Raw genomic sequence first — 116799 nt, 5'->3', positions numbered from 1 at the left:
CAGATGGATGTTTTTGTGAGGCTGGGTTTAAGACTTATTGTCACTGGGGGAACCTTTCTTCTATTCATTGTGTAATAAAATTGTATTGAAAAATGTTTATAAAGAACAGGTTTACAATTTTGTTACACTTTCACAGAGTAGATGGAAATTTACTCTGCATCCTTTGCTGTATCAGACCAGGGAGTGCTCAGTGTGGATTTTAGTACAGAATTCCATTCATCTCTACTGATATCTTGCACCTTAGTGGCTTATTTTTCCTTTAACGCCATCAAGAAATAAAAGTCAGGATGAGTTTCTCCCCTCCCATAAAAAAGTATGCAGCAAGAAAATGTCCAAAATTAAAAATGAGGACAGTTGGACTTCTCTGATTGAAATGCATGTTCAGTGGCTACATTGTAAAGTTTGTGATACTCTTCATTGTAGCACAAGTGGAGTTGATATTTAAACAAATGCAGCAATAATGAAAAATATTGAACATGAATGCATTCTTTTTTACAATGCTACTGAAAGCATAACACAGGGTGGGATGATTCTCATTGGAGGTAGTAATGGTGCTTTCAAAATTACATTCTAAATACTCGAGCATGGGGAAATATCATAAAGGGCATCTCTAACCCCCACATAACCATTACGATGAAACATCTGCCTAAAGCAGGCACTTTTAATACCACTGGTTCGTCCCCCTCCAGAAACTAAAATGCAGTGCAAAATGGGCAGAGTTCTGGCAGAGCAGAAAACCAGGCTTTAGTCTCCAGCAACAAAAAGTCATTCTGAAGCAGGGTATTCCCAGCAAGTGAAAAAGATGCAATAACGTATGTGTATTATGTTTTCCTCCTGCTTTGCGGAAATCCCCTGCCACCATTTTCTATCTGCCCACAGTCGTCTGATTAAAGGCAGTAGCTCTGCATGGGGAACAGGAACATTTTGTTTTAGCCTAGTCATCCCGCCATTGCACCAGGATCACACAAGAATTTTTAAAAAGCAAGAGAAGGGCAACAAGGTGAGTTGGTTAAAGGAGGAGATGGAGCCAAAAAGGTAGGGGGAGACCAAAGTGGGATTTGGGGATAAGAGCCATCCCACCACTGCGAATTGTCACTCATCAGTGTGAAAATACAAGTCGGGCAAAATTACTCCTTGTCATAGTCTGTAGCATGCAAAAGCAGGCTGGTGTCTCAGGAATACATGCAAATTGGGGTCCTATGATATTAGCTTAATACAATTTTAACAGGAAATAGCATACATCCCACTGGAACCGGAAGCTACAAAATTATTTTCCTGGCAGTGTGCGCAAATCTTTCACTGGCGCGCCTATGTGTATCATTTACATGCTTTTTTTTTTATTTGTTCATGGGCTGTAGGCGTCGCTGGCAAGGCCAGCATTTATTGCCCATCCCTAATTGCCCTTGAGAAGGTGGTGGTGAGCTGCCTTGAACCGCTGCAGTCCGTGTGGTGACGTTTCTCCCACAGTGCTGTTATGTAGGGAGTTCCAGGATTTTGACCCAGCGACAATGAAGGAATAATGATATATTTCCAAGTCGGAATGGTGTGTGACTTGGAGGGGAACATACAGGTGTTGGTGATCCCATGGGCCTGCTGCCCTTGTCCTTCTAGATGGTAGAGGCCATGGGTTTGGGAGGTGCTGTCGAAGAAACCTTGGCAAGTTGCTGCAGTGCATCCTGTAGATGGTACACACTGCAGCCACATGCTGTATCATTCATTGTGTTAGGAAAGAAACACAATCCAGAAGCTCCCAGTTATACACTAGAATTTGACATCCTAATTGGAGGGGATCAGGCCACTAGTTGTGATAGGTAAGATGTAGTCATTACAATTTGATAGCCGTGTCTCTTGCTTTGTGGATCATGGTCTAGAAATTCGATCGCGCATCCCCATTTTATAGGCATAAAACAGGCACCTAAGCGTCCAATATGTCATACGGTGGCCATTCATTCCATGGCCCATCCAGGGTGTGCGCCTAAAGTATTAAAAAGCTTCATTAAAAAATTTAAATAAGGGTCCTATGCTTGTTGTAAGATGCTTTTATGCAACTAGGCTGCCCCAGCACCCGATTCACCATGTGATAAACTTGCTCAGCAACTCGTGGCACCAACAGCCAGGAAGGATGCTTCAGCGGTGCTATTTAAAGGGCTCATCGACTCCAGACAGGTTAGTTGCTAGTTTGTGTTTTTAGGCTTCTGGTTAACGTCTGGGTGGTTTTTTTTGCCTATTTTCTGCCTTCTACAACTGATTTCTGACTAATTGCTGGTGCTGCGTTCATGTTTCAAAATAGTTGCACTGCAGTCGTGCGTGGTATGGAAGGGCTGCCTCTGGGGCTTGAGAATGAGGGGAAGCAGCTAAGAAAGAGAAAGCAAGAGCAGCGAGGGTGGGACCAGGGGCCCGGGACCAGAGGCGAGGGCAGTGGGAAGAGAGGTAAAAAAACACCTAGAGTGATGTCAGCACCAGGGAAGGAGCTGATTGGTGAGTAGCTGGTGAGTTTTTTTATCCAGATCGTGGACAAGTCCCATCGAATGCACATTCTGTGCCATGTGGGAAATCCAGGCTGCTTCTCGTGTCCTGGACAACCACCACGTGCAGGAACTGTCATCAAGTGGAGGAGCTCGAGCTCTGGGTTTCGGAGCTTGAGCAGCGGCTAGCGTCACTGCAGTGCGTCCGCGAGGCTGAGAGCTATGTGGATAGCACGTTTCAAGAGATGGTCACCCCGCAGCTTAAGTGTGTGCAGGCAGAGAAGGGACTAGGTGACCGCCAGACAGCCAAGGAGGACCAGGCAGGTAGTGCAGGAGTCCCCTGAGGGCATCGCACTCCAGCCGGCTGAATACTGGTGAGGGCAATGATTCCTCTGGGGAGTACAGCCAGAGTCAAATCCACAACACCATGGATGGCTCAGGTGTATGGGGGGGGGGGGGGAAGAGGAGGAAGGTCAGAAAAGCAATAGTGATAGGAGATTCTATAGTTAGGGGAACAGACAGCCGTTTCTGCGGCTGCACACACAATTCCAGGATGGTATGTTGCCTCCCTGGTGCCAGGGTCAAGAATGTTACTGAGCGGCTGCAGAACATTGAGGGGGGAGGGTGAACAGCCAGAGGTCATGGTCCATAATGGTACCAATGACATAGGTAGAAAGAGGGATGAGGTCCTGCAAGCAGATTTTAGGGAGCTAGGAAAGAGATTAATAAGCAGGACCTCAAAAGGTAGTAATTTCCGGATTACTCGCAGTGCCATGCACTAGTGAGTATAGAAGTAGGAGGATAGTGCAGATGAATGCGTGGCTGGAGAGATGGTGCAGGAAGGAGGGCTTTAGATTCCTGAGGCATTGGGACCGGTTCTGGGGGAGGTGGGACCTGTACAAGCTGGACGGGTTGCACCTCAACAGCTCCGGGACCAATATCATCATGGGGAGGTTTGCTAGCACTGTTGAGGGTTTAAATTAGCTTGGCAGGAGGATGGGAACCTGAGCGTAGATTCAGAAGGGAGAGAAGCAAAGCTGGAAATGGAAGGCAGAAAATTAGTAAGGGAATTTGGAAGGCAGAGGAAACAAAAGCTAGAAAATAGACAACAAAGGAGTTTGGCAGTGCTTAATGGTATATACCTCAATGCAAGGGGTCTAGTGAATAAGGTAGATGAGCTGAGGGCACAGATAGACATGTGGAAGTATGATTAATAGCTATTATTGAAATATGGCTTAGAGGGGCAGGAATGGCAGCTCAACATTCCTGGTTACAGGGCTTTCAGACAAGAGAGGGGGTAAAAAAGGAGGGAGGTTGCAATATTGGTTCAAGAAACAATTACAGCTGTGAGGAGGGATGATATGTTAGAAGGATCATCAAATGAGGCCACATGGGTTGAACTGAAGAATAAAAAGGGACAATCACACTGCTGGGAGTGTACTATAGACCCCCAGTCAGCGGGAGATAGAAGAGCAAATATGTATGCAAATTTCTGCAAAGTGCAAAAACAATAGGGCAGTAATAGGGGATTTCAACCACCCTAATATTAACTGGGATAGGATCAGTGTAAAAGGTATAGAGGGTGTAAAATTCTTAAAATGCATTCAGGAGAACTTTGTTAGCCAGTAGGTAGCAAGCCCAACAAGAGAGGGGGCAGTTCGGGACTTAGTTTTAGGGAATGTGGAAGGTGCATCAGTGGGAGAGCATTTTGCTGGAAGTGATCATAATTCACTTAGATTTAGTACAGTTATGGAAAAGGATAAAGCTAGACCTGGAGTAAAAGTTCTCAATTGGGGAAAGGCCAATTTAACTAAGCTGAGATGTGGTTTAGCAAAAGTAGGCTGGAAACAGCTACTTGAAGATAAATCAGTGTCAGAGCAGTGGGAGGTATTCAAGGAGAAGATAGTGAGGGTTCAGAGCAAATATGTTCCCACAAAGAAAAAGGGTGGGACTCTGAAATTTAGAGCTCCCTGGATGTCAAGGAGCATCTAGAAAGCCTAGATGAGTATAGAAAGTACAGGGGTGAAATTAAAAAGAAAATTAGGAAAGCAAAGAGGAGGGCCAATTAGAGACCAAAAAAATAACCTGTGTGTGGAGGCAGAAGACGTGGGTATGGTTCGCAACAAATACTTTGCGTCTGTCTTCACAAAAGAGGGGGACGATGCAAACATTGTAGTTAAGAAGGAAGAGGAGTGTGAAATATTGGATGGGATAAACGTAGTGAGAAAGGAACTATTAAGGGGTTTAGCATCTTTGAAAGTAGATAAATCGCCAGGCCCAGATGAAATGTATCCCAGGCTGTTAAGAGAAGTAAGGGAGGAAATAGCAGAGGGTCTGACCATTTTCCAATCCTCTCTGGCTATAGGCATGGTGCCGGAGGACTGGAGAATTGCTAACGTTGTACCATTGTTTAAAAAGGGAGCGAGGGATAGACCGAGTAATTACAGGCCAGTTACCCCAACCTTGGTGGTGGGTAAATTATTGGAAAAAATCCTGAGGGACAATATTAAGTCATTTAGAAAGGCACAGGTTAATCAAGGACAGTCAGCATGGACTTGTTAAGGGAAGGTCGTATCTGACTAACTTGATTGAATTTTTTGAGGAGGTAACAAGGATGGTCGATGAGGGTAGCGTAATTGATGTAGTCTACATGGATTTTAGCAAGGCTTTTGACAAGGTCCCACATGGCAGACTGGTCAGAAAAGTAAAAGCCCATGGGATCCAAGGGAAAGTGGCAAGTTGGATCCAAAATTGGTTCAGTGGCAGGAAGCAAAGGGTAATAGTCGACGGGTGTTTTTGTGACTGGAAGGCTGTTTCCAGTGGGGTCCCTTACTTTTTGTGGTATATATCAATGATTTAGACAGAAATGTAGGGGGCATGATTAAGAAGTTTGCAGATGATACAAAAATTGGCCATGTGGTTGATAGTGAGGAAAAAAGCTGTAGACTGCAAAAGATATCAATGGACTTGTCAGGTGGGCAGAAAAGTGGCAAATGGAATATAATCTGGAGAAATGTGAGATAATGCATTTGGGGAGGGTAAACAAGGCATAGGATTACACAATAAATGGGCAGATACTGAACGGTGTAGAGGAAGTGATCGACCTTGGAGTGCATGTCCACAGATCCCTGAAGGTAGCAGGACAGGTAGATAAGGTGGTTAAGAAGGCATATGGGATACTTTTCTTTATTAGCTGAGGCACAGAATATAAATGCAGGGAGTTTATGCTGTATAAAACACGAGCTAGGCCACAGCTAGAGTACTGCATACAGTTCTGATAATCACGCTTCCGCTACATAGATTGTTCGGGCAGAGCTTTGCAGTTTAGCCCTGACAGTGTTTCCAGGTCTTTTGCTGCATAACTTTGCGATAATGATGGACCAGCCCTTACCACCACCTGGGCAGCAACAAGTGCAGGAGGAACAGGGAAGTGCAGGAGCAACATTGACCACTAGTGGCCCTAGCTGTCAGGGCAGTGCACTTCACGTGAACCATCCCCAATACACCAACAGCCCCGTAATCCTCATCACCACTATCCTTACTACCACCATTTGATTGCTTTCCTTGAATAACTATCACCCTTGTGCAAACCCTTAGTGCCTGACTTGCATGCTCGTTTAGCTATCCTAGTTCTCCTATGAAGTGTAGCCCCAGTAGAGGAGGGGAGTGCTGTGAGTAGTGAGGCTGCAGGTGGTGGAAATGTGGAGGAGAGAATTAGAGGTGAGTGGTAAGATTCTTACCTTGACAACTCTGGTGAGGTCATTGAACTTTTTCCTGCTTTGCAGCCATGGTCTGGGAACTAAACTCCTGGCATTAACCTTCTCAGCAACCTCTTCCCACTGGTGGAAGTGTTGCCTGGAGAGCTTTCTGCCCCCCTGCAGGGACGGCAGGCAGGATCGCCCTCCTGCTGTCCACCATGTGGACCAGGGCCTTCGAAGCGTTATCCGAGAACCTAGGGGCACACTCTACAGTTCTTGCAGCCATTTCTTACAAGCGATCCCTGTTGACTGGAGCCTGAGTGCGCCTCCCCTTTAAGAGGTGCTGGCTGCCTTTAAGTGGTGTCAGTGAGGCCCAAATTCCCACGCCCTCAAACAGGTGCACAGCCAATGAACAGCATAGGTAGCGCTGGCTGCACGACAGAGCCATTATAATGAGTTGGCAACACCATTTTAACCTGGTCTGTGCGACCACATGAATAGGTACGTGCAGCGCCCTTGCACACCCGTTTTGGGACGTGATCAAATTTCTAGGCTCTTATCTCAGCTTAGGTTCCTGCACAGTATCCAGGGTAAGTGTCCAATCACCAACACATCATAGATACTTGATGAAGTTATTGATGCACTGTCACATGGAAACCCAACTATTACCAGCACTTGTTATTACAAAGATCTCATCAAAAGGGCAACTGGTGCAACCATCCACCATCTCTCACTTCCCCTTCATCTGCAGATAGTTGTGATATCTATCATTTTGAAATTGGTCTATAGTCATGATCAATGGGCAAAGCAGACAAGTCTGCAGATCCTTCAGCATCATCTCCAAGAACAGCATCACTGATCTAGAAACCCTATGCGTCACTTCCAGGCAGTGCTTTTGTATACACTTCTAGAAAATGCATTTGTATGGGTGTCTGGTGCAGACAAAATTGGACTTGATTCATGCCCTGTCCAGGATCACATTTGAGGAATGGCCACTTGAGCAAGGTACCAGAGTGCTGCTGGGCCTGTGGAATTGTATTCCAGCAATAAGTCAGCAGCTTTAGGAGGGAGGGGGAAGAAAAATGGAGGGAAGCAAGGAATAAGACTGCTCAGGGATAGACAAACTGTACTGTGGGTAGGATAGAAATTAGCAAAAATGGAATTGAAATTTATCATCCAGAAAAAAATTGACAGCACAATTATATGCCTTTTAAATTAGTGTTTATTAGATTATATTAAACCTCCATTAGAATTGAAGGTTAAGTATTAAACAGTTCTTGCAGCTTTTGTACCATTACAGGATCTTTGATTCTAAAAGACATTAAACCACTTGCTTATAGAAATAAATGCTTAATAATCAATGCAACCCTGATGGTGACCTCAAATGTTCTTCATAGGGACAAACCTTCTGGAGATTAACAAAAGAACACAAATGCCGGTGATCTAAAATAAAAATAGAGAATCCCAAAAATAAAGTTGATCAGGTTCTGAAAGAGAAATAGAGGTTAACCTTTTTGGATTGACCCTTTTTTTTATAAAAAGAGTGGAGGGTTAAACCCAGAATGTCAACCTTTCTCTTTAAGCTGCTGTTTGACTTGCTGTGCACTTCCATCACTTCTGTTCAACTTTGTATTTTGTCCATTTTGCTTTGTGGGCAGTAGGACATTAAATTTAAACAAAAAAAAAAGGACATTGAGGTCACCTGATTTACCAACATAATTTGGACAGCAAGTCAGATTGAGAGAAGGAAGAAAACCTGTAGCAGTTACACAGGTTTTCCTGTTGGGTTAGCAAATATCTCAAGCAGCTTCTGGTATTTTAAAACTACAGCCCAGTACCAGGAACAGCAAAGACTAGTTTAACAAAGTTGTCAGGGCACATCTTTTTATTCAACTGATTCTTCTCCTCCACCCCAACAATTTCAAGCTTTCATTGGAATTATAAATACACAGATTAGCTATTTGAGCCACAGATACATCAACAAACTGACAGTACTATCTGTCTGCGCACCTGTTGCTAGAGATTTATTTTAATATAGAGTGCAAATCGCAGAAAGATTATGTTGAAAGTTCTATTTGTTTTCAGAAACAGCTTTATTAACAGTGGACAAGTATCTTAGTGCGTTGTTGACATGATTGTGGATTAAATAGGTAATGATAAATTACAGAATTCCAGTAGAAAAAAAGTCTCATATTACAGAAAAGCATTAAAAAACAAAACATTTAAAAACAATGACTTGTGTTCACTTTCCTCTTCCCAAAGTAAATCATCCCCATTAATTCTGGTTTCTGTAAATAAAAAATATATTAATGCAATCTAAAGTTTTTGAACAAAGTAAACTATTATCAATTTTTCTTCTCAAAAAAGGTACTTACCCAAATATTAAATGCCGTACATGGACATAACCATCTGAGACACAAACAAAACAATCAATAGATATCTTTGTAGGTGCGGCTTGAATTTTAGTTAAGCAGTCATTTTTTGAAAATGCTACCATGTAAACATTTTTTTATTTCTACCATTTTTGTTTGTGTAACTCTGAATCAATGTCCTAAAATCAGGAATATGGTAAGCAGCTTTCAGAGTTTGATTAGTGTGCAGTGTAGATTTAACAGTAGAATGCACACACCTACTTGACATTAGTGCTGGATGTGTAGCTGAGAACTGGTGAAGCTGTTTACACAAATATTTGAAGTGTAAGCCCAGTACTTGGATTGCACAATTATTCAGGAACCCGAACTATTGAAACAAATGCTTGTCAGAACTATTTGCTCCCGGCTCTTGTTCAGCAATAAAGGATCTTCATTTAAAATTCTGATCTGTCTTTTCCAAATGCTGATGGTCTTGCCTGTGATTTTTCTAGCCGTTTGTTTAGTTTTTATTTCTACAGCAAATAATATCTTTTCAGGGCGTGTCAGAAGTGGGATGGGTAAGAGTCAATAATGATGAGGGCAACAAAATAATTTCAACTGCTACTGATTGCAAACTCAAGTAGAAAATGAGCTATTTAGAGATGTAGGAAACTATGCTGTGATAATGACAGGGAATTTCTATATTTCAGCTATTCTTCATGCATGAGCAAGAACAATGAACATCACAGGCTATTTAAGCATAGTTGGGTGGGGGGGGGTCAATGTACAGCGACCAGGAACAGGACCTCAGCCTACTAGCCACAGGCTGCTGCGGTCAACTGTAGCAATCTTACTGCCACCCGTGCTCAGATCAGCTAACTCATCATTGACCAAGAATCATACCTGGGACCTTCATAAACCGTACAGCTCAGTACCATACAAGGTATTGTATTTACCCACTGAGCCACCAAGGAGCTGCTGATTCCTTTTATTAAGCAATGTACAGATTTCAGATTATTTTCACCCTCTTTATCGAAAGGATTCAATACATTGTGTGGTGGGGAAATAAGTAATATTTTTCTATGCAATTTGAATCCAGTGTATTCTCGAACATCGTCTATATTAAGCATCATACACATAAGCGTTACTTACATTTACCCTCAGCATTCCGACAGATTATTTGGTTTCCCTCTCCAATATCTATTACATCCAGCTTCTCTCTGGATTTTATGGGTAAATATAAGGATCCTTTTTTCTCTTGCACAACATTGCGCTCCACAACTGCAGTATTCTCCACAAGGATCTCCTTGGTGTACTAGGAAAATACCCACAAATGGTTAAAATGGAGTTTAAGCGTTCACCATAAGATAGATATAAATGAGGAAGGCTCAGCTGGAAAGAGAGAGCTTACAATGCCCCCATCACAGCATCCAACTGTTTCTTAAATGATTCTAGAGTTTTTGCCTTCACTACCCCTTCTACGTTATTCATCCTTTGTCTAAAGACATCAGTTCTAAGCTTTTCCAGCATTTTGTTTTTATTTCAGTTCTAAATTTCTTTTATTACTTTAAACGTATGCTCCTTTGTCCAGTTACATTTTAATATGAAGTAATGTTCCAATTTTCTGTTTACCATCTTATTTATCTCTATATGGTCTTTTTCAGTTGCCTCTTTTCAAGGCTAATAAGAAATGTTTTGTTCAAAGGCATAGGTTTGGCCTTCACACACATGTTGACTCCCAGCTCTACTCCATCCTCGACTCCATGATCATTACTAAGCTATCGTACTACTTATCCAACAGCTAGTCATGGATAAGCAAGAACTTTCTTCTGCTCATCATAGGCCATCCCATTAGGTTCCCTCCCTAGCCACATGAGCCCTAGGTCCCAATCTCATCACCCTTCCTGGCATCTTGCTCAGGCAGAACCCAATAGAATGCAGCCATAGTATCTTGTGTGACCCTGATGTTGGCTAGGACATGGAATTTGAAGCTAACACCAAGACTGCCCATTTCCACCTGTACAACATCACTTGCCTCTGCTCTTACCTCAACTCTAATTACCACTGAAACCTTTATCCACACCTTTGTCACCTCTTAGCTCAATTACTCCTATTCATCTCCTTGCTGGAATCCTGCATTCCACCCAAATTTCAGCTTGTCCAAAACTCTAAGTCCCATTCCAAAAGCATCCTATATTGCTGACCACCTTTGGTTTCCCTATCCACCAAAACATTGAATTTAAAATCTGTTATCAACTACAAGTCTCACCCCACTCCTAACTCTGCAATCTCCTCCAGCCTTACATGCCAATGCACACCCTCCATTTTTGCGACTCTGTCCTCATTTGCAACCCCATCCCCCTCGCGCCCCCCCATCCACTCTACCTTCAGCTGCAGTGTTTAACTATTTTACCGATGCACTCCTTAAACCCCTCTACTATCTCTCACCTACTTTAAAAGCTTCTTAAAATTCACTTCTTTAACCGTCCCTTCACCTCCCTTTAACCTTTATTCCATCATTGCTTGTTGTTGTCTTTGTGAAGGGCTTAGGAATGTTGTAGTACATTAAGGGCACAATAAAAATGCAAGTTGTTGTTTTTTGAACACCATCCTATATCCCTGAATGTTCTACTTGTTGCTAACGTCTAGGGTCAGCCGCATTTCTGATATTCTTACTATGTCATACTTACTCTCAACAGCCTCAGTTTAAGGTAACTTATTTTTAATGCTGATTTATATCGGACCTGGAGATGTGCGGGTGACACATCTCAGCAGAAGTGCCGAGGTGTACCCACCCTTGACCTCTGTCGCTGACCTTGCCAAAGTTTGCTGGATCAGGGGAGGTCCTCTGATTTGAACGTCCTGAGGGGCACCTCTAGGGAAGAGGCCGGAAAGTCTGACTGAAGAATCCTGGAGTGTGGGGGAGGTCGCCCCTCCTTTCTCCTCCCCCTCCCCCTGCCAGAAGAAACGTGCACATTTCCCTACAGCCCCCTCATAATTTCAGGGATGCTAAACGTCCCAGTTGCCCCAATTCCGCCCGGTCTCACCAGCTGTGTATACACTAACTATACACTGCGTTCCAAAAGCAGCCCCGGGCATGAGAACTGCAATGTTTAGAATCCCCACCTCTACCCATGTTCCCTTATGGTGAGGGCCTTGTAACAAGTGGGCAGAGACTCTTCTCCCACAAAGCCATCTCTGAAACTATGGCGATAGGCCGGGACTCAGCACAGTTTCTGACCATTCCTGTGGACTCCTGCCAAAATCTGCCAGCAACAACCGGAGATTTAGGAGGCTATAGACATCATTGTAGATTTGTTTCTTTTTTCAGCCCTCGGTGTCTACTACTGGTAGCTGGTTCCACGATATAATCTGAGTCCCTGTGTTCATGCTAGTCAGTTGGTTAAGACCCACGATAGAGAGAGATAGAGATAGAGATAGATTCTCTCCACGCACGCAGTAATTATATGGTCTTTCAATCAGCAAAATTAAACCAGAGCTCTAGCTGCTGACCACAAATTATCTGTCACCTATTTTTCAGTGGAAATCACTGAAATTTTGCGCATAGGTGCCTAATTTATGAATCTGGGAAAGTAAACTCACGTTAAATTTTTCTCTAAATTCTTGCTCTTTTAACATTTTCTTTTTATCTACTTTTGTCTCCTTTTCTTCATTTGGATCTTTTCTCTTGCCTTTGAATATTCCTTTCACCTTCTCTCTAGTAAAATAAAACAAAATGTTCCAAATTAGTTTTTCAGATTAACAAAAAATGGTATTTGTGCTAAATAAAAGACAATGCTACAGAATGGAATGTTTTCTACTTTGTAACAGAATTAAACATCTAAGCCAAACTTAACCATTGACTGTGAAGAGCTTTGGGACAACCTAAAGATGTAATAAGATGCTATCAAAGTTTTACTCTTAAAAATACCATTAGATCTACCACTTTATATAAGCGAGAGAGAATACTGAAATTTGTTAACAATACCAAATTGAGGCAGAGACTATAACTTAATTTTAAATGGAATTGGAAAATGATGGGAAAAGAAAGAATATTAAGGAATAGAGAGAAAGAGTAGAGAAATAGCACTAGAACAAATGCGATGGAATGAATGGCTCCCTTCTGTACTGTAATTTCTATGATTCTGTTAGGGATCCTAATATTTTGGGTATGTGAATGTTCTAGTTACCCAGATTTTGGTTAGGTTGCTTACAGATCAACTGCAAGTTTGCAGCTGCCCAATGTTTTGAAAAGAAAACTAACTATGCTGTAATAAAAGAAACTCAATGTTCTTGTTTCCTTAACTTCTTCTCTCCCAAAGGCACTGACTGTTACTGAGATACATTTCCATTGGCGCTCCAGCCAAGCAGCCAATCTTTCATTTGCAAATCTAGACAGTATCAGCATGCTATTTGACTACGGTGAGCATCACAACCAAGCCCAATCTTGTCTTTGCCCAACTTATATACACACACCCTTTCTAGGTCCAGAAGGAGTTGTGGGTTTGCAAATGGGAACGGGAGCTCTGGCTGATTTTATTCCCCCATCCTAACCCAGTGGTGCTGAGGTCAATTATAGCACCCTACTACAACCCAACTGAGATCGGCATATACCAGGGATTCGATCCGAGACTTTGTTTAGAATTGCACTGGATGGAGCATTTATTCACCAAGTTAAGGGGGCAGGTGAAAGGGGGAAGTTTGTGAAGTTCCATTTTAAACATACTCAGACATGTACACAAAAGAGACGAACATCTTCCTGATCTGTAATAAAATTATCTGAAGAGCTGACCAATGCATCTGTATCATTTACCAATTTGCTGTGGATTGTTTTCACAATTTAAGTTCACTATGTTATTTTTGACAGATGGAATGTGAGTATTGGTGTGTCCAGGGATCTGTACTGGTTCCTCTTGTTTAATACTCATATACATGATTTGATGTAAGTACACGAGGAATGATATCAAAGTTTGCTGATACCACCAAATTTGGGAACATGGCAGACTAGGAGAAAGAATGTAGAAGATTGCATGAAGGCATAGACAGATTCATGGAGTGAGCAGGTAGGTGGCAGATTTAGGAAAAGAAACAGTAAAAGGAAGTATGCGCTTAAGTAGGATTCTTAACAGGTGAATGAACAGCGAGATCTCGGGCTACAGATACACAGATTTTTAAAAGGTAGGAGTGCAGGTAGAAAAAGTTGCAACAAGATAAATTGGATTCTTGATTTTATACATTGGCTATAACATCAAAGAAGTAATGTTGAATTTGTGCAAGGCATTGGTTTGGTCTCAGTTCTCATACCATTCCTAAAATGGGCTGCCCAGACTATGAAAAAAATCACAAATTATATATTACAAAGAAAGGCTCAACATTTAGTATTTCACTGGAACAGTCAAGAGTAAGAGGAGGTTTAAATGAGATTTTCAAAATGATGACTGGTTTTGAGAGAGTAAGCAGTGAAAGATTGTTTCTACTAATTGGTAATAAGGAGGTATGGACTGAGGATTACTGCTAGAAGAACAAAAGGGGAAGTTAGAAGAATTTTTTCATGGAGGGTTACTAGAACATAGGATGCAGAGATTAGAACATCATTTTAAATGGTATTGAATAGGCATTTGAAGAGGAGAAATATAAAAAGGATAAAGGGCCAGGGAAGGGACTAAACAGCTCCAACTGAAAAACCAACAGAGCTGCAATTGCCTTCTTCTGTACTGTAATTTCTATGATAAATATAAATAAACTCTTCCCCATTTAATTGTAAAGAAAAACCAAAAATGCTGGAAAAATACCAAATAAAGAAAACAGAAAATGCTTGAAAGAGTCAGCATCCAAAAGAGAAAAATGGGTTAACATTTGAAGTGAGACTCTTCCTAAGCCTAACTATACAAGTTCTGATGCCGGGCTGTTCTTGAAATTTTGACCGATTTTTTTCTTTCAGATGCTAACTCACCTGCTGTGCATTCCAGCATTTTCCATTTTTATTTCTGCACACTGGTTTAGTTTGTAAGAGCATCACTTTACCTGGTTGCTTTAACATCCACAGTGAAGCCGTCTGTGAAATTAAGCACAACAGTTTACAGAAATTAACTTTTGAACAGTATATCAATAAATAATTAGATAAACACCAAGTGGCACAACTTACCCTCATTACTGCTATCCAGTCTTAAAGAGGAGGAAAAAAGGGAAAAAAAATCAATTAATATCCACAAATCTGGACAACATTAATATAATAAAATATGTAAATGTCAAAGCCATCTTCACCAATAATTACCTAGCTACCATTCTATTGTGCTCTGAAGCGCTAGATTGTATAAATGCAGAGATTAGACAAGCGTGTAACAAAGGCAAAGGTCTTAATGGGGGACTTTAACCTTCACATAGATTGGGAAAAGCAGACTAGCAACTGTCAGAAAGGTAGTGAATTTCTTGAGTGTGTCCGGGATAGATTTCTACAGCAGTATGTCCTAGAGGCAACAAGGGGGCAAGCCATACTAGATTTAGTAATGAGTAATGAGTAATGAACCAGATTTAGTTAACAGCTTAACTGTGCGCGAACATCTATCCAATTGTGATCATAACATGATCGAGATCAACGTAGTGTTTGAAAGGGAAAAAAGTGAATCAGCTGCTAAGATTCTAGACTTGGGTAAGGCCGACTTCAATGGGATGAGACAGAGACTGTCCACAGTAAACTGGGCAAATCTGTTAATGGGTAAAACGACTGATGATCAGTGGGAAATGTTTAAAGAAACATTTAACGTGATACAGAATTGGTTTATACCCCTGAGGGGCAAGAACTCTACTTGCCAAAAAAAAAGCCATGGACAACTAAAGAGGTAAGGGGCAGTATACGACAAAAGGAAAGGGCATACAAAAAGGCAAAAAATGGCACAGATCCTGGCGAATGGGAAAGATACAAAGATCAACAAAGGGTCACAAAATAGATAGTAAGAGCTACAAAAAGAGAGTATGAAAAGAAACTTGCAAGGGATATCAAAACCAATACAAAGAACTTTTACAGTTATATTAGCAAAAAGAGGGTGGTCAGGAGCAGTGTTGGCCCCTTAAAAACTAAAAGTGGGGATATTATCATTGACAATGGGGAAATGGCAGACATGTTAAATGATTACTTTGCATCAGTATTTACAGTAGAAAAAGAGGATAGCATGCCGGAAATCCCAAGAAAACTAATATTGAATCGGGGACAGGGACTCAATAAAATTAACATAAGTAAAGCAACAGTAATGAAGAAAATAATAGCACTAAAGAGTGACAAATCCCCAGGACCAGATGATTTCCATCCCAGGGTTTTAAAGGAAGTAGGTGAGCACATTGCGGATGCCCTAACTATAATTTTTCAAAGTTCTCTAGATTCAGGAACTGTCCCCCTAGATTGGAAAATTGCACATGTCACTCTGCTTTTTAAGAAAGGAGAGAGAGGGAAACCAGGGAATTATAGACCAGTTACCTGAACATCTGTTGTGGAGAAAATGCTGGAGTCTATAATTAAGGATAGGGTGACTGAACACCTCAAGAATTTTCAGTTGATCAGAGAGAGCCAGCATGGATTTGTGAAAGGTAGATCGTGCCTGACAAACCTGATTGAATTTTTTGAAGAGGTGACTAAAGTAGTGGACAGGGGAATGTCAATGGACATTATTTATATGGACTTCCAGAAGGCATTTGATAAGGTCCCAACGCAGCTGGTGAATTTAAAAATTCAATTAATTGATTAAATTAATTAAATAAAAATCTGGAATTAAAATACTAGTATCAGTAATGATGGCCATGAAACTACCGGATTGTCGTAAAAACCCATCTGGTTCACTAATGTCCTTTAGGGAAGGAAACCTGCCATCCTTACCCGGTCTGGCCTATATGTGACTCCAGACCCACAGCAATGTGGTTGATTCTTAATTGCCCTCTGAAATGGCCTAGCAAGCCACTCAGTTGTAAAATCTCGCTTAAAAAATGTCATAATAAGAATAAAACCCGACGGACCACCCGGCATCGGACACGACAACGGCAACGGCAAACCAAGCCCAGTCGACCCTGCAAGGTCCTCCTTACTAACATCTGGGGACTTGTGCCAAAATTGGGAGAGCTGTCCCACAGACTAGTCAAGCAACAGCCTGACATAGCCATACTCACAGAATCATACCTTTCAGCCAACGTCCCAAACTCTTCCATCACCATCCCTGGGTAAGTTCTGTCCCACCGGCAGGACAAACCCACCAGAGGTGGCGGTACAGTGATATACAGTGAGGAGGGAGTGGCCCTGGGAGTCCTCAACATTGACTCTGGACCTCATGAAATCTCATGGCATCAGGTCAAACATGGGCAAGGAAACCTCCTGCTGGATTAACCACCTACCGTCCTCCCTCAGCTGATGAATCAGTCCTCCTCCATGTTGAGCACCACTTGGAGGAAGCACTGAGGGTAGCAAGGGCACAAAATGTACTCTGGGTGGGGGACTTCAATGTCCATGACCAAGAGTGGCTCGGTAGCACCACTACTGACCGAGCTGGCCGAGTCCTGAAGGACATAGCTGCTAGACTGGGCCTGCGGCAGGTGGTGAGCGAACCAACACGAGGGAAAAACTTACTTGACCTCGTCGTCACCAATCTACCTGTCGTAAATGCATCTGTCCACAACAGTATTGGTAGGAGTGACCACCGCACAGTCCTCGTGGAGATGAAGTCCCGTCTTCGCACTGAGGACACCATCCAACGTGTTGTGTGGCACTACCACCGTGCTAAATGGGATAGATTCAGAATGGATCTAGCAGCTCAAAACTGGGCATCCATGAGGCGCTGTGGGCCATCAGCAGCAGCAGAATTGTATTCCAGCACAATCTGTAACCTCATGGCCCGGCATATTCCTCACTCTACCATTACCAACAAGCCAGGAGATCAACCCTGGTTCAATGAGGAGTGTAGAAGAGCATGCCAGGAGTAGCACCAGGCGTACCTAAAAATGAGGTGCCAACCTGGTGAAGCGACAACTCAGGACTACATGCATGCTAAACAGCAGAAGCAACATGCTATAGACAGAGCTAAGCGATTCCACAACCAACGGATCAGATCAAAGCTCTGCAGTCCTGCCACATCCAGTCGTGAATGGTGGTGGACAATTAAACAACTAACGGGAGGAGGAGGCTCTGCAAACATCCCCATCCTCAATGATGGCGGAGTCCAGCACGTGAGTGCAAAAGACAAGGCTGAAGCGTTTGCAACCATCTTCAGCCAGAAGTGCCGAGTGGATGATCCATCTCTGCCTCCTCCCGATATCCCCACCATCATGGAAGCCAGTCTTCGGCCAATTCGATTCACTCCACGTGATATCAAGAAACGGCTGAGTGCACTGGATACAGCAAAGGCTATGGGCCCCGACAACATCCCAGCTGTAGTGCTGAAGACTTGTGCTCCAGAACTAGCTGCGCCTCCAGCCAAGCTGTTCCAGTACAGCTACAACACTGGCATCTACCCGACAATGTCGAAAATTGCCCAGGTATGTCCTGTCCACAAAAAGCAGGACAAATCCAATCCGGCCAATTACCGCCCCATCAGTCGACTCTCAATCATCAGCAAAGTGATGGAAGGTGTTGTCGACAGTGCTATCAAGCGGCACTTACTCACCAATAACCTGCTCACCGATGCTCAGTTTGGGTTCCGCCAGGACCACTCTGCTCCAGACCTCATTACAGCCTTGGTCCAAACATGGACAAAAGAGCTGAATTCCACAGGTGAGGTGAGAGTGACTGCCCTTAACATCAAGGCAGCATTTGACCGAGTGTGGCACCAAGGAGCCCTAGTAAATTTGAAGTCAATGGGAATCAGGGGGAAAACTCTCCAGTGGCTGGAGTCATACCGAGCACAAAGGAAGATGGTAGTGGTTGTTGGAGGCCAATCATCTCAGCCCCAGGACATTGCTGCAGGAGTTCCTCAGGGCAGTGTCCTAGGCCCAACCATCTTCAGCTGCTTCATCAATGACCTTCCCTCCATCATAAGGTCAGAAGTGGGGATGTTTGCTGATGACTGCACAGTGTTCAGTTCCATTCGCAACCCCTCAAATAATGAAGCAGTCCAAGCCCGCATGCAGCAAGACCTGGACAATATCCAGGCTTGGGCTCATCAGTGGGAAGTAACATTCGCGCCAGATAAGTGCCAGGCAATGACCATCTCCAACAAAAGAGAGTCTAACCATCTCCCCTTGACATTCAACGGCATTACCATCACCGAATCCCCCACCATCAACATCCTGGAGGTCACCATTGACCAGAAACTTAACTGGACCAGCCATATAAATACTGTGGCTACGAGAGCAGGTCAGAGGCTGGGTATTCTGCGGCGAGTGACTCACCTCCTGACTCCCCAAAGCCTTTCCACCATCTACAAGGCACAAGTCAGGAGTGTGATGGAATACTCTCCACTTGCTTGGATGAGTGCAGCTCCAACAACACTCAAGAAGCTCGACACCATCCAAGATAAAGCAGCCCGCTTGATTGGGACCCCATCCACCACCCTAAACATTCACTCCCTTCACCACCGGCGCACTGTGGCTGCAGTGTGTACCATCCACAGGATGCACTGCAGCAACTCGCCAAGGCTTCTTCGACAGCACCTCCCAAACCCGCGACCTCTACCACCTAGAAGCACAAGAGCAGCAGGCACATGGGAACAACACCACCTACACGTTCCCCTCCAAGTCACACACCATCCCGACTTGGAAATATATCGCCGTTCCTTCATTGTCGCTGGGTCAAAATCCTGGAACTCCCTTCCTAACAGCACTGTGGGAGACCTGTCACCACACGGACTGCAGCGGTTCAAGAAGGCGGCTCAAGACCACCTTCTCGAGGGCAATTAGGGATGGGCAATAAATGCTGGCCTCGCCAGCGACGCCCACATCCCATGAACGAATAAAAAAAAAATATAGAAGCCCATGGAATTGAGGGAAAAGTACGGACTTGGTTAGGAAGTTGGCTGAGCGAAAGGCGACAGAGTAGGGATAATGGGTAGGTACTCGCATTGGCAGGATGTGACTAGTGGAGTCCTGCAGGGATCTGTCGTGGGGCCTCAATTATTCACAATATTTATTAACGACTTAGATGAAGGCATAGAAAGTCTCATATCTAAGTTTGCCGATGACACAAAGATTGGTGGCATTGTAAGCAGTGTAGATGAAAACATAAAATTACAAAGCGATATTGATAGATTAGGTGAATGGGCAAAACTGTGGCAAATGGAATTCAATGTAGACAAATGTGAGGTCATCTACTTTGGATCAAAAAAGAATAGAACAGGGTACTTTCTAAATGGTAAAAAGTTAAAAACAGTGGATGTCCAAAGGGACTTAGGGGTTCAGGTACATGGATCATTGAAGTGTCATGAACAGGTGCAGAAAATAATCAATAAGGCTATGGAATGCTGGCCTTTATATCTGGAGGACTAGAGTACAAGGGGGCAGAAGTTATGCTGCAGCTATACAAAACCCTGGTTAGACCGCACCTGGAGTACTGTGAGCAGTTCTGGGCACTGCACCTGCGGAAGGACATATTGGCCTTGGAGGGAGTGCAGCGTAGGTTTACTAGAATGATACCCAGACTTCAAGGGTTAAGTTACGAGGAGAGATTACACAAATTGGGGTTGTATTCTCTCGAGTTTCGAAGGTTAAGGGGTGATCTGATCGAAGTTTAAAAGATATTAAGGGGAACAGATAGGGTGGATAGAGAGAAACTATTTCCACAGGTTGGGGATTCTCGGAGTAGGGGGCACAGTCTAAATATTAGAGCCAGACCTTTCAGGAGCACAATTAGAAAACATTTCTACACACAAAGGGTGGTAGAAGTTTGGAACTCTCTTCCGCAAATGGCAATTGATACTAGCTCAATTGCTAAATTTAAATGTGAGATAGATAGCTTTTTGGCAACCAAAGGCGTTAAGGGATATGGGCCAAAGGCAGGTATATGGAGTTAGATCACAGATCAGCCATGATCTTATCAAATGGCGGAGCAGGCACGAGGGGCTGAATGGCCTACTCCTGTTCCTATGTTCCTTTTGTCCTTTAGTGTAAAATTATGTAATTTTAAAACAATGGGGTCAGTTTTAACTGAGTGCGGGATTATGCACAAGGGTCTGATCCGGATGATGCACCCAAAAGATGCTATCGGTGCAAAGCCCCGTGGATTATAATTGCCGGGTCTCAATTTAATATATGATTGGTGGGCTGGCCAGCCGGCCGATCACAGCGGCAGCAGGATGCCCGACCGCCTTTTCTGCATGATTTCCAGCAGGTGTCCCGAGGCAGCGTATTTAAAGGGTGAATGCACCCCTTAATCGCAACAATTTTTTCATCTCAAGTAATTATTATGGTGCATTTTGCAGATGGCGGGAAGGAGGTGAAAGGTTGCCCCAACGTTTTCTAACACCACTCTGCAGTGTTGCTGGCAGCGGTCAGCACCAGATAGGATGTGCTTGTCCCACAAGTAGGAAGAGGATGCCCAACAGCATGCTGGTTAGAGGTTGCAGAGGTAGTGGATGCAGGAGCACCACCCCAAGGACCTGGATCCAGTGTAGGAAGAGGTTCAATAACCTCACTAGGTCAGCAAAGTTGTGTGCAACTCCTCCTTTTTCCATCTCTTGCATTGCACCTGGTCACAGTCCCTCTCCTCCCTCCTTCAGCATTCAGAGAAATGACCACCCATGCATCACTTCCCTCACCACCAATCACAATACCAGCTCTCTTGTTCACTCCAAACACACACTCGCCTGCTTCATATTGCCTTTACTCCTTCCACAAACGGCATGCTCTTCTCACCTGCTGTAAGTTACAGAACCTGCACCTCCTCTCATTACTCCTTCCTCAATTCACACTTAAAATATTTAATTCCCACTTAATACGCCCCATTCTCCTAACATGTTTTTTTTTCCCCCTCTCAGCTTATGCACTACATGCTGAAGCCCCACAAATGAACGCTTGGCTTCTCAGTAGCCACTCATAACTCTCTCCTCTCCAAGAGAAGACAGTGCCAACACCAAGGAAAGAAAAAAGGGGGAGGACCACCCAACATCATGGCCTTCACCCAGAGGATGCTCTAGAAATAAATGAAACAGCAAAAGCAAGCAGTTTTGGAGATGGCGAGGCTGGTGGCTTCTCTGAGCAGGGTGACTGCTCATCATTCATACCCCTTTATGTACCATAAGCAATTGCATCTACAGTTAATTTCAAAACCTCAACCAGTATGGTCAAGCCTTTCATGTGTGCCTGTCCAGCCTCTTATTGCCATTCTCACTCTTGCTCCTTTTCTCCTAGGACCTTCTCAGCAGCAAGAACCTGAAGCAGCTCATGAAAAGGACATCTCAGAGGAGGATAGCCCTCCTGATGAAGCACTGTCATGTTCGCCACCCCTCCCAAGCACCATTGCAGATTGTCACCCCGGGTGGGATAGACATCAAGTTATAAGGGCCTGCACCTGGTGAAACACACAGTACAATTAAGCAGGTGTAGGTACTGGTGGCAGGGACAGCCCAGGAGACAACTCACCAGAGAGTGATATCCTCCCCTAGATGGGTAGGACAGAGATGCAGATTTCCGGGGCCCTGCCACAAAAAGAAAAATGTTCGAGTCATACCAGTGATTATTTAACGTATTGGAAGGCCTGCCAAACACTGAGCACCATGTCAAAGTATGGAGAAGAACATTTCCAGCATGTGTGCAGCTCTCTTGCATGACATTTCCACGGTGCAGTCTACCTTGGAGCACGTGGCCACCTTCAGGCATACTATAGCCGAGCCCTCACAGCACGAGTCTGTTTCACCAGCCTTTGCAGCTATGATGAAAGTTCAGATGCAAGCTGTCCAGACTTTGGGCTCCAACGTCTGCTCCACCTTGGAGACTAGAGCACCAGATGGACAGACTGATGCACTAGGTGGCAAGGGGCTTTCAAAGCATCGCTAATCTCCTGCAGTCTGCTCTCCCTTAGATCAGTGGGAGTGAAGAGCCACAGCACCATGGGAATGATGATGGTGCTCCCGGATAGTCAAGTGTTGGCCTCTCTCAGGATGACAGCATATCTACCCTCTCAACCAATACCCTTCATGATGTCTGAAAGCTGGCTGGGCCAAATAGCACTGGAAGCATCAGAGAAGCTACAGTCCACAGCTGAGTCCTTACGGAAGTCACTGGCCACAAGCATCTCGAGGATCTCAACATCATCCAGAGCAGCCTAACAGCAGTTCAGCTGAAGCCATTGGGAGAGCACCTCATAGAAGTAGCAGAGTGAGTAAACATTCTTTTAAAAAAGGCACTATGGATTGACACTTGGCTGATTAATGATTTGAAACAAATTATCGTGTTTGTTTGCACATTAGATCAGTCATTACTTTTGGCTATTTGGTTTACTGTGTCTTTGTACTGGTTCGCTCTGGCAAATAGTGCATTGATCACATCCTTGATGCACTTGTGGACTGCTGACTGTGAGATGCGCCTAGCAGTACCCTGGAACGATCCTGAGGCAAAGAAGTTCAGGGTGGTTGTCACCTTTACAAGTACTAATATGGCAAGCCCCTGGAGGAGCAGGCCTTCTTGCAGGAGGTTGCAGAGGTCAGAAACAACTGGCCTCAACAGACGCAGCCTCCTCAGGTACTGCTCCTCAGATGAGTCTAGAAAGGTCACCTTTGGCTACAGACTGAGTTGGTTGGGTAAGCCCTTCTGCGAACAGGTCCCCTCACCTGCTGTCCTCTGAGGCCCACCTGCAGCTCCTCCTACATGTTGAAGCCCCAGCTCCTACTGTTGTTGCTGTTGCTCTTCTTCCTCCAGCCAGTATAACGCAGAAAGAACACCCATCATTAGCTGTCACTGCTTACCGACAGTGAGCAAGAGAAAGGATCACAAATAATCAATATGTAAAGTGCCAAATCACTCTGATTCCAACAAGTTCACTAGCACACAGATGCCAATGATCTGAATGCCTGGAGCTCATGGCCTGTTTAAATCCTGCAGCCTTCTGCCTCTGGAAACAATCCCAGTACAGCTACAACACTGGCATCTACCCGACAATGTGGAAAATTGCCCAGGTATGTCCCGTCCACAAAAAGGACAAATCCAATCCGGCCAATTACTGCCCCATCAGTCTACTCTCAATCATCAAAGTGATGGAAGGTGTTGTCGACAGTGCTATCAAGCGGCACTTACTCACCAATAACCTGCTCACCGATGCTCAGTTTGGGTTCCGCCAGGATCACTCGGCTCCAGACCTCATTACAGCCTTGGTCCAAACATGGACAAAAGAGCGGAATTCCAGAGGTGAGAGTGACTGCCCTTGACATCAAGGCAGCATTTGACAGAGTGTGGCGCCAAGGAGCCCTAGTAAAATTGAAATCAATGGGAATTAAGGGGAAATCTCTCCAGTTGCTGGAGTCATACAGAGCACAAAGGAAGATGGTAGTGGATGTTGAAGGCCAACCATTTCAGCCCCAGGACATTGCTGCAGGAGTTCCTCAAGGCAGTGTCCTAGGCCCAACCATCTTCAGCTGCTTCATCAATGATCTTCCCTCCATCATAAGGTCAGAAATGGGGATGTTCGCTGATGATTGCAGTGTTCAGTTCCATTCGCAACCCCTCAGATAATGAAGCAGTCTGAGCCCGCATGCAGCGAGACCTGGACAACATCCAGGCTTGGGCTCATAAGTGGCAAGTAACATTTGCGCCAGACAAGTGCCAGGCGATGACCATCTCCAACAAGAGAGTCTAACCACCTCCCCTTGACATTCAACGGCATTACCATCGCCGAATCCCCCACCATCAACATCCTGGGGGTCACCATTGACCAGAACCTAAACTGGACCAGCCATATAAATACTGTGGCTACAAGAGCAGGTCAGAGGTTGGGTATTCTGCGGCGAGTGACTCATCTCCTGACTCTCCAAAGCCTTTCTACCATCCACAAGGCACAAGTCAGGAGTGTGATGGAATACTCTCCAGTTGCCTGGATGAGTGCAGCTCCAACAACACTCAAGAAGCTCGACACCATCCAGGACAAAGCAGCCCTCTTGACTGGCACCCCATCCACCATCCTAAACATTCACTCCCTTCACCACCGGCGCACCATGGCTGCAGTGTGCACCATCCACAGGATGCACTGCAGCAACTCGCTAAGGCTTCTTCGACAGTACCTCCCAAACCCGCGACCTCTACCACCTAGAAGGACAATGGCAGCAGGCACATGGGAACAACACCACCTGCACGTTCCCCTCCAAGTCACACACCATCCCGACTTGGAAATATATCGCCGTTCCTTCATCGTCGCTGGGTCAAAATCCTGGAGCTCCCTTCCTAACATCTCACAATCAGCAGTCCACAAGTGCATCAAGGATGTGATCAATACACTATTTGCCAGAGCGAACCAGTACAAAGACACAGTAAACCAAATAGCCAAAAGTAATGACTGATCTAATGTGGGAGAACCTTCACCACACGGACTGCAGCAGTTCAAGAAGACGGCTCACCGCCACCTTCTCAAGTGCGATTAGGGATGGGCAATAAATGCTGGCCTCGCCAGCGACGCCCACATCCCATGAACGAATAAAAAAATACTAGGTTTTACCTAGCGGATTTGGTGACGTGCGGGACATTCGATTTTTTGGGTTAATATCGCATCAGGGTCCTAACTGCATCATTGGACCCCGGTATGCATGCTCTTCATGGCTGCCTTTAGCAGAGGCCACAGCCGCCTGGAAAATGCACGCTGTTAAAAGGGCGCCGGGCGCGAAGTGGGTGTCAGCAGGACAGTAAGTATATCCACAAAATCTTTACTGCTGTGTGTATGCTTATTGTCAAGGTTTGTTTTACATTGAGCAAAGATGTGTCTGGTATCTTACGCTGATCTGGGTATATGTCTCAGTTTAATGTGTGGATTCATGTAATTTGAGTAGAGATCACATTGGGAAGCCCAATAAGTACAGAAGAAATGGCCAGAAATTCAGATTTAAGCATGGGTTTGTAAACCATGCAGCTAGTAAAGTGTGGGAGTCTGCAGTATTTTAACACAGAACGTTCAGTGTGTGTTGAGAGTGTTAGGGAGAGGAGATATTGGTGTATGGAACAAAAGAAGCAGTGCATGACCAGTTGTCATACTGTTCATATGGGTGTCTTGTGTTGAAATTTGATAAGACCAGGTGCCAATGTTAAGTTACATTATCAGTCCACACACCAAAACCATTGTATTATCAGATGAATAAAGGCATTAATGGCTTGTCATTATCTGAAATATGGATAAACACACAACAATGATGCCATTGGCAAATAGAGTAGCACACTGATGTTTTTGATTATTCATAAGTAAGCAGTTTGTGCTTGTTGGTTAAGTTTTGTGTGAAAAAAAGACAGGTCCAAACTTTGAAGGATTCACTCCATTATACTACAGTACAACATAATTAAACATTTTAAACTGGTCCACTCTTACCTGTATGCGTCTGGGAACATGGCTAAAATTTGCCACCACTGCAAGGATTTGGTTGATGGATTGCTTTCATAACTAATTTATTATACCAATAGTCTAGACATACCAACTAGAAAATATGTACATGGGACTTATGCAACAGTGTCCATTTTCAGCAAAGACACAACCCACACTCACAAATCTTCACCAACAGATTCTAAATCTTGTATGTATTGTCATTAGGAGGTGCCAGAGAGGGAGAGCAAAATAGCAGGACCGTATGTTACATACAACATTTTGTAGTCAAATCAAGAACAGTACTACCAGAAGTAAAATTCAGCAAGTACAAACTCTACTAGTACCATTATTGATATCAGGACTCTATCCTACAATAACTACTATAGTAATCTGTAACTATAACTACTAAATTAACACCATTTTTCTTCAGGTCTCAGAGATAGCACATATTTCACTATACCTTTCACTTTCTTCTAACTTTGTGTTGGTTTCGCCTGTTCTCTTTGCATTTTCTTCACGCTTTCTGAAGATTTTCCCCCAGCTGATTTTACTCAAGTCTGATTTCGAAGTTCTGTCTCTATAAAGACGAGAGAGAAATAACAGTATGAATCAGCAAGAACATAGATTTAGTTCCCCACACTAATTTCACTAGAAAAACTTGATAAAACTTCTGGATGATTGGAAGATGGAGGTCTAAATACACAAAGAATAGACTCTGATATATAGGCCTCGATAGTAACCCCCTCCACCCCATGATAGGCGAGAGGGGGTCGGGTGGGGGGGGGGGGGGGGGGGGGAGGTTTTAACGCTCAAAGCTCAATTCTAACCTGCTGCACCCTTTGCCCTTTTTATGGCGGTGGATATCGTGGCATCCGAGTGTCCCGCCATGGAGAGACGTGACACTTCATCATATTTAAAATCGGACGCCCACAGTGCAATTGGGAGCCCGGGGGTCAAGAAACCCAGCAGTGAAAGGGAGGCGGAAGCTGCCAGCTCCACAAGGTAGGTGCCTTTTCTGGCACTCCTTGTGGGCCAGGAGGAGCAGAAATGACCCCCTCCCACTACCCCCCAAGGAAGCCTTGACTTCCCCTCTGCCAATCGCAGCCTCTCTCTCTCCCCCCTCCCAGTCGCCAACCTCCACCCCGTGTACTCCCCTCCCTCCCTCCCAACGTCCTCTCTTCTCCTCCTCCTCCTCCCTCCCCGCCAAGATGTCTGATCTCTTTTCCCCCCCCCCTTCCGACTGCTGAGAATCGTCCCCAAGGGTTCCTGGCTGTGGCCTCCTGCCACTGGTTTTCCTTCCCAGCTGGTCAGGCTGTCAATTTCGCCAGCAGCAGGCAGGAAACAGATCCAAAAAATGATAATTAGGTCCTGCCGTTAAGTTTGACAGGACCTCTGCTTCCCCAGCCTTGCCGGGTTCTTCGGCCATTTTTGGCCTTGCTCACATCCTCCCTACTTCCCTGTAAATATCAGGGCCATAGTCTTTGAACCTGTGAAATTAAATTTGATATCCTACCACTGGCATAAAACATAAAAGAAGTTAATGCCTTGGAAAACCAGGAAATTCAAAAATATGGCAGGGTTCCTACTCTTGATCACTATCTGCTAACACTTACTGACTAGGCTACACAAACAATGGCCACTTGGAGAACCTTTACAGAATCATACCACAATAGGAATCATGGTCATCAAGGAGGGAAAAAGTTGAAGAGAACACCTATTTCAATTAAGAAATGCCATTTTGATAAGCACAAGTAACCTGTAGTTGACAAAGTGAAAATGGCAAGTTAATCACTTACTCTGAATCATTGTGTTCCTTTAAATAGTTAACATCTTCATACACACTACTTTCGCCACTTTCCAAGTTATTTATAGCTGAGGAATACGATAAGAAAGGGGTTGATTAGATACCAAGACTGAAGGAGTTTTTAAAACAAACACATTTCACATTGATACTTTTGCTTTAATTTAAACTTAACTCAGGATCAAATAGGACACCAAAATATTTATTAAGCTTCTGGCGTCCTATCTTCTAATCACAAAGACTGCCTACCTCCGCCTCCATAATATCACATGGTTCCACCCCTAGTATAGCCACACTGCTGCTGAAACCCTCATCCATGCCATCTCCAGACTCAATTATTGCCAACTCCAGACTTGACTATTCCAATGTTTTGACTGGCTTCCCATTCTCCACAAACCTCAGCTCATCCAAAAGTCTGCTGCCATATCCAATCCTGCACCAAACCCTATTTGACCATGACCCCTGTCCTCACTGACTTAGGAGACTCCTGATCCCCACCACCTTAAATTTAAAATGATCATATTCATGTTTAAATCCATCCATGACCTCATCCCTCCCCATCTTAGTAATCTCAAGCACTACAACCTTTTCCATCCCTGAACTCTCCCTTCCTCTGACTCCAGCCTCTTGCATGTCACCCCTCTTCCTTTGTCCCACCATTACTGGCTGTAGTTCAGCTGCCTATGCTCCATGATCTGGAATTCCCTCCATCTGCCACCACCCTCTTTTCCTTTAAGATCTTCCTTAAAACCCACCCACCTTTGGTCGCCCCTCCTTAGATCTCCTCCTTTGGCTCGGCATACATTTTTTCCCTTACGCCTCTGTGAAGCGCTATGGGACGTTTCTCTACATTAAAAGGCATTATTTAAATGCAACTTCTTGTTGATTCTGGAATGCTGTGATAGAATATGGCTTTTTAAAAAAAAACACCTTCACACAAATATTTGCATAACATACATGAATTTAAGCCCAACAAGAAATACAAATACAGCACCAATTTTAAAATCAGTCAGTGTGCTCTCCCAATGATTTAGTTAGTTTGTCCATTGAGTAGCTAAACCTCACAATCCAGGAAAGTTTGAACCCCGTCCATGTTAGTTAGTCTCAGCCAGGACAGCACTAAATCCGCTATACTTTGACTCAGTGCCTCTGATCTAGGGAGGGGGAAGTAAAAAGTTGTAGTGAACCGGGGTCCTGCTCTTGATCTTCATCCAGTGACCCTTTCCAGAATACCTGTGTATCAAGTGAGAACTAGAAAGGTCTCACCTGTGGTGCGTTTGCTGTCAAGTAGTCTGTAGTCACAATCAAGGTATACGCATGAATTGCAGCCAAGTGGAAGAATTGCACCTATGAAACCATATCCCGGCAACAAGCCATATCCAGGTCTATGGATCTCTGAAACTGCTGCTTATCTATTCCACTATTGTGCTTCCCAAACAATTTGGTCACCCCTCAGAGTAAAGCACAGGCAAAAAAAGGAAGGGAGAGGAAGGGAGAGAAAGGGAGGAAAAGAGAAACAAGACCATCAGTTCCCACTGTATTCTGAGTTTGAAGTGAATCAATCTGTTAAGAGGATCTACAGTACTGAGAATCCAGGTGGAGTGAAAAGTAATACGGGATGGAGGCCTGTTATGTTAGGTTTAAGCCCTACTATGCTGCTCCAGGATTTCCGACAGTTCCCAAAATGGGCAGAACCAGGTCTGTGCTATAAGCGCAGGCCCAGCAATAACATGCTAATGCTGGAAGGGGCAATCTTTGCCTCTCTCCTCACTTTCCTCATTTCCTAGGCGTCCAAACAAATGGGCTCCCCAAGAGTTGGTAGTGGGGCACGTGCTGGAATCTTCCATAGACCAGAGAATCCGTGAGGATCCTGAGAACACCCCAAAGATCCATGGAGGCAGAGAAGCAAGAGTAGAAAAATACCCCCCCCCCCCCCCCACCCACCGTCCACCCTCCATCACCACGTTGGCACCTCAAAGCCTTCTGGCTGATGTTCTCCAGGATCAGGCAGAAGGCCCCAATGCCAGCGGTCATGACCAAAGCTGCAAGGTTCTCGGGGAAGGCCCTGCCATGAAATTTTAGCAGACTTCTTACTCTGCAGGCACAGTGCACCTCCAGTATGCTGTGCCTATGTGGCAGCCGATGGGGGCCCCCTCAAGAGGAATAAGCCCTAATAAGTGTTTGGAGGGTGATGGCAGCTCAGTACAAGTAGAGGGGGAATTTGTAATATATCCTTTGCTAGAGGGAAGAAACAAGGTATGCTTCTTCATTCTAAAAATAAAGTTGGTTAGTGGCAGCATGCGTCCATTATTGAAAGTAGTTTTCACAGTTTCACTCCAATCTCCCTGCCTGTACATCAGTCCTCTCCACATTACCCTCCTCCTCTTCCTCATCCAAAGCCTACCAACAGTAAAAACATGGGACCAGTAAAGGCATGAACCGCAGACAGGCTTATCTGTCAGATGTCCTCTGTTGTGACCTGGAAAGATCTTGTTGCATGGAAACTTAATGTCACTGTGACCTTCACAACTACAGGAAGAGCCCATTCTTAAGGTCATCCACAGCAGACAGCTCATCTCAGGCACTGTCTCTTCAGTGAAGCGGAGGCAGCGAGTACAGGTTTTCTTGAACGCAGTGGGGTAGGAGGAGGGGGATGGTCCTACAAGTCCAAGTCCTTGGGTAGTAACAGGAGCAAAGAAAACAGCTGTAGATTTTACCTTCTGATTAATTGGTTCTCCTCACCCAGTTCAAGTACCACCATGGGAACAGCCAAATAGATTGCCATTGTTAGCTGCAACTTGTAATGCTGCAGCAACTGCCAAGACTGCAGGAAGGCAAACTGAAAGTTTTCACGAAAAGGCATAAATGTACATGAAAAAAGAAATATGCAAGATATTCAATGCAGAATTGAATGAATACTCACTACAAAAAAAAAACTTGAGTACCAACTCACAACAATTTGCATTTATATAGCACCTTTAATGTAGTAAAACGTCCCACTTAAATCCTTGCTTTATCAAATGGGCCAAAGTAGGCCAGGCCTGTTGAGCAGTCAGACATCCATTTTAGATGGGTGAAGTGCATTCTGGGAGCACAGCCTCACCCATAGTTGTGAATTCAGTGAGAGATTTAATTTCAATAACTTGACTATCTAAATATGGATTTGATTTGCTTGTAGCACTTCTGCTTTTTTCCCCTTCAAAAATCACACCTTGCAGAATCGGATACGAGATTGGGGCCCAATTTTCTGACTTCCACCTGCCAAAAGCAAAGCTCCGTGCCACTGGTGGGACCTTGTACAATTGGGGCTATGTAGTCACACCAAAAGCTGTCATAATAAAATTGGGAGGAAGTTTCTATTTTAATGCAGATCCAAGAAACATACACAAACAAGTTTCACTCTCCAAATAACTGCATGGTTAAATAATTTAAAATGTATTTGGAAATACATCACTTATTGCACATTAACAACATTGCAATGTGTTTTCACTTAAAAAGAAATTTTGGGTCAAGTGAGAAGAGGAACTTTCAAATTCATCACAGTTTTGATTACCATTGCACTTCAAATAAATTCAATAATGTTTAAAATGAATACCAGATCTCTTCAGTAATATAGTACTTACATAAAATGGATGACGATCTTGAAATTGGACTGTGGAAATATGAAATGGATAAATCATCATATTCAGAAATAAACATCTAATTTCAAACTAAGTATCCGTTGTAGCACTCTCACCAGAACAGAAGGTTGAGGGTTCAGACCCCACTCCAGGACTTGAGCACGTAATCCAGGCTGATTTCTTATTGCGGTACTGAGGGAGTGCCACATTATCTGTCTGTCTAATGAGGCGTTGAACAGCAGACAGGCGCTCAGTTTAAATGGAAGTAAAAGATTGCATGACACTATTTCATCCCTTAACCAACAGCACCAAAACAGATTATTTCATCGTTCACCTTATTTGCATATTTGCCTACGAAATAACACTGATGACACTTCAGAAATAATTTGTCTTTAAAGCACTTTGGGATATTCCGAGGAAGTAAAAAAGGTACTATATAAATGCACAATCTTTATTTATTTTACATCTTCTACAAACAGAACACATTAGTCAGACGCTTGAGCCCCAATTTTAACCCCTTAGGCGTGATAAAAACAGGGCAGGCAGAGGGTTAAAATAGGGGCAGAGGACTCACTTCCCCATTCGCACTTTACTCCCTCCACTGCCATTTTAACTCCCGGGTTTTGGCAGGCATCGGAGGCAGACAGGGGCCTCATAAATAGGCCACCAATTTTTGCATATGACCCAATTAAGACCCTGACAGATTTTAACCCTGGGTCACGTGTGTCAGGCTGAATGTCAGACCTGCCAGAGAAACCTGGCGGCAAGCACGAGTGGGGCCAGAAGAGGCCCATGAGGGGCAGTTTAAATTTTTGTTATGGTTTCCTTGTGGGCCCTACAAGGAAATCTTAGGTCTCCACTGCCCCAGACTTCCCTCCCCGACTGTGATTGCCTCCTGACCACTCATAAACCACTTATCTTAATGCCGGTGATCGTTCCCTCGGGTCCCCGGTGGCGGCCTCCTTCCACCCGTTCGCCGGCCGCCTATTGACTCCCACTGGGCTCGACTGGGAGTCCGACCTCGAACATCGCAACGAGGTCTAGGAGTTCATAGTAAGTTACATCACAGAAGGAGGCCATTCGGCCTATTGTGCCCGTGCTGGCTCTTTGAAAGAGCTATCCAATTAGTCTCACTCCCCTGCTCTTTCCCCATAGTCCTGTAAATTTTTTCCCTTCAAGTACTGATCCAATTCCCTTTTGACACTTGTTACTACTGAATCTGCTTTATACCACCCTTTCAGGCAGTGCATTCTAGATCACAACTATCTCTGCGTTAAAAAATGTTTCCTCATGTCGCCTCTGGTTCTTTTGCCAATCACCTTAAATCTGTGTCCTCTGGTTACCGACCCTTCTGCCACTGGAAACAGTTTCTCCTTATTTACTCTATTAAAACGGTTTATGATTTTGAACAACTCTATCAAATCTCCTCTTAACCTCCTTTGCTCTAAGGAGAACAACCGCAGCTTCTCCAGTCTCTCCACATAACTGAAGTCCCTCATCCCTGGTACCACTCTTATAAATGTCTTGTGCACACTCTTGAAGGCATTGATATCCTTCCTAAAGTGTGGTGCCCAGAATTGAACACAATACTCCAGCTAAGTCCTAACCAGTAATTTATAAAGGTTTAGCATAACTTCCTTACTTTTGTACTCTTATGCCTCCAATAATAAAGCCCAGGATCCCATATGCTTTTTTAACAGCCTTCTCAACTTGTCCTGCCACCGTCAAAGATTTGTGTACAGAGTTAAATTCTGTCTGAGCCTCACACCCATGTTCCGAGCTTGCCAACGCCTTGACCCCCGCACACCACACTCACGCCCAGAGTTAAAATTGGGGTTTGATCTATGATTATTCCTCCTCCCGCCCCAAAAAATGAAGAATCCTTAATGGAATGTTTTAAAATGCTATTTTTGAAAATATTTACATTTATCAAGATGAGAGATGTTAGCAAAGTGAAAGAGAATTTTTTTTTCTATTTATTACATTCAGTGTTAGTACCAAGCATTCTTAGGGTCTGCTATAGAATGTGTTAGGTGCAAGTTAAAACTCCTTCTGCATTGCCTCAACAACAATTTCAAGAATGAGTCATACTGCATCAGTGTGCAATTTTCCATTTTCCACCACCGTGAACTTTGCTGCCTCTCTGGATAGTGGCAATTAAAGCACAATATGAGCAAGTTTACATGAACCCACATCCACTAGAACTGGGACTGATTAAACTAATTTCCCGTAGGATCCTTACAACCAGCGGAGAGAGGATACATTCATCCCATCAGGTTGAGCTGAAATCACTGAAGTGAAAAGTGTGTGCGCCAAGACATTGCACCACTCAATCCATAAAAAAATTATTTTAACACTGAGCACATCCCCAAAATATCCTCTTGAAATTTATTCCAGTCATTATTTTGGCTTTGACACATTCCAAAAAAACATTTTCAGTTAGTAACTAGAAATGATGATGAATAATATTTGTACTTTAATCATCTTTCTGTCTGATTAAATACTGTTAGAAATATTAGGAATGCTTTTCGTTGATGCTGAGGGTCTCAGGAATACATTTGAGAAGTGTGTGCAAAGTCTGATTTAAGATGTCACAATCATCTAAGTTGAATTTCAATTGTCTAGTAATTAAACAGGATGAATGTCTCTGAGGGAAAAAATTATTGTGCTTATCCTGGGGAGCCATTTGATACTGAATGTGTATAAGTAGAGTGCCAGACTATTGTCAGACTAGCCAACTACATTAGATGAACTAGAATAAGACATCTGGGAAATTGCACTGCAGGAGAAAAGTGCTACTATAAATTGGCTTTTTCTTTCTTTTTGTATAGAGTAAGAGAGATTAAGCAGATGAACACAGAAAGCACTAAAGAGAACATACAAAATGAGAAAGCAGAGAGAAAGTAAAAAAAAAATAAACTAAGTGAGATAGAGCACACAGAGTGAGAAAACAAGACAGTTCTTGCTATAAATACCTGGGATGATCTTGCGACTTGTCTTTCCGTATTTTTAACTTCTTCTCCCTTTCTCCATCACCAATCTCCTTTTTGAACAGCTTTCCCAATTCTTTCATTCTGTCTTTTTTAATAGGCCTAGATAGATGCGAAGAACATTAAACACATCTTCTATTTACACTCTCTCGGGAAACTGCCTTTTTGCTGTGAATGTGAGTGAGGAGTATTGGGAGATAGCCCTGATTGTAACAGAGAACACCCCAGCTATGCCCAATCTTGTCCTCACCCAATGTCCATACACATACATTTTCCAGCATGGATCATTGAATAGCAAACACGAGCAGACAATGGCTGATGTTTCTCCTCCCTACCTGTGGGTTGAGGTAGATTGTAGCAACCCAACTGTTACCCCCATTGAGATAAGCTAGCACAGCACACAAAAGAATTGAAGCTCAGACTGTAGAACTGAACCATACAGACCAAAGGGTCCTTGGTCCAATTTCTAATCTGTGTTGAGCTAGCTGATCTTAACTGGGGTGACAGTAGGGTGCTACAACTGGTCTCAGTGTCCTAGGCTTGGGAGGGAAAAATCAGCCAGGTTACCCAATTGCTACCAAATGACCCTTGCTGGAAAGTGAATGTGGATGCTGAGTAGATAAGATTGAGTTCAGGTGTGATAATACTACCCCCACCTCCACCAGCTCAAATAGACCAAGAACATTTATTGTGCAAACCTACATAATGAAGAATGGTCAATTGTGTTAAGTACTGGAGGGTGAATCAATGTCTTCGGGGAGAAGGGGGAAAGAATCCAAATCTTGCCCATATGAAATGCATCAACATTTTTAATTTAGAAATTATTTAAACTAGATGGAAAATGGGGAAAAACACACAAGCTCATGCAATATCTTAGTGGGTAAGTTGCATACAGACCAGGCCAAAGTCCCATGTTTGATCCTCAATCCTTGCTGCAATGGTTAATCTCATTATAATTGTTCTCAGAGCAGATCACAATAACCTGTGGAGGTCAGGCCCATAAGACATGGAATGCCTACTGGATGCAATGTTGATCCCTTCCATTGATGAACAACCAGGAAATACTAAAACAGTCTAGCATGGACTGCTAAGTCCCTGCAATCTCCTATTTCCTCCTCACATTCTGAGTCATGGCACGCATTTTATATATCTCAGAAGAGAACCCTGCGAAGGTGTTCAATTAGTAAAACTATTCAACCCAGTGCCCCAGTAAAAAAGGACAAAACTCAGCCAGGGTTCTTTTTCCTGACCTCTATCTGTAGCACCTAGTATAAAAAGGTGCAACTATTGGGAGAGAGCACGATAAGGCTCAGTTGTGTGCCCTCCATGTTACAATGACTTAGCAATACATGACCATTGTTTAAATCCTTTACTTGTTTTCAGAGAAATTGGCACTCAAGATGTTTTTCCATAGATGAAGCAGTCCTCCTCATAAAGCTAAGACAATGCCCATTTCAACAATGAGGACATCTTCCAGTGGCATCATCCAGAAAATCTCTATTGAGTGTGTCTGCTACCCAAATCAATTTTGGGTGGCAGCTGTGTCCCATAGAGATTACTCAGCTAATGTTACTGAAGTGCATCCCCTTCACTGAAGTAGCTATCTTCTGATTGTAGGGAAGAACTTTACAATTGTAGGTAATTCTGAAAATAAAAGCAGTCCCCAAAAACAATGTAAAATAAATGTAAAACACTCACTCAGTGTTATTTGTTTCCACATCATCGTATACTTGCTCATGTAATGATTCTGAAACAAAATGAAATATACGATAACCCTGACATGAAAAGGGATTGAGCAACAGAATATAGACAGCAACAAACATTAACCCACATTAAGCTGTATATTGGGGAGAGTCTAAAGACAGTTCAACCTCTATGGGCTCGTTGGAAAGAAATTGTCACTGAAAGATCCCAAGACACTTAAGAGGACTTAAGGCACGCACAGAGGTACAAAGAATAATTAGCTCAATATTTGCATCAAAACGGACATTATATTTATGATATAGATCTGGCGGAATTTTACAGGAAGAACCAATTCGGACCAATTTATAGTTACAAAATTCAATTCAAGCACACAATGAGAGAAAAGTTATTTCATCTAATTACACAATTCAAAATGCTCATGCAAGCACACGCTAAAGATATTTTCCGTCAAGACAATCCCAAATCTAGCATAAAGTATCATGTTTATTTATGAAGCATTTGGCTTCAATCTGGAACAAAACAAAACGGTCAGAGATGTGGAACGAGAGTTTTAAATGTGATGATCCTGGAAATACCACCACAACTTGCATTTATGTAACGCCTTTAATGTAGAAAGAGGACCCAGGCACTCACTGAGGTACAAGGAAAAATTGGATGCAAAGTCAAAGGAGGAGATATTAGAAAAGGTGACCAAAACTTTAGTGGGTTTTAAGGAAGCTTAAAAGGGAGGACAGAGAGATAGAGAGGTTTAGGGAGGGAATTCCAGAGCATGGAGCCTAGACGGTTGAAGACACATCTGCACAAGGTGAGGCGGGGGCGCACAAGACGCTGTGTTCAGGGGGAGGTATTAACACTGGAAAAAGAGATAGGGAAAGGCAAGTCCATGAAGGGAATTAAACACAAGGAAGAACGTTTTAAATTTGACGTTTTGGGGGATAGGGAGCCAATGTAAGATAGTGAAGATGGGGGATGATGGAATGAGCAGATTTGGATAGGCTATGGGCAGCAGAAGTTTAGATGAACTGAAGTTTATGGAGAGTGTGGGGTGGGAAGCAGACCAGGACAGCATTCGAGTTTGAAGTCTGAATGACATAGATGGGGGTTTCAGCATTAGATGAGCTGAGTTAGGAGCCGAAGCAGGCAATATCTCAGAGCAGCTCTCCTGTTCAATGGTGCCATAAGTTAGATATGATTAGGAGCTTAGAGATGTCATTCAACTGAGGTTTTGGGACTTACCTTCATCATCAAAATGGTTCTGTGAACTGCTAAAGGTTTGATTGTATCAGCCATGACCAGAATAAAAAGAGACAAAGATTGAGAGATTGTACATTTTGTAGTCTTGTAGATTTTCTTCAGTAAAGATCAGTATATTTTGTAATTTTAAAAATTCATTATGAAGCTTCATATACAGTGAAACCCTGCAATATGCAACAACTCGAGAAAGGCCAAACTAACTTGATTCTAATCAGCCTAGCACTTTATATGAAAATCTGTACGATTTTGCAATAAATTCTAGGCTCTGTGGTAATACATTGGAATATACTGGATATTTAAATCAGAAAATTATGTATTTTATCAGAATATACAGTACTTTCTACTTTTCATCTCTAGTCAATTACTAAAGTTCGAGTTATTTTTATTAATTTAAAAAGGGCACAGGCTTCATGAAAAAAGTTAGCAAACCACATTTCTTTTTTGTTTGTAGAGGGAGAACATGCATCACACACAACTGTTTGGGAGTTTCTTTCCCCCCATAATTTCTCATCAATTCTCCCCACCAACTCTCCTTACTGGGGGACAGTTCCACAGATACCCCCACTAGTAGCTACTTTTCATGACGACATACACACGCTCTCATTCCGCACAGGAAGGGTTGTGAATAGCAATCAAAAGTACGAACAGCAGCTGATTTTTTCCTCCCCGACAAGGGGCATTGAAGCCAACTATATCCCACCAATGTCCTGGCAGAGATCAACCAACAGGACAGGCTGGGGCTCAAAACCAGGGAACTCTGCTTGTCTGCATGGCTCAACTACTCAATTGAGAAATTTGCTCAGCCATAAATGGAGCATGAAAGTTGAGTTTTAATGTGGTTTACACCATTGAAGTGTGTTTGGCAAACTTTTGCTTACAAGCACTTTTTAAAAAAAACTGAAGACAGTGCCCTTTTAAAATAACATTACGGTAATCAATTTTTGGCAGTAGTAACTTATACTTTTGTGCACATGTAAGTCAATAGGGGTACGGTAGCATAGTGGTTATGTTACTGGGCTAGTAGTCCAGAGGCCTGGACAAAAATCCAGAGTCATGAATTCAAATCCCACCACGGCAGCTGGCGAATTTAAATTCAATTAATTAAATTCAATTAATTAAATAAAAATCTGGAATTAAAATGCTAGTATCAGTGATGATGGCCATGAAACTACCGGATTGTCGTAAAAACCCATCTGGTTCACTAATGTCCTTTAGGGAAGGAAACCTGCCATCCTTACCCGGTCTGGCCTATATGTGACTCCAGACCCACAGCAATGTGGTTGATTCTTAATTGCCCTCTGAAATGGCCTAGCAAGCCACTCAGTTGTAAAATCTCGCTTAAAAAAAGTCATAATAAGAATAAAACCGGACGGACCACCCGGCATCGGACCACTAGGCACCGGACACGACAACGGCAAAACACCAAGCCCAGTCGACCCTGCAAGGTCCTCCTTACTAACATCTGGGGACTTGTGCCAAAATTGGGAGAGCTGTCCCACAGACGAGTCAAGCAACAGCCTGACATAGCCATACTCACAGAATCATACCTTTCAGCCAACGTCCCAGACTCTTCCATCACCATCCCTGGGTATGTCCTGTCCCACCGGCAGGACAGACCCACCAGAGGTGGCGGTACAGTGATATACAGTCAGGAGGGAGTGGCCCTGGGAGTCCTCAACATTGACTCTGGACCCCATGAAATCTCATGGCATCAAGTCAAACATGGGCACGGAAACCTCCTGCTGATTACCACCTACCGTCCTCCCTCAGCTGATGAATCAGTCCTCCTCCATGTTGAGCACCACTTGGAGGAAGCACTGAGGGTAGCAAGGGCACAAAATGTACTCTGGGTGGGGGACTTCAATGTCCATCACCAAGAGTGGCTCGGTAGCACCACTACTGACCGAGCTGGCCGAGTCCTGAAGGACATAGTTGCTAGACTGGGCCTGCGGCAGGTGGTGAGCGAACCAACACGAGGGAAAAACTTACTTGACCTCATCCTCACCAATCTACCTGTCGCAAATGCATCTGTCCATGACAGTATTGGTAGGTGTGACCACCGCACAGTCCTCGTGGAGATGAAGTCCCGTCTTCGCACTGAGGATACCATCCAACGTGTTGCGTGGCACTACCACTGTGCTAAATGGGATAGATTCAGAATGGATCTAGCAGCTCAAAACTGGGCATCCATGAGGCGCTATGGGCCATCAGCAGCAGCAGAATTGTATTCCAGCACAATCTGTAACCTCATGGCCCGGCATATTCCTCACTCTACCATTACCAACAAGCCAGGGGATCAACCCTGGTTCAATGAGGAGTGTGAAAGAGCATGCCAGGAGCAGCACCAGGTGTACCTAAAAATGAGGTGCCAACCTGGTGAAGCTACAACTCAGGACTACATGCATGCTAAACAGCAGAAGCAACATGCTATAGACAGAGCTAAGCGATTCCACAACCAACGGATCAGATCAAAGCTCTGCAGTCCTGCCACATCCAGTCGTGAATGGTGGTGGACAATTAAACAACTAACGGGAGGAGGAGGCTCTGCAAACATCCCCATTCTCAATGATGGCGGAGTCCAGCACGTGAGTGCAAAAGACAAGGCTGAAGCGTTTGCAACCATCTTCAGCCAGAAGTGCCGAGTGGATGATCCATCTCTGCCTCCTCCCGATATCCCCACCATCACGGAAGCCAGTCTTCGGCCAATTCGATTCACTCCACGTGATATCAACGGCTGAGTGCACTGGATACAGCAAAGGCTATGGGCCCCGTCAACATCCCAGCTGTAGTGCTGAAGACATGTGCTCCAGAACTAGCTGCGCCTCTAGCCAAGCTGTTCCAGTACAGCTACAACACTGGCATCTACCCGACAATGTGGAAAATTGCCCAGGTATGTCCTGTCCACAAAAAGCAGGACAAATCCAATCCGGCCAATTACCGCCCCATCAGTCTACTCTCAATCATCAGCAAAGTGATGGAAGGTGTCATCGACAGTGCTATCAAGCGGCACTTACTCACCAATAACCTGCTCACCGATGCTCAGTTTGGGTTCCGCCAGGACCACTCAGCTCCAGACCTCATTACAGCCTTGGTCCAAACATGGACAAAAGAGCTGAATTCCAGAGGTGAGATGAGAGTGACTGCCCTTGACATCAAGGCAGCATTTGACAGAGTGTGGCACCAAGGAGCCCTAGTAAAATTGAAGTCAATGGGAATCAGGGGGAAAACTCTCCAGTGGCTGGAGTCATACCTAGCACAAAGGAAGATGGTAGTGGTTGTTGGAGGCCAATCATCTCAGCCCCAGGGCATTGCTGCAGGAGTTCCTCAGGGCAGTGTCCTAGGCCCAAGCATCTTCAGCTGCTTCATCAATGACCTTCCCTCCATCATAAGGTCAGAAATGGGGATGTTCGCTGATGACTGCAGAGCGTTCAGTTCCATTCGCAACCCCTCAGATAATGAAGCAGTCCGAGCCCGCAAGCAGCAATACCTGGACAACATCCAGGCTTGGGCTCATAAGTGGCAAGTGACATTCACGCCAGATAAGTGCCAGGCAATGACCATCTCCAACAAGAGAGAGTCTAACCACCTCCCCTTGACATTCAATGGCATTACCATCGCCGAATCCCCCACCATCAACATCCTGGGGGTCACCATTGACCAGAAACTTAACTGGACCAGCCATATAAATACTGTGGCTACGAGAGCAGGTCAGAGGCTGGGTATTCTGCGGCGAGTGTCTCACCTCCTGACTCCCCAAAGCCTTTCCACCATCGACAAGGCACAAGTCAGGAGTGTGATGGAATACTCTCCACTTGCCTGGATGAGTGCAGCTCCAACAACACTCAAGAAGCTCGACACCATCCAAGATAAAGCAGCCCGCTTGATTGGCACCCCATCCACCACCCTAAACATTCACTCCCTTCACCAACGGCGCACTGTGGCTGCAGTGTGCACCATCCACAGGATGCACTGCAGCAACTCGCCAAGGCTTCTTCGACAGCACCTCCCAAACCCGCGACCTCTACCACCTAGAGGGACAAGAGCAGCTGGCACATGGGAACAACACCACCTGCACGTTCCCCTCCAAGTCACACACCATCCCGACTTGGAAATATATCGCCGTTCCTTCATTGTCGCTGGGTCAAAATCCTGGAACTCCCTTCCTAACAGCACTGTGGGAGAACCGTCACCACACGGACTGCAGCGGTTCAAGAAGGCGGCTCACCACCACCTTCTCGAGGGCAATTAGGGATGGGCAATAAATGCTGGCCTTGCCAGCGACGCCCACATCCCGTGAACAAATAAAAAAAAAAATACATTTTCTAATCATACTAGTTTAACAAGTTTGTGACTCCCTCTGTGTTAAATCAATATAATAAAAAAGCTTAGCTTTATTGATTTCATCCAAAAAATTAATTTTCAATGTTTCCTTTAAAGAATACTACCTTTATATAATATATAAAACTACTTCAAATAGAAATTGTTCTTTATGCTTTAGCTCTGGAATTCACTCCATTTACTTTGAGAGTTGGATTTCAGATCAGTGATGGCAACATAAACCACCATACATGTACAAACATGTATATGTGCAGTTGTTTGGACTCACAACTACAACTTTAATTTTCTGGCTATGGACCTTGCCTGATGTCTGGGGAAATTCCCAAAGGCCAGCAATGTAAAAATAGCAATGATGGACTGCATAAGTGGGCTGAGCTTACCCATAGCCAGGAAAAATGGCAAATTGTAAAGGTTGGTGTTGCTGGCAACAACCATTTACATTGCCTCACCAGCATCACCCCCACCCTCACTACTGGCATAGCAAAAAGCCACCTCAAAGTTGATACTCCTTGCCACTGTCAGGAGCAAAGCCACCGTAACTGCATGAATAAGTGTCAGCTTGCCTTAACTGGCAGTACTCTCACTTTTGAGTCAGAAGGTGGTGAGTTCAAGGCCCAATCCATGACCTGAGCACACTATCTAGGCTCATTCATCAATGTTGCACTGACAGAGGTGCCACATCTTGGAGGAATTGCCCTCCACAGGAAACATTAAATCAAGGCCCCAACTACCTTGGTACCAGGTATGGGGGACTACAGTTATGTGGAGAGACTGGAGAAGCTGGGGTTATTCTCCTTAGAGCAGAGAAGGTTAGAAGAGATTTGCTAAAGTTGTACCCGTTCTAGTATTTCAGGTGGAAATTAAAAGATCGGGTGGCACTATTTGAAGAAAAAGGAATTCTTGTTGTGTCCTAGCCAACATCCATCTTCAATCAACCACAAATGAAAACAAATGAGCTTGTCATTTATCTCATTGCTGGTTATGACAAATTGACTGTACATCTGTCCACTTATCAACAGTCACTGCACTTCAAAAAACAATTCTTTCAATATGCAAAACTCAGATATTTTGGAGACATGCTATGAAACTATAAAAATGCAACTCTTTCCTTCATGATAGCTCTGCCAATAAAGTCAGGGCTTCCATTAGCAGCAGCACTGTACTATAATTACAACGACTTTTAATCTTTCACACTTATAGCCAGTTCCATGGCTGATAAAACAGAATTCACAGAAAACTATCAAAATGTATTTGTACATAGATAGTTTACATAAATGTATGTGCACATCCCAAATAAGAGTTTCAGTTTACTTTTCAGTCAGTTTGCCTTGGTAGTATCATAGTATGGCACAGCACAGGAGGCCATTCAGCCCATCATGCCTGTGCCAGCTCTTTGAAAGAGCTATCCAATTAGTCCCACTCCCCTGCTCTTTCCCAATAGCCCTGTCATTTTTTTCCCCCCTTCAAGTATTTATCCAATTCCCTTTTGGTGCTTGCTACTATTGAATTTGTTTTCACTACCATTTCAGGCAATGCACTCCAGATCATAACAACTCGCTGCATAAAAAAATGTTTCCTCATGTCGTCTCTGGCTCTTTTGCCGATCACCTTAAATCTGTGCTCTCTGGTTACTGATCCTTCTACCACGGGAAACAGTTTTTCCTTATTCACTCTTATCAAAACCGTTCATGATTTTTAACACCTTTACTGAATGTCCTCTTAACCTTCTCTGTTCTAAGGAGAACAACCCCAGCTTCTCCAGTTTCTCCATGTAACTGAAGTCCCTCATCCCTGGTACCACACTAGTAAATCTCCTCTGCACCCTCTCTTAGGCCTTGACATCCTTCCTAAAGTGTGGTGCCCAGAATTGAACACAATACTCCAGCTGAGGGCTAACCAGTATTTTATAAAGGTTTAGCATAACTTCCTTGCTGTTGTACCCTAATCTCTATTTATAAAGCCAAGGATCCCGTATGCTTTTTTAACAGCCTTCTCAACTTGTCCTGCTACCTTCAAAGATTTGTGTACATACACCCCAGGTCTCTCTGTTCCTGCACCCCCTTTAAAATTATACCATTTAGTTTATGAACATAAAGACAAGAACTAGGAGCAGGAGAAGGCCATAGGGCCCCTTGATCCTGCTGCACCAGATAATGGCTGATCTTCAACCTCAACTCCACTTTCCCGCCTGATCCCCATATCCTTTGATTTCCCCTAGAGTCCAAAAATCTATCGATCTCAGCCTTGAATATACTCAATGACTCAGCATCCACAGCCCTCTGGGGTAGAGAATTCCAAAGATTCACAACCCGTTGAGTGAAGAAATTCCTCCTCATCTCAGACTAAAAAGGCCGACCCCTTATCCGTGACTATGCCCCCTAGTTCTAGACTCTCCAGCCAGGGGAAACAACCTCTCAGCATCTACCCTGTCAAGCCCCCTCAGAATCTCATATTTTTCAATGAGATCACCTCTCATTCTTCTAAACTCCAGAGAGTATAGGCCCATTCTACTCAATCTCTCCTCATAGGACAACCCTCTCATCCCAGGAATCAATCTAGTGAACCTTCGTTGCACTGCCTCTAAGGCAAGTATATCCTTTCTTAGATAAGGAGACCAAAACTGTACACAGTACCCCAGGTGAGGTCTCACCAAAGCTCTGTACAATTGTAGTAAGGCTTCCTTACTGTTGTATTCCAGCCCCCTTGCAATAAAGGCCAACATGCAATTTGCTTTCCTAATTGCCTGCTGTACCGGCATGCTAACTTTTTGTGTTTCTTATACAAGGACACCAACATTTAATAGTTTCTCACCATTTAAAATATATTCTGTTTTTCTATTCTTCTTACCAAAATGAATAACCTCACATTTCCCCACATTATACTCCATCTGCCACCTTCTTGCCCACTCATATAACCTCTCTATCCCTTTGTAGCCAGTGTCCTCCTCACAGCTTACTTTCCCACCTAGCTTTGTATCATCAGCAAACTTGGATACATTACACTCGGTCCCTTCATCTAAGTCATTAATATAGATTGTAAATAGCTGATCCTTGCGTTACCCCACTAGTTACAGCCTGCCAACCTGAAAATGACCCGTTTATCCCTACTCTCTGTTTTCTGTCCGTTAACCAATACTCTATCCATGCGAATATATTACCGCCAACCCCATAAGCCCTTATCTTGCGTAACAACCTTTTATGTGGCACCTTATCAAATGCCTTTTGAAAATCCAAATATACTACATCGACTGGTTCCCTTTTATCTACCCTGTTAGTTACATCCTCAAAAAACTCTAATAAATTTGTCAAACATGATTTCCCTTTCATAAAACCATGTTGAGTGTGCCTAATCATATTATGATGTCCTAAGTGCCTTGTTACCACTTCTTTAATAATGATTTCCAGCATCTTCCCGACGACTGATGTCAGGCAAACTGGCCTGTAGTTCCCTGTTTTCTCTCTCCCTCCTTTCTTGAATAGCGGGGTTACATTTGCTACCTTCCAGTCCACTGGGACCATTCTAGAATCTAGGGAATTTTGGAAGATCATTAATCAATGCATCCACGATCTCTGCAACCACCTCTTTTAGAAACCTCAGATGTAGGTCATCAGGTCCAGGGGATTTATTGGCTTTTAGTCCCATTAGTTTCTCATGTACTATTTTTTCTAGGGATAATAATTACTTTAAGTTCCTCACTCTCATTAGCCCGTTGGATTCCCCACTATTTCTGGTATGCTTTTTGTGTCTTCTACTGTAAAGACAGATACAAAATATTTGTTTAACACATCTGCTATTTCCTGATTCCCCATTATAATTTCTCCAGTCTCAGCCTCTAGGGGACCAATGTTTACTTTTGCTATTCTCTTCCTTTTTACATACTTGTAGAAGCTCTTACAATCTGTTTTTATATTTCTTGCTAATTTACTTTCATATTCTATTTTCTCCCTTTTTATCAATTTTTTGGTTGTCCTTTGTTGGTTTCTAAAACTCGCCCAATCCTCAGGCTTATTACTCTTCGTGACAACATTATAGGCCTTTTCTTTTAATCTAATACTCTCCTTGACTTCTTTAGTTAGCCACGGGTGGATCACGTTTCCCGTGGAGTTTTTATTTCTCAGTGGAATGTATATTTGTTGAGATATTTCTTAAAATGTTTGCCATTGCTTTTCAACGGTCATACCCTTTAATTTAAATTTCCCAATCTACCTTACCCCCCTTGCCCCTCATACCTATGTAATTGGCTTTATTTAAGTTTAAGACTCTGGTTTTAGACTTAAGTATGTCACTCTCACTTTATATTGCCTCTCCTCATTCTTCCTACCAAAATGTATCACTTCACACTTCTCTGCATTGAATTTCATCTGCCATGTGTCTGCCCATTTCACCACTCTGTCTACACCCTCCTGAAATCTGTTACTATCCTCCACATTGTTTATTACATTTGAGTTTCATGACATCTGCAAACTTTGAAATTATACCCTGTATACCCAAGTCCAGGTCATTAATATACATCATGGGAGAACAATATCTTTGCTGGCATTTTAAGCAGTACCTGGCTTTTTGAGTGGTCATCACCTTGCTTATTGCGTCATCATAAATGTCAAATGGAGGTCCTGTTAAAAAGAAAAACAAAGACATACACGTACAAAGCAAGATGTGAAAACCCAATTCACAAGCGCTATCTTAATTTTGTGGTTTACATTTTAATTCCTTATTACAAAACAACATTAAATATATTTAAAGGATAAATTAACTTTCCAATATCCACGAAAGGTATAGAACTTTCACTGAACCCCCATTAGCTCATCAATTGGTTTTTAACTTGAAGATGACTGTAATAAAACTGAGTGCATACAGTTTCAATCTTATTACTTGATGTTCTGATTGTAACTTCATTGTATTACACAGTCAGGCTTGGCTCATTGTGACATTCTCTATCCATTCTTGAACTCTACTAGACATTAACTCATTGGGGAATCCCCCCTCAACCATGTAAGCTGAAAGTTCTTGCACATTCTCACTGCCTCTTTGATGCAATGTTGCTGGCTCTTAGGCCTGCATCAAACATGGCCAAAATTTCCTAACCTTATAAATTCACATGTCAGCTTAACTCTGATGTGTCGAGGACCAATTGACAAAAGGCAGGAATATATTGTACCCCATTTACATTATAGCACTGTGCCATACACAAGCCAATCTATATGCCTACCGAGGCATGTTTGCTTCCCATTGGGGCCAACAATTTACTCTGCCAATGGATACTTGAATATCAGCTCATATGTACCGACCAAAAAGCAATGTTAATATTGCTTGCCTGTATAAACCATCTTCTGACACTAGAGAAGGTCTTTGGTCTGCATTGCTAGGTAGCCCTCTCCTCTAACTACTAACACCCTTCATTCCAGCACATCCTGTGCATGGCCTCCAAAATCTGATAAGCAATTCTGGTCTTTTGTGTGAAAGCCACTTTAAAAACAAAAGGCAGCACATCTTTAAGGGCAGCCAACAGCTCCTTAACAGTTGCTAGCACAGAATGACCTGCCTTCAATTCTTTCTCAGCACATCATGCGCTGAAAGTGCTGTGAACTATCTGAATGATCTCACCCTGCATATGGGCCACTATACCAGAATCAAATTACAAGCCCCATGGTATCCTTTTTACCAGAAAAAAAATCTAAGTGCAATTTTAGCATTGAAAATATCATCAAACATAAATCTTACCAGACCCAGACTGGGAGCCTTGTGAAGAGCTGCAGTAAAATAAAAAAAATGTTAAAGCAAGAAGTTTTCCCCATAAAATTGAAAAACTTTTGAAGTGTATAGTTTTAAAAAACACTACAGTAAATTCAATTATTCTTTTATACATTAAAAGGTATCAAGTTTACCCTTCATGTCCCTTTCTTTTCTTTTCTTTTCCTTTGTGTAACATTTTTGTCAGAGGATTCATCTTATTTGCACTGTAGGTGTAAAATGAAATGTGGGTCAACATATTTGAAAAAAAACTTGACATACCTTCAAGTCTACATTGTTTAAACCTGAATATGCTTTCAAATAGGTAGCACATTAGATTAGATTTTCTAATTGGTGTAAGTTCATTTGTTTTTTTTTTTGAGTGAAACTGAACAGAAAACCTCGACTACTATTTCCAATAAATCCCAGTAAATAAAAGGGGAATATACTGCAATGAACTATTGTCTTCTACGTCAACCAGTGAGACATAAACCTTTCTCTCTACTGGTAACACATGCTGCATTTGCATTACAGCTGAGTTCAACTATTTTCAGCATCACAAAAGATACTCAACAGGTGGATATTCTGCCCATACCCCACACACATCAGAGGCAAAGTGTGACTGGTGGCAAACATAAATGGCCACCACATGCTCATCATTTTTGCATCTTGCATATTGGCAATCTGGATTTTCCAGCAATATCAAGGAACATTTGTGGTCAGCAAATTAAAGGGTAACTTTTTTCCAAATGTAACTTGGAAGTGTCTGCACACATGTGTATTATGAAGTTGCTTTAAAGGTGCAATTAGATTGTAGGATCTTAGAACAAAAGAGGTTAAGAGGAGATCTGATGGAAAAAGTTGGAAGCAGAATTAATAATAGCTTTTAAAAGGGTAGTAGATACATGTTTGAAAAAGAAAAAATTAAAATGGTATGGAGAATGGAACCTAGCGGATAGTTCTTTGAGAGATGCACAGGTATATTGGGCAGGAAGGGCCTCTTCGATGCTGTAAAATTTATAGAATCATACAGCACAGGAGGCCATTCGGCCCATCGCACCTGTGCCAGCGATTCTATGACTCTAGAAGTACGAAACTGATGCTGTAAAACGAATGCTTTCAAGAACTGAGGTTGGATTTCATTTAACCCATTTAAAAGGTTCAGAACAGCAGCAAATAGCTCTTTGAATTTCTCACTGGGGTTCTAAGATCCAAGATTTTAAAATATACTGTGGGTAGCGTTGTTCATTACTTTTGGTTAATTTGGTGTTCGACAAGGTGGGGGAGTTTCTGAAATGTCAGCACCTATACCCAGAACAGGCGCAGTAGAAAAGGAGCTTTACATGAATATGTTGTTGCCTCCCACAACTCATGTTTGAATCTCTCCAAACAGGTTTCTGCCCCTCCCACAGCAATGGAACAACCCTAATCTAAGTCATAAATGACATCCTCTGTGACTGTGGTGCACTATTCCTCCTTGTCCTTCCTGACCTCTCTGCAGCCTTTGACATGGCCGACCACACCATTCTCCTCCAACACTGTCCTCAATTATCCAGCTCAGTGGGACCGCCTTCGCTTGGTTCCACTATTCAATTGTAGCCAGAGCAACTTCACAATGGTTCCTCTTCACGCTCCTGCACCGTTATCACTGGAGTCCCATAAGGAATAGGAAGTGTGTGTTATCCTTAGGGTTACTGATCTACAGTGACTGAGGAAGTCAAATTCCATTTTAATTAAACAATATTCGGGATTTTTCCTGGATCTTTGGGGACTGATTCCATGATTCTGTGAAAACTGTAAACGAGTGGATGTATAGATAGTTATAATATGCATACACATGTACAATATTGCATAAAGTAAGTCAGAGAACATGGGGGTGGAAATAGTTTTAGGTTCGTCTTCGAGCCTGAAATAGGTGACGCTCTGAGAGAGCACACTAGAAGTCAGGGGGCCGAGGCTTGTCCCAAATTGGGCTTTAGACCTCATCAGCATATTTCTGGCAAGCTGCAATTGCGCATTCAGAGGCAGCTGGCCAGTTTGAGCATGACCGATTTGGGCCGGCTGCCTCACTGGCAGAGGACCTCAGGTAAGTCCTGGGGAGGGAAGGAAAACAGGAGGGTGGGCTAGTATAGGCCACATGAAAGTAAGTTTAAGGAAAGGTAGCAGTCTCCAATGGTCCCTTTAAGAACCACACGTTAGGTCGCTGAAGCACCTAAAAAAAAACTGAGCAGAGCATGCCTAGTGCATGCTCCATTCAGTCCTAACAAATTTCCAGGAGAGATCCTGAAACAGACGTAATGTCTCTCATTAACATATCGGAGGGGCCTAACACCTGTTTTAAGCAGCCACCTAATATGGTGTTAGACGTATTTCAGGTGCCTTTGGGGCAAGAGAGACGAAGAGAAATTGGTGCTTTTTTCCCCTACTGTTCGACGCTAGAGAAATTGGGGATGCCGGGTCCAATTCCTACCCCATGGTTTGTCTCTTATCTATCTCTGATGTCTTCATGTTGTTGTTTTTGGTGTCTCCTTTTCTGTTTCTGTCTTGTCTGTGTCACTTTCATTTTTCTGCTTCTTATTGCAATTCTTCTTTTTGCTTGCCTCTTTTATCTTTTCTTCATTCCCTTTGTATGGGAGGTGTTGGGTGATATGGCATGGTGGGAAAAGGAGCCACCAATGGCTGCATTCAAGGTGATAGGTGCAGGAAAAAGGAGGCACTCAATGGCTCCCTTCTCATCCCCTCTTGTTTCTCCTGTTACAATTGTGTTCCCAACCCCTTCACCTTCCTCACTCCTATCACTATGTCTATATCTTCCACTTTGAGCTACTCATTTAACCCCTGTATTGTCCCCGCTCCCTTTCTCTACTGCCATTACATAGACTAATGTAAAAGATTTTTAAAAATTAAGCACACACTTACAGGAACATAATAAAATCAGGGTTACTTACAGGAACATAATAAAATCAGGGTTACTTACAGGAACATAATAAAATCAGGGTTACTAATTAACTGTTTTCACAGAATTTGATTCCAAAAATACCAGTGTAAATTTCGTAATATCATATAATAAAAACACTATTTAACTTTGTCATTATAAATCAGTGAACCAGTAATACATAGTCCACAATACATGGCATAACACACCTATTGTTATAAAATAGCAGATAGAGATGTGAAAATATAATAAAAAGAAATCTGAATGGTCTTCCACGCACTTCCTTTCTGTTACACTTTGGTGTTTGCATCAACCATCACATTTACAGCTGATTGGCTCATATTTAAATTTGTCCCATCTAAATTCAAATTTCTTCCACCCGACTTATTATATGCAAAGATATTAAGTTTAATGGGCTTATATGTAAATTTAATTTAAAGATGAACAAATCTATTTAACCAAATCCTTCAAAACACTTGAACTTTTTTGATTTGCCTTTTCTCAGCCAGCCGACAGATTTAAAATAACAATTATAAAATAATAAAAGCATAAATAAAAATTTTCACAACATGATAAAACTTATAAAATTGACCTGCGTATCTGAGTATGGATTCTAGCAATGATTTGGAATAGATCTTTATGTTTTGTAATGCATTCTAAATTGTTACATAATTTATTCTTAGTGGCTATTCCAGCTACATTTCCTTTATTAGTTTATCACAGAACTCAAAAAACAAATAGGAAAAGTATTCATATTAAAAAGTGGAAAGAATCATAGAACATAAAACAATACAGCATAGAAGGAGGCCATTCGGCCCATCATGCCTATGCTGGGTCTTTGGAAGAACTATCTTTTTTTAAAAATTCATTCATGGGATGTGGACATCGCTGGCAAGGCCAGCATTTATTGCCCATCCCTAATTGCCCTTGAGAAGGTGGTGGTGAGTTGCCTTCTTGAATCGCTGCAGTCTGTGTGGTGAAGGTTCTCCCACAGTGCTGTTAGGAAGGGAGTTCCAGGATTTTGACCCAGCGACGATGAAGGAACAGCGATATATATCCAAGTCAGGATGGTGTGTGACTTGGAGGGGAACGTCAAGGTGGTGTTGTTCCCATGTATCTGCTGCCCTTGTCCTTCTAAGTGATAGAGGTCGTGGGTTTGTGAGGTGCTGTCGAAGAAGCCTTGGCGAGTTGCTGCAGTGCATCTTGTAGATGGTACACACTGCAGCCACAGCGCTCCGGAGGTGGAGGGAGTGAAGTTTTGAGGTGATGGATGGGGTGCCAATCAAGCGGGCTGCCTTGAACTGGATGGTGTCAAGCTTCTTGAGTGCTGTTGGAGCTGCACTCATCCAGGCAAGTGGAGAGTATTCCATCACACTCCTGACTTGTGCCATGTAAATGGTGGAAAGGCTTTGGGGAGTCAGGAGGTGAGTCACTTGCCCCAGAATGCCCAGCTTCTGACCTGCTCTTGTAGCCACAGTATTTATGTGGCTGGTCCAGTTTAGTTTCTGGCCAATTGTAACCCCAGGATGTTGACGTTGGGGGATTCGGCGATGGTAATAAATCATAAGAAATAGTGTAAGATTCTCAAAATTCACAGATCCCCCAAAGCTCGGAGAAAAACCCTAAAGATAAGGACTTTGGACCCTTTTCTAACCATTTCAGAGTGACTCACACACGCGCCGCACCAGGAAGCATCAACCAGGGAAAAGTACTTTTCGAGGAATCCACGACCTTTAAGGGACTCGCTTCCTCGTAGGGGCGACTGTAAGAATTCTGGGAATTCACCTTTTCCCTGAGTATGGAAAAACTTTGGCCATTGACCAAAATCCTAAGATGGAAGGATAGGTGAGAGGTCACCAGACAAATCAACAACACACAGTGGAATGTGGGAGAATTACTGCTTCAGACATGTCTCTGTTTTAATGCAAAACCTACAGCAGGTGGTCAACACTCACAGCCATTGAAAGAGGCAACTGCTCCAGACATGGTGGGGCCATGTCTTTGTTTTAAAGCAAAACCGTTCAACACCTAGGACGTTGGATACAAAAGGAAGCCTGTATACCAGGTGATCAACAAATCGGAATTAAAACAATGACTCATCGGGAGAAGCAATTGCAACATGATGAGGGGCCATCAAAAAGCCATCAAAGATTCTTTGTAAGAACTGTTTAAACAGACATGAAGTGTTTTTTTTAAAGTGATGAAGACCATTGTAAGAGAGGGATACACAAGTGGAAACTCAAAACCTCTCTCGCTCTCTCTCTCTGGCTCTTGCTGGCTGTTGTGTTCTGCTTCTCTTGTTCTGCCTGGCTCTGGAAGGAAGAGCAGCTTCCAGTGAACAACAAGGCGAGGGGGCAACAGGAGAGCAGTTCGACAGGGAAGGTCAGCAGCTCTAGAAGCAGGCCGACACACAAGAAGAAACCAGAGCAACAGCCCCAGTGACCATCAGACACCTCACGGCAACAAGGGCCTTACGAAACAACCAACCGGGTAATATTGGGCCACCGCGACCAAAGAAAACCAACTTGGGAGAAAACCGAAGATCCGCAAAGTTTCCACTCTACGATCTATTTCTGACTTACCTCTGGGTGAATTGCTGTCAAGGGTTTGTTTGGTGAGCATTATCTCTGGCCCTTTAGAGTCCAACTTAGCTAGTATAGTGGGATTGAGAGGGGTGAGGTATCTTTCTACTGTAATTTCCCTCATGTGTACCGAAGTGTTCCCCATTTTATTAGAGTGTTAAGATTGTTGTGTTGTATTTTCTCTCTTGAATAAAGATCAAAGTTTCTTGCACCAAACCCAGTTGTCTGCTGCACTTTGTCACAACCCCCAATTAAGTCCAAGGTCTAGAACCCAGGGAGTGGGAGCGATTTGAACCGCTCAGAAGTCAGAGGCGAAGCTGACACACACCACCACCCCCTACAATAGGAGCAGGAGTAGGACTTAAGGCCGCTTGAGCCTGCTCTGCCATTCAATCAGATAATGGCTGATCTTCAACCTCAACTCCACTTTCCTGCCTGATCCCCATATCCCTTGATTCCCCTAGAGTCCAAAAATCTCTCAACCTTGAACAAACTCAACGACTCAGCATCCACAGCTCTCTGGGGTAGAGAATTCCAAAGATTTGCAACCCTCTGACTGAAGAAATTCCTCTTCACCTCAGTCTTAAATGGCCTCCCCCTTATCCTGTGACTATGCTCCCTAGTTCTAGACTCTCCAGCCAGGAGAAACAACCTCTCAGCATTTACCCTGTCAAATCCCCTCAGAATCATATATGTTTCAATCAGATCACCTCTCATTCTTCTAAACTCCAGAGAGTATAGGCCCATTCTACTCAATCTCTCCTCATAGGACAACCCTCTCATCCCAGGAATCAATCTAGTGAACCCTTGTTGCATCGCCTCTCAGGCAAGTATATCCTTCCTTAGATAAGGAAACCAAAACTGAATGCAGAACTCCAGGTGAGGTCTCACCAAAGCCCTGTATAATTGTAGTAAGACTTCCTTACTCTTGTACTCCAACCTCCTTGTAAGGCCAACATGCCATTTGCTTTCCTAATTGCTTGCTGTACCTGCATGCTAACTTTTTGTGTTTCTTGTACGAGGGCACCCAAGTCTCTCTGAACACTAATATTTACTCACCATTTTAAAAATATTCTGTTTTTCTATTCTTCCTACCAAAGTGAATGACCTCACATTTCCCCTCATTATACTCCATCTGCCACCCTCTTGCCCACTCACTTAACCTGTCTATATCCCTTTGCAGACTCTGTGTCCTCCTCACAGCTTACTTTCCCACCCAGCTTTGTATAGTCAGAAACCTTGGATACATTACACTCGGTCCCTTCATCTACGTCATTAATATAGATTGTAACTAGCTGAGGCCCAAGCACCGATCCTTGCGGCACCCCACTAGTTACAGCCTGCCAACCTGAAAGTGATCCGTTTATCCCTACTCTCCGTTTTCCGTTCATTAACCAATCCTCTATCCGTGCTAATATGCTACCCCCAACCCCATGAGCCCTTATCTTGCTTAGCAACATTTTATGTGGCACCTTATCGAATGCCTTTTGAAAATCCAAATATAATACATCTACTGGTTCCCCTTTATCTACCCTGCTAGTTACATCCTCAAAAAATAAATTTGTCAAACGTGATAATGCCGCTGAATGTCAAGGTGAGGTGGTTAGACTCTCTCTTGTTGGAGATGGTCATTGCCTGGCACTTGTCTCGCACGAATGTTCCTTGCCTGGATGTTCCTTATCAGCCCAAGCCTGGATATTGTCCAGGTCTTACTGGATGCGGACATGGACTGTTTCATTATCTGAGGGGTTGCGAATGGAACTGAACACTGTGCAATGATCAGTGAACATCCCCACTTCTGACCTAATGAAGCAGCTGAAGATGGTTGGGCCCAGGACACTGCTCTGAGGAACTCCTGCAGCGATATCCTGGGGCTGAGATGATTGGCTTCCAACAACCACTGCCATCTTCCTTTGGGCTAGGTTGGTCCCACTCCCCTGCTCTTTCCCCATACCCCTGTAAATGTTTTCCCTTCAAGTATTTATCCAATTCCCTTTTGAAAGTTACTACTGAATCTGCTTCCACCATCCTTTCAGACACTACATTCCAGATCATAACAACTCGCTGCGTAAAACAAAAATTCCTCATGTTCTTTTGCCAATCACCTTAAATGTGTCTCCTCTGGTTACCAACCCTTCTGCCATTGGAAATAGTTTCTCCTAATTTACTCTATCAAAACCATTCATGATTTTGAACACCTCTATCAAATCTCCTTTTAACCTTCTCTGCTCTAAGGAGAACAACCCCAGCTTCACCAGTCTCTCCACGTAACTGAAGTCCCTCATCCCTATTACCATTCTAGTAAATCTCCTCTGCACCCTCTCTAAGGCCTTGACATCCTTCATAAAGTGTGGTGCCCAGAATTGGACACAATACTCCAGCTGAGGCCTAACCAGTGTTTTATAAAGGTTTGGCATAACTTCCTTGCTTTTGTACTGACAGACAGGACTGGTCATTCATAAAATATGCCAAGGCTTGTTATGTCAGCCCCACCCCTCCTCCACATTTGCATATCAAGGAAACATTATTTATAGAATCATAGAAATTTAAGGCACAGAAGGAGGCCTTGAGGATGAAAACTCCCTGGGAAATTATCCTTTTTTAAAGGTATAGCAGGTAACTGGTATTTTGTATAAAATATCAAACAAGTTAAATAGTCACCTGCTGAATTTTTTTCTGAGGTACCTTTGCTATGAAAAAAACACTGCAAATCACTAAATTCAAGAGTTTTTAAAAAATGAAATGCAAGTTGCACACGTGACAAATAAAACTTTGCACTTTGAAGCATGGGGTAGATTTTCATCTCCACCCCTTGCGGGAGGGGGGGGGGCGTGCGTAATCTGGTGGAGTGGATTGCCCACCTTGTATAGAACCACCCCCTACATTTTCATTCTATTAAATTCAGTGGAATGAAAATCAGGCAGGCTTTATGAAGGGCAGGTGATCTGCTCCACCAGACTACCCATTAAGTGGTAAAGACAAAAATCTACTCTATAGTATTTGTTTAATTTTTATATTTTGTAATGTATTCTAAACAGTTACACCAACTGTATTTCTGTTCCACTTAGAGCTCAAAAACAATCAGCAAAAAAAGAAAAGATTATCGACAGAAATTCTGGAAAGACTGTACCTTTAAGTTTGGAGGGAAGTTCTAAGCAAAAGTCCTGAATTGAAACATGTTTAATTAATCAGAACTTTTTTTTAGTAACATTGAGTAGTTTTGAAGATATTTGGTAAAGAAAGAAGTGTGCAAATCTCTTCTTAAATGTTATACATTTCTTATCCCTTGCCATAAAAAGCAATCCCCCCTAAATAGATCAACAAGAAAGAGCTGCTCTCCCATATTTTATGTGATGTGGAGATGCCGGTGATGGACTGGGGTTGACAATTGTAAACAATTTTACAACACCAAGTTATAGTCCAGCAATTTTATTTTAAATTCACAAGCTTTCGGAGGCTACCTCCTTCCTCAGGTGAACGATGCGGAAATGAAGTCCTCGAAATGAAGTCGCATTTATAATTCACAGAACAATGCTGGTGATAACAGACAGTTTTTTCAACTGCCCGTTGCCAAGGCAATCAGTGTGCAGACAGACAGGTGTTACCTGCCAGGTCTCAGAATATACAAATCACCAAAAAAAACAACAAACAAAAAAAAACAGAGATAGAGAGGTAGAAACATAGAAAAGACAGCAACTGACCCGTTATATTAAAAACAGATAACATTTGTTCGCTGGTGGGGTAACGTGTAGCGTGACATGAACCCAAGATCCCGGTTGAGGCCGTCCTCATGGGTGCGGAACTTGGCTATCAATTTCTGCTCGACGATTTTGCGTTGTCGTGTGTCTCGAAGGCCGCCTTGGAGTACGCTTACCCGAAGGTCGGTGGCTGAATGTCCTTGACTGCTGAAGTGTTCCCCGACTGGGAGGGAACCCTCCTGTTTGGCGATTGTTGCGCGGTGTCCGTTCATCCGTTGTCGCAGTGTCTGCATGGTCTCGCCAATGTACCATGCTCCGGGGCATCCTTTCCTGCAACGTATGAGGTAGACAACGTTGGCCGAGTCACAGGAGTATGAACCATGCACCTGGTGGGTGGTGTCCTCTCGTGTGATGGTGGTATCTGTGTCGATGATCTGGCATGTCTTGCAGAGGTTACCGCGGCAGGGTTGTGTGGTGTCGACACCACACAACCCTGCCGCGGTAACCTCTGCAAGACATGCCAGATCATCGACACAGATACCACCATCACACGAGAGGACACCACCCACCAGGTGCATGGTTCATACTCCTGTGACTCGGCCAACGTTGTCTACCTCATACGTTGCAGGAAAGGATGCCCCGGAGCATGGTACATTGGCGAGACCATGCAGACACTGCGACAACGGATGAACGGACACCGCGCAACAATCGCCAAACAGGAGGGTTCCCTCCCAGTCGGGGAACACTTCAGCAGTCAAGGACATTCAGCCACCGACCTTCGGGTAAGCGTACTCCAAGGCGGCCTTCGAGACACACGACAACGCAAAATCGTCGAGCAGAAATTGATAGCCAAGTTCCGCACCCATGAGGACGGCCTCAACCGGGATCTTGGGTTCATGTCACGCTACACGTTACCCCACCAGCGAACAAATGTTATCTGTTTTTAATATAACGGGTCAGTTGCTGTCTTTTCTATGTTTCTACCTCTCTATCTCTGTTTTTTTTTGTTTGTTGTTTTTTTTGGTGATTTGTATATTCTGAGACCTGGCAGGTAACACCTGTCTGTCTGCACACTGATTGCCTTGGCAACGGGCAGTTGAAAAAACTGTCTGTTATCACCAGCATTGTTCTGTGAATTATAAATGCGACTTCATTTCGAGGACTTCATTTCCGCATCGTTCACCTGAGGAAGGAGGTAGCCTCCGAAAGCTTGTGAATTTAAAATAAAATTGCTGGACTATAACTTGGTGTTGTAAAATTGTTTACAATATTTTATGTGCATAGATTTATTAATGTGACTATGGTATGTGAGGGAAAAAAATATTTATCAACTTGCAGTAAGAGACCTCCTCAGACAGTGAAGTATTTTTAACTTATTTAGTAGGTAAGGAAAATGTTATTTACTTTACAGCAATCAATGAAAAAACATTCACTTCATTGTCTGAGAAGGCCTCTTACAAACATCATGCCAAGGTTTCACAATGGAGTTATGAACTCCTCCCACATTTCCACATCCCACCAAACCCCTTGCACCAGTATAACCTGTGACTCAATATATGCAACTTGACAGGAGAGCTCCTAGTATGTTTGAATATTTTTTTGGAAAATACTTACTTAATTAAAATGAATAGTAATATACAGAGAAAACAAGTATTTAAAACCATTGTTTGAGGATGTGTAACAGATAAGTTTATTTACTATAACTGTGCTCATAAAATACTGTAATGTACGTTCTTATGGGCTTTTTAAATATATAATGCGAGGGGCAGGGAGAGGAAGAATGGTTCTCCTAAAGAACAGTGAATAATGATCAATGTACCGGAACAGAAATGACATAGCAATAAAGCTCAAACTAATCCTGCTCAAACTAATTCAAATATTATGCAAGAACATCGCTCTTGAAGGCAAAATTTTACAATCCTCTAGGAGGCATAGTGATAGCTTGCATCAGATTTTGCTTGAATTATGTTTATCTATAGTCCATTGAACCTTGATTACTGACCTGTTCTTTTTCTCGGATTCTTTTTTAGTATCCATTGCTTCATAGAGTTGTTCACCATCTAAATTCATTCATGCAAAGAAGTAAAGATCCAATAGAACATGCAGTTTAAAACAAATTATTTTTGTATTAGTCTTCATCAACAAATCCCAATCATTTCACAACACAGGCCTTCCCATTAAAAAGCAAATTATGGGAGTACAGTCTGCATTATAACAAAGATCATAACTTTTAAAAATACATCTCTACCCTCCCATTATAAAAGAATGCTCTGTCATGTTAGTAACTCTTGAGAAATGTTACTATCAGAAGGAGTTGTCTTAATGACTGCAGCTACATTTAATCTATGAAAATTTTTCATTGTAGACATTGAATCTTGATAAGCACATAATGTATTAACCAAAAAAATAAAATGTACGCTTCAGAAATGTATAGGTCAGAACTTCTATGATTGAACAGGATTGGTGCATGGGGACTCTATACATGCTTCATGTACACATTTAGCCAGGTTAAACTGTTAAAGAACTTCATTACAAAGGGGTTCTCTATAACAGAACTTAGCTACATCTAGATTATCAATCCAATAATTATCCAAATGAAGTCTCAAGTCCAATGTCATAAACTCACCCCCCAGTGGGGGCTGAGGCATGACAGCTCAACAGGCCTGGGCTACTTTAGCCTAATCCTTAAAGCAAAGCTGTTCTGTGATTTGGTGGTGAACTGCAGTTTTTTGGCAATGAGCATTTAACTGCTGCTAAGACTGTGCACTTTTGTTATGGCTATCAGTTCACCCAATGTCACCAGCAGGACATTCCTAAAGTCTTGGCACTTACTCCTGCATTATAAAATGCAGCTAACAAAGCTGAGATGATGGAAATCCCTTTGACTGTTACCATTGCGCTACATCCTGGGGGTCACCATTGACCAGAAACTGAACTGGACCAGCCATATAAATACTGTGGCTACGAGAGCAGGTCAGAGGCTGGGTATTCTGCGGCGAGTGACTCACCTCCTGACTCCACAAAGCCTTTCCACCATCTACAAGGCACAAGTCAGGAGTGTGATGGAATACTCTCCACTTGCCTGGATGAGTGCAGCTCCAACAACACTCAAGAAGCTCGACACCATCCAAGATAAAGCAGTCCGCTTGATTGGCACCCCATCCACCACCCTAAACATTCACTCCCTTCACCAACGGCGCACTGTGGCTGCAGTGTGCACCATCCACAGGATGCACTGCAGCAACTCGCCAAGGCTTCTTCGACAGCACCTCCCAAACCCGCGACCTCCACCACCTAGAAGGACAAGAGCAGCAGGCGCATGGGAACAACACCACCTGCACGTTCCCCTCCAAGTCACACACCATCCCGACTTGGAAATATATCGCCGTTCCTTCATCGTCGCTGGGTCAAAATCCTGGAACTCCCTTCCGAACAGCACTGTGGGAGAACCGTCACCACACGGACTGCAGCGGTTCAAGAAGGCGGCTCACCACCACCTTCTCGAGGGCAATTAGGAATGGGCAATAAATGCCGGCCTCGTCAGCGACGCCCACATCCCATGAACGAATAAAAAACAAAATTGCGCTACATGGATTTGTTGAGGAGAATGATTTCTCATGGACACAATATCTTCAGGTTCATCAACAACTCAGCGAGTATGCTTGCTCCCATCAATGCCCAAAGAACCTGCCTTCATAGCCCACAACACTCCTGCCAGGTTTACCAACCCTAGATACTTATGATTTCCAATACCAAACTTGTCTGGCTAACCTGTCTCTTTCCCTCTGCCTATGTTGTGGGCTACTCAATGTAGAATTATCAAATTCTGTCATTTAGTTACATAATCTTGTCATACTGTTCTCATCTGCCTGAATTACTGCAATCTTCAATTTTTAGTATTTAGATAGACTGTATTCAGGCTTTCTCATAACATATTCATCTAAAAAGTTTATCTTGTGTAAAGTACAATAATAGTCAGGGAAGACCCATTTTTGCCACCTCTAATTCACTGTAGAGGCAGTGTACAAGCTGTTTTGTGACAAGATTAGTAATATTCCTGAGTGCAAAGAAACAAAATTAGTACAAATATCAGTTTTTAGTGTACGTTCTTGGATGAGGGAAACAAGTGTTCATCTATGCAAAATGAAATGTTACAAATGAAGTGTTACAATTGGTGTTTTTAATCAAACCATTTCTCTCAGTGATATGAAAAGGACATTTTGTTCTCCTCGCAACAGGCCATTCTAAATCCTGCACTAGCATGCTCCAACCACATATCTGATCACCTGGGTGTGGTGAATAACCAAAGGCAAAGGTTTGAATAAGATAAAGCTCTGTGAATTTCTCTCAAAGTAATCAAGTGAAAAGTCTGGAATATAAATGTAATGTCAATTACCGCTTAGATCATTGTTTTCAAACTGGAGTCCGTAGAACCTTAAGGGAGTCCATAAAGTCATCAGATTCATGTGTTACCATTTTCCATATTTGATAGCTTTTAACATTATTTCTGCTGCTGTATACTAATAAGTAAACATGTTCTGCAATGGTAGCATGGTTTTCCTTTGGGTAGCTAACATTGTCTTTCAGAAGTTAGGACCGGAGCCTGCAGGAATGAGTCTCCGCACAGAAAAGTTTGAAAACCACTGAACCACATTATTCAACACTGATCAGTAAGTCCACAGATTGCATTATCATGGTCACAGCAGCATTGTGTTCCACAGAGGGCTGTATGGCCTACTCCTGCTCCTATTTCTTATGTTCTTATGATACCAAATTGGGGAGGTGAGGGGGGGGGGGGTTTGCTAATAATGTGGAAGGCTACATCAAAATACAGGAAGAGACAAACAAGCTGGCAGAGTGGGCAGATAAATGCAAATGAAATTCAGTTTAGCAAAGTGTGAAGTGGTTTATTTTGGTAGGAGGAGGTCACTTATTCCATGGAAGATAAGAAACTAAATGGGGTAGATGAGCAAGAGTTGGGAATACAGACACATAGGGCTCGATGTTACCAGGGCTGCAGATTCGCAGCGGGGGGGCTATTGCGCCTGGCGAAATCAGTCTGCCCCCCGTGTGATCATAGCCTAATTGGATTCACTTACCTGGTCTTCCAGGTTCCCCACTGCTGAGCTGTGCGTCGGGCGGACTGCGCATGCGCAGTAAGGTCTGTCAGCTGGAAGAGCTCTATTTAAAAGGGCAGTCCTCCACTGACAGATGCTGCAACAAATAGGAAAAATTACAGCATGGAGCAGCCCAGGGGGAAGGCTGCTCCCAGTTTAATGATGCCTCACTACAGGGTATCATTAGATGGGGTGAGGAGGAGGGGGAGGACAGAGATCTTCCCCCCGGCGGGCGGGAGGAAGCGGCCTGCTTCTGCCACCAAGAAGGCCTGGCTCAAGGTGGCAGAGGAGGTCACCTGCACCACCAACATATCGCCCACCTGCATACAGTGCAGGAGGCGCTTCAATCACCTAAGTAGGTCAGCCAAAGTGAGTACACTTACTCTTTCCCCTACACTCCGTCTGCCACATCACCGCCCCCACCCCACATCTCCTTCTGCACTGCCAACACTACTCTGTCACATCACTCCTCACACCCACTCAAAGCTCATCCTCATCTTACCTGCACTTACTCACCTCGCCAGTACTCATCCCGCCACTACCACTCAACCCAATCCTCATACAATCTCATGGCTCTATCTCATACTCACCCTCTCATGCATCTCTTTCACGGTCAGCCTCACTCAACCTGCCGCTACCTGTGCTGCAGCCACAGGGCGTGCATCACATATGTGCAGTAGGAAGCATAAGGCAAACGTGTCGTGAGCATGAAGGGGATGCACAAGGGTGTTTGAGGGTTTATCATGGTTTTTACTTATATTGAATTTCTGACCAACTCACATTACATATTATATTGGCACCACTACTGCCACGTCTTTGCGAATCTTGTCTGGTTTGTGCAATAATGCCCTTTCCTGAGGATCACAATGAAGACCCACACCTGATGCCACCCATTGTATCACTGCAGAGTGGGTGTAGGTGTATTTGCAGGGCTCTTTTGTGCAGATGACAGAGACGTCGGCGATGTCCCCGGTGGCACCCTGGAAGGATGCGGAGGAGAAGTTGTTGAGTGCAGTGGTGACTTTGACAGCGACAGGTAAGAAGATGGTGCTCGGGCCAACCGGGAGCAGCTCAGCATGAAGGAGGCTGCAGATGTCCACGACTACATGTCGAGTGACTCTGAGCCTCCGTGTGCACTGCTGCTCAGAGAGGTCCAGGAAGCTGAGCCTTGGTCTGTGGACCCTGTGGCGAGGGTAGTGCCCTCTGCGACGCATCTCTCTCTGCGGTTGCCCTCCCTCCTGCTGTACAGGTGGATGTGTCACAGCACTCTGTTGTGGAGCTCCACATGTCAGAGGTGGACAGCATGGCCGGTGAGGCTGTTCGCCCTCCGAGGAGGTCATGACTGCAGCTACGGTGGCCCCCATCCGGAAGATGTACATCTGAGGGGGTCCGCAAGGTAAGTACATGTCTCTGGACCCCGGGGTAAGTGTGCAGGTTGGTGACTTTGATTGTCAGGAGGAGGGTGGTGGAGGCCAAACTTTTTCCCAAGTGACAGAGTGGCCTCCTGCAATGAGTGAGGGTCTCCCCCCCCGACCTGTCAAATGGACCTTTGCAGCTGCCACAGGCTGATGGCTGCAACACGTCCATTTCAACTGGGAGTGTTTTCCCCAGTATGGGAAACAGTCCCAGTTGTCTCTAAAATCCCACCCCTTCTGAAATATTCCCTTAATCAGGTCTGTTAACTACTTGAAATAGCAATGTAAATAGTCTTAAGTGGCACCCCGCTGGCTTTAATTGCCTGCGGGAGTCGCACATGCGGGGGCTGCGCGCGCACGTCGGCACGTCTGTTGGGAACCTGGAAGTGAGCGGGTTGGAGCCATGCTCCAAACCCGCTCCGGGATTCCCCGATTTTCAGAGCCCCCCCGCCAGGAACACACCCGAAAGCGGGTGCTAAAACGAAGCCCATAATCGCTAAAAGGAGCAACGCAAGTTGATAAGGCCATAAAGACTGCAAACAAAGTGCTGGGGTTCATTTCTAGAGGAATAAAGTAAAAAAACACGGAGATATGGTTGAATTTATTTAAAACCTTGGTTAGAACAAAATTGGGGTGCTCTACATTGTTCTGGTCTCCATACGACAAAAAGGGTTTTGAGGGTTTGATGGGGTGGACATCTAGAAACTGTTCCCACTTGTGTGTGAGTCCAGAACAAGGGTCATATATAGAAGATAGCGACTGACAAATCAAATAAAGAATATAGGAGTAATTTCTTTACACAGTTAGTGGAACTCGCTGCCACATGGAGAGGTTGAAGCAGATAGCATTGACACATTTAAGGGAAGGCTTGATACATACATAAGGGAGAAAGGAATAGGAGGATATGGGGGCACAGTGGAAAGAGGTCATTAGAGGCGGGTATAGAGTATAAACACTGGCATAGATTAGTTGGGCCAAAGGGCCTGATTCTGTGCTGTAGATTCTACGTATTTCTATGTAATTAAAACAGTTGGCCCATATGAACAATCCTAGATCAGATGTGAAAAATAGCAAGCAAAACAAAATCTAGTCCATACCATCATCAACAAATGATCCCAATGTAACAAAAATATAAGCAAACACTTACCAACGCTATGAAATAATGATGTGGTATATGGTTCAGGAGTCCTGTAAAAAAAAATTGTCGCCAATAATGAAACATGCAATTTCCAAACCATATTCTGTACATCAAAGATCAGGGTTTAGCCCAAATGCATAAAATAAGCTTACTTTTGACCTCAGAAAATTAACTATATAGATGTTACAGACAACTTAATAGCTGATTTAAATATTGTAAAATATCTGAGTTTTTTTGGAGCTAATAGACATTCCGGAAAACAATCTCAAATTCAGCACAAAAGTCACAGAATACATCATATTACTCATTATAATGCATTATTTTAACAGAGCAGCTACCACATTTTAGTATCAGGTTTGATGCATACTGGGGAATTGTGCACTTCATGACATCAATAATTATATGTCTAATCACATGATTATCAGTTTAACTCATGAAATGAAAAAGTGAATGTAAAGGCGATGGGTTGCAGGTGAGACAGAAGTGGGCATGGTCCAAGATCCAGAGTTCCATTAGAACCAAGCTTACAACACGGTTAACTATGGTTAGTGAAGAATTGACATAGGGAGAAGCCATGATAGGAGAATAATAATTAATAGTTGGGATTTAATAAAGTAATCCTCAAATATTCCTGGCTATCCAAAATTGAAAAGTATATGCCTTACAATTTGGAGACATAGGTTTATAAGATGATGATGGGAATAGATTGCATTTCTGTAGACAGTTTGTTTCAACTAAATAGTTTAAGGATGACCAGAAGTCACAATCTCAAGTTACACAAGGCCAGAACTAGGTTAGATGTTAGGAGGTGGTACCTTTTCCAGAGAATAGTGGACCTGTGGAACAGGCTGCTGGCTTGTGCAGTGAATGTGGGGAGTGTATATGCACAAGATATCACAGTTGTGTGGGACAGGCTGGATGGACCAGTGGGTCTTTTCCCGTCAGTCATTGTCGTATGTTCATACGTTGTATATTTTTTCTTCAATTCTTAAGAAAGAATTAACAATTTCCTCATCTTATTGGCTGAATAAGCCAACAGCTTACTTTATCTATATAGGTTTGAGAGAAAATTATCTTTCACTGATATTTAAGTAAAAAAGGAAAGCTAACTGCTTTAGATTGAAAAGTTAATGCATAGTGATACTTTTAAACAGTCTCATAGAAAAGATAAAGAATTGCATTAACATAGTTCACAAATTAGTAAATAGGTGTCGATGAAGGCTAGAAATAACTATGCAGTATTAAAGATTTAACTAAGCATTGCTTAAGCTTTTTACTGCATAATTAAGCACACTTGTGAATTCACTATTTTACCGTTAAACTTGCCTGCGATATGGTGTGCACTATTATGAACGCACAACAAGGAATCCAGTGGATGGCATGGATCAATTATCACAAGAAGCACCTTTATCAGCATTAAACAACCAGTTAGATTCCTGAAATAGTGCATGGGAGCTAAGTCCAGCTATTTACAGTATGGTTTATGCATAATGGAACGCAGGAGGCAAAGGAAACGACACTTCAGCGAAAAGGTATGGGAACAATGCTTGAAGGATGTTCACCTCCTTGGCACCAAAGAGCAACTGATGTAGCAGGCATGGGAAGGAATCAGAGTGCGTCAATGCTGTTTCCCAAACCTGGAGAGCAATCATTCCCAGGTATCCTTGCCTGAGACAATGGACTAGATTTACTGAGTAACTCACTGTACATCCTGTGTAGATTCATAAACCATGAACAGCTCTTTCCTGTTCTTGTTTATCTTCCTTAGACAATTGCAGTGCAAATGGATCACTGAATCCATTACCTAGCGTAGTCAAAATACACTTCGTCGCAGCTCAGTTCTGCAGATCATCTGTCTATACATCAAAGCATCTTGCAGTAACATTGGTTTGAAATGAGATTTGGTCTTTTTTTAAAAATTCATTCTCAGGAAGTGGGCCATGCTGACAAGCTTGCATTTATTGCCCATTCCTTGTTGCCCTGAAGCGATTTGTACAACTGAGTGGTTTGCTAGGCCTCGTCAGAGAGCAGTTAAGAGTCAGCCATGCTCTGTACATGCAGAACTGGTGGCTTGGAAAATGGTGACTGTTCCATTTAAACACCAATTATACCAGCATTGATGAACTCAACAAAGTTAATGCCATGGATTCAGTACTATCAAGTCACTTTGGTCCAACACTGGTCTTCATTTGCAATATTATCCAACCACAAAGAGGAGACAAGCACCATAATATCAATAGCAATTTCCAGCATCATATGATATATGATCTGCTATACTAGATATCAGGAAAATTCGTTTAAGTTTTAACCATATATAGATTTCTCCAATTTCATTTCTGTTAAAGCAGAACAATGACAACATCCAGGCTTGGGCTGATAAGTGGCAAGTAACATTCGTGCCAGACAAGGACCATCTCCAACAAGAGAGAGTCTAACCATCTCCCCTTGACATTCAATGGCTGAATCCCCCACCATCAACATCCTGAGGGTCACCATTGACCAGAAACTTAACTGGACCAGCCACATAAATACTGTGGCTACAAGAGCAGGTCAGAGGCTGGGTATTCTGCGGAGAGTGACTCACCTCCTGACTCCCCAGAGCCTTTCCACCATCTACAAGGCACAAGTCAGGAGTGTGATGGAATACTCTCCACTTGCCTGGATGAGTGCAGCTCCAACAACACTCAAGAAGCTCAACAGCATCCAGGACAAAGCAGCCCACTTGATTAGCACCCCATCCACCACCCTAAACATTCACTCCCATCACCACCGGCGCACCGTGGCTGCAATGTGTACCATCCACAGGATGCACTGCAGCAAATCACCAAGGCGTCTTCGACAGCACCTCCTAAACCCACGCCCTCTACCACCTAGAAGGACAAGGGCAGCAGGTACATGGGAACAACACCACCTGCACATTCCCCTCCAAGTCACACACCATCCCGACTTGGAAATATATCACCGTTCCTTCATCGTCGCTAGGTCAAAATCCTAGAACTCCCTCCTAACAGCACTGCGGGAGAACCTTCACCAGATGGACTGCAGCGGTTCAGGAAGGGCGGCTCACCACCACCTTCTCAAGGGCAATTAAGGATGGGCAATAAATACTGGCCTTGCCAGCGACGCCCACATCCCATGAACGAATAAAAAAAAATTCCCTTTTGGGAGAGAGAGGAAGTGGTGGGCTCTTTCGATGAAAAGTGCTCCCTCAAATAATTGAAAATATTTCCTTCCTTAGAACAGGTCTTTTGTTTTTCTGGTCAAAATGCAGCCTTATGGAAATTAGATATGTTTCATCCCCAATTCCTGAAAAGGCATGCTTGCATGAAACACTCAATGAATGTCTCACTGAGTTGAGTGCAATGAGCAAGTGTGTTGCAACCAATGTTCGTTCACAATTTCAGTGCTCACTAATGGATAGGACTGTGCACAAAGCAAGTCTATGAGTTTTTGTATTATATTTGAATGCCAACTATCTAAAGACAGGGTACAAAGTCAATGCCCAATCAGCTTAATGCCTGCCAGCTCAGATAGACCTGTGAAATACATCATCCAAATAGGTCTTCTCCATCACAAGACTTCAAATAATGATCTCTTCGAAGCTACTTTTTAAAATAAAAAGCAGGAAAACTAAAACACCATTACACAAAGAAGAAAACATTCTAAAACATATTTTTATTCTCCCTCTTTGGGCAGCAGGGAAATACTTTAGATTCCTTCTGAAAGCACTGCTCCTCTTTAAAACTTTTCACTTGCCACAGCAACACTCTGATTCACTTGTCCTGTAGCCTCAGACACAGAAAAAAAAAAGAGTACATTAATGTTATTAAGTGGTAATGTCATTGTGGTAAAGCATCTTACAACAACCAAGTAGCAATAAAGCTCTTCACTGATTAATTTTCCATACAAAGTTAGGCAAATCTTTAGCTGAAGAAAATTTGACTTGCATTTCAGACAGACCAACGTCATCATATATCTCCTCAAATGTTTGGGGATATTTCAACATTCTTTTACTAATTTCTTTAATTTCAGCATTATCCATTTTCACAGCATCAATTTGGATGTAACCATCTGAAAAAGAATATTTCACATTTCTAGTATGGATCTCTCAGAAGCAGCAGAGGTAAAATATTTCATCAACCACCTAAAACAGATCTTCAGCCCCTTATGTATGTTAATGAGGGGGCTAATGCCCATTTCAGGTTGTCTCCCAGAAATTCTTTACATTTGAAGCCAGTTAAAAGCAAGTCCAGAAAAAAAGGTTGAGAGAATATGGAATGTTATTTTCCAGAGAGCCTTGTATTCAAATCAATTAAGATGTTTAAAAGGAAGCAGATACTTACTTGGGAATTAAGCTGGCATGTCTAACAAAATGGCAGCAAAGTCTTGATGGGATAAATGGTCTGCTCATGTTGCTATTTCATATAAGCTCACTTCACACTAAGTTGAGGAGTTTCAATCCAAGTGGAGATGTAGACTCAAAGACATTAGTTATTTGGTGTATGTTGTTTGAGACAACATGCCCTGTCTCATTAGGATTGCCAACCTTCCAGATTATCTGGGAATCTCCAGAATTTGATTGATCTCTTGGGCACTGTTGCTAGCAACCCAGGAGAAAAGAATTTTGTATGCGTAGCCAGTGACTGCTGCCTGTGTACTTTCACTTCTCAAGATCAAAGACAACGACTACTGGTACCCCAATATCCTGTTCAACATCCAGCGCCAACTCCAACCTGAGGGTTGTCCAGGCCAAGTGAGGGCTGTCTCGGGCTTTGCCTGCAGGAAGTCATCAATGGACTTTGAAACCCGGTGGCTGTGCTGCACACTAACAATGGGGCACACCGATACCTCATTGCTGAGCAGGTAGGGCTGTAGTAGGTCTACCCACCTAATGGCTCGCACATTGACAGGCAATTCCTGAACCTTACCAGGGCAGTGCTGACCTCCCTGTGGCTCAGAGACAAGAGGGGATTCCTGGAGCTGGCCTTCCACCCAGAATTTAAGCAGACCAGGAAGATGTATGTGTACTACTCAATTTACATGAAGAAGGAAATAAAAAAATCTGAATCAGCTAGTATTAGCTCCTGACCTGAATGAACGCTTTGGACCACACATCAGCGAGGTCAGTAACACAGTAATTCTTAAAGGGACAGCATATATGTAAATACCCTAGAATTAAAAGGAGAATTCCTCTTCCCCCTGAAAATAATAGTCCTTCTTCCCAACAGCATTTTTGTTTGACTTTTTTTGTTCTTTTCCCCAAATTTTTCTCCCTCCTCTCGAAGGCACCGACTCTCACTGGGGTACAGTTCCCCCGGCACCGACTCTCACTGGGGTACAGTTCCCCCGGCACCGACTCTCACTGGGGTACAGTTCCCCCGGCACCGACTCTCACTGGGGTACAGTTCCCCCGGCACCGACTCTCACTGGGGTACAGTTCCCCCGGCACCGACTCCCACTGGGGTACAGTTCCCCCGGCACCGACTCTCACTGGGGTACAGTTCCCCCGGCACCGACTCTCACTGGGGTACAGTTCCCCCGGCACCGACTCTCACTGGGGTACAGTTCCCCCGGCACCGACTCTCACTGGGGTACAGTTTCACAGGTGCCAGATGCCCCCAAGTGACCATTCTTCATGTGTGAGCCTGAACAGTGGTTGTCCACAGAATATCGAAGCAACAAAGCCAAAGCCGATCTGATCCTCACCTGACATCTACAGGCCAGGAGTGGGAATCCTGGCTGATTTTTCCCCCTCCCTAACCCAGCAGAGCTGAGGCTAATTGTAGTGCCCCTACTACCACCCTGGCTGAGATGAGCTAAATCTCAGAACTGTTGACCTTATTGTTCTGTCTGCCTTAGTTTGTTTGCATATTTACACTGATTGCCTCTGTTTTGAGTTCACAGGAATTTAATTAAACCTTTATCTTCAACAGAATGGTACTGATGATGGTCACATGATCAAATGTCTAAGAATATGTCTAAACAGAGTTGGCAATTCTATGCCTCACAGTGACCATGACACTTCAATCTTGCCCACTATTACAAGCAATTGAGATGCACAAGTCTCCAAATCAATAAATAATGAAAAAGATAGGTGCGGAGAACAAAAATTAGGAAAGAGAGAATCTTTTACATACAATTCCCATCTTGGGTTTTGGCCAACCATCTCCCAGTAGGACAGTCAACCATCCGTATAATTTCCACTACTTCACCCCGCTTCACTGTGAGGCCCAATTTTCCTCCTTTTAAAAACTCATGTACTTGAGCTTTATATAATGGAATCTCCAATCCTGTGAGCTAAACAAACACAAAAAAATACAGGTAACGAAAATGAGGAAAGCAGAAGCTGAATTTCTGAAGGTTTTTGAAGCATTTCAGACTAGACTTGTGTGGTGTAATGAAACTTTGTATCATTCCCTTAGTAAGTGGTTTCCTGCCTTACATCATCTTGTGTCACAAACATTATTGCAATTAGGCTAACAAAATTTACTCAGCATTTTTAAACTAAACAAATATTTGCTATATTAAACTAGAAATTCAAGGTCAATGGTCTCAGTGCTCCATTCTGTGGCATCAATTCATAAAAAAGTTTGAAGAGTAACAGTAACCACCTCTGTGTTGAGTACATTCTTTACAGACAACCACATACCAGAACTGCTAAGATAACACTGGCCGTATGAGAAAAAGCCCTGAAGTGTCACTCAATGTGGTGACAATAATAACATTTATCAAAAAACAAATTACTGGAAATGTAGAGCAGGTCAGTCAGCATGTGAAAAAAGATTGAACCATATAAGTTTAGAGCATAGAAGGCCTTTAGTCCCATTGAGTCTGTAATGGCTCTTTGCGAGACCAATCCAGAACTAATCCCACTGCCCTGCATAGCCTTGTATCTTTCAATGCTTCAAATTTGCATCAAATTTTCCCTGAAGAAAGCAATAGGTTCATATTTCAGAGGATCCTTCATTAGTTGCCATCAAGAATGTTAATGTCTCTATTTTCTGTTAAAACCAGTGCACAAAAAGAAACCAATAAGTACAGCAGCAGAGAAATCCTAACTAAACTGTTGTGTATTTCCAACATTTATACTTCTATAATTTTATGTTGCTAATTATCAATTGAGAAAGCGGTAGCAAGTGGGACTAAAAAATGTCAAAGAAAATAAGGAGCTTTTCATAACATAGGCAGAGAGGAAGAGACAGGTTTGATATTGGAAGTCTCTAGGATTGGTAAACATTCATTGAGGAACAAAAACAGTCAGGGATAGATTTACAGGCAGCAGGAGGGTGACATGCAGAAATATTAATTTGATATTTTTTAAAGTTATTTTGCTGTAAATCAGATCATTTTTAATTTTCTAGTCACTATGTTGAGATATTGTGATACAGTATGACGTGTAGAAGAAACCAGTCCACAGGTCGAGTTGCACGTGTAACATTAAACTAATTAAAATGCAAAAGTGAAGCACCAATTATACTATACTACCCCAGACCCACAATTCAACAAGCTTTTATAGCAACTGTTGACATTTCACGAACCTCACAATATCATATACATACATTGAATTTCCTCTGTAATTCTTTTTCTCTCTTTTCTTTATTTTCGCATTCCTTAACTTGATCCTGGCGTTTCTCTTTTCTCCTTCTGTTTTGTAGTTCATTTTTCTGCTCCATTTCTCTGAGTTGCTGTTCCTTTTTATTATTGGTTTCTTCTTTTTGTGTGCTGCTTCAAATGAAAGAAAAGCACAATTGCTAAATTAAAAGGATATTTTCTTCCTTTAAGAAATTATCTTCACAACTGTTCTTATTTCCGAGTAAGAAATTCTAGTCGCTGGGTGGAAGCACTGTTGAGTTATTCAGTCTTGGAAGACCCCAGGTTTGATGTTTGATCTCTGCTGAGTTAGCTGATCTCAATCAGGATAGAAGCAGTACATTGAATTCAGTATCTTAAGGCAAGGCCTGCAAGAAAGTAGCCAAAGTTGCCCCATTTTATTGATACTCAGCAACCTCTGCTGAACAGTATGCATGTGTGAAAGTAGGAGACGACAGTCTATCAAATTATTTGACAACACACAACGTCTAACTCATACATGAATAATGGTCACTTGGGCAAGGTTCATTGAAATACCCATGAAAAAATGAATATTTTGGTCCATAGCTTATGGGTTTCCTCTCTATACCATGTTCCTTAGCTTAAGTGCAGGGCCTTTTAAGAACAAAACCACCTTCAAAATAGCGTCAGCGTCTGCGCTTGCATGCTTCGACATTGGCTCCTGTTGTTTTGAATCTACCTGAAAAATTGTAGAAAGATGTCAATACTGTTAACTACAACAGACATCAGTCTGAGGAAACAATTACCGAACATACTAGAAACAATTAACAGGTATCTTTTTTTTTCCATTCATGGGATGTGGGCATCGCTGGCAAGGCCAGCATATATTGCCCATCCCTAATTGCCCTCGAGAAGCTGATGGTGAGCCGCCTTCTTGAACCATTGCAGTCCATGTGGTGAAGGTTCTCCCACAGTGCTGTTAGGAAGGGAGTTCCAGGATTTTGACCCAGCGACGATGAAGGAACGGCGATATATTTCCAAGTCAGGACGTTGTGTGACTTGGAGGGGGACGTGCAGGTGGTGGTGTTCCCATGCGCCTGCTGTTCTTGTCCTTCTAGGTGGTAGAGGTCCTGGGTTTGGGAGGTGCTGTCGAAGAAGCCTTGGCGAGTTGCTGCAGTGCATCTTGTAGATGGTACACACTGCAGCCACGGTGCACTGGTGGTGGAGGGAGTGAACGTTTAAGGTGGTGGATGGGTGCCAATCAAGCGGGCTGCTTTGTCCTGGATGGTGTCGAGCTTCTGGAGTGTTGTTGGAGCTGCACTCATCCAGGCAAGTGGGGAGTATTCCATCACACTCCTGACTTGTGCCTTGTAGATGTTGGAAAGGCTTTGGTGGGGGGGGGCATCAGGAGGTTAGTCACTCACCGCAGAATACCCAGCCTCTGACCTGCTCTTGTAGCAACAGTATTTATATGGCTTGTCCAGTTAAGTTTCTGGTCAATGGTGACCCCCAGGATGTTGATGGTGGGGGATTCGGCGATGGTAATCCCGTTGTATGTCAAGGGGAGGTGGTTAGACGGTCTCTTGTTGGAGATGATCATTGCCTGGCACTTGTCTGGCACGAATATTATTTGCCACTTACACTAGACTATTAAGCAACATTATAATTTAATCAGGTAAACCTTTGCATTTGTCAGCCATATTAGGTAGCTTTGTTCATGTATCATGGAATTTGTTCAAATGAAGAGTCTGTTTCATATTTTGTCCTGTCAAAGGTAAGACAGCATTGAGAGATTTTATGGATCTAAAGATCAGATATTTTTGACACAGCAGTTAGTTAGGGTATTGACTTAGCCACAACTGATGCAAGGCAAGACGCGGGTCTGTGGGTAAGGTACCCACATCATTCTGAGAAAGACTAACTGGTAGGATCTGATGGTTAATCCTTTTCTGAGTAACGTTTGTTGCTTGTTTGAATGGAACTAAACTAACTTGATTTGAGTGAACTGTTTCAAATCTACTGTTTTATGTGCCCAGGTACGTCCTGTCCACAAAAAGCAGGACAAATCCAATCCGGCCAGTTACCACCCTATCAGTCTACTCTCAAATCATCAGCAATGTGATGGACGGTGTCGTCGACAGTGCTATCAAGCGGCACTTACTCACCAATAACCTGCTCACCGATGCTCAGTTTGGGTTCCGCCAGGACCACTCTGCTCCAGACCTCATTACAGCCTTGGTCCAAACATGGACAAAAGAGCTGAATTCCAGAGGTGAGATGAGAGTGACTGCCCTTGACGTCAACGCAGCATTTGACCGAGTGTGGCACCAAGGAGCCCTAATAAAATTGAAATCAATGGGAATCGGGGAAAACTCTCCAGTGGCTGGAGTCATACCGAGCACAAAGGAAGATGGTAGTGGTTGTTGAAGGCCAATCATCTCAGCCCCAGGACATTGCTGCAGGAGTTCCTCAGGGCAGTGTCCTAGGCCCAACCATCTTCAGCTGCTTCATCAATGACCTTCCCTCCATCATAAGGTCAGAAATGGGGATGTTTGCTGATGATTGCACAGTGTTCAGTTCCATTCGCAACCCCTCAGATAATGAAGCAGTCCGTGCCCACATGCAGCAAGACCTGGACAACATCCAGGCTTGGATTTGATAAGTGGCAAATAATATTCCCTCCAGACAAGTGCCAGGCAATGACCATCTCCAACAAGCGAGAATCAAACCACCTCCCCTTGACATTCAACGGCATTACCATCACCGAATCCCCCATCATCAACATCCTGGGGGTCACCATTGACCAGAAACTTAACTGGACCAGCCACTTAAATACTGTGGCTACAAGAGCAGGTCAGAGGCTGGGTATTCTGCGGCGAGTGACTCACCTCCTGATTCTCCAGTCTTTCCACCATCTACAAGGCACAAGTCAGGAGTGTGATGGAATACTCTCCACTTGCCTGGATGAGTGCAGCTCCAACAACACTCAAGAAGCTCAACACCATTCAGGATAAAACAGCCCGCTTGACTGGCACCCCATCCACCACCCTAAACATTCACTCCCTTCACCACCGGCACACAGCGGCTGCAGTTTGTACCACCCACAGGATGCACTGCAGCAATTCGCCAAGGCTTCTTCGATTGCACCTCCCAAACCCACGACCTCTACCACCTAGAAGGACAACACCACCTGCATGTTCCCCTCCAAGTCACACACCATCCCGACTTGGAAATATATCACCATTCCTTCATCGTCGCTGGGTCAAAATCCTGGAACTCCCTACCTAACAGCACTGTGCGAGAATCTTCACCACACAGAGTGCAGCAGTTCAAGAAGGCGGCTCATCACCACCTTCTCAAGGGCAATTAGGGATAGGCAATAAATGCTGGCCTTGCCAGTGACGTCCACATCTCATGAACGAATTTTTAAAAAAATTTTGAACTGACTTCAAAAATTGATTGTTACTGAGTCATTCACAGAAATAAGCCATTGGTGATTAAACCTATTTAGTAGTTTAATGTTATAAAAGGTGTCTGGCAAGACTGATATGAACTGTCTTCTAAAGTGATGGCAGCATGAAGTGGAAATCCTATGTGCAATGCAAGCGACAAAAATTGTTTGCCCAGGCACGCTATCCCAGATTATTTGCGCACAAGGTCTCTCTTGCGTCCACAGAGAACATGGCTTGCCTATAGGAGTCGACTTTTGTGAGCCAGAGATGAAGTATTGAGAAGCCCAATCTGCAACAGTACCATTACCTGTGAAAACATAAGCCAATGATCCAAAAAGAGTCACTACCTTCCAGGGGAATGGGAGGAGGGAGGAGAGGGGAGAGGGGAAATAAATGGCCAAACAGCACACTTTCTAAAATAAAATATCAGCAGGAAAAAAGGACAGTCCTTGCAGCTTCAAAACACATATACACTGCTAGTGTTCTCAGTGTTGAAATCAAAGGAGATTATGCAATCTGCTAAGACCTCAAAATGAGTATTTTTTTACCTCCCACAGTTTTCCATTTCTGAAATTTAGAGAGTTTTAAAATCCAGGCTAATCATTACCTAATTATTACTTCTTGGCTCATCTCATCACCTCTCACTCTTTTTAAACTTGGTGGAGCTTTTCACTATGGGTCTTGACGCTTCACTGACATTTCTCAATTTAAATTATAAAAGTTATAGAATCTAGCATTTAATTACTGAATACTTTAGAATCTACCACTTATTTATTGAAAACAAATACTAACTACTTGTATTATTAGTCAGACAAACAAATCTGGACCAAGAGACACACAACCACTTTTTGAAAAATACTTAACTTTTACAAAATAAAGCCAGTATAGTTTAGAAAGTCTAAGGATCTAGAGCTACTGAGATGCATCACTACTGAGATGCATCTGGCTTCAATGTTATTGCTAGCATTTCCCAATAAATATAAAGTTCCACGCCAAGAGTTTTAAAAAATGTATATTGTGAAAAAGCTGATCCATCCATACCAGCACGAAAACCAACTGGCAGTTTAAGTGTCAATGTCACCAGAATACACTGCCTTCCTGATAACTGAAATCACGCTGCCTCTAACCTACCAAATCTCACATTTCAATACACTTGAATAGTGGAGTCGGAACAAGTGAGTCATGGCTAATATGAAAGTAACCCTTGAACTTTCCTTTACAGCTTGGCATTCAAACCATCGATTCGATACCATCTAGAAAAATCTAAATGATTGATACTGTAATGGTGAAGGAATAATCTGTCAGGAATGAGAATCCTAGTTGATTTTCACTTTTTGTCACCCAGGAATGCTAAGCACAGTTGTAGTTTCCCTACTGTTATCCAGTTAAGATCAGCTAAGATAGCACACACACATGGATCAAATCAGATTGATCAAATCTAGTTTTGGACAACAGTTTCAATGGCTGGCTCATTAACATGCCAATCCCTAATTTGTGGCAAAGGCACCAGTCTGCTTCTCTTGCTCAAGGAGATAGACAGGATGCTGTATATTTGATAATTTACCCGTAAAAATCCTGAACCTATGGTCATATCAGGAACATATTCTAGTTTAAATGGAAAATCCCTACTGGATCAAACAGTCAATAGCCCCTAGTCTTGATATGGAGCGTAATAATTTTAACAGTAAGTTACATTAAAATGGGTCCTTTTAAAAATCAAAATGAATGAGATTTGACAGCTCTACCAAGTTTGTATTTTTTTCAGCATAAATATTATCTAGTTTTGCTCAGTCTTTTTTAATTTTTAAACTGATTGATATATTGTTCTGTGGGAAACTAACTGCTAGTTGGATAATCAACTAAAATCTTGTATAGAAACAGTGATCATGATTAAATTAAAGACCAATTGTCCTACATTATAATATCATTTCACTTATTTCAATACATATAATTTTTTATTTCAGGAAACCAAACTGCACATTGAAATAGGAAAACAGAAAAAAGGAACTGAATCAGTCTTAATTTTTTTCACATTTTTTGGAACTCTGAACTACTGTTCCTTTAATTGGGATGTTGTAACAGTGCAAGTCACAGAAATCTTCACAGACATTGATGTTAAGCTCCTTCCACCCATACCTACCGTTCCCTCTCAAAAAATGGAGTTTGGGTCTTTATGTATACAGACAGACAGGCAGAAGAGGCAGGCCACCTTGAAGCCAAGTCTGATCCTGTTCTGACTAGACATCCACATGGACACAATTTCAAGCAAGGTCACTAGATTAGAATCAGAGCAGGAACCCTACCTGATTTTCCCTATCCCTAAACACAATTGTCATCGCTCTATCTTCCGCCCCAGTTGAGATCAGCTAACTCAGCAGCATCCATCGACTGAAACCAGGACCTTTCTGATCTGTATGGCTTAGCACTATACTGTCAAATGCAAAACCATTTATCCACTGAGACACTATGTGGGGGGGGGGGGTGCAGAAACCATGATTGAACTACATAAATATTGCAGAGTAGAATGCTAGAGTAGTACACTTGCTCTGTATTTACACAGAACTCTACTATACCATTTATCTAAAAGACAAACAAGGAAGTAGAGCATTACTTTCAAGCAAAGAAAAAAAATCAGATTGTAAACAAAATATTTTCAAGCAAAGTCTGCAATAACTGTTCTCCCAAATTACACTAAACAAAAAAAAATGTAATCAGAGATATAGGTTAGCATTTAGATCCTCTCAAACATTTTGGTGCTAGTATTTTAAAAAATAAATACTAGTCAGTCAATCTCCATGGGGAGTGAAGACCAAAAGTAATCTTCAGATGAAGCAGGGCTAGAGGATGGGGGGATAATTAGACTAGGGCATTCAGACATAATTCACTCTCCATTTTAAAATCATACAAATGTTGTCCTTATTTTTGAAGTTATATTATGTCCATATTTATAATGGAAACTGCCTATATAAACTTGTCTCACTGTAATTACACCCTCCCACCAGTGGTGATACCACAGTACCTCCAATGGAAGGAGGAATCTATAACTGTAGCATGACAAGTTTACAGAGATATTTTCCACTACAAATGTAGACACAAGAATTCATAGTGGGAAAAAGTTGACAGGAAGTACACACAGACATAATTTTTTTTTAATATGTTGTAGCCAAGACATCAAAACAATTAGAAGAATATACCAAGAGAAGGTCTTACAACTGTTTTATCAGATTATTCTTATGAAATAAATGCAATTCCAAAAACATTAAAAAAAAACACAAGTTTATCCAAAACTATGTGCAGAAAAAGCACTGCACTTAAATTCCTCTGTGCACTATTTTTAGTGCATTGGTTAGTATGTTTGCATTAAATTCTGGGAAAGGGAAAAGATTTGCCAGAGAGGGGTTGGAGTGCAAGTGAAAGCTGGCGGCAGCCAGGATCCAGGCCACAGGAGGCACTGGTACTACATTGTTTGTGGGCCAGGAGGAGCAGGAGTGCAAGGACACCTTGGGCCTCCCCTCCCACGATTGAGGGAGTGTTAGAAGGCGGTAATTTTTCTGAAACAATTTACTAGGTCTTTTCTAAAGTATAAGTCGTATAACTGAACTTCGCTTTATAAATCTGTCGAGCAACTAAATTAAATTGCACAGAACAGAAAGTGCTGCCAATAGACAAGTGAATAGTACCTTGGGGAAGGAATATGGAATAATCTGTCAATCTAGCCCATTTTAACAGATGTATCCAAGGCAGCAACTTTATCAATTTACCAGATGAAATGCTTCAGTAATATGAGAGGGGATTCCAACCCATCTCTGGCAAATCTTTTCTCTCTCCCAAACAACCCTGCTAGTAATTCCTTAGGGGAAATCAGAGAAAAGCTCAATAAAAATGGGATCACTGTCCTAGTAAAGCGACTTGCATTATTTTACCATGATTTGTGAATAAAGATATTTAATGGGATCAATCACATCCATCACTAAAAGTAAACACAATATTAAAACTTCATTACAACCATCTCAGTGGCTCCAAAGAACTAAGCCAGCTTGAAAACTTCCTCAATGCTCCTCAAGCTTGCAGGGTGAAAGGGGAGGATGATTTTTCAATCATTTTATTATTTACTGACATATTGCTCTGTTTATTCAGGAGGTATTAGGCCACCAAAACTAGTTCAAAGGGTAAGGTAGAATTCCTCTCAAAATATAAAAAGGTTATAAGATATTTTGGCAATATTTGATTTAACTGCCCAAATCGCAAAAATGTGCACTAGCTGTAGCATCTACCCACTTTACCTTTCAGAGCTTAGAATGTCATATTGATCTGGACGTGATATTGGTGATGAAGGCATGCCATTCTTCTTAAATGCTGTCAAAAGAAATATGACAATGAATACTCGGCTCTATTTTCTGGCTGCCTCGTAGCAGCAGTTAATTTGCTTCCTCACAGCAACAGCCAAACATTACAAGAAAAATGTTGGTCATTAGGCTTTTGGAACATACCCAAAAATATCGAAACTGAGGACGTATTATTTTTGTCAGAATAAAACTGTCTGAAGTTGCATTTATATGTCTGCATATTTTGACTAAATTTCATTAACTGTGATAATCATTTGTCATAACTATTTCAGATCTAAGAACATCTCACTTGTAAATTGGATCAATACAAAAAAACCCAGAAAAAGTTGGAACACTCAGCAGGTCAGTCAGCATCTGTGCAGAAAGCAAAGTTGATATTTCAAGTCTCAGAACCTTACCCAGGACTGGAAGATATTATTGATGAATAGCATTTTAAAAAAACAAAACAAGGGAAAGGGGGAAGAAAAACCCTCCACGCACATCCATTATCCCTTCTCCTTTCCACTGTCTCCTATCCTCTTCACTCCCATCACTTTTAAACTACAGGTTTAACCCTTGTAACCACCCACACCCTTAGCCCCTCATCCACTCCCTCATTACTCCCACTGAATACCGCAATGGGCAGGTGATGAGGGACTAGAGAGCACCTCATGCTCAGCGGGTTTCTTTCCTCCCTTCCCTATATATTTCCTTTAAAGAGATTTTGCTTGCTTTCAAAATTCAACTTGTATTTTAAAAATCAATTTAGAATGAGGAAAGGCAGTCTTGCCTTTGTCTCTCCTAGGTGTTGCCAGTATCACCCAAATCCCAAACAACAAATAACAAAAACGAATCACAGGTGGATAATTAATTGGCTTCTAAATTTAACTGGTGTTCTTTAAAAATTGATCTAACATTAACAAAGTCTTTTTCTCTCTCTCACTTTCTAAAAAGTTTATTAGAACACAAAACAAAAACTACAAGACGTGCAATCAGAAATCTGTAATTTTTTTCTCACCCTCTCTGACTCACACACAGTTTCTTTTTGAAATTTGTCCTCTTGTTTTTCAAAATTAGTTGAAGAAATGCTACTGGGTAGAAAGCTAAAAAAAAATACAGCTGACTGAATCCTACGCATGCATGCTGAGAAATTAGGCATAATGCATATGCTCAGACTGTACAATCCAAATTCAGCTCAAAGTCACAACTTTGAGCAAAAATATCAAGTCCAAGCTCAGGTTTTTGGAAGCAGCAGGAAACTACAAGTAAAATCTTTAATGAAGGCATTAAAAGACAATTTAGTAGACACATTTAATCATATTATGGAATATGTAATTTTTGGTTTTTAAAAGTTTTATTTAAACTTATTCTGAACATCAGAAATCTCAGTCACTAAGAAAAATGGCAGATGAAAAAATCATCAGAAAGTATTTTGAGTGATCGGTGAGAACCCAGTGTCAGAATGCAGTCACAGGGCCAAAAACTCTCACTCTAAAATAGCAGCTACGTGTGTCACACCACGTGGCACTTTTAACACTGAAAAGGCCTATCAAGCACCACCTACAGGAATAAGTAGAACTGCAGGTTCTTATAATGAGTTTTCATTAAATACATTCCCATGTACCAAATTTAATACATAATAGATAGGTGTTGGAAGCCATTTAAAAATATAATTAGATCTTTACAGGAGTTAGAAAATCCTAACATGAATTTTGACAGAGATAGGCAGATCTTACACTCCATTGGACTACAACTGTCCATTTCGATATTCTGCAGTGCACTGAAGTCCACTTTGAATGGTCTGGGTGGTTTCATTGGAGGAGGTCCCAATACTTCAATAGATGGGAGTTTCCGGCGTTGCATGGATGTATGTTGATTGTCTTTCTCATGGGCAGCTCCTTCTCCTTGATCCATCTGAAATTTTGGTTCTGGATGGTTAGCTAGATCCAATCTTATGGACCTACGTGGCAACCCTGGAGAAGCATCTGATTCCACAGTGTGGTTGTTATCTAGTATGATCCCTTTCTGACCAATCTGTGGGGTAGAAAGATTCGTTTTTGGTGGAAGGGATGGGATAGTCATTTCATAATCATTAGTTGTTTGAGAATCTTCACTACTTTGGATCAGCATGGTTGGCTCCTTAGGCTCGGGTATTTGATCCCTGGCACCAGAAATCTGCACCTCTGGACCCATACTTAGATCTTCCTTTTTAGACTGGGTAAAAGAGGTGGCCCTGAAAAATGGTTCAGCATGATATATTGTCTTAGATAAAGAATAAGAATTTGGTCCCGAGTTTAATAATGAGGGAGGGAGCATGGCACATTTTATCTTTTGAGCTGGTGCATCAAATTCTACAGGGCAATGAAAAGAATTCTCCCAAATATTTAATTTTTCTTTAAATGTGATTTTGCCCACTTGGTCATTTTCTTTATTATCTTCTGAAGTTTCATTTATAGGCTTTTGAAGTTTGTTGGGACTAATTCCTACTAATGCTGGGTTAGAGGTAGCAAGATCTTCAGGTCTTTTTCCACTTTCTGCTTGAACAATGGGCTTTGTCCAGTCAGGTAGCTTCAAAAATACAGGCTTTGGAATTATTGATGGTTTTGCCAGAGGAAGAGAAAGATGAGGAGAATTTTCATTAAATTGTTGAACAGCAGCGTTATGAGGAGTAATTGTCTCAATAATGTCGACATTGGTTACATACACTCCAGGTGCTTCAGAAGCTTGTGATCTCTCAGACTCTGCTTCTTTTGGTTTACCACTGGACTTGTTCTTTATTATATCAGACTTCTGAAACTTCGCTCGAAGAGTTTTAAAATCAACTATTTCCTGGAAAGATGAGCAAAAACAATGGTTACCTTTTGTAGCCGGAACTCAATCAGGCCTCCAACCTTAAACAGCAATTTGTTTATTTAAAACAAAACAATTTCAACAAGGACAGACATCAAGGCCAATTTCTAATGCTTCCACTACTACCTGCCTGAAATCAGCTAACTTGGTATAATCCATACACCACAGAAACATAGAAAATAGGAGCAAGAGTAGGCCATTCAGCCCTTTGAGCCTGCTCCACCATTCAATATGACCATGGCTGATCCTCCATCTCAATACCATATTCCCGCTCTCTCCCCATACCCCTTGATGCATTTTGTGTCCAGAAATCTATCTAGCTCCTTCTTAAATATATTCAGTGACTTGGCTTCCACAGCCTTCTGTGATACAGAATTCCACAGGTTCACCACCCTCTGAGTGAAGAAATTTCTCCTCATCTCAGTCCTAAATGTCCTACCCCATATCCTGAGATTGTGACCCCTCGTTCTGGACCCCTCAGCCAGGGGAAACATCCTCCCTGCATCCAGTCTGTCTAGCCCTGTCAGAATTTTATGTTTCAATGACATCCTCTCTCATTCTTCTAAACTCAAGTGAATACAGGCCGAGTCGACCCAATCTCTCCTCATACGACAGTCCTGCCATCCCAGGAATCAGTCTGGTGAACCTTCGCTGCACTCCCTCCATGACAAGTATATTCTTTCTTAGGTAAGGAGACCAAAACTTCACACAATACTCCAGGTATGGTCTCACCAAGGCCCTGTATAACTGCAGTAAGACATCCTTGCTCCTATACTCAAATCCTCTTGCAATGAAGGCCAACATACCATTTGCCTTCCTAACTGCTTGCTGCACCTACATGTTTGCTTTCAGTGACTGGTGTACAAGGACACCCAGGTCCCTTTGTACATCAACATTTCCCAATCTATCACCATTTAAATAATACCCTGCCTTTCCTTCCAAAGTGGATAACTCCACATTTATCCACGTTATACTGCATCTGCCATGTATTTGCCCACTCAATCAACTTGTCTAAATCGCCTTGAAGCCTCTTTGCGTCCTCCTCACAACTCACAATCCCATCTAGTTTTGTGTCGTCAGCAAACTTGGAAATATTACATTTGGTTCCCTCGTCCAAATCATTGACCCAGGACCCTCATTGTCTGCGTGATCTCAACTGGAATGGCAGTAGGGGTGCTATAGTTGGCTTCCGCAGCACTGGGCTACAGAAAAAAAAGTCAACTCCAGTTTTTACTGTTGATCATGGTCCAGTGATCCGTCGATATCCTCTAGACTCGCACATAAAAATAGTCATTTGGGTGAGGTACGAAAGGTCTGCTGCGGCCATGGAAGTGTACCCCAGCTTAAGTTAGCATCTTTGGGAGAGAAAAAGGGACAAAACTGTGGCAGAGTGGTCAAAGAGGGGAGATCACCTTTCCTCTGACAGAGTTCAAAGTTAAATTATGTAAAAATTCCCTAATTTCTGCTACGTCTTGTTTTACTGTCAAATTATTTCACATCATGCAAACTCTATGAAAGCTTCCTCGAGGCAAAAATGTGAACTGTTCAAAGAACACAAACAAAAATACCAAGTGGAGGAAATTCAGAACACAGTTCAGAAACTCAAAATGATCTTGCTGACCACATAAGATTTCATTCCAAAACTGACTTAGAATTATCTGATTTTTGACAATTAGTTGAATCAAACATCAATAACACCTACCCATCGTTTTCACCATTTTCATTTGACGAACGGCCGAAACTAATCAGGGCCTAAGCCTCTACAGTCACCAGCAACTCTTTGTTACCTTGTCCAAGTGGCCATTCTTCTGTGAACCTAGACAGTGCTGACAGGCTATTTGATCATGGGTGAACTCCAATCCTGTCCTAACACGACAGCTTTCCACATATGTGGAGGAATCACAAGATAGTGATCAGGAGTGGATTTTCCCCACCCTAGCCTGGGGTCCCACAGATTAATTGTAGTACCCCAAAACCACTTTGGCCAAGATCATCTAATTCAGGTTTATATGACTTAGTGTCTCATCATGCATTGCATGGTACCACTATGCTATCGAGAGCAATTTTTAATAGTTTCTATCATCTTTCATCATGTTAAAACAGTATTGGGCATGCACTCCACTCCTATTGTAATACCAGAGCAGTCATTACAGAAATGTTAGGAGTAAAATTTAAGATGAAGAAGAGCGAGAGGTCACAAACTCATTAAAAAGAATAACATTTTTAGCTAAAGAGTGAGATACATAAAAATAAGTCATTTTCAAACCTAAATGAGCTACTCACATTCCAAAATGAGTAACGAGACAGACCAGCACAACACAGTTAGCTACCTTTGGTAGAATTTCATAGGGTCTGTTTTGTATATATTTGCATCTGTTGCTGAAAATAATGTACATAATAATTATTTTGGAAGACATTTATTGTTTTGGAATCATAGAAAATATAGCGCAGAAGACACCATTTGCCCCATAGCTCTTGTGCCAGTCTAGTTCTTCAAGTGGAGCTATCTAATACAATCCCATTTCCCTGCCTATTTCCATATTCATTTAGATTCTTTCTTTTCAAATGTATATCCAATTTCCTTGTGAATTATGTTACATGTCCCAATTTTGCAAGGCAGGCATAAATGGGGCTGTGTTGGCCCTATTCGCATAGCTGTTAGTGTGCTGAACTGCATCTTGCAATATAAGCCCCACTCCCTATTTGGAATAGACTATAGGCACATGATATGCTTGCCCAGAGAGTTTGGACTGTAGCGCACTCATCTAGGAAGTGCAACATCCAGCGAGGGAATAACTCTCAAATGGCTGCAACTCACCATAAAAGGGGAAGTTATAATTTTGGTGGGGCAAAAGTGAACTAATTGTTCAGAATGGCACAGCAGAGATATGTAGGCAACACACTGGTGATGAGGAGTAGGAGGTCTTGCTGTGGGAAATGCACCAGAGGGTAAGCCATCCTTACCCTCCAGTAAAAGCACAGTACCAACTGTATGGAGGGAGGTAGCCGGCTGAGCCAATGCAGTCAGCCAACTTCCTTGCCTGCAAATGAGGAAGAAAAGTGTTGGGGTATCAGAAGCAAGGCGAAGGCAAATGTGCTCCTCACTTTTGTGTATATCACTTCTGAGGTGCACCAGCCATGCAACAAACCTAAGTTAGGAATGATCTCATCTTCTGGGAGGTACTATTTAAGGCATTGTGCACAACCATTGCCCTTTTACACATACTCATTGTGCCTAAGCTGTATGGCACACTTTTTTCTTGATGGTGGAGGTTGCAGCTGCGGAACAACAAATATATGTTGAGACATCCAGGCTGAGGTGCTCCTCTGCTTTTCAGGGCTTCTCAGTGGGATCAGCAGCCATGGATAGAGGACAGCTTTGTTCTCCCAAGAGCGATCCACCTAATTTTTCTTTCCCTTTAAAAAGTGCAGGAATCGTGGAATGTCACATAATGAAGACATTGGGCACAATTTTCACTTCCAGCCGGGAAGGGAGAGGGGGGATTTTCAGGTGCGAAACCTGGAAGGTAAATGGGCGGATCGCGACCTTAATGAAGCCAATAAATTTTTCTTCCAGGTCTCACACCCGACAGCCAGCCTAATGGGCGGGCTGGCTGTCGGGCAGGAAGGCCAGCGGTAGCAGGCCATGACCCGGAATCAGAGGGAGGGAGGGAGGGAGGGATCATGGGCAGGGAAGAGATCGGCGAAGGGAGGAGTTCGGGGGGCTAGGAAGAAAATCGGAGATCACTGGAGGTCAGGTGAAGAGTCGAAGGTAGGTAGGGTCCACCATGGGGGGGCGGGAGGGGTTCCTGTCAGCCAGGTAAGCTTAAGCTTGTTGGGACTGCACAAATCACTCCTACTCCTCCGGGCCCACAAGCAATGCAATAAAAGACACTCATCTCATGGATCAGGCCCTTCCCACCTGCTTTTACCCCCACAACACCCACCACTAATCTGCTGAAAGCTATGGGTTCTGTCCAGCTGATATATCCTTTCTATATGCAAAATGATAAAAGTGTTGCCACCTCCCTGATATAGGTGTGCAATGCAGACTGCCTAATATGGGATTGCGAGTATTGAATCATTAACTTCTTTACTCAGAGTGGTGAGAATGCGGAACTCACTACCACATGGAATGGTTGAGATGAATAGCATAGATGTATTTAAGAGGAAGCTAGATAAGTGCATGAGGGAGAAAGGAATAGAAAGATATGTTGATATGGTGAGATGAAGTAAGGTGGGAGGTGGCTCATGTGAAGCATAAACACCAGCATAGACCTGTTGGGCTGAATGGCCTGTTTCTGTGCTGTAACATTCTATGTATGAGTCTCATTAGACCAATGAGCTAGATTTTCATCTTTTCCAAAGAAAAGCTAAATCTTAACCATTCTTCATAACTAAAATTATGGAAACCTGGAATCATCTTTGTGAACGTTCTGGATTCGCGTATACGTATCACAAAATTACACAAGTGATATTCATTCAGTCCTTTATCAGCACATCAGAAAAGTAGCTAACAATAACTGAATTCCATAAAAGTGTATGCTCACAATTTTGTACAATGGAAACATAGAATCACAGAAAGGTTACAACATAGAAGGAGGCATTCGGCCAATCGAGTCCGTGCCGGCTCTATGCAAGTGCAATTCAGCTAGTCCCACTCCTCTGCCCTATCGACTAGCCCTGCAAAGTTTTTCCTTTCAAGTACTTATCCAGTTCCCTTTTGAAAGCCATGATTAAATCTGCCTCCACCACAACCCCCCACAGCAGTGCATTCCAGATCCCTGCCACTCCCAATGTAAAAAAGTTTTTCCTCATGTCACCTTTGGTTGTTTAGCCAATCACCTTAAATCTATGTCCTCTGGTTCTTGACCCTTCTGCCAATAGGAACAGTTTCTCTCTCTCTATTCTGTCTAGACCCTTCATGATTTTAAATACCTCTATCAAATCTCCTCTCAACCTTCTCTGTTCCAAGGAGAACAACCCAAACTTCACACTTTTCAGTTCTGACGAAAGTTCTTCGGCCTGAAATATTAACTCTGTTTCTTTCTCCACATATGCTGCCTGACTTGCTGAGCTTCTCTAGCATTTTCTGTTTTTATTCCAGCTTCTCTAGTCTTTCAACGTAACTAAAAAGTCCCTCATCCCTGGAATCATTCTACTAAATCTTTTCTGCACCCTCTCTAAGGCCTTCACATCGTTCCTAAAGTGCGGTGCCCAGAACTGGACACACTACTCCAGTTGTGGTCAAACCAGTGTTTTATAAAGGTTCATCATGATCTCCTTGTTTTTGTACTCTATGTCTCCATTTATAAAGCCCAGGATCCTGTATGGTTTTTTAACCACTTTCTCAACCTGCCCTGCCACTTTCAATGATTTGTGCACATACACCCCCAGATCTCTCTGTTCCTGTACCCCTTTTAGAATTGTGCCCTCTAGTTTATATTGCCACTCTTCGTTCTACCTACTGAAATGTATCATTTCGCATTTTTCTGCATTAAATTTCATCTGCCACATGTCCGCCCATTCCACCAGCCTGTCTATATCCTCTTGAAGTCTATCACTATCCTTCTCGATGTTTACTACCCTTCCAAGTTTTGTCTCATCTGCAAATTTGGAAATTGTGCCCTGTACACCCAAGACTAAGTAGTTAATCTATATCAAGAAAAGCAGTGGCCCTAGTACAGACCCCTGGGGAACACCACTGTACACCTCCCTCCAGTCCGAAAAACAGCCGTTCACCACTACTTTCTGTTTCCTGTTACTTAGCCAATTTTGTATCCATGCTGCTACTGCTTCTTTTATCCCATGGGCTTCAATCTTGATGACAAGCCTATTATGTGGCACTTTATCAAACGCCTTTTGAAAGTCCATATACTCCACATCAACCGCATTGCCCTCATCTACCCTCTCTGTTACCTCATCAAAAAATTCTATCAAGTTAGTTAAACACGATTTGCCTTTAACAAATCCGTGCTGGCTTTCCCTAATCAATCCACACTTGTCCAAGCGACAGTTAATTCTGTCCCGGATTATCGTTTCTAAAAGTTTCCCCACCACCGAGGTTAAACTGACTGGCCTATAGTTGCTGTGTTTATCCTTACATCCTTTTTTGAACATTTGAAATTCTCCAGTCCTCCGGCACCACCCCCGTTTCTAAGGATGTTTGGAAGAATATGGCCAGTACCTCTGCAATTTCCACCCTTACTTCCCTCAGCAAGCTAGGATGCAGCCCATCCGGACCGGGTGACTTATCTACTTTAAGTACAGCTGGCCTTTCTTGTACCTCCTCTATCAATTTTTAGCATATCCAGTATCTGAACTGCAGCTTCCTTTACTGAGACTCTGGCTCCATCAGTAGATCTCCTTTTTGGTCCCTGATCGGCCCCACCTCTCCTCTTACTACCCGTTTACATGCCTATAGAAGTCTTTTGGATTTCCTTTTAAGTTGGCCGCCAGGCTATTCTCATATTCTCTCTTTGCCCCTCTTATTTCCTTTTTCACTTCCCCTCTGAACTTTCTATATTCCACCTGGTTCTCACTTGTATTATCAACCTGACATCTGTCATACGCCACTTTTTTCTGCTTCATCTTACTCACTATCTCTTTTGTCATCCAGGGAGCTCTGGCTTTAGTTGCCCTACCTTTCTCCCTTGTGGGAATGTAGGGCAACATAGACTGTACCTGAACCATCTCCTCCTTAAAGGCCACCCATTGTTCAATTACAGTTTTGCCAGCCAATCTTTGATTCCAATTTACCCATGCCAGATCTGTTCTCATCCCACTGAAATTGGCCCTCCTCCAATTGAGTATTTTTACTTTAGAGTGGTCCATGTCCTTTTATTCAACATAATTCAACCTCGTCAACAACGTAACTGAAAATTACACATTATTGTAAAATAAATCTTTTGAAGTACTGACCCATTCAGCAGATAGAAGTGGAAGAAAGATGACTTGTGGAAACCAGGTTTTATTTGTAAGTTTTTTCTCTCTTTGGTATGTGATGGGTTAGCTAATTTTAGCTGGGTGGCAGTAAGGGCACAACAAGTGGTGTAGAGAAGGGGTGAGGTGGGAGAAATCAACTATGATCTTTGCAGTAAAATCCAGTAACTTATGTAAAAAGTTGGACAGAATAAAAAGAGGGAAAATAGAAGAGGGAGGAAAAAGAGGGGAAAAAAAGTAACAACTTTTTTTAAAAAGAAGAGAAATGTTTGCAGAAGGCTATCAAGCTTAAAAACTGCATCTGTTGAGATGAGTTTATATCATGTTCAACCATACATCAACAAATAACTTGAACCTCAAAAGACAACTAATAGAGATAACAGAACGACCACAAATGTTGGGAGTTTTAAATAAGTAAACAGAAAATTCTGAAAATGCACAGGTCAGTCTGCATCTGACCAAAATGATCAGAAGTCTAAATATTGTTCTTTGGTAAAACAATTTACCTATTACACATTATAAATCACAAAAGATTGCAAATTGTTTACACTTCTTTTACCATCACATTATTGTCAAATTTAATGAGAACACCAAAACAGAAAATATAAATGACTATCCCAATTTCTGCTTAGGTCATTTATCCTGAAAGAGACAATTTGTGTTAAGCCTAAAACTGCCATGCTACAATAAATGGGAAATTAAGCACGAAAGCTCATAAGCCATTATTACATTATACAATAAGTTAATTACTGGAAGACAGAATAATTACTGTAAGCCATGAAGAATTTGTAGTGGTTTATAATGGAGAAAGTAAAAGTTAACACTGCTTGCAAGATATACACATTATCATTCTAGTGGCAGACAGCTTCAGAGGTATATTTGGGCACAGGTCTGGAGAACAAGATAAAATGTTTCATGTTAGCACCAATAAATTACAATAGGCAACAAGGTACTGGCATCGTTATCTGCAGCTACTTACTACCAGGCAAGTAGTAACAGTTATATCAGGGAGTTAGAAAAGCAACAGTCATTAGTAGACATGCTGAGTGGAGTAAATAGTCCTTTACCGAGGATAGTCATGAATTAGTTGGATTTTCGAACACGCATAGAAAATTTGGTATTTAGGAGATTGAGATCAGGATGGGTGCCTGCCAATGAACCAGAGTGGCATTTGAGGATGGTAACAAAGAACTAGAACCTAAACCATGGAAAATTGTGTGGCGAGCCTCTTGCAATTCTAGTTGTAATTGAAATACTTCTATGCAGAGAATGGAAGGCAATGCAGAGGTTACACAAAAACTTCCAGACCATTAGACCAACTTGCTCCTTTTTGATGGATCAAAGCCACCTTCTCATTCCTCAATCCCTTTTCTGTCCAGAAACACATCTAATTGCATTAACTTAATTTGCAGTCTTCTTCAATGGCTTTCTCAGCCAACTTAATCCACAACTCTGATACCTCTTGAGTAAAAGGTTCTGCCTGACCTCCCTTTTTACTCCCAACTTCCTAATTTTTTAAACTTGTGCCCCATAGTATTTGAAACTTTCACCATAGTGTCCTAGTGGTTTTGATCAACTTTGTCAATACTTTTCAATATCATGAACTGAAAAGTGTGAAGTGTTTAACATTATAGGGTCGGAAATTGCTCCAAGTGGTGAACCAGCAGTGCTCGCTGCTCGTTAGATTTAAATTCACCCACTAAGTTACCATGTTCTTTTTGGTGGCAACTTCCTTGAACTACGGGTTCAAAAAACTTCAACGTTCTTTCCCGGGCAGTGTGAGTGGGGAAATAATCTTTAAGGCCCCTCAACCAATCAGCTTGAAGCAAGCCACACGTGAGAACCAGAAAGTGCAACTCATTCACATACAGCGCAGACTAAAAACCTGGATGTGCCCAATAAGGTATTATAAAATTATGATGTGGAGATGCCGGTGATGGACTGGGGTTGACAATTGTAAACAATTTTACAACACCAAGTTATAGTCCAGCAATTTTATTTTAAATTCACAAGCTTTCGGAGATTTTCTCCTTCCTCAGGCAAATGTTTCCTGAAACATTTGCCTGAGGAAGGAGAAAATCTCCGAAAGCTTGTGAATTTAAAATAAAATTGCTGGACTATAACTTGGTGTTGTAAAATTGTTTACAATTATAAAATTAGATAGAGAAAGCAAAATAAAGAGGATAAAATTTTTAAGTTTCTGTCAGGCTTAAGCAGAGATAAACAAGCAAGCTCTCCCACTGGAGAGCTGCTGTAGTTAGTTAATTAGTTAGCTAGATTAAACTGGTTCCTGAAACAGTAGCAGAGCAGCGCTGACCCATCTGAATCGGAAACAGCTTAAATACAGGGACCTGTGAGTGCAACCTGCACTGAGTGCAGTGGGCACAGAATGAACAGCTTGAGAGTTTGGTAAGTGTGGGAGTTGGGGGAAGGAGGTGCTCCGATGCTTTGCCTTGCTTTTCCTAACTTTTTCCGCAGAGCAGCGGTGGACCTGAGCAGCAGCAGACCGAGGCCCGAGAGCAGGGATAAAAGCAGCAGCAGACCGAGGCCCGAGAGCGGGGATAAAAGCAGCAGCAGACCGAGGCCCGAGAGCAGGGATAAAAGCAGCAGCAGACCGAGGCCCGAGAGCAGGGATAAAAGCAGCAGCAGACCGAGGCCCGAGAGCAGGGATAAAAGCAGCAGCAGACCGAGGCCCGAGAGCAGGGATAAAAGCAGCAGCAGACCGAGGCCCGAGAGCAGGGATAAAAGCAGCAGCAGACCGAGGCCCGAGAGCAGGGATAAAAGCAGCAGCAGACCTGCAACAAGAAAAAACTGCAGTGTGACGTCACAGGTGAGGAAGGTAAGGGATGGGAAGTGACTGTGGGCGAAGTTTTACGTTAACATATAGCATATAACTAAATTTTAAAAACTAAACTTAATTTAATAAATTAAAACGAGGTAAATAATTTGATTAACACTAAACTAAATAAATAAATAAATAAATAAATAAATAAATAAAACAATGGGAGAACAGGAGATGTGTTGCTGCTGCAATATGTGGGAGTTTGTGGACATTTTTGTCCAGGGCGACTACATTTGCGGTAAGTGTTCGCGGCTTGAGGAACTTTGGCTCCGAGTTGAGAAGCTGGAGTCTGAGCTGCAGACGTTGTGAGACAACAGGGAGGGAGAAAGCTACCTGGACCTTCTGCTCCAGGATGCAGCCATACTCCTTAGATTAAATACTTTAGAATCGACATTAGGTCAGGGACAGAAGGGTGTGACTGCGAGTGAGGCAGGTACGGGGGCCCAGGAGGTAGTATTGCAGGAGCCTCAGTCCCTGCACTTGTTCAATAGATTCGAGGTTCTTGCAACCCTGGTGGATGACTGCGGGGAGGACGAGCAAACTGACCACGGCACCATGGTACAGGAAGCCATTCAAGTGGGGGGGGGGGGGGGGGGGGGAGTAAAAAGGAAGGTGGTTGTAGTAGGCGACAGTATAGTTAGGGGGATAGACACTGTTCTCTGCAGCCTTATGCATGAGTCCCGAAGGCAATGTTGCCTACCTGGTGCCAGTGTTAAGGACATCTCCTCCAAGCTGGAGAAGAACTTGGGGGAGGATCCAGTTGTTGTGGTCCACGTAGGTACCAATGACACAGGTACACTAAGAAAAAGGTTCTGCTGACAGAGTTTGAGCAGCTAGGGACTAAATTAAAAAGCAGAACCACAAAGGTAATAACCTCTGGATTATTACCTGAGCCATGAGCAAATTGGCATAGGGACAATAGGATCAGGGAGATGAATTGTGACTCAAAGATTGGTGTGGGAGAAGTGGGTTTCGATTCGTGAGGCACTGGCACCAGTACTGGGGAAAGAGAGAGCTGTTCCGTTGGGACGGACTATACCTGAACCACGCTGGGACTAGAGTTCTAGCGAATTCAATAACTAGGGAGGTAGATAGGGATTTAAACTAAATAAGAGGGAAGAGGGGAGGGGAGGGAAGAGGGGAGGGGAGGGGGAGGATCCCAGTGGAGAGAAATCTAGAATGCTAAAAGAGAAAAGACAAGGAAGCAGTGCAGGAAAGTGATTGGGGTAAGGATAACCAGATTGTGTCAGGAAGGACCAGAGCGTACAAACAAAAGAGTGCACTAACAAATAGGGTCAGGGTAAGAAAAAAATGGTAAGAAGACAAATAGGACCATAGTACAAAAAAATGTTAAGATGTCTATAAATGTTAAAGACAAATCTAAAGGCGCTGTATCTGAATGCACGAAGCATTCGTAATAAGGTAGACGAATTAACAGCACAAATAGATGTAAATGGATGCGACATAATTGCGATAATGGAGCCATGGCTGCAGGGTGACCAAGGCTGGGAGCTGAATATCCAAGGGTATTCGATATTTAGGAAGGACAGGCAAAAAGGAAAAGGAGGTAGGGTGGCGTTGTTAGTAAAGGATGAAACCAGAGCAATAGTAAGAAAGCAATAGTGAGAAAGCCTCAGAAAATCAAGATGTAGGATCAGTCTCGGTGGAGTTAAGAAGCACCAAGGGGCAGAAAACATTGGTGGGAGTTGTCTATAGGCTGCCAAACAGTAGTGGTAATGTAGGGGATGGCATCAAATAGGAAATTAGAGATGCATGTAGCAAGGGTACTATAGTAATTATGGGTGACATTAATCTACATATAGACTGGCCAAACCAAATTAGCAATAACACTGTGGAGGATGAATTCTTGGAGTGAGTACGAGATGGTTTTTTAGACCAGTACATTGAGGAGCCAACTAGGGAACAGGCTATCTGAGGTTGGGTATTGTACAATGAGAAGGGGTTAATTAATAATCTTGTTATGTGGGGTCCTTTAGGGAACAGTAAGCATAACACAATAGGATTCTTCATTAAGATGGAAAGTGAAGTAGTCCAATCTGAAACTAGGGTCCTAAATCTAAACAAAGGAAACTACGAAGTGAGTTGGCTATGACAGATTGGGGAGCTTCATTAAAAGGCATGACGGTGGATAGGCAATGGCTAATATTTAAGGAACGAATGCATGAATTGCAAGAGTTATACATTCCTTTCTGGCACAAAAACACAAAAGGAAAAACGGCCCAACCATGGCTAACAAAAGAAATTAAGGATAGTATCAGATCCAAAGAGGAGTCTCAAAGTTGCCAGACAAAGTAGCAACCCTGAGGATTGGGAGCAGTTTAGAATTCAGCAAAAAAGGACCAAGCGATTGATTAAGAGGGGAAAATAGAGTATGAGAATAAACTTGCAAGGAACATTAAAGCAGACTGTAAAAGCTTCTACAAGTATATAAAAAGAAAAAGATTAGTGAAGACAAATGTAGGTCCCTTACAGTCAGAAACAGGAGAATTTATAATGGGGAACAAGGAAATAGCAGAGCAATTAAACAAATATTTTGGTTCTGTCTTCACAGAAGAGGACACAAATAACTTCCCAGAAATGCTAGGGAAGCAAAGGTCTAGTGAGAAGGAGGAATTAAAGGAAATTAGTATTAGTAAAAAAAAAAAATAGTACTGGAGAAATTAATGGGACTGAAAGCCGATAAATCCCCAGGGCCTGATAATCTGCATCGCAGAGTACTAAGAAGTAGCCAAGGAAATAGTGAATGAATTGGTTGTCATCTTCCAAAATTCTATAGATTATGGAATAGTTCCTGCAGATTGGAGGGTGACAAATGTAACCCCACTATTTAAAAAAGGAGGGAGAGGGAAAACAGGGAACTACAGACCGGTTAGCCTAACATCAGTAGTAGGGAAAATGCTAGAGTCTATTATAAAGAATGTGATAACAGGGCACTTAGAAAGTATCAACGGGATTAGACAAAATCAACATAGATTTATGAAAGGAAAATAGTGTTTGACAAACCTACTGGAGTTTTTTGAGGATGTAACTGGAAAAAAAGATAATGGAGAACCAGTGGATGGGGTATATTTGGATTTTCAGAAGGCCTTTGATAAAGTCCCACATAAGAGGTTAGTGTGCAAAATTAAAGCACATGGGATTGGGGCTAATATTCTGGCATTGATTGAAAATTGGTTAACAGACAGGAAACAGAGAGTAGGAATAAATGGGTCTTTTTTTGGAGTGGCAGGCAGTGACTAGTGGGGTACCGCAGGGATCAGTGCTTGGGCCCCAGCTAGTCACAATATATATCAATGATTTGGATGAGGGAACCAAATGTAATATTTCCAAGTTTGCTGACGACACAAAACTAGATGGGATTGTGAGTTGTGAGGAGGATGCAAAAAGGCTTCAAGGCACTTTAGACAAGTTGAGTGAGTGGGCTAATACATGGCAGATGCAGTATAACGTGGATAAATGTGAAGTTATCCATTTCGGAAGGAAAAACAGAAAGGCAGAGTATTATTTAAATGGTGATAGATTAGGAAATGTTGATGTACAAAGGGACCTGGGTGTCCTTGTACACCAGTCACTGAAAGCAAACATGCAGGTGCAGCAGTTAGGAAGGCAAATGGTATGTTGGCCTTCATTGCAAGAGGATTTGAGTACAGGAGCAAGGATGTCTTACTGCAGTTATACAGGGCCTTGGTGAGACCACACCTGGAGTACTGTGTGCAGTTTTGGTCTCCTTACCCAAGAAAGGATATACTTGCCATAGAGGGAGTGCAGTGAAGGTTCACCAGACTGATTCCTGGGATGGCAGGACTGTCGTATGAGGAGAGATTGGGTCGACTAGGCCTGTATTCACTAGAGTTTAGAAGAATGAGAGGGGATCTCATTGAAACGTATAAAATTCTGACAGGGCTAGATATATTTGATGCAGAGAGTATGTTTCCCCTTGCTGGGGGGGGCGGGGGGTCTAGAACGAGGGTTAACAGTCTCAGGTTACGAGGTAGGACATTTAGGACTGAGATGAAGAGAAATTTCTTCAGAGCGTGGTGAACCTGTGGAATTCTGTACCACAGAAGGCTGTGGAGGCCAAGTCACTGATTATATTTAAGAAGGAGCTAGATAGATTTCTAGACACAAAAGGCATCAAGGGGTATAGGGAGAGAGCGGGAAAATGGAATTGAGATAGAGGATCAGCCATGATCATACTGAATGGCAGAGCAGGCTCGAAGAGCCGAATGGCCTAATCCTGTTCCTATTTTCTATGTTTCTAAGATTAAAAGACTTAGATTAAAGAGACAGAAGGGAAAAGTGAAAAAAGTGTTAAATTAATGTAATTTTAAAAAAAAATGTCCAAAAACTACTAAAATCAGGAGTAATGAGACTCCACATTTTTAGAAGTTAATTTTTAGTGCCAGAGAGGTTGCTTGGCAGTAAATGGGCTAGAAATTGCTTTTAAAATAACGGTGAGTCTAACAGCGCTCACCGTTATTAGTGGCAAAAATCGAAGATCCGGTGACTGCACATGCGCAGTTAATTACTGAAATCCTGAACTTAATCATCCTGGTTCACCGGTGATCTGTCAGCTTTGTGTTAAAAGGACCTCGCGGCTGCAATCAATGGACCAGCACCAACTTGCTGCACTTACCAGCTGGAAACTAACTAATCTTGCCACAAAACAGGTAAGCTGAGTTTTTTAGGTCTAAACTAAATTTTAACAGTGTGCTAAGTATTAATGACTGCCAAACAACCTCTCTGGCACTAAAAAATGTTTTAAAATGTGGAGTCTCATTTTAATCCTGATTTTAATAGTTTTGGGACATTTTTTTTAAAAATTAAAAATTATTTCCGTCTCTTTTATCTCAGTCTTTTAATCTTACCCTCTCTATTTTGCAGTTTCTAACTGTTTTTACAATGGTTTTACTGTGGTAGCTTTCACTTCATGGTTTTGACTCTTCGCAGCTTGTCAAAGATGGTGCAATCTGATTGGTTGAGGGGACAGGTCAATCCTTTCGCCTTTCCCATAAGTCCTAGGTTCCCGGGAGTTAACGCTGGACTGCTCTCGGCTCACCATTCAAGGAAGTTGCCACACAAAAGCTTGCGCTAAGTTTGTGTGTGAGTATAAATCTAGGAGCGGTGAGCGCTGTTCATTTATCGCTCGGAGCAATTTATGGGCCATTGAGACTTTCCACAATGTTAAAACTTAGTTCAGACCTAAAAAACTGAGTGTACCTGTTTTACGGCAAGATTAGTTCATTTTCAGCTGGGCAGGACAGCAAGTTGGCAGTGGTCCGTTGATTCCATTGATTGCAGCCGGCACTATCCCTTTAAAGGTGAAGCTGTCACCTTGCTGGCGAACCAGGGAAAGCAAGTTCCATATTTCTGCCTTTGACTGTGCATGTGCGGTCGCCAGAAGGTGCTCTTCGATTTCGCTACTAATAACGGTGAGCGCTGTTAGGCTCATCCTTATTTTAAAAGTAATTCCTGGGCTAATACCTTTTAAAGATTTTTTGTAGTGTAAGATTATTATAATAATATTTTCTGCTGAAAACAGCATGATCTCTCAGGGCTACCGATTGATGGTAACTGAAGAAAAAATTGTGTTTTTTGCTATATGGTATTTTCTGGTTCAAAATTATATCCACGTTTTTGTGGAAATTCTAAATCAGTGGTTTTGATTATCAATAATATGTTTTTACCTATATTCTCAATTTTGTCTTTTTTAAAATCCAGGATCCACAAGATGATGGTAGGGAAGATATTGCAAGTTCCAGATAGATAGGAAGTGTGCAGGAATATGGAAAAAATGTGGGTAGTTGTGTTGGAAGGGTGGTCCAAGAATCTGGGAGCAATGGGAAGGGGTGATAGAGTGCAGGAGTAGCAGAAGATTGTTGAAGTATGGGAGATATAGAGAAGGTGCTTGAAAATACTGGAAAAGGAGTTCCAGGGTCTAGGAGTCATAGAGTCATAGAGTCATACAGCACGGATAGAGGCCCTTCGGCCCATCGTGTCCGCGCCGGCCATCAAGCCCTGTCTACTCTAATCCCATATTCCAGCATTTGGTCCGTAGCCTTGTATGCTATGGCATTTCAAGTGCTCATCCAAATGCTTCTTGAATGTTGTGAGGGTTCCTGCCTCCACAACCCTTTCAGGCAGTGAGTTCCAGACTCCAACCACCCTCTGGGTGAAAAAGTTCTTTCTCAAATCCCCTCTAAACCTCCCGCCTTTTACCTTGAATCTATGTCCCCTTGTTATAGAACCCTCAACGAAGGGAAAAAGCTCCTTAGTATCCATCCTATCTGTGCCCCTCATAATTTTGTACACCTCAATCATGTCCCCCGTCAGCCTCCTCTGCTCCAAGGAAAACAAACCCAATCTTCCCAGTCTCTCTTCATAGCTGAAGCACTCCAGCCCTGGTAACATCCTGGTGAATCTCCTCTGCACCCTCTCCAAAGCGATCACATCCTTCCTGTAGTGTGGCGACCAGAACTGCACACAGTACTCCAGCTGTGGCCTAACCAGTGTTTTATACAGCTCCATCATAACCTCCTTGCTCTTATATTCTATGCCTCAGCTAATAAAGGCAAGTATCCCATATGCCTTCTTTACCACCTTATCTACCTGTTCCGCCGCCTTCAGGGATCTGTGAACTTGCACACCAAGATCCCTCTGACCCTCTGTCTTGCCTAGGGTCCTCCCATTCATTGTGTATTCCCTTGCCTTGTTAGTCCCTCCAAAGTGCATCACCTCGCACTTTTCTGGGTTAAATTCCATTTGTCACTGTTCCGCCCATCTGACCAACCCATCTATATCGTCCTGCAGACTGAGGCTATCCTCCTCGCTATTTACCACCCTACCAATTTTTGTATCATCAGCGAACTTACTGATCATACCTTTTACATTCATATCCAAGTCATTAATGTAGACCACAAACAGCAAGGGACCCAGCACCGATCCCTGTGGTACCCCACTGGCCACAGGCTTCCAGTCACAAAAACAACCTTCGACCATCACCCTCTGCCTTCTGCCACTAAGCCAGTTTTGTATCCAAAGTGCCAAGGCACCCTGGATTCCATGGGCTCGTACCTTCTTGACCTGTCTCCTGTGGGGGACTTTATCGAAGGCCTTACTGAAATCCATGTATACCACATCCACTGCGTTACCCTCATCCACACGCCTAGTCACCCCCTCAAAAAATTCAATCAAATTAGTCAGACATGATCTTCCCTTGACAAAGCCATGTTGACTATCCCTGATTAATCCTTGCTTCTCCAAGTGGAGACTAATTTTGTCCTTCAGAATTTTTTCCAATAATTTTCCTACCACTGATGTTAGGCTCACTGGCCTGTAGTTCCCCGGTTTTTCTCTACTCCCCTTCTTGAATAATGGTATTACATTAGCGGTTCTCCAGTCCTCTGGCACATCCCCTGTGGCCAGAGAGGTTCTGAATATATGTGTCAGAGCCCCCGCAATCTCCTCCTTTGCCTCACACAGTAGCCTGGGATACATTTCGTCCGGGCCTGGGGATTTATCCATTTTTAGGCCTGCTAAAACCGCCAATACCTCCTCCCGCTCGATGTTAATATGTTCGAGTACTGGAAGTGGTGTCGTGTTGTAGAAGTTAGGGGGGAATGGCTGATAGCACGATGGTTTTGAGGTTTGGGAGCCCTGGATGGCAATGGCAGAGCATGGGAGTATGAAACCTACCTCCTTGGTCAATCTTTTGGTCACCTGTCCTAATATCTCATGTGGCTCGGTGTCAGATTTTGTCTGATAACGCTCCGGTGAAGTGCCTTAGGACTGCATTAAAAGGTGCTTTATATATCCAAGTTGTTGTTGTTTAGCATTATAGCCACATTTCTGGCCATGACTCCAGATGGAAAAAGCGTGACAGGAAAAAGGCTACAGGAAGTTGAGATGCTGGTTGTGAATAAAGAAGAAATAAATTGACAGGCAGTTAAATCCTACTTCAACTGAGACACCTGGATTACTGCTTGGATTAATTCAGTTTCTTAATCTGTCAATTTAAGTAACTCCTCCATACCAGTTTCCATAATTATATCAGAACATACTGTTTAAAACAACTATGCGGATATAAAAAAAGTAAATTACAATTCCTTTAACAGTTATATTTCTAAGGAAAATTAGACCAGCTTTTTAAAGTAAATACAGATTCAGTGAGAAGAGAATTTGAAATTTTCTAGAACAAATGAAAATATAAGTGTTAACAAATTGGTCTACAAATGAATTATTGAAGTATTCATAATAATGTTTATTTTAAAGAAATAGTTGAATCCTCCTGATAATCCACACCTCCTTCATTACTGGCTACTGTAAGTAATAATTTCATTAATTATATTAGATATTACTGTTGATATTTAACTTGGTGAAAATCCATTTTAATATGGTACAAAGCCACATGTAGTAATCCAAGGGTTAAAACAATCATATGAATAATCTCTTGGTATTAAGTTTCAGTTTCATTTCTGACTGGATAAACTGGATTTATTTTAAAGCCATTCTTATTATTGAGAATGGTTTAAAAAAATTAATGGTGCAACACAACAATTTGAATTTATGATAGTCTTTAGCCAAAGTGCTTCACAAAAGGTGTAATTAGACAAAAATGGATGCCGAGACAAAGAAGATCCTCAGTGATGGTACAGCCCAGCACATGAGTGCAAAAGACAAGGCTGAAACGTTTGCAACCATCTTCAGCCAGAAGTGCAGAGTGGATGATCCATCTCGGCCTCCTCCCGATATCCCCACCATCACAGAAGCCAGTCTTCAGCCAATTCAATTCACTCCACGTGATATCAAGAAATGGCTGAGTTCACTGGATACAGCAAAGGCTATTGGCCCTGACAACATCCCGGCTGTAGTGCTGAAGAATTGTGCTCCAGAACTAGCTGCGCCTCTAGCCAAGCTGTTCCAGTACAGCTACAACACTGGCATCTACCCAACAATGTGGAAAATTGCCTAGGTAAGTCCTGTCCAGGCCAAATTCAATCCAGCCAATTACTGCCCCATCAGTCTACTCTCAATCATCAGCAAAGTGATGATAGCACTGTCGACGACACCTTCCAAGCGCCACTTATTCACCAATAACCTGCTCACCGATGCTCAGTTTGGGTTCTGCCAGGACCACACGGCTCCAGACCTCATTACAGCCTTGATCCAAACATGGACAAAAGAGCTGAATTCCAGAGGTGAGGTGAGAGTGACTGCCCTTGACATCAAGGAGCCCTAGTAAAATTGAAGTCAATGGGAACCAGGGGGAAAACTCTCCAGTGGCTGGAGTCATATCCAGGTTACCTGGGTGAGTGCAGTTCTAACAACAGTCAAGAAGCTCGACACCATCCAGGACAAAGCAGCCCGCATGATTGGCATCCCATCAACCACCTTAAACGTTCACGCCCTCCACCACTGGCGCACCGTGGCTGCAGCGTGTATCATGTACAAGATGCACTGCAGCAACTCGCCAAGGCTTCTTCGACAGCACCTTCCACCTCTATCACCTTGAAGGACAAGGGCAGCAGGTGCATGGGAACACCACCACCTGCACGTTCCCCTCCAAGCCACACAACATCCTGACTTGGAAATATATCGCCGTTCCTTCATCATCGCTGGGTCAAAATCCTGGAACACCCTACCTAACAACACTGTGGGAGAACCTTCACCACACGGACTGCAGCGGTTCAAGGCGGCTCATCACCACCTTCTCAAGGGCAATTAGGGATGCGCAATAAATGTCGGCCTTGCCAGCGATGCCCACATCCCATGAATGAATTTTTAAAAAGCAGATATTAGAAGGGGTGGACATGAGGGAGTGGTTAAGCAGATAGATCGCTGCAGAAATATTGTGGTGAATGGAAGGCCAAAGTCTAGGCAGTTGGAAGTGATTTGGGGAAGAGATCTTTCCAGGGATGGACACAGAAGGAAGTGGGGTGGGAAGGTGTTGGAAGATGTGGGTGGTGAGGGTTACAGAAGTAGTTGGAGATAACGTCGGCGCGTAAAAGTACAGGCTTCCCACTGGGAATGCAAAGTCTGAAAATTTTGTGGTTGCGACCCAAAAAAACTATTTTCGACTCCCAACCCACCTGTTCTTGGGGTTTAAAATCACCCCCCATGTGCTTGAACCATGGAACGTAAAAGGCCTCTTTACTATCTCTGTTTATGGCATTTCACGTAGAGATAGCCCCTTTCATTTCTATGCACAGACATTCTTAATGGTCCTGACGTCTCCAATTTTGATTGCTTCAGTGGTTTCAAATCCATTTCACATACCATTTGACCATATGCTGGATGCAATGATGTTTTACAAATCCCAGTTCTTTGGACAGATTACCAGATAGGAATGAAAGGCCTATGCTTTTTTCACACCTATCACTGCTTTCCCAATCCAAAGCCTTTGATGTATGCCCTTGTTGCCTTTTCTTACATTACCCCCTGCTGTGTTGAAAAGCTTGTTTCCAAAAGCCTGTGCGTTTTGAAAGCCTTTCGATGCTTTAAGCTCAGTATTATCATCTAGCTTATTTATTTAATAATCTAGATATCAATCTGTAGTGTAATGTCTTTAATCCTAAAACTCATACTTCTCCAATGCCATCAGCGTCATTGAGGGAAAAACAGGATTTGCAAGAACAGTTTACTACATTACTGTGTTTGCAGGTTTTTAAATGTCTTTGTTTAAAAGGGGTACAGTTAACACTTTCCTTCAAATGTCTTTTGTTAAAGGAGTTCTGAACCCCACAAGGGGAGCTGAGATAAAGAGTGAAATCGCTCAGGATAAGGAGAGGATAAACAAGGCAGGGAGGGAGGATATCACGGTGAGAAACACAGTTCTAACATTGAAATAAAAACAGAAAATGTTGGAAATATTCAGCAAGTCAGGCAGCATCTGTGGAGAATGAAACAGAGTGAACATTTCAGATCGATGACCCTTCATCAGAACTGGAAGAAGTTGAAGATTAAACAGTTTTTAAGCAAGTACTGTGTCAGGGAAAGGGGAGGGGGAGGGGGATGGGGAGGAAAGAACAAAAGGGAAGGTCTCTGATCGGGTGGAGGGCAGGAGTGATTAAATGACAAAATGGATGATGGTTCAAGGCAAGGAGGGTGGTAATAGGACAGGTAAAGAAACAGAAGATGGGTCTACAGGAGCTATAAATGACATCAGAACCATTAGCACCACCTGCTGTCTGAAAAAATGAGAGCAGTAGTTATGATCTGAAGTTATTGAAATCAATGTTGAGTCTGGAAGGTTGTAAAGTGACTAATCAAAAGATGAGGTGCTGTTCCTTGAGCTTACGTTGAGCTTCATTGGAACAGTGACAGAGGCCAAGGACAGAGGGGTCAGAGTGGGAGCGGGACAGGGAATTAAAATGGCAAATGGCTGGCAGGTCAAGATCACGCTTGCCGACTGAACAGAGGTGTTCAGCAAAGCAATCACCCAATCTGCGTTTGGTCTCCCCAATGTAGAGAAGACCGCATTGTGAGTAGCGCATACAGTATACTAAATTAAAATGCTGTTTCACCTGGAAGGAGTGTTTGGGGCCCTGGACGGCGGGGAGTTGGGAACGGGTAAGTGTTGCATCTCCCGCACTTGCATGGGAAGGTGCCGTGGGGAGGAGAGCAGGTGTTAGGGGTGATGGAAGAGTGGACCAGGGTGTCGTGAAGGGAGAGGTCCCTTCGGAATGCTGAAAGTGGAATATGTGTTTGGTGATGGGATCGCGCTGGAGGTGGTGGAAATGGCAGAGGGTGATACGTTGAATGTGCAGGCTGGAGGGGTGGAAAGTGAGGACAAGGGGGACCCTTATTATGGTTCTGGGAGGGAGAGGGTTGTGGACAGAATTGCAGTGTTAATTACAGTGTAGGGGAATCCTCGGTTGAGGAAAATGGAAGGCATATCGGAAGCACTAGAGTGGAAGGTGGCCATCGTCAGAACAGATGCAACAGAAACAGAGAAACTGAGAGAAGGGAAGAGAGTCCTTACAGGGAGCGGGGTGGAGGAAGTGGGAGTCGGTGGGCTTATAATTGATATTGATTGACAGCCTATCCCCAGAAATGGAGATAGAGAAGTCGAGGAAGGGAAGGGAAGGGAAGAGTCAGAGATGGACCATATGAAGGCGAGGGAAGGGTGGAAATTGGAGGCAAAGTTGATGAAATTTTGCAGTTCGGGCAAGAGCAGGAAGTGGTACCAATACAGTCATCAATGTACCGGAAAAAGAGGTGAGGGAGGGGATCAGAGTAGGACTGGAACAAGGAACGTTCCACATATCTCATAAAAAGGCAGGCATAGCTAGGACCCATATGGGTTCCCATTGCGACACCTTTTATTCGGAGGATGTGAATGGAGTCAAAGGAGAAGTTGTTCAACATTTGAACTTGTACTTCTTTCAATTTAATATACTGTATTCGCTGCTCACAATGTGGTCTCCTCTACATTGGGGAGGCCAAATGCAGATTGGGTGATTGATTTGCCGAACACCTCCGCTCAGTCCGCAAGCGTGACCCTGACCTGCTAGTCGCTTGCCATTTTAATTCTCCATCCCACTCCCACTCTGACCTCTGCCTTCTACACTGTTCTAATGAAGCTCAACGGAAGCTCAAGGAACAGCACCACACCTTTCGTTTAGGCACTTTACAACCTTCTGGACTCAACACTGATTTCAATAACTTCAGATCATAACCACTGCTCCCATTTTTTCAGACAGCAAGCGCTGCTAATGGTTCTGATGTTGCCATTTATAGATCCTCCAGACCCATCTTTTGTTTCTTTACTTGTTCCATTACCACCCTCCTTGCCTTGCACCATCATCCCTTTTGTCATTCAATCATTCCTACCCTCCACCCTATCAGAGACCTTCCCTTTTGTTCTTTCCTCCCCACTCCCTGACTCTGTACTTGTTTAATCTTCAACTTCTTCCAGTACTGACAAAGGATCATCGACCAGGAACATTAACTGTTTCTTTCTCCACAGACGCTGCCTGACTTGCTGAGTATTTCCAGCATTTTCTGTTTTGATTTCCAGATTTCCAGCATCCGCAGTATTTTGCTCTGAGTTCTAACATTGGTTGGAATTATGTCTAATCATTATTCTCAAGCATTATGGGGAAAATGGCTGAATGTATTGCCTTTTGTACGTTGTATAAGCCTTTTACATTAAAAATGTTATACTTCAGAACTTTTTTAAAAAAGTTATAAAAAAAGCACCTTTCTGCACTACAAGCTTCTTTGTCGACCATGTTTATATTATGCACCAGAACCAAACTTAACATGATTTTATTAGTGATATTAGGCAGAACAGTGGGCAACTGGCATTGATCAATGGCAGTAATCTAATGTAGGGTTTTGAAATTTTTCTCACAATTATAATTGTTTTCATGAATTGTAACAGAGTCACAGCTTCAAAATCACTTCATGGTTTTTTAATAATAAAATATACATGAGCTTCAGAGAGTGCTTTTATTTAATTTGGGATTCTTCTTTAAAAAAGAAAATGACATCTTCTGTTAGTGACCATGGTGCATTTTCCCTTCTCATCCTCCTTGACTTCTCTGCAGTCTTTGACACGGTCGACCACACTATTCTTCTCCAATGCCTTTCCCTCGTTGTCCAGTTAAGCGAGACTTGACTCTACTCTTACCTAGCTGTTTGCAGCCAGATCATCTCCAACAATGGCTTCTCTTCTTGCCTTTACATTGTTACCTTCAGAGTCCCCCAAGGATCTAACCTTGGCATCCCTTCTTCATCTACATGCTGCTCCTTAGCGACATCATCCAAAGACATTGGGGGTGATTTTAAACCCCAAGAACGGGTGGGGTTGAAAATAGTTGTTTTTTTGTGTCACGACCGCAACCTGGCTTTATTTCCAGGTTTAACGTGGGTGCGTAAAAGTACAGGCTGCCCACTGGGAATGCAAAGTCTGAAAATTTTGCGGTCAAGACCCAAAAAAAAAACTATTTTCAACTCCCACCCACCCCAATCCACCCGTTCTGGGGGTTTAAAATCACCCCCATAGGGTCAGCTTCCATATGTACATTGACAACACCCAGCTCTACCCCTTCAGCACCTGTTTAGACCCCCTTCATTGCCTCTTATCAGATTGCTTGAATGACATTCAGCCTTGGATGAACCGCAATTTCCTCCAGCTAAACGGTGGAGAGACCGATTACATTGCCAGTGTTGGACCGGTAGTGATGCTCAGATAACACACTTCACATCAAGAATGGGTAATAGCACCCACTCTGGAGTTATGGGTTTTACACTCCAAGTGAGATGCTGTTGAAGTGTTTGTCTCCCACTTCTTTTGAGTTTGAGATGCTGCTGAACTCATTTGCAATACAGCTATACTGTATAATAAAATATCATGCATCTCCAAGGAATGGAAAAGTTATTTTAGTCACTTTAGCTCCATGGACACCACAGTCGACTTCATGAATATGTAATAGCAATGTAAAGCTTTGTCTATCCACAACACATCATCATGGAAAAATGTGAATGTAACTTCTCGAAATGCATGACTGGCAGGCAAGGCTCCCCACCAGTAGCATGCATTAATGAAATTGGCCCTAAGTGGGCCCAGAACCTTAAAGGTAAAAAAAAATGAACTCCTCTGTGGTTCAACTGATAAATGTATCACTTAGTATGATACGAAACCATAAAGAGCAGTAAGGTCACAGGTTCGACCCAGGTTTGTATTAACTTAGCCAACCCCAGCGGTAAGAGCTCAGGTGCTACAGCTGACCTTAGTGACTTTGGGAAAAAGAAAATCAGCCAAGATACCTGATTACTATTGTGCGACTGCAGCTGGAAAGTGCACTTGTGTGGATATTGGTTGAGCATTGGATTGGGATTGCTTCTGATGCATCCCATGGTTGGATATTCTGCTGACACTCACTTGTTTTCATGCTTAAACAAACATCTAGGCAGGCAAAGTAGCAGACGACAATACAGAACCATGCACCAGCACCTTCAAGGCAAGAATAACAATTGGGGGGGCAGGGAGGAAAAAATATGAACCATCTTTGCATAAAGCATATACTAGTGGTGAATAGTTACTCTGGCCCAAGCTGCCAATACATACTCATGACTTAGTCAGTACCATGTTGTCCTTAAACCAAAAGTCTCCAGCACCTAGAAGGACAAGGGCAGCAGGCCCATGGGAACACCACCACCTGCACATTCCCCTCCAAGTCATATGCCATCCTGAAATGTATCCCAGGCTACTGTGTGAGGCAAAGGAGGAGATTGCGGGGGCTCTGACACATATATTCAGAACCTCTCTGGCCACAGGGGATGTGCCAGAGGACTGGAGAACCGCTAATGTAGTACCATTATTCAAGAAGGGGAGTAGGGAAAAACCGGGGAACTACAGGCCAGTGAGCCTAACATCAGTGGTAGGAAAATTATTGGAAAAAATTCTGAAGGACAAAATTAGTCTCCACTTGGAGAAGCAAGGATTAATCAGGGATAGTCAACATGGCTTTGTCAAGGGAAGATCATGTCTGACTAATTTGATTGAATTTTTTGAGGGGGTGACTAGGCGTGTGGATGAGGGTAACGCAGTGGATGTGGTATACATGGATTTCAGTAAGGCCTTCGATAAAGTCCCCCACAGGAGACTGGTCAAGAAGGTACGAGCCCATGGAATCCAGGGTGCCTTGGCACTTTGGATACAAAACTGGCTTAGTGGCAGAAGGCAGAGGGTGATGGTCGAAGGTTGTTTTTGTGACTGGAAGCCTGTGGCCAGTGGGGTACCACAGGGATCGGTGCTGGGTCCCTTGCTGTTTGTGGTCTACATTAATGACTTGGATATGAATGTAAAAGGTATGATCAGTAAGTTCGCTGATGATACAAAAATTGGTAGGGTGGTAAATAGTGAGGAGGATAGCCTCAGTCTGCAGGACGATATAGATGGGTTGGTCAGATGGGCGGAACAGTGGCAAATGGAATTTAACCCGGAAAAGTGCGAGGTGATGCACTTTGGAGGGACTAACAAGGCAAGGGAATACACAATGAATGGGAGGACCCTAGGCAAGACAGAGGGTCAGAGGGATCTTGGTGTGCAAGTTCACAGATCCCTGAAGGCGGCGGAACAGGTAGATAAGGTGGTAAAGAAGGCATATGGGATACTTGCCTTTATTAGCCGAGGCATAGAATACAAGAGCAAGGAGGTTATGATGGAGCTGTATAAAACACTGGTTAGGCCACAGCTGGAGTACTGTGTGCAGTTCTGGTCGCCACACTACAGGAAGGATGTGATCGCTTTGGAGAGGGTGCAGAGGAGATTCACCAGGATGTTACCAGGGCTGGAGCGCTTCAGCTATGAAGAGAGACTGGGAAGATTGGGTTTGTTTTCCTTGGAGCAGAGGAGGCTGAGGGGGGACATGATCGAGGTGTACAAAATTATGAGGGGCACAGATAGGATGGATACTAAGGAGCTTTTTCCCTTCGTTGAGGGTTCTATAACAAGGGGGCATAGATTCAAGGTAAAAGGCGGGAGGTTTAGAGGGGATTTGAGAAAGAACTTTTTCACCCTGAGGGTGGTTGGAGTCTGGAACTCACTGCCTGAAAGGGTTGTGGAGGCAGGAACCCACACAACATTCAAGAAGCATTTGGATGAGCACTTGAAATGCCATAGCATACAAGGCTACGGACCAAATGCTGGAATATGGGATTAGAGTAGACAGGGCTTGATGGCCGGCACGGACACGATGGGCCGAAGGGCCTCTATCCGTGCTGTATAACTCTATGACTTGGAAATAGAGGACATAGATTTAAGCTGATTGGCAGAAGGATTAGAGGGGACATGAGGAAAAACTTTTTTACCCAGAGGGCGGTGGATGTATGGAATTCGCTGCCCAAATTGGTGGTAGAGGCAGTGCCCCTCAGCTCTTTTAAAAGGTACCTGGATCTGCGCCAAAAGTGCTGTAAACTGTAGAGCTACAGACCGGGTGCTGGAAGGTGGGATTAGAATAGGCACCTAGTTGTTCTTCGAGCCAGGATGGACACGATGGGCCGAATAGCCCCCTTCTGTGCTGTATCTTTTCTATGGTTCTAAATATAGCGCCGTTCCTTCATCATCACTGGGTCAAAATCCTGGAACTCCCTACCTAACAGCACTGTGGGAGAACCTTCACCACTTGCACTGCAGCAGTTCAAGAAGCCAGATCACCACATAGAGCAATTAGGGATGGGCAAGTAATGCTGATCTTATCAACACTGACATCTCATGAATGAATAAAACAAATGTAGCCTCGTTATAAATGCTAAGCACCAGGAAATATAACCACCATATATTGAAATCATTTTTAATCTTTAAAATCGTAATAAATCAATCCTAAAAGTATACACATTAATATTGCTTGCAGTTTTGTGGCTACACCTTCAATTCACTCACTCACTCACCTGACGAAGGAGATAATCTCCGAAAGCTTGTGATTTTAAAATAAAATTGTTGGACTATAACCTGGTGTTGTAAGATTCCTTACATTCAATTCTTACGGCATTATTACAAAATGTGTACGTCCTTCAGCTGAACAGTTTACCATTGTACCACTAACAGCAGTCAGTAACTGTGCAAATAATTATTAAATATACCACAGCGTTAACCATTTGGCAATAACTGCCTTTTGTTCCTGTGCTGTAATTTGCGCGATATCGCCAGGCACTAAATTCATTTCAGCGTCTATCTGGGACGGAAGTTTCTTGTAAAGGTTAAGAGAAAATTGGAGTGGGTCAGTATGAAAAAGCAAAGCCTCCTGCACACTGACAAGTCGAACTTTACAAACACAGATTGGAAAAGCACAGCAGCAGGAAAGAGAGAAACAATTATTTGTCAATCATGATTTAATTCCAAACTTACCGTCTCTGTATCCATCGGATGCGGCTGTCGCAATAACTTTATAGACCTGATACTTTGGAGTTGCACGAGTTTTTATTTCCTGCTTTTAGCTACGTGGGGTGTTTGCTCCGGGCTGTCTGCGCGCGCTCAGGTATCGGTCCCCGGGGCTCTCTGCGCGCGCTCAGGTATCGGTCCCCGGGGCTCTCTGCGCGCGCTCAGGTATCGGTCCCCGGGGCTCTCTGCGCGCGCTCAGGTATCGGTCCCCGGGGCTCTCTGCGCGCGCTCAGGTATCGGTCCCCGGGGCTCTCTGCGCGCGCTCAGGTATCGGTCCCCGGGGCTCTCTGCGCGCGCTCAGGTATCGGTCCCCGGGGCTCTCTGCGCGCGCTCAGGTATCGGTCCCCGGGGCTCTCTGCGCGCGCTCAGGTATCGGTCCCCGGGGCTCTCTGATTTTTCACGCCTGTTTCCTCCTCTGGGCTGAAAGCCTCTGAAACCCGTCAATTATACTGGGAAAGAAAGCTCGTGGCAGCTCGTGGCACGCATGCGCGTGTATTTTTTTGGCGAAGATTTGTTTGCAAGTATTAATTTTCCTTAGTTTTCACAGAGCGGGTGGATATTGGGGTTATAGAACCACCAACGGTGGGTGTAGAACGATTAGTGGAGGGTATTATTCAGAAAGAAATTGTATTCAAAAAAGTTACCCGAACTTAAGGTAGACAAATTGCAGAGGTCGGATAGATTAAAGAAGGAAGTTACATTTATGTAGCACTTTTCATGACTTTCAGGACATCCCAAAACATGTCATATCTACTGTAATACTTTGGAAGTGCGTTCACTGATGCTGAAACTCAGCAGCCAATTTGTGTAGAGCAAGGTCCCAGAAACAGCAATGAGATAAATGACCAGATAATGTTTTTAGTGATAATGGTTGGGGGGATAAATGTTGGCCAGAACGCCCTGGGTCTTTTCATATAGTGTCATGGGATCTTTTATGATCCACCTGAGGGGGGCAGACAGAACCTTTATTAAATATCTTCTCCAAAAGCATACACCACCACTGAATTGTCAGCCTAGAATATGTGCTCAAGTCTGGAGTGGGGCTTGAACCTCTAACTTTCTGACTTATGGGTGAGAGTGCTATCACCAAGTCAAGGCTGCCACTTTGCACCTGAGGATCCTGAGGGAAGGTAAAAGAGAAATGGTGGAAGTTTCGACAATAATTTACCAAAATTTGGTGGAAAGGAAAATTATGCCAGAGGGGAAGGAGAATGGAAAATGCATTGCTCCTCTTCAAAAAAGGAGGCAGGAATAAACCAGGAATTTATATGCCAGTTAATCCTATTTCAGTTGCTGGCAAACTACTAGTGTCTATTACAGGAAATGAAACTGCTTCGCACTTGGAGAGACGTGAATTAATAAGACCAGTCAGCACCGATTCTATAGGTTAAATCGTGCTTGACTAACCTTATAGAATTCTTTAAGAGATAGAACAGATAAAAGAAATGCAGTGGACATGGTTTATGTGGATTTTCAAAAAGCATTTGATAAGACACTACATGAGACACATGGCAAAGAAAATAGCATGTGGAATTAAGAGGAATGTGGCTACGTGGAAGGGCAGCTGTAGAGGGTCGTTTCTTGGATTGGAAAGATACGAACATACGAATTAAGAGCATGAGTAGGCCATTCGGCCCCTCGATTTGCTCTGCCATTTGATAAGATCATGGCTGAGCTGATTGCAACCTCAACCCTACTTTCCCGTCTACCTACTATAACCTTTGACTCTCGTATTAATCAGGAATCTATCTAACTCAGCCTTAAAAATATTCGGAATCTTACAACACCAGGTTATAGTCCAACAGTTTTATTTGAAAATCACAAGCTTTCGGAGCTTACCTCCTTCGTCAGGTGAGTGAGGGGTTCTAAAAACGCATAGCATATATTAGGCTGGGAGACGATAACAGCAATCATCTCCCAGCCTAATATATGCTATGCGTTTTTAGAACCCCTCACTCACCTGACGAAGGAGGTAAGCTCTGAAAGCTTGTGATTTTCAAATAAAACTGTTGGACTATAACCTGGTGTTGTAAGATTTCTTACATTTGTCCACCCCAGTCCATCACCGGCATCTCCACATCATGATTAAAAATATTCAATGACCCTGCCTCCACTGCTCTCTGGGGAAGGGAGTTCCACAGACTCACAACCCTCTGAGAGAAAAAATGTCTCCTCATCTCCGTCTTAAATGGGAGATCCCTTATTTTTAAACTGTGGCCCCTAGTTCTAGTCTCTCCCACAAGGGGAAACATCCTCTCAGCATCTACCCCTTCTAGTCCCTTCACGATCTTATATATAAATGTGCTAAATGATGTTGGGGCCAATGTTATTTATTAATGATATAAATGATCTAGAATTAAAAATTGAGAGACCAAGTACAAAATTTGCCTTTGTTACCAAACTGGAGGAGAGAGTTAGCAAATTGTGAACTGTGAAAGACTTCAGGAGGACATTGATAGGTTAGCAGGATGTGCAGATAGGTGACAGATGCAGTTCAATGTAGAGATATGTGAAGTAATATATTTTGGAAGAAAGAATAGGGGAAGGAAATACATCTTAAATGGTAAGATTTTAATAGGAATAGAGGAGCAGAGGGACCTTGATCTACAGATAGATCCATAGAAAGGATACAGCACAGAAGGGGGCCATTTGGCCCATCGTGTCCACGCCGGCTCAAAGAACAACCAGGTGCCCATTCTAATCCCACCTTCCAGCACCCGGTCCGTAGCCCTGCAGCTTACAGCACTTTAGGTGCAGGTCCAGGTACTTTTTAAAAGAGTTGAGAGTCCCTGCCTCTACCACCAATTCGGGCAGCAAATTCCATACACCCACCACCCTCTGGGTAAAAAGGTTTTTCCTCATGTCCCCTCTAATCCTTCCGCCAATCAGCTTAAATCTATGTCCTCTAGTTCTTGAACTCTCCGCTAGGGGAAACAGGTACTTCCAGTCTACTCTATCTGGGCCCCTCATAATTTTGTACACCTCAATCAAGTCACCCCTCAGCCTCCTCTGCTCCAAGGAAAACAACCCCAGCCTATCCAATCTCTCCTTGTAGCTGCAATTTTCAAGCCCTGGCAACATTCTTGTAAATCTTCACTGCACTCTCTCCAGAGCAATTACGTCCTTCCTGTAATGTGGTGACCAGAACTGCGCACAATACTCCAGCTGTGGCCTTACCAGCGTTTTATACATTACATCCCTGCTTTTGTATTCTATACCTCGGCTAATAACGGAGAGCATTCCGTATGCCTTCACAACCTTATCTACCTGTACTGCCACCTTCAGGGACCTGTGCACATGCACTCCAAGGTCTCTCACTCCCTCTATCCCTCTCAATATATTCCCATTTACTGCGTATTCCGTTTTACTGTTTGCCCTCCCTGAGTGCATTACCTCACACTTCTTCGGGTTGAACTCCATTTGCCACTTTTCCGCCCACTCCATCAACCCATTGATATCTTCTTGGAGTCTACAGCTATCCTCTTCACTATCAACTACACGGCCAATTTTATTTTACACAGGTCATTAAAACTGGCAACACAAGTAGGGACAAATGATTAAATGATTTTGCATCTAGAGGTATAGAATACTAAAGCAAGGAGACTTGGAATTGATTTGTGTCTGATTACACATCTACGAAGTGCCTAGGGACATTTTTCTACATTAAAGGTGCAATATCAATGCAAGCTATTGGAATATTGAACTTGTACAAGACCTTGTTTAGGTCAGAATTGTACTCTCTTGTAGAGTTTTGGGCACCCCTTACAGGTGTAGTATAGATTCACTAGGATTTTATCAGAGATGAGAGATTACAGTTCTAAAGAAGGATTTGAGAAGTTAAGGCTTATTTTTTAACTGGAACTGAGAAGGTCAAGGAGTGATCTGATCGAGGTCTTCAAAATTATGAAGATTTATGATAAGGTAAGTAATGATTGCTTCCATTGGTCAGAAAGGTGGTAACAGGAGGGTACAAATTTAATATTCTCACAAAAAGAAAGGAGAGGCTAAAAAAAATCTTTACAGATTTACAACCTCTGCCACAAACTGTTGTTGAAGCAATGTCCGATGAGCTGCTGCATAAGATTCATCGAACAAAAGACTACATCACCACTCCTAAAGTTTATTTAAATTCCAAATCATAGAATGAATAGGTTGAGCCCCACCAGAAAATTCTCATAGCCTCTAGGACTCCAATTTAACAATTCATTTTGTCACTAGGCCTTTTACTGCTAGGGTCGGCACCTCCTGTGATGGAAAAAACGAACTCCGAAGAAGGTAGATTTTGCACACTTTTTTTTGAATGCAAAAATGATTAACTTTTGGTTGACTAAAAGCAAGTAAGGAACAAATTACATTGCTAACCATTCATGCCTTGAACTAGTACTCCTTGTTCTTGGCAGTGCAACCAAGGATTGGTTCTTAACAGCGTACTCATGGAACTCTTGTCAGATGACACAGTGCCTCTTTTTGTTTGTTTCTCTGTCTCAAGTTCAGACTGCATTGCTTTTCTCAGGCTTGGGTGGGTCTCTCTCCTTGGGCTCAGGCTTGGTCTCTACCCTTTGAGCTCAGGATTGAGACGTCCTTCTCATGCTCAGGGCTGGTCTCTCTCCTGAGGCTCGAGTTTGGATTGCTCACTCATGCTCATGAATTGATTATCGTCCTTACCCACACGTTCGAGCTGTGACACCACCACCGACTCTGACTCAGGCAACGAACTGAAGATATGGACACGGCATCTGATTGGCCAGATTCATGAACCGTTGGGTCTGCAGCGGCAGCTCATTGGCTGAAAACATTCCTATCAATACAGCCTTTGGGAATGTGGATTGGAATTCAATACGTAATGGTTTAGAATGAGGCAAATAAAGTGAACAAATGAGGAGCGATTTCAAACGCCGTCCATCCATTTCTCGCTTGAAAAATGAGCGGCTGGCATGTGAAAATCGGGATGGGAGGTTGGGGCACCTCTGCCACCCCATGGATACCCAAGGCCTGCCTATTGTGATTTTCAGACAGGTCTGTAAATGAACGAGCAGTATGCGTGCCTGTTTCAGGCCACAGGCTCCTCACATATGCAAGTCAGGGTCCTATGCCAGTTGTAGAACCCCTTTTGCAATTAGTAGGTGCAAGTAAGTAGTGTGCGCCGCACATACTCCGCAAATTTGTACCAAGTGGGGAGCGGCCTAACTAGTTGTCCTTAAAGGAGCCATTGGTAGCCACACCAGTAAGGGCCAGAAATATTTTTGGGGGGAATTTGGTGGGTTGAAAAGGAACAGGAATGCTCCTTCTGACTCCACATAAATATTGTGGCCCGTGCTGCCCCCCCCTTTGAAATAGATCTTCTCCTCCCTTCTCCCTGGGCTGGACCTGCTGCCCGGCTCCTAGACTGAGCCGGTCAATTTCATGTCCTCCCACAACTGGCAAGCTGCAGCAAAATGCCTATTTGATGCTTGCAGCTCACTGGCTACATTCAAGTGAGGCCCACACCTGAAAATGGTTCAGGCCTCTTGACGCCGACTTTGGGCAGGCAGCGTGGCCACTCTGCCAACTTTGAGGCCATTTCGGGCAGACATTGAAAGTCCCTCCATGATGTTTCTTGCATACCACATCAGTCTGAGACTACAGAGATGTGTAGAGAATCAGTCCAGTAAACATTCACACATGGTATGTTGGAATGGTCGCATTCATGTAAGCTCAGTGGGAATGGCTAGCAGGACCCACTCTTGGAATGTCCTGAAAATTGCCTTAAGGGTGCCCCCAAAATGAAGTCAGTAGCCAGATGGAACTGTGGAATATTATAAACTTATAAGTGCTGTGAATGCCTGTGTGAACAAGGCATTTTCACAGAACAGTGAGCAGCACAACATCAAGGACACAGACCAGAGATAGTTCAGAAGAAGGAGATAAACTTGCAACTCTTAACTGACAAACAAACACCATCTATTGGCAATGAATTACTATATGGCATGTCTGGGTCCTGAAGTTGCAAGCAACCAGGGTGGCCTGGAGGACACTAACATCTCCTTCTTCTGAAATGTATCCCAGGTTGTTAAAAGAAGCAAGGGAAGAAATAGTGGAGGTTCTGATCATCATTTTCCAATCCTCATTGGATACAGGCGTAGTGCCGGAGGATTGGAGGACTGCTAACGTTGTACCATTGTTTAAAAAGGGAGCAAGGGATAGACTGAGTAATTACAGGCCGGTCAGTCTAACCTCAGTGGTGGGCAAATTATTGGAATCAATTCAGAGGGACAGGATAAATCATCACTTAGAAAGGCACGGAGTAATCAAGGGAAGGTCGTGTCTGGCTAACTTGATTGAGTTTTTTGAGGAGGTAACAAGGAGGGTCGATGAGCGTAGTGCATTTGATATAGTCTACATGGATTTTAGCAAGGCTTTTGACAAGGTCCCATGTGGCAGACTGGTCAAAAAAAGTACAAGGCCATGGGATCCAAGAGAGAGTGGCAAGTTGGATCCAAAATTGGCTCAGTGGCAGGAAGTGAAGCGTAATGGTCGACAGGTATTTTTGTGACTGGAAGGCTGTTTCCAGTGGGGTTCCGCAGGGCTCAGTACTAGGTCCCTTGCTTTTTGTGATATATATATTAATGATTTGGACTTAAATGTAGGGGGCA

At 43.0% G+C, this 116799-nt stretch overlaps 2 protein-coding genes across 3 annotated transcripts; both read right to left on the bottom strand.

Moving 5' to 3' along the window:
* Positions 1–7376: 7376 nt before the first annotated feature.
* On the bottom strand, positions 7377–65190 carry LOC137325007 (FYN-binding protein 2-like). Its single transcript, XM_067989707.1, has 18 exons — positions 65113–65190; positions 64307–64347; positions 58630–58687; positions 47568–47639; positions 47404–47432; positions 46235–46295; positions 37327–37355; positions 36085–36133; positions 34372–34488; positions 31400–31428; positions 27772–27847; positions 26436–26552; positions 14660–14679; positions 14539–14569; positions 12118–12232; positions 9667–9829; positions 8539–8572; positions 7377–8451 (listed from the first exon to the last, which is right to left on the bottom strand). The coding sequence occupies exons 3-18, from the start codon at positions 58662–58664 to the stop codon at positions 8439–8441; spliced, it is 990 nt and encodes a 329-aa protein (XP_067845808.1). The 5' UTR covers positions 58665–58687; positions 64307–64347; positions 65113–65190; the 3' UTR covers positions 7377–8438.
* A 2793-nt stretch (positions 65191–67983) lies between these two features.
* On the bottom strand, positions 67984–110575 carry LOC137325006 (FYN-binding protein 1). 2 transcript variants are annotated; one of them, XM_067989705.1, is made up of 6 exons: positions 110135–110575; positions 81362–82454; positions 79584–79656; positions 71857–72022; positions 70435–70594; positions 67984–68368 (listed from the first exon to the last, which is right to left on the bottom strand). In XM_067989705.1, the coding sequence occupies exons 1-6, from the start codon at positions 110147–110149 to the stop codon at positions 68184–68186; spliced, it is 1692 nt and encodes a 563-aa protein (XP_067845806.1). In that variant the 5' UTR covers positions 110150–110575; the 3' UTR covers positions 67984–68183. The 2 variants fall into 2 exon arrangements, with proteins under 2 accessions (XP_067845806.1, XP_067845807.1); XM_067989706.1 differs by having other exon boundaries at positions 71857–72019.
* Positions 110576–116799: the final 6224 nt, after the last annotated feature.

Source organism: Heptranchias perlo, chromosome 9 (assembly GCF_035084215.1).
Source record: "Heptranchias perlo isolate sHepPer1 chromosome 9, sHepPer1.hap1, whole genome shotgun sequence".
NCBI classification, from domain to species: Eukaryota; Metazoa; Chordata; class Chondrichthyes; order Hexanchiformes; family Hexanchidae; genus Heptranchias; species Heptranchias perlo.
Note: the sequence above shows the minus strand (reverse complement) of the source record. Positions and strands in the feature narration are given on the sequence as shown.

Bases quoted from the DNA above. Each gene is read 5' to 3' on its own strand.
- LOC137325007 (XM_067989707.1), bottom strand. From the start codon at position 58,664: ATGGATACTAAAAAAGAATCCGAGAAAAAGAACAG. The intron at 47,433-47,567 runs GTAAACTTGATA...ATTTTACTGCAG, and splicing joins AAAAGAAAGGGACATGAAGG to CTCTTCACAAGGCTCCCAGT. The intron at 14,570-14,659 runs GTAAGTTGTGCC...TTAATTTCACAG, and splicing joins ACTGGATAGCAGTAATGAGG to ACGGCTTCACTGTGGATGTT.
- LOC137325006 (XM_067989705.1), bottom strand. The intron at 79,657-81,361 runs GTAAGATCTGCC...TTCTTTTGACAG, and splicing joins CAGTTGTAGTCCAATGGAGT to CATTTAAGAAGAATGGCATG. The intron at 68,369-70,434 runs GTATGTAAAAGA...ATTCTTTTTCAG, and splicing joins CAAAACCCAAGATGGGAATT to ATGGTTACATCCAAATTGAT.